The following is a 137,131-nucleotide window of genomic DNA, read 5'->3' on the forward strand; positions in this document are numbered from 1 at the left end:
CAAAGAAGAATGGGCAAAAATTTCAGCCTCTAGAAATGCAAAGCTGGTAGAGACATACCCCAAAAGACCTGCAGCTGTAATTGCTGTGACAGGAGGTCCTACAAAGTATTGACTCGAGGGGGCTGAATACAAATCCACACCACACTTTACAGATTTTTATTTATTTAAAATTTTGAAAACCATGTATCAATTTATTTTCACTTTACATATATTTGGTACTATGTGTTGGCCTATCACATAAAATCCCAATAAAATACATTTAAGTTTGTGGATGTAACGTGAAAAAATGTGGAAAAGTTCAATACTTTTTCAAGGCACTGTATGTCATTAGTATTTGATCGGTGGGGGTACAACACCCAGGACCTCCGCCGATCAGCTGTTGGAGAAGACACCAGTGCCCCTGTGAGGTATCATGCTCAGCCCCAGTCACTTCAATGGGGTTTAGCTGTACCTAGGTGAAGTGACCAATGAACATGTCATCACTGGCCTAGGGAAAACTGAGAGAAGGTCACGGTGCTACTGCGAGCGCTGCTGCCTTTTCAAACAGCTTATTGGCGGGGGTCCTGGTTGTCGGACCCCCACTGATCAGACACTGATGACCTATCTAGAGGATAGGTCATCAGTTCTAGAGTCCCGGAAAACCCCATTAACACGACACTGTCATTGTCCCAGAGAACCCCTTTAAATGTTTTTTGTTTGATCATCATCATATGGCCTCAGAGCATTTACTCCGCACACTATTGAAATATGTATGCAATTTGAGTCACGTGATTTTAGTTTATTATTAGTTCATACTTTGACTACCCATGTGTTTACTTCATGATTAAACTCTTTACTGTCATTTTTCCAGAAGCATGTAGAGCAAACATTTATTGAACAAATGATCCTCTTGTTATGTAAGCTTGCCTGTAGACATTGTGAATAAACACTTTGGCTCCAACATGTTCATGTTGTTTTAACAAACCCCCTTCTCCACTTTACCATGGTCACGTTGGAACATGTGGCAAAATTTTCATGGGAAAATATAAACATTACAGATTAAACTTATATAAATGTGCTACCAATCCAGATGGTCCTGGCCCGGCCGCATTACTTGGTTAATGTACCGTGTGTACAGTACGTGTAATGAGTTTAGTTTGGTATTTCAAATTCATTTAAAAATTACAGCTGTGCTAACTGCAGGATTATGGGCTGATATACCATTGAAACACTAAGAATGAGGGCCCTGCTCGGAAAAGAGCTTGCACTCTATGTATCAATCAATCTATCTTCTCACACTTCTCAACAAAGACTACGCAAGTGTGCAGCTACTTTAAAGTTTGGACTCTGTGTCTCAGTCTAGCATGCACTAGTGCAACCTTGGTATGAAGGATCTACTATAACAGAGTTTAGCAACCTTCGGCACCATAGGTGTTGCGACACTACAACTCCAAGCATGCACATTTACTTGCCTTTTGTGGGAACTTCCATAAAAGTAAATGGAGAATGCTGGGTGTTGTAGTTTCATAACAGGTGGTTGCTGACCCCTGTACTTTAAGGTTTGCAACAAGATGTGTGCAGCCATCCACCTCCACCCTGTGTCCCTGTATGAAGGTAACCACCACCTGACCCTGGGATTTCTGCGGGTGATTTGTACTTTGAATGTCACGGATCCAACCATGGATTAGTAGTAGTCAATTTAGGTAACAGAATAAAGTGCTGGTTAATGTTTTCCCTTGTAGCAAAGAGGCCACTTTTCAAACAGTATTTCCTTTAGCAAAAGTCCACCTCGGTCAACCCTGTTTGTGATATTCTGCAAATAAATATAATGAACTTGTGATTTAAGGTTATTTCAGGTGAATTCCTTACAAAACTAACCTCTGTTGCGCTGACACTCTCATTTCTGTAGCCTTATTATTTCAGCCATTGATATAAAATGTAGATTTTGTCTTATATTTTAATAGTGAACAGATCTTGTAGCGTGCTCTTTAGACTCCAGATGCTCCAGAGACATCTCCAACAATAAAATTTATGGACCTTTTCTTATAGGTTTATCCTTAAATGAGAAGCAGAAGAGATTATTAGATGTTCCATTCACAGCAGATGGGTTGAGTAATTTGTTATAAAGCTAGTAGCACTGTTCCTGTTTGCTTACCACTGCTGCAGGACCATGGGTTCAAAAATGACTAGGACAACATCTAAATTAGCTTTGTACTATATCTGAAGATATGGCAACCATAGATATTCTCCTTTTATTCCCCTTACTAAATCATATACTGTATATTCATGTATTCATTTCTAACTCAGTTGCCACATTAGTTTGGTCTTTATTATCCTAAAGTGGAACTTTTTGCAATAATTTCTGGAATATGCTTTCTGTAATACTTTGGATCCTGACTAGGCTTTAAAGAGCATCTGCCATCACTTACCTTTATGTGACGTGGTCGGCCGCTGTAGATTGGTGATTGTCTGCAGAGTCTGATGATATATCTGGTATCTCCATATGTGTCGTCAATCTGTAGAAAAAAAAGGTATTTTAAAATATGCAAATTACCCCCTAGGTGCAACGAGGGCAGTTCTGTTGCACTCAGAGGCTCCACTCCCTGTCCAGTGCCGAACCCCACCACTGTGACATACAGGGCAGTGAAAACATATTCATGCCTGGCTCTGAAGTCCCTGAAGGGATGAAGAAGTTTACCCAGCTGCTCAAGGTGTGGTATAGGAGAGAGGAGCCTCTGGGTGCAACGGCACCACCTTTGGTGCACTTAGGAGGTAATTTGCATATTATAAAAAGCCTTTTTTTTCCTACAGATTGCCAGCACATATGTAAATGCCAGAGATATTATCAGACTCTGCAGACAAGCACCAATCTACAGTGGCTGATCATTTCATGGACATGACAACTGAGGCAGAGAATGGCAGCAGGGGTCACGTAGAGTATACCGGCACATCACTGCAGCCAAACAAAGCCCAATAGAGTATCAGTGCGGGAAGCGTCAGGGTGTTGAAATAGGTGAATGTTATTTTATTATTTTATGCCATTTCCTGCCTGGGTGGACTTTTTTCATAACTCAGACAACCACTTGTATTGTTCTTTTATGCTCATAAACTGTACAAAACAAAAGCCATGTATATACTAATAATTTTTTATGGTTTAATGATTATTATTTTAGCAATATGATACCAATACTTTAACAAAATATGATTATTCTATTCTTCCTAGTTGTAATACTTTCACTATAGTTTTCATCCAATAAATACATTTAAAACTTAGCGACATTTGTATGTTGCTCATGCCTCCTACCCACCAAACTAAGCATGCCTACTATGTGTGCCTGATGAAACCAGATTGAGCCTTCTTTTAAAACACTTTTAGTATATATACATTTGGACAGTGCCGCAATCATAGTAACAATGTGCTGATCTGGAGGCAGATTGGTAATCCTTATTATCCATGGTTGCCCTGATAAATAATGTGTATTCTAGTGTAATCATGTTTTCACAAACCAAGTTGCAATGTGGAGCAATGAACGCCCACAAAGGATTAAGGTAAGAGTACTCACACATTTATATAGCCACCCGTGGTCAATGTTAATTTAGAAATTAAAAAGGCTGTATTTGGATTGTTAATAAGCTCCACAGCCGAATGTATGTGCTTCACTCACAAAGGAAAGAACAGATGGACACCGTGGAAACATGCAAAGTTAGAATAGACAAAAACAGGGAAATGAATGGTTTGTTGCTAAATTAGACTGTAATATATATTACAGGCTGCTCAGTGAAGGGTCATGAATGAATGAAAGTCACACACATACTTTATAGGCATATATTAATCCAAAGATACTAAGTAAATGTCTGAGCCTAAAAAGCAAGGGGCAATAGGAATGCATCCCTTTATCTGAGACACCAGAATTAGTTCACCTTTGCTTTGAGAGCCTACTCATTGGTGCTGTACCCAAAAGCAATTAATAGCGGTACGTATTGCATATACAGCAACTAGGAGAATGACGTGGGTAGTGACTTGGGATTCGCGTTTCGGAGAGTTATATCCGTAGTTAAAAGTATAAGCTATGACTAAGGATATAACTATCCGAAACGCATAAGCATTAGCAGCATTACTGTCTCATGGGCATGTTGATGAACATGTTGTAAATGTTCTAACAAATTTAGATTTTAACTGGAGCTTCGCAAAAATACTGGAGCAATATTTTTTTATTTATTTTTTTAAACTCTCCCTTTGGGTGAATCCCTGTCTCTAAGAAGATCTTTTCCTGAGAGGTGAGCAGGATATTCTGTTTTGTACAACTCATGGATATACCAATATTGGCCAATATTGGGAAGGATCAGAAGTTTGTCACCCCAATACCATGCCAAGCACTAAACCTATAAAATAATTTCCGCTCAGAAGTAATGCTTTTACCCTCATGGACATGATCATTGGGAGCTTCTAGTATCTTGAGTTTCTATAAATGCACGCATTGCCGTGTAGGCTGGCTGCAGACTTCTGTGGGTGGGTGTGAACTGTTCCCTGTGGCGTGTATGCTCCCTGTGTTTGTTCATGTAAGAGTTAATGTGTCTGAACATCAGGTGTCTTAAAGAACCTGTGGGCGGTCTGCCTGAGATCAGTCTGTCTGCTGTCTCCAGGAAAGCTGTGCTTGCTATCCTGTCCAGAATGTTTGTGACTTCGGCCCTAGCGCATGTAGTCAGCTTGATTGTTCATCGATGTCTGATATGTGTTTGGTTATTTTCTGTCCGTGAACGCCATGCTTCCTCAGTGTATTCTGATCTGCATGGGTTCCGGTTTATGCCTTGATCCTGATTCTGTGTCTTTGATCTGGTTTACTCGTGACCTTGATTCGTGTCTGTTTGGTATGCTTTGGTTCTGGCTGTGTGAACAGGTCTCTGCAGTCCTTACTGCTGGTGCATGGACTAGGTCTCTGCAATTAGCCAGCATAGGGACTGTCGACCACTTGGGGACTATCTTTTAGGACAGATTGTCCAAGCAAGGTAGGGACAGTGGTTGCGTGAGATTAGGTCTGTACTGTTTCCTATCTTTATGTCCAGTTTGATTCTGTTTTCTTTTGTTCCCTTTGTTGAATAAAGCGTTCACCTTTGCATGTTCTGTGTCCTTATGTCTTGTCTGCGAACGCTTGTCATGTGTTCAGTGATTCTGCTTAACCCCTGAACGTGACACTTTATTGATGCTATTTGTTTCACTAGTCATAAATGAATACTATTTGTTATTACAAGTCTGGGCATAAATATTTTGTAGTATTTGCCATAAAAGACCACGTTAATGAAAATGAATTAACTTTCTTAGGTCACAACACATTTGGGTGGACTGGTTTGACACTGAATGATCAGAAGATAAATTTGCACCAGCTGGCTGGACAACAAGTGTGGTTCCGGTGCACGGACCTCCTTTCAGGAAACGTATCTAAATCCATAAATGATCGTTCAGCAGTCAGAACTTTATTTCATATGTTAAAAATTCCAATGGTAACAGTTCTGCGTTTTGATCTTTTTACTTGAAGAGTAATGGAAATGCATTTCTCCCACTCTGCCTATACATTGCACCATCAATCCTTGTACATTGTATGAAAGTTTTTAAAAATTTACCTGAGGCAGACATATTGTTTGCCATAGGGAACCCCAGCTGATGCTAGAGACTGGCGAAAGTGTACCCCAACATGAGTTGTGCCAATCCTGGCTCCATCAGACATTAGATTGCCATTATGTAACTGGCTGTATATTGCATGCTAACAATGATGGAGGGTACTAATACGATGTAGTCCCTCATGTATTTATTCTGTGTTATATACTGATTTATGAGGCAGGTGGTCATAGTATATATCTACAAGATTATAGATTATTATTGGCTATTAAAATATATCATAAATATATATCTAATAAAATGACAGTTTTTTACTTTATATGTATTTTTGTTTGCGTATACCTTTAATTGTTTTTAGGCTTTACAGGGCACATTTATTAAGACTGGCGTTAAGCCCTAAGCTGGCGGTGGTTCCTCTGAAGTTATGAAGAGGCGCCGGACTTTTCATAACGGTGGCAGATCCTGCGCCAGTTTTAAATGTAAGACAGCTTCCTAGTTGTCTTACATTTAGACCTTTTTCTACGACTAAAACATGCGTAGAAAATGGTAAATGAGACGGGCCTGGCGACCTGTCCCCTTCCTCGTCCACTTATTTAAACCTGGCATGAGCGGGGCACAGTCACAGATTGAGCCTCAACTAGGGATATTTCAGCTTAGTAAATGACCCCCAATGTGTTTATTTGGGAGATTTAAATTTAATTTTGGGATATTAAAATTAAAAAAATTGGTTGTTCGCTTTTTGGTATGGTAAATACTCTAGTTTTGTCTCGCTCATCCTGCTGTCTAGATGATATGAGCACTCCTAACAGTAATCAGTGCAATCAGTTGAAATGCTACAAAGCAGTTTATTGTGATTGTACAGTATATATGGCAAACCTGACATGGTAATTCACTGTCTTGCACAGCGAACCTAGAGTTTTTGGACTTTAGCAGATGATCAAACGTGTATGAAACTACAGTGACTGCTGATCATACAGCTTAGCTATTTCTCACCATCTTAAACTGGCTGTGCAGGATACTAAAAAAAAATTGTGTAAACCTTGTCTAATCTCCTACACAGCATAATAGTGCACCTTTCAACTTCAATCTCCATGCTACCGCTGCAATCCATTGTTTAAAACCCGAACTTCCAGGTTGTGGGTGTAGATGAGCAGCAGCCACAACACTTCCCATAGTACGGTGTGCTTCAAGATCAGCCAGAAATGTAAACGCCTACCATACCCTTCCCTGGGCTCCATCATCAGCTTGCTGTCTCCTCCTCACATGGGTCTGACATCCCTGCCATTTGGGAGGGGATTCTGACAGGGGGTACCATGGGACGCCTGGTGGTGATGTCAGAGAAAATCTAGTCTCTGCAGAGGGTGCAGTCACATGATCACTCTCTCGATCTACAAAGTGAGACAGAAAAAGTAGTGCAAGTACATTAGTAAGTTGCAGGGCCTGTCAGGGGCGTTTGGGTCGGCGGCCCTGGGCCCAGGGTGAGTGAAGGGCTCATCGCCATCCCAAATGCCCCATGTGCCACAACAATCCCACAATACACAGTCATCCATAATATGTAAGCAGAACGCAGCAGTAGTGCTGCAATAATAACATTCGGGGCAACGTCAGTGGAAGGAGCGAGCGAGAGTGAGGAACAGGCATATTACTGCACACCTCTTCCAATCACTTTGAAGCTGATAATTCCCGCCGGCCACTGCACCATCACGAATGCCCGCCCCTCTCTCCCCAGTGCCAGCTTCATCAGCTCGTGGCACACTGGGTCTGTGTGAAAAGTCTCAGGCAGAGCAGCAGCATAGAACAATGGCATCCTCCATATTGCCGGAGTGAGCCAAAGCTCCAGAGAGTGGCTAGTCTAAATACAGCAATTTTGTGTGTTCAGTGTCTTGTGCTGGGCAGTGGGCACCTCTGTGACGATAGAGGCACTCAGGCAGAGCAGCAGCAGTGGCAGAGAGACCAAGGACAGCAGCCATTCAGTCAGAACAGAGCCAAAGCTCCAGAGTGGTTCCTCAAATACAGAGATTAATAATCCACCATCTTTATTCCCACATTTGCCTGTTCCTTTATGGGACAGAACACAGAAGGGGGGGGGGGGGGGGGCATTGATAAATAGAGGAAAGGGGCCCAAGTTCAGGAAACAGCCCCGGGCCTATGACGCACTTAATCCGCCCCTAGTCAGGGGAAGCACAGGGAAAGAGAAAAATGTATACACGGATACTCCCTTTACATCATGATCATATAGCATTAGATAGCTTTATTCAGTTTATTCTGAGGATGTCATGGTCGCACCTACCATTGTGTGCACTATCCTTGTACTGTGACATCAATGTATACCTTATTCCTATACCGGGACATCATTTTGCACATTATCTCTGTACTATGACATCCCTATGCACATTATCCTGCCATTATTACATTATTGTGTCCGCTATCATTGTACTGTGACATTACTGTGCACCTTAATCTAGTACTATGACATCACTGTGCACAATATTCTGCCATTATTACATCATTGTGTGCATCATCCTTGTACTGTGACATCACTGTGCACATTATCCGGCCATTATTACATCATTGTGTGCATCATCCTTGTACTGTGACATCACTGTGCACATTATCCGGCCATTATTACATCATTGTGTGCATCATCCTTGTACTGTGACATCACTGTGCACATTATCCGGCCATTATTACATCATTGTGTGCACTATACTTGTAATGTGACATCACTGTATACCTTATTCCAATACCGGGACATCATTTTGCACATTATCTCTGTACTGTGACATCCCTATGCACATTACCCTGCCATTATTACATTATTGTGTCCACTATCATTGTACTGTAACATTACTGTGTACCTTACTCCAGTACTATGACATCACTGTGCACATTATCCGGCCATTGTTACATCATTGTGTGCATCATCCTTGTACTGTGACATCACCATGCACATTATCCTGCCATTATTACACCATTGTGTGCACTATACTTGTAATGTGACATCACTGTATACCTTATTCATGTATTGTGACATCATTTTGTACATCATCCCTGTACTATGACATCCCTATACACATTATCCTGCCATAATTACATTATTTTGTACGCTATCCTTGTGCTGTGACATTACTGTGTACCTTATTCCAGTACTATGACATCACTGTGCATATTATCCTGCCATTATTACATCATTGTGTGTACTATCCTTGTACTGTGACATCAGTATGCATTATCATTTTACTGTGACATCACTGTGTGCATTACCTATGTGCTACACGCAGACCAATCATAAGCTTTTCTGAACTAAGTGATGGAAATAGTTATTGTAAAGTGGGAGCCCATGCCAAGTTTTGCTATGGGGTCCTATGGTCTCTTGTTACGCCCCTGGATGATGTCATTCTTTATCATATAACTTTTGACCATAACTTCTATAAGATATAATAATAAGTAACATCTCTCCAGGAAATATCTATCACAGTAAATGTAAAAACCTGAACGGAGTTGTTCTAATCAGGGACTGAGGGCATTATCTGTAGCACAGCAAACCGTTGCGAGCTTGGGGACAGAATCTTTCCTACGTCTTAGATCCCCAAAGAACCCTTGGCCATCTGTCGTTCAAGAAACAGAGCATTCACGTAGCTTGTTAGGATTCCCTGCACAGTAAAATACAGCAACATATTCTCATTCTCTGCATGTCATTTTAGTGAAGCAGATTGTCCTTCCTTTACATAATAAAATTGATATATAGGTTCCCGGTGACCCCTAAAAGGGCCTGCATAACTCATAACAATGGATTTAATTAAAAATTACTGGACCCCGGAGCAATGATGGTATTAAACCTACAGAAGTGTGGAAAAATATTTAGTATGGTAAGAAAGGGAACAGATATCATGGATAGTTTTATCATTAAAATAGAGGGAAAAAAATACAGAATAAAAAATCATATACTGGATATCATGTTATAAAGTATGTGTATGCATGTAGTGTAAGAAACATATCTATTTACGCCTCTATAGCCCAATGATGATGTGACTTTCATCACCAGTTCCTGTATAACATGTTATGGTTACTCCTCGTTATAGACATATGATGTAGTCATGCATGGGTTGTGCCAAAGCTATTAACAATCTTATAATTTATCAATCAGCAACCTGTTTCTCCCTGTCTGGTTTCCATGTACCATTATTAGATCTTCAGGCTTATATATGTAGGCAAATAAATTACAGGCCATGTTTTGAGGATTTAAAGGTAGAAATTCTGAAGCAAAAGCAGATGTTACAGGGGTTTTCTAGTTTATAGTCTTAAATGTATTTATTTATAGTATATGAAATTATACAGTATTTTTATATACATATACTTATCAGGTTTAAGCCATGATTGATGTAAAAAAAAATGAAGATCAGACACCATATAGTACATGACAATCTCTTTCTAACAAAGTCAGAAACAGCCCTGGTACCTCACATGGATCTAGAGCTCTCCACATTCATTGTTCCAATCAGAGGTGTAGCTAAAGCAGGCATCCTCAAACTGCGGCCCTCCAGCTGTTGTAAAACTACAACTCCCACAATGCCCTGCTGTAGGCTGATACCTGTAGGCTGTGCGGGCATGCTGGGAGTTGTAGTTTTGCAACAGCTGGAGGGCCGCAGTTTGAGGATGCCTCAGCTAAAGGTTCATGGCCCCCCATGCAAGAGTTCAGCTTGGGCCCCCCCTTCCCTCAGTGCTTTGTGGCTAGCGGTGGGGAAACACACAGGGCCAGATTTATCATTACACTTACTGTACATCTTACTCCACTTTTACATATGTCCTAAGTCAGATTTATTAATGGTCCTTTAATACTATGATAAATGTGGTTTGATGGTAGCAGTTTATCCTTCAGTAAGCGGCTTTACAAAAGTCGCACGTCTTTATGAAAAAGTCGCATTCTCTATTAAAAAGTCACATAAGATAAGCATGGTCCTCACTGGAGTGAAATTGTGCAATTTTGTGCGACTTTTTTAAATTGTTGCAATAGTAAATCTGTCTAGAGATTAATTTACATAGGAAAACACGCCCACTTTCAGAAAACTGGCGAGCATAGCTCAGAGCCAATGAAAGTAGCAAATTTTTGCGCAGTTTTAGCGATTGTGCAAAAATTTGTGACTTTTTCACACACTATTTTTACTTATACTAATGATAAATCCGGCCCATAGACTTTCGTGCTGCCTGAGGCAAAAATTGAAAAAGGCACCTAACCCCCATGCCAATTTCTTGACCTAACCCCTTCCCTCCTGCCAGAGGTGCAACTTGACCAGCCTTCACTTTCTATAATAATTTCTGCACCCCCTATAGTTATGCCTCTGGTTCCAATTGTTCTGCTAGATCGTCAGGCTAGCAACTCAGGGAGCCTATCCTTTCTCAGGGAGCCTGTCGTTTCTGCTGCAGCTCTCTCTTTATCACAGCTTAGGGAGCATGTCCGTTCTGTTGCAGATCTCTCCCTGTAACTCTTACAGCATCTAACAGTAGATATGACTTATGGCATTTGAAGGATGGAACTGAGCACGTGCGACAACCTCAGTAGGTGCACATGCTCTATTAGATGCACAGTACTACACAGATTAAAGAGGACCTTTCACCGATTATGACACTGTGAATTAAGAATACAGACATGGAGAGCGGTGCCCGGGGATCTCACTGCACTTACTATTATCCCTAGGCGCCGCTCTGTTCTCCTGCTATGCCCTCCGGTATCTTCGGTCACTAAGTTATAGTAGGCAGAGATTTCAGTCACTAAGTTATGGTAGGCGGAGATTTCAGTCACTAAGTTATGGTAGGCGGAGTCTGCCCTTGTTCTGCTCTAGCGCTGGCCAATTGCAGCGCAAAGCTCACAGCCTGGGAGGTTATTTTCTCCCAGGCTGTGAGCTCTGCAATGCAATTGGCCAGCGCTACAGCAGAACAAGGGCAGACTCCGCCTACTATAACTTAGTGACCGGAGATACCGGAGGGCATACCGGGAGAACGGAGCGGCACTCGGGGATAATAGTAAGTGCAGTGAGATCCCCGGGCGCCGCTCTCCATGTCTGTATTCTTAGTACACAATGTCAGGATCAGTGAAAGGTCCTCTTTAAACACCCAGAGTGCAGTTATAATGAAGTAAAGATAATATCTCACAGCTGGCACATTTTTTGTAACATACAGTGAATTACAAAAACAAACCAGTTTTTCATGCCGATTTACAACCACAATTCCAAAAAAGTTGTGTAAAATGTAAAGAAAAAAAAAAGACTGCAATGATTCGCAAATTACATAGATCCATATTTTATTCACAGGAGATCATAGAACACTTATCAGAAAAGTGAAACATTTTAGCATTTCATGACAAAAAAAATAACTCATTTAGAAATTCACGGCAGCAACATATCTCAAGTTGGGACATGGCCATGTCTACCATTGTGCAGAATCCCCTCTTCTTTTAACAGCCATCTCTAAACGTCTGGGAAGTGAGGAGACCAATTGCTGGAGTTTTTAGAGAGAAATGTTGTCCCATTTTTGATGTAGGATTCTAGCTGCTCAACACTCCTCGGTCTTTTCTGGATTTTTCATTTCATGATGTGCCAAATGTCTTCTACTGGTGAAAGGTCTAAACTGCAGGCAGATCAGTTCAGCACCCGGACTATTCTTCTGTGAAGCCATGCTGTTGTGATGGATGAAGTATGTGGTTTATCATTGTCTTGCTGAAATATGCACATTAAATTCATTTGGTAGGTATTCTGTGCCTAATTCACGAACGTGTGACTAAGGCATAAATCTCCTTCCTGTTTGTTCCTATTTGCCTATATTACACTTCAAATTGCTAAATATAATAATAATTATCTTTATTTATGTAGCACCAACATATTCGGCAGCACTTTATAAATATATAAAGAAATCTTTCTGTGTCCAAAGAGATCAGTCAAGCCCCTCTTCTCTTCACTTTCATATAACTGGCCGTAAAACAACTGGCTGCAGCAGGAGACTCCCTCCATCATCCTCACTGCAGTGAGATCATAAGAACCCACCCCCTTATTTAAAGGGTTTTTGTCATGAGAAATAACGTTATGTAGCTGACTGACATTAGTGATGTGCTAATGTCTGCAGTACATAACAGTATGCTTTAGAACTACATGCCTGCCGCTGTTCTCTTAAAATAAACTTAAAATATGCTAATGAGCCTCTAGGTCCTACTGGGGCGTTGCTTCAGCACCTAGAGGCTCTGTCTTCCCACCCTTTGGCACGCCCAGGGGTCCAGTTGATTGACTTTCGAGTTCTCCTCAGTGTCCCGTAAATCCTGCGCCGTCCCTTTTAGTATTTGGCGCAGGCTCAGGTGCAGTGAGTGAAGGACGCTCTCCAGCTGCCGACTTCTTTCCTTCGGCGCAGGCGCAAAGAGGAAGCCGGTAGCAGGAGTGTGTCCTTCACTCACTGCGCCTGCGCCGAATACTAAACGGGGTGGCGCAGGCGCGGGATTTATGGGACGATGAGGAGAACTCGAAAGTCAATCAACTGGACCTGGGCGTGTCAAAGGGTGAGAAGACGGAGCCTCTAGGTGCTGCAGCGACGCCCCACTAGCACCTAGAGGCTCATTAGCATATTATAAGTCTTTATTTTGAGGGAACGGCGGCAGGCAGGTAGTTATAAAGCACACTGTTATGTACTGCAGACATTAGCACATCACTAATGTCAGTCAGCTATATAACGTTATTTCTGATGATAGAAACCCCTAAAGCTCTGCTACCTCAGCCATCAAAAGGAAATTACCGTAACTCTGTTTTCTGTAGGATTTCTACAAGAAAAAAATATCTTGCAGACTGAAAAATGATTTTTACTGTTTACTTTTATCATTCATTACTAGGTTTAGAAAAAAGTAAGGGTGTCTGTCCGGTGTATTTGAAATATTGCTCCGCTTTGCACTTATTGTTTGTTGAGACTTAGACCCAGCAGACAGCGGTCTTGATGGTGTGCGTTGACAGAGAAGCCATGTAATTTATAATGAAGCGCAGGCCTCGTCATAAATCACATGACTCCTCTGGCAGTCTATGCGCCTGAATGAAATCCACCGCAGCTCAAAGCTGCCGTCGCCCACATTCCGCTATTACCACATCCCTTTTTGTAAAATTGGCAAGGCTGATGTAAAATGCCAATTGCGACTAGAAAAGTCAAAATGGCAGTGAAAATAAAAAACAAACAAACATGGATTTGCGACTTTTCACCGCCAAAAACAGGAGAATAATGAATTTCCCCCTAATTGTCTCCATCTGATCGATATACATACATGCTTGATGTGCAGGGCATGTACACATTTCGCTTGACTGAGCACGTAGAGGCACTAGGCCCATGGGGACATATAGTTTAGCTTGCAGCACAGTCAATCATGTTGCCTAAACAACCACCCAACCGATGACCGTACACATACACAACGCCAGGTTTCAATCAGTCGAATAAAGCACTAGCCCCTAACTGCAGCACACTGGGGGCTCTGACTGCTCTCCTTATATACCATTTGTACCTAGACTGGAGCCTTCTAGTGAGAGGGGTGCAGAAACTCCGCACAGTTAATTACAAAGTTACCACTCCCATCTGATATAGACTTACATTAGAGCTTCAATGATATTCAATGGCAAGGACACAGCAGTTTTTCCAGACAAAAACAAGTTTCCAGACATAACAACATAGCTAAAACCAGACATTTAAAAGGTCAGGCTGTCTGATTTTGGTGGTAAACAAGTCTGGCTTTTTCCCTCCAAAACAGGCTCTTTTTCAAACTCTATAGCAGCTGTGGAAAATTACCAGCTTCTTATTTAAACTCCTAACAGTCTCGCAGTATTCATTAACCCTTTCCACAGAGCCTCCCAAATACAATGATAATGAACAGGATATATATCGCAACATATAAAATGCAGTTACACAGTATTTAAACAGTGCAAGTTAACCCTTTCAAATGAAATAAGAAATGTATAACTTTGCATAGTAGAAATAGGCAAATGTCCAGACTTCAAAGTACCCCTTGCTCCAGGGCACTACACATGCACTACTTTTTTTTGCGGCCAAGTCTCGCACAGGTGAAATTTCTGTTGAATAGAGATGACCTTCTACTGCTTTAAAATGTAAAAATAAAAATAAAAATTTGTAGTCAATTTGCCAATTCTGGAGAAATTCAGCACCATATGGACACTGCCCTTCAAGGCAAGGAAAACCTACATCACTGTGTTCCATAGAAGGAACACAAAATCAGCCAGGTATGCTTTATTTGTGATAAACATCTTCCCCTACAGAAACTGACATGTGCTATCTGGGCATACGAGATTTTAGCTAGGCATAGACATGCTAAATGACGACGCACGCCATTAGTAGACAAATGTACGACCACAAAGTAACTTGGCTTAAACTCTTTGAATGCATCATCACCTCAATCCTTCCTTATAGCATTAAAGAGGTTTTCCAATATTTATTTATTTTTAATCCAGACAGCAGAGGGCACTTTTTAAATGTCCTGTTAGTCGTGCACCACCACTCTGGTGCCCACCACTCCAATCCCCACTGGGCCTGAAGTAGTACATTGAATTCATCATTTATATCAGTGGCCAATTGTGCATAACTGGCATGTGCCTAGTGACTGTCTGCAGCAGTCACATGAATGACAAGTGGCACATGGCTTCTACAGGCCCAGCAGGGACATTTAAAAAGGGAGTTAAGATTTTTTTTTTCTTTATTTCCTACAGCCTCCTGCTCTCTAACAATTGTTGAAAATATATTGGAAGGCCTTCACATATACCCAGTATGGCCAAGGAGAGATTCCAGCCCAAAAGAAATATTTCACTTGGAATTCTGCAAACATTTTCTCCAAGTACATCAGAGTACCTCAAACAGTGCCTGCGAAGCCGAGCTGGGCAGAGTTCCACTAAACCTTAAAATCAGAAGAGGGTGCTTTAAATTTAGGCCCACCTACATACCAACAGTTTAGCACACACCCTTCCCAGCCTATTAAAGGCCATGTTAGGGTAATCAACAGGGGCGGATTGGCCATAGACCTCACAGTGAAATTTCCCGGTGGAGTCTTTGGGGATAAATTTTGTGCTGCTGGCAGTATTTTGTGATGGGCTGTGGTATTTGGCTCTGTTGGGGTGGTATAATGTGCTGCAATATGGTATTGCTGGCCCTGCCTTGCATCAATTTAGACCCAACTACAGAACCGGGTCACTTTTCATATTTTTTTCAGGGCTACTTTAAGTTTCCAGGCACCTTTTCCTGTGGGAAGGGTCTGGGCAATAAAGTTTGCCATTTTCCTGTGAAGGTGCTGTGCCATATTGTTTGCCTATTCAGTGTAGAGACTACTGCCTGACCGGATCCTCACTTGATCTCCGCTCTGACCTGCCCACCCTGATCTCTGGAGTGTTTATCAGATTGCACATACTCTTCCTGCCCTGATTAGTTTTTCTTTTTCATCTCTTGGTGCTGCTGTCAGGTGTCTTTTGACTGTCGTGGGTCAGAAGTCACTTAAAGGGGTTGTCTGGGTTCAGAGCTGAAGCCTTACACAGCCCCATTTTCACACCTCCAGCCCCTGTGCTGGATTGCGTAGGGAAATGGCTTTTTTTTTTGTTTATATTTTTACACTGCTTCCGCCTAGCAGTGTTGCCCTGATGGCAGACTTTAGCATCATTTTAAAGGCTAGGGCAGCGCTAACGCCTGCCCATTAGTGCCAGTGACTTTTACTGGATTTCTTTTTCTTTTAAAAGCCTTTGCCCTGCGCAATTCAGAGCAGGGCAAAGGAGAACATCAGAGCATGAAATGCTCCAGGGGTATGTCCAGGTTCAGCTCTGAACCTAGACAACCCCATTGAGCCTCATTCACCCGTCAGTGTTTTGCATCAGTAACTGTGAGCAAAAACCAGGGCTGGAGCCTCCACAGACAAAGTATAAGATCTGCACCTGTTCTGTGTTTAGAGCCACAACTGGTTTTGGCTCAAAATCACCGATTGAAAACACGGACGTGTGAATGAGGCATTAAACAGAAACTACTCAAAATGATGGTGGTGTTTCCCCTGCAGAGGAGTCCAGATCCTTTTTCAGGGTTTAAAGGGTGAAGGTCTGGGGAGACAATTAGACAATGCCCTTAGGAGTATAGGAGTAGCCACAAATTTAATTTGTTCGAGTGACATAGTGGATCCACATCAGCTCCGTTATATGCATTAATGGTTACCACTAAAGAGAAGTCAGCATTGAACAGGCCAGTGTAAAGAAATAGCTTAATAGAAAAAATAAGAATTTACATAAAGTGACGACACATTGCTTCTGTTGTAACGTGTTTATTTTATTTAGTAATTTTAGTGGAAGCCCATTAATTTATCATTTTTCCTTGGTTTTCCCATCTCCTACTAGACATTTGCGGTAACTCCATACTCCCTTTTAGATTAGTACTCATGGTTTCCACAGAACGGTTATTGTTCAGAATATTCGCTAAGCTTTCTCAGTCATTTTGCTGCCATTCTTTGAGTAGAACAAAATCTCAGACAGAGAAGCATTTCAACCATATTGTCAGTTCCTCTGATGCTTTGTTATTATGTAGAACATTCTCCAGGGCTTTGCAATAAATTTAGCAGCATTCACATTAAACAGAAATGTATGCAACCTCATTATTGTCACACTGTTCGCCATCAATACTTTTTGCAAGACATTTTTGTCATCACTGAAGCAGTCATTACTTGGCGATAACAAGCTTCTGTACAATATGCCTCATTTGTCTTGAATCAACCTTTCCAAACAATGGGACTTTATGTTGTTACCCAGTCAGTGTCACAGTGATACCAATTACCAAAGGAAACCTACCGCTGATGTGTTCTTCTATCTCTATTAATGGGCCTCACTGTGTGCAGTGACAAGGACATGTTTGAGCTCAGAATATAAGGGTCAGGATGCCATGAAAATGTCATATTTTACCCCCTTTGTCTTCACTGTTCTTAAACTCAGGATTGACATTGACCTTCTTGATTGTTTTCTTTTCCTTTCCATCAAGTCAAGAAATGAAACCCACGCAACAGAAAAAAATTGAAGGGGTGTCCATTACATGATATAGGATCTTTTTATTTTGTACAATCACTAGCACAGCAGCAAGTACAAAGTCATAAAATACAGTCCAAAGATATATTGGTCTGTTACATGCATGCTTTCCCCTTCCATGTCAATGTAAAGGGTTAGATGCAATATTGTAGAATTACTCTGGCATTGATAATGAATAGATTTGATATATTTTGAACTGTATTTTAGGTGTATTATCATGTTGAGAAGGTACAGTGGTGCATTATGGTTGTGGCAAGCATCAGGGCATGGTAATGCATTACTAAAAATACAAATAATTGTAAAGGTGAGAGACACTTAACATACCTGAAAGGTAATGCTTTCCTGCACTAATAAAACAACCTATATCGTGTCCGATTGTACAAAGCATTGTAATATATGTAACAGTGAAGAGGAATATTAGAAAACCAACAGCGGCATGTTTTCTGGCAGTAATTGGGCCTAGATGACCTAGAGGGTCTTTCAAGGACCAAATGTGTATGGAGCCCATTTTAAAATCAATGTTGATGAATATTTACCATCTGGGGTGAAAGCTTCGCTCTTCTAACTAGCAGTCAGTAGTACAGGGACCATGACTTCTATTCCCAGCTACAGCAACACCTGCATTGCATTTCATCTCACCGTGCTCAAAGGGTTCTCGGGGGACTTTGGCTTCCTCAGAAAAGAGAAGTGATCACTTGTAGAATGTCCACAACACATTTATTTGGAGTACGTATACTTTCAAACACATGAAAATTTTACCTTAGTCAGTAAACCAATGCGTCATTACAAAATTATGGCCATGTAGTTTAATCTTCCGGATTTTGTTGTGCAAAAGGCTAATAATACATTCTCGTACAAAATAGGTCTTGAATGTTTTTTGCACATCTATATTTATACAAATCAATTAGTAGAAATTAGGATGGGGCTACCCGGTGACCTTGGGTGCCAAACATGCCGCATGGCCAAACATCCCAGAGCTGAGTATATCACCAACTAATGCCAGTGAATTAAACGCTACACTACACTGAGAGCTTGTGCACCTGCTCTGACCAACTTGTCATGTAGCACCCCAAGTTCTGCATAGGTGTTGTTCTATCTTTACACCCAGCATGTATGCCACAAACATCTCCTGATATGTGTTGAACTTGGGGCTCTCACATACAACTGTACAAAAAACACACAATGTGCAATTTTTATTTTGTAGGACCAATTGAATTGAAAAGCATAGCTAACTAGGTTTTTAAACAGGACGCACTTTTGAAAATTCAGTGTCAAAGCCCCTGAGATCCCCACCAATTGCTAGAATGAAGGAGCCAATATTTTCTGCGGAGCAACATAACATTTTTTCCAGCACTGATTGAATTTGCTTGCACTGAGCCAATCCATATTGTTTGTGTGAAAGAGGCCTTAGAATGTCAAAAGATTACTCCAGTCACTTTGTCTATGCGATTAATGCATATCCCTTACACAGCAAATACAACCTTAGGTCATTTTCACACAGCAATATTTGGGTCAAATTTTTTCACCAGTATTTTTAAGCCAAAACCAGGAGTGGGTCAAAAACATGGTTTGGTTACAAATACTGCTGAAAAATACTGACCGTGTAAAAGTAGGATAAGGGTAGGTTCACCTATGCTGTAATTCCCCCCCCCCCCCCCAAATTCTTTATTTTACATTTTGTCCATTGCAGAAACATATTGACAAGTCATGATATAAGTGAGTGGGGTGGGAAAGAAGAGGGTGTGGGTGTGGGTGTGTGTGGTTCTTCTAACATCTCAACCAGCTCCACCACTTATCCTATACCCATAAAGACATATAATCTATCCCACATTGTTCTCCCTGGAATTCCATGCTTGCCATACTTTCCACTTATGCTGTAATCCAGGGGTGCCCAACCTTTTCTGGTTGGGGGCCACATTGTCATGTCATGTCATGTTACACTTCTAGTACTCCCATCTAATGGGAAAATACATGAAAGATACATGTGAGCAGACACAAGACATAGACATACATATCTGTTACCAGATGGTTGGGGGCCGCAAAGAATGGTATTGAGGGCCGTATGTGACCCACGGGCTGTAGGCTGTGCACACCTGCTGTAATCTAATCCAGTTGTCCATTACAGCAAAGAACACATTACCGGAGTATACCATACCCGGCATAGCTGGATAATGATGCACACCATCGGATCCCCACTGATTATAATGGAATACGATGGCCTACCATGGAATTTGTCCGAAAGACTTAATTTATGCCAGACAACTGCCGGATCCCATTATAGTCGATGAGGACCCGGTGGTAAAAGGCATTATTTGGTAATACTGAATATGGCAAATTACGGTATGGTTCACGTAATATGTGAACCTAATCTTACACTTATTTCTTATATTGCCCTAGGAAACAGATCTCTATTCTTCCGAGTTTCCACTAGTAAAGCTGGTCGTCACTACAGCCAGCATGGCAAAGACTGATTTATAGTTTCCCTTTAATTCACATAAAAGCACAATAATGAACATTGGATTGATAAGTAACTTTCACCAATTGTTTAAATCATATCAATCCATCTATTCTATATAACGTTAACAGATGGCTTCAGGATAGGCCACCAAAGACTGATTGGCACAGGCTGGTCCCGGAACCATACAGTTCCATTGTGTAGTGGAGAAAGCTGGTAACTGCAGCACTACTCCCATTAAAATGAATAGGGGTCAGTGCTGCAGTTACCAGCTATGTCCAATACACAATGGATGGCGCTGTGATTACTTTAAGGCAGCTGATTGGTGGGGGTGCGGCATTGTGATTAGGTATTGATAGCCTATTCTCGGAATAGGAGGATATTGCTCCTTCACCTTAGTCACCTGATTTAGCTGGCCTATTCTGAGGATATGCTATGAATATTCTGAACCCAGAAAACCTTTTTAAAATATAATAGTAATGTAATTACTCAGGTACAGAAAGTACATCTGACGTGTTTTTGAATAACAATGTGAAATGTCATCTCTCTAAGTGTAGTAGACAATTTGAAGCATTCAATGATGAAGGACACATCGTTCAGCTGGCACAATTGTGCAGTTTTTATGAATGCGCAAGTTCAGACTTCATATAAACATTTTATTAAAAGAAAGCCAAACTTCAGTTACATCTCATGTCATATGCTGCGTTTCAACATGCAGACAATGCTACGTGGTACAACTTACCGGTACATAACATCTAAATATATCACACTATGCAAGATCTACCTATATGTCTATTATACCCAGGAGTCCGGTGCTCTCATCAGTCGGTGGAAGAAAAATAAAATGGTTACCTGCCCTGAAAACCAAGACTTAGATCTTATCCACAAGCTATAACTAAGCTCTGCAGAATTTACGAAAAAAATAAAATATTTATTTTAGGACTGTGCAATACTCTTACTGGGGAGCCAAAATGGAGCGACAACGCTTGCCTTTGGTGTTAAGCTCTATCATATTTGTCAAAGTATGATTTTGGAATGTCGTTCTCAAGTTTCGTCTGATTTGACAGGAGGAAGAGCATTGCATAAAGTATTCTGTCATATTCTCGACTGTGCCCTACTAACAGCTATTTTTGCTATGGCTGGCTAAAGTCTATGAACCAATAGACTATTGGAGGGGGGGAAAGTGGGACTTAGAATAGGGATCTCATTACTTGCACACAAATTATTTTTTGTACAATAGAATAAAAATAAAAAATAAACTGATGTTCCCACATACATTCTATATCAAGTATTATAAAAAAAAACACGACAAAAGGGAGCAAAGACACTTAAAATATAAAAGAATAAAAAAGGAAGAAAAATTATGAAGAGAGCAAGATCATCAATAACATCATTCCATTAACATACAGGCATCTGTTGGCGATATCTGGCATGGATTGAAAGGCTCATAAATATGCTGGATCTCATGGGTGTCAAAGGTCCCTCAGGTCTACTCTGTGAGAGGCGTTTTAAAGGGCTTGCATGCGTTGCAGTGCATCATACAACTATAAAAAGGGCGGACATTAAATCTGTGATAATGCTCACGTTTACCTCTAGGGATGAGCGAATATACCTTAGAACCAAACCAGAGTTCGAGAAAAGTTGTTTTTTTTTTTTACAGTATAACTCAATTTCTGAAGTCATTATGCGAAGTCTCGCGAGACTTCGCGAAGTAATAACTTCGGCTCATCAAAGCCAATACATTCTAATACTGTACGGATCGCTCGCTCCGTAGAGTATTGAAACAAAGTTTTATGCGAATTGACTTCGGATGTTTCGCTCATTCCTATTTACCTCCCATATGTTAGATCAGGGATGCTTAACCTGCGGACTCTCCAGCTGTTGTAAAACTACAACTCCCACCATGTCCTGCTGTAGGATGTCCAGGCATTCTGGGAGTTGTAGTTTTGCAGCAGCTTGAGGGCCACAGGTTGGGCATCCGTATGTTAGATGATTGAGGCTTCTTAAAAAAGGTTATCCACATGCTGCAAGAATTTTATCACCCTCAGTGACAGATGAGATCTTCAGTGTCACTGCATTAGACGTTGAGTGCTCGGCGTGAAATGTAAAGCTACTTAGAGTAAAATCAACAAGGTCAATAAATGGTGAAATAATCCCATTTTAAATGTAGTACTGGAGGACTGCAAAGCGGCACACCCCCATACCCAACATGGAAGGTGCAATTTACCACCGCTTTCCTCTGAACATCTTATATACTTGGCAGCCATCCCTAACCTAACACATCACAATCAATATCTTGTCAGGCTGTCTGACCAAGCAAACAAAAGAGAGCTCGTCATGTACCAAGCATGTTTATTAATGCTGCATTAATGAAGTCAGCATGCCGCACACGTCTAGGAACTGTGGCACTATTTAGGGAAACTCATTAACACTTCTGTTGGAAATCTGACAGATTAAAATAGAGAAAATACCATGTTTGATGGGAATACTTCCCTCCCCCCAAGTAGTCAGAGACCAGAAATCTAACATGCTGTGCACAGTAATGATGCGGACATAGCTTGCATTCTCCATCAGTGATACACAGGATAGCCAATGTATGCAAACCCCGGAATCGCCAGGCCTCTGAGCTAACACACAGCATCATTGTAGAGCCAGAATCTCAAAAGCTTCTGTTATCTCAGCCTAATGTAAAAATTGAAGCACAGATGAAAACGGGTGAATGAATGCAATTAGTATATACTATCTCTAGGAACACTATAAAAACGTAGCAACGCAGTTTATAAGCTGATCTCGCAGAAGAAAACATAGCCATTTATATAATAAGCTCACTTAAGAAAGGCATGCAGCATGTCTGCCACAAAATAATACATCAGTAGTGAATTTGGCACCAATATACATTTACAGTAAACTCACTTTCCTACTAGTGTTCCCTTTATCAACCACTGACATGGAATAGAATGACATATGCAAGCCTTACCTAGCAGACTGAACTAGTCATATGATGCACAACCCCCACGTATTACATATGACAATACCGGCTTGGAGACACGGCGGGTCATTTCCAACAGACTACAAAATTATAAAGCCCAGGACTGAATCACTGATGAAATACTCAGATTTCTCAGTTTCCGACACCCAATGTTATATATACCCCATTTAGTAGGCTAGAAGCAGAAATGGATCAACCTCGCTGAAGGACACATTATTGCTGGCATGTCGCCATATTTGTTGGCGTTCAATCTCATCTGAGAGACCATTCAGCTTCATTCCAAAGGAAGGTGAAATGCCATTACATTCAGGTCCTGAACAAAATGAAGAAGTATCCAATACTTCTATAAGCAACAAGACATATAAGAAAGAAAGCAAATGGAAAAAATGTATTCACATCCTGCTTATACTGTGTGAAAATGTTCACGGTTTATGTCCATATGATAAATACATGGCATTATAGTAACAGGGAGACAGAAATTCCTTGGTGTACAGTAGTGCCCGGCCATATGTCAGGCTGGGTGCCAGTACAGTGATGGTCTATGTGCAATAGAAAGAGGCCCAGGCACTGCAGTGGCAGCAGCAACGTACAGAACTGTAGCGTCCATCATACACATTCTTCTGCTGACATTAAAAGCGGGTTGATGTATTCAAAACCCTCAAATTCTGACTGGTCAATCTTTCTCACCACATCCCTGGAAAAAAAAAGAAAGGAGCATCTTAATAATCAGCTGTAAATGCAGAGTGTAAAATACAGTGCAATCACACCAAGCAGGGGGTAAAATGGATAAAACAGATGCAAGCTTTTATCAGCGGTGGCAATTACGGGTGTAAAGGGTGGTCCCAGAGCCCAGTGTAATCATTATACTATTAGAAAGAGAGTCAGTTACAGCTCTGACTAGTTGACCATCAAAAGGTCAGATAGATGCAATTAGTGGAGTGAAGGAAACAAGTATCACAGAAAACACCACTAAAACATAACTTTTAATATTACTCGCTAAAATACCCATTATTAATTACCTACTTTTGTTTAATATTAGCGCAGGGTTCATTATGAAAAAGATGTGTCCCTACTCTTCCCCTATTACTATTTAGACCCTACCTAAAAACGGAATGGCCGTCCCGATAGGGGCGATCCCGTGTCAGGAACCTCCTAGTCACCCTACGGAGTCCCTAACACAGAAAAGAATCCCATCACCATAGTATAAAGGAGAGTGTTCATGTCCAGTAGTCATGTCAAAAATGTAGGTACTTCCCACCTAACCTTGGTTATAGAAAAACAAGAAAAAAAAATTAAACCATAGATAGTATACAACGCTTGTTCCCAACACGTTTCACAGTGCCAACAGGCACAAGCTCATCAGGGGACAGTATCACAAAGGAAATATATTCATATAAATACTAGGGTTAAAGAAAGAAAAAAAATCAAAAACCCAAACTAAAGAAAGACCTACAAAAAATATCAGATCAAGGCTATGACATATTACATATACATATACATATACACACACACACACACACACACACACACACACACATCCTGAAATATATCAGGTATACCCATGACCTGTGATACCCTGCAAATAGCTTATGATGTTGTGCGGTACCCTGAACCAACAAATCAGATATCATTAGGGACCATGTCCCATACATGGGTATATGTCAGATATTAAGTCCTGTGACATCAAAGGTACATCTCTCAATTGACCTCCAGGGTCCAATACTTGCACTTATATAGTAAACCCATAGCATGCGTGTGTATTCCAGAGGTTGGATGGAATGGCAGGGATAATTGCAATGTAAAAGAATTGCAGTTTCCGGTCCACACCGCGGAAAATGTCCAATGCCCCACCTCTGGGACCCTCTTCGGTCAAGAAAAGAGCATACACCGCACATGCGTGGTTACTGGAGTCAAGTGTGCTTACTCAGCTATTCTCGGAAGGCTTATAGCAGGGAAAAGAGAAAATCAAGCATTTGCAGCATCCTCTCCATTTCTGACAGGGTCCTGTTCTAGAGAAAGGAGTGGGCCTAGAGGTGGGATCTGCACCATCGGACATTTCTGGTATATCCTGTGAATGTGCTATAAATGTCCAGATGCGAATACCCCTTTAAACCACTTTACGTCCGCCCATAGGATATAAACGTCCTATGGGTGGACCTCTATTTCTGAAAGCACGTTTTAAAACGTCCTTTCAGAAATAGCAGCTGCACGCTAATCGTGCAGCTGCTGATCGGGTTGCCCGCTGTCAGTGACAGCAGGGCAACCCAGAGAGAAGGCAGGGACAGTGCCCAGGTGTCCCTGCCTTCTAGATCGCTGCAGACACAGCGCTCACCGAGCGCTGTGTATGCAGAGCAGGAAGCGCTATGCGCTTCCTGTTCCGGCCCGGCGGTCATGTGACCGCCGGGACCGGAGAGTGCAGGAGCTCTGTGAGGTCTCTCACAGACCTCGATCAGCCCTGCTCTGAGGCTGTACAGCGCAGAATCACGCTGTACAGCCTCTCTGGGGGGTGCATTTCTTCTGTAACTGGGGCGACTATGTCAGCCCCAGTTACAGGAGAAATCAACAGTGAAAAAAAAAAAGAAAAAGTGAAGCAAATGTCCCCCAGAGGTCTTGTATGACCTTATGGGGGACGAAAAGTGTAAAATAAAATAAAAAAATAAAGGGTTGAAAAAATAAAATAAAAAAAAGTTTCACATGTAAAAAAAAAAAGGTCCCCAAGTAAGGAATAAAAAATATAAATTTAAAAATAGAAAAAATAAAATAAAATAGACATATTTGGTATTGCCGCGTCCGTAAAAACCAGCTCTATAAAAATATCACATGAGCTAACCCCTCAGATGAACACCGTAAAAAAAATTAAATAAAAACTGTGTCAAAACAAGCAATTTTTGTCACCTTGCATCACAAAAGGTGCAACACCAAGTGATCAAAAACGCGTATGTCCCACAAAATGGTACCAATAAAACCGTCACCTCATCCCGCAAAAAATGAGCCCCTACATAAGAAAATCTCTCAAAAAATAAAAAAAAACTATAGCTCTTAGAACATGGAGACACTAAAACATCATTTTTTGGTTTCAAAAATGCTATTATTGTGTTAAAGTGAAACAAATAAAAAAAGTATACATATTAGGTATTGCCGCGTCCGTAAAAACCAGCTCTATAAAAATATCACATGAGCTAACCCCTCAAATTAACACCGTAAAAAAAACCAAAAAAAAACTGTGTCAAAACAAGCAATTTTTGTCACCTTGCATCACAAAAGGTGCAACACCAAGTGATCAAAAACGCGTATGTCCCACAAAATGGTACCAATAAAACCGTCACCTCATCCCGCAAAAAATGAGCCCCTACATAAGAAAATCTCTCAAAAAAAAAAAATACTATAGCTCTCAGAACATGGACACATTAAAACATAATTTTTTTGTTTCAAAAATGCTATTATTGTGTAAAACTTTAATAAATGAGAAAAAGTATACATATTAGGTATCGCCACGTCCGTAACAATCTGCTCTATAAAAATGTCACTTGACTGAACCCCTGAGGTGAACGCTGTAAAAATAAATAAATAGAAACTGTGCTAAAACAACCAATTTTTTGGTCACCTTGCCCCATAAAGTGTTATAATGAATGATCAAAAAATCATATGTACCCAAAAATAGTACTAATAAAACTGGCACCTTATCCCTAGTTTCCAAAATGGGGTCACTTCTTGGGAGTTTCTACTGTAAGGGTGCATCAGGGGGCTTCAAATGGAACATGGCATCTAAAAACCATGTGGAGTTCCTTTTCTTCTGCGCCCTGCCGTGTGCCCATACAGCAGTTTATGACCACATGTGGGGTGTTTCTGTAAACCGCAGAATCTGGGTAATAAATATTGAGTTTTGTTTGGCTGTTAACCATCGATGTGTTAAAGAAAAAATTGGATTAAAATAGAAAATCTGCCAAAAAAGTGAAATTTAAAAATTTGATCTCCATTTTCCTTTAATTCTTGTGGAACGCCTAAAGGGTTAACAAAGTTTGTAAAATCTGTTTTGAATACCTTGAGGGGTGTAGTTTCTACAATGGGGTCATTTATGGGGGTATCCACTATGTAGGCCCCACAAAGTGACTTCAGACCTGAACTGGTCCTTATAAAGTGGGTTTTGGCAATTTTCTTAAACATTTTAAGAATTTCTTCTAAACTTCTAAGTCTTCTAACGTCCTAAAAAAATAAAATGACATTTCCAAAATGATGCCAACATAAAGTAGACATATGGGGAATGTTAAGTAATAAATATTTTATGAGGTATCACTTTCTGTTTTAAAAGCAGAGAAATAGAAATTTAGAAAATTGCGAATTTTTCTAATTTTGGGGTAAATTTGGGATTTTTTCATAAATAAAGGTGAAATATTTTGACTCAAATTTATGACTATCATGAAGTACAATGTGTCACGAGAAAACAATCTCTGAATGACTTGGATAAATAAAGGCGTTCCAAAGTTATTACCACATAAAGTGAGACATGTCAGTTTTGCAAAATTAGGCCTGGTCAGGAAGGGGGCAAATGGCCCAGATGGGAAGTGGTTAATGCTGTGAAGTTATCAAGTTCAGTCCATAATTCTAATCCAAATTTGTGCCAGACCTGAAAATACTTGTCTGCTCAGGTTCCCTAAGCCCCAGGAAATTTGAAAAAACATGAACAGTTTTACAAAGAGCAGGGTAAAAATAAAGGCTAATAGTTTATCCCCAAACTTATACCTCTTCTAGATCGGAACAAACAGGTAGATAAGTACAGTCATGTATTGTGTGTTTAATGTCTAATTCGGTTGAATTCATCTTTAAGACTATTATATTGAACGTATATAAGAGAATATATATATTACGCACACAAACATACGCATCTATTTTTATTGGTACTTCTAGGTATACGCTGCTTTCTGCAGTAGGCTTTTATATTGGCCGTTTCCCATTCCTCCTTTTTTCATTAGTGTTTTCTTTCTACCTCCCACCTTCCCTGAAGGAGAATATTATATTGCTGAACAGCTCACAGATAAAATATTGTTTTCCTCAACTACCTGGTGTATACTGGGAGAAAAGGATTTCAGAGGTTGAATGTGCTGCAGAGGTTCAGCCAGTAGGATTCCTTATAAAAGAAAATCCTTGGAGAATGTAAACCCCCCTGTGAATCAAGGCTTTCAGATGGTATTCCCTATAATCTCACTGAATCTGAAATCCCTGCAGCCTAAAGATGAGTATTACAATACAATTCTGTAATGTTTTCCCAATATTAATTAAAATGTTATTCGAAAACTCTACAAGGCAAACTACTACCTGGTAATGCCTATCAAGAAATGCAGAATTTAATTTAATCTGAATAACTGCCATGCAACGCACTACCTACCCTGCATGAAATGTCTGGCCAGCAACAGCTGGTCACCTGGGATTAGGGAAGCGACAATACCTTGTTTCTACTGGTAAAGGGGTTCTCTGAGATCTAGGACATCCCCAAACAGTCTAAAATAAAAAGAGGGTATACTTGCCTCTTTCTCCAGGGCTGTTCTCTGTGCTGCTGGTCTGGTCTGATGCTGCTAGTTTACAAACTGCACTGGTGATGTACTGGTATACAGGGTGTGACTGCGGCATCAAATCATGTGCTGTGCACTGGCACGTGACAGATGCCGTTTATAATGAAGACATGGTAAGATGACAGACCGGCAAGAAAGAGATAAGTATACCCTCATTTTGTTATTTTAGACCAGGGATGCCCAACCTGTGACCATTCAGCTGTTGCAAAACTACAACTCCTAGCATGTTTGGACAGCCTGCAACTTTCAGGGAGTTGTAGTTTTGCAACAGCTGGAGGGCCACAGGTTGGGCATCCCTGTTTTAGAGCATTCGGGGATGTGTCCAAGATTTTTTTTTATTATATCAGACAATCCCTTCTAAGGAATTTAAAGGGATTTTCCCATCACAGACTGTTAAAGCAATTACAGTATATCCTATAATAATCTGGTCTACAACTGCATTCATTATATCGTACCCAGAAAGTACAAATGGTGGCCTATAAAGCCCTGTCTTTGGACCTTTACAAACAGAAAGAGTCCTGCTTCCAAGGAGCCAGGGAACTGCTCCACGTGACTTTCTAGGCTCTGGGTGAATAGGGTTGGGTGCTATTAGCACAGCCATCACACTTGTGTTTTTTTTACTATAGGCAGTGGGCTATTAATGAGACACTTAGGGGTCATTTATTGCAATACAGCCCTGCTTTCTTGCTGTAAGCCCTGTCCTATTCCAAGAAGAATGACTTGGGTAAACATACTCATCGTCAGGCGTGAGTTGAACAGGCTCATTGGTGAACTGCGCATCAAAATTATCCAAACCAAATTCTCCACATATGTTAGGTTTGAAGGGTGGAACCACTTGTTTCTGCTCCATCTAAAATAAAACCAAAAGACATGAACTTAACCACTAGAGTATCAAGCCAAACATCCTATAAGATACATACTGCCCGACAGTGATCGGCAGGGCCAATAAATCAGATTTTTCAACAGTGATTTTGTCAAACATGGGGGCTCATTTAAAGGGGTTGTTTGATTTACGGTACAATACACCGTGAGGGGATTCTGAGCCAAGTACAGCGAGGGTCTCTCGTTCAGGATGTTATCGATCAGTCAGAATGGAGGGTAGCTGATGAGAGCACCTGATGCTCTGGAGGACTCAGCATATCCAATTTTCCATTTTTCCAGGGGCGGTGCAGAAGACAAATGAAATACTTGCTTTTGGATCATTGGAGATTTAAGTCGTGGTACTACCCTTCTAATAAAAAAAGGATTGTCCAAGGTGAAGAACCCCTTTAAAGTGGTGCACCTTTGGTAGGCTTATGCAGGTCATCTATCTGTAGAATTTAGGTTTATTTGTATTATTAATTGTGACTCTTAAAACAGCTCATTGACACATGAATGCCCAAGTTATAGGGGGGGGGTTCTCTAGGACTTCAACAATGATAGGCCATCAATGTTTAAACAGGGGGGATAACTCTGGGACCCCATGATCAGCATAAAGAAGGACAGGCTATTCATTTTTAAGTCCAAGAGAACCCGTTTAAGACGTAATACTTGCCCAGGGTATCCGAGTGTTCATAAGAAGGGCTGCAGAACTACTAAATCTTGTTAGTAAGGCTGTGTTCACATCTCCGTTTAGCTTTCAGTTCTTCTGATTTGTCAGAAGAGCAGGAAAAAAAAAAAAAACAGGATCCTATATCCTATGTTGCATCAGTTGTCGTTTGAGCAATTTCCATCTATGATCGTAACGTTTCTTTTTTAGACAGAAAAAAGTCCTGCGTGCAGCACTTTTTTCCCATCTAAAAAAATTATGAATTGAAGCCACAGGATCAGTTTATATTTTTTTTTATAAACACGGATCCTATACAATCCTATGCATAAGGGCTTGTTCACACAAACGTGTGATGCCCATTGCCGTATTGCGGATCCGCAATACACGGGCACCGTTCCGTGGCCATTCCGCATAACGGATGTGGACCCATTAATTTCAGTGGGTCTGTAAATCCGGAGATGCGGAACGGAAGAATGGAACACTACGGAGTGCTTTCTGGGGTTCCGTTCCGTGCTTCCGCACCGCAAAAAGATAGAACATGCTCTATGTTCTTGCGGAACGGAAGGATCGCGGACCCATTCAAGTGAATAGGTCTGCGATCCCCATGCGCCTGCCGCACAGATGGTGCCTGTGCATTGAGGACCGCAATTTGCATCCCTAACTGATACAACAGGATCCGTTATTTTACAGGATCCTGTTCCCCCCCCTTTCTTCTAACTGATCAGAAGAACGGAAAGCTAAACGGTGATATGAACTCAGCCTAAGCAGTTGGAAAAGATTCTCATTTTGAACATCAATAATTAATAGATATAAAGAATACGCTTACTACAGTAGAGAAACATGGATAAAGAGGACTGCAAAAAATAAATGCATTTACCAGATCCCAGTCAACATTGCGAAAGAACTGGTGTCCCTGGATATCAGCGAATCCCGTCTGCGGGTGGCAGCCAAGGCGATCCTTTGGTTCCTAAAGTACATAAAGATATATTCACATTTACAGAGCAATTATAATACAGAAAAACAATGGAATTAATAAGTGCTTTTTCTTAATTGGACACATGGCTCAAATGTTCACAGCGTGTGCACAAAATATGTACGCAATCTTAAACGGAATCTATGATGAAAACTGGGGCTTCCCATCATAAATATTCATTCATCAAACTTCCTAAAGAACACTACAAAGCCCAAACACTGCATTGTGTAGAACAGTGGTCTCCAACATCTTGAAATTCTCACTGACAAAAAATGTTGTAATGGAATGAAACTTTCTATATGTGAATGTATTGGGGAAAACTGTACAACTGAACGGAGGCTCTAATATCCTGCTGGGCCTCCTCTAGCCTGGATACAAGATGAGATATGGTTGGACATGGAGGCATACAGGTTCTGTATGGTGTCCTGCAGCACATTTGCCCACAGATGTCACAGCTTCTGATAAATCTCTTGCAGAAGAACTAATGCATGGTTTGCCAGAAAGCAACACAAGGTAACTACACAGAGATATTCTCAGGTAGGTAGGCTCACCTTATTCAGAAAGCTTTTGAGAACACTTGCTGCTTTCACGGACAAAGATCTGGGTATACGAATCTGTTTTTCAAGAATAACTGAGAAAAAAAAAGTAAATGATGTCAAGAAACAGTGACAATTTTTCCCAAATAAGAAACATTTCACTATTGAAATACATAAAGCTCCCCTGCATACGTTAATGATAGCACTTATCAATGTGACAGAAATTAAAGAGGTCCTAAAGTGCAACTTTTTACTAAATCTTTATATATACACAATGGGGGAGAGTTTTCAAAATTGAAAACTGCTTACTTGCCCATAGCAACCAATCAGATTCTACCTTTCATTTTTCAGAACTCCTTTTGAAAAAGAAAGCATCACTCTGGTTGCTATGAGGAACTAAGCCAGTGTCCTTTTGCACCGGTTTTGATAAATCTCCCCTTTTGTTCCAATTCCAGCCTCTTTAGCTCCATTTGCTAAAAAGTTATCGTCTTATATAGTGATGGCATATTGATAGGATGTCCCATCTTTTTATCATCAGTAGAGGCAGCGCCGGCGTTAAGGGGGGAAAACTGGGCAATTTCCCAGGGCCCACATCCTCTAAGGGGTCCCCTGCTTCAATGCTGCTGTTAAGCTGAACAACCCTGGGAGCGTACGGGTGGACGGCTGAAAAGCTGCACTTTACCAAAGTGCTGCTCTGCAAACTGACAGCTCCGGACACCAGCAGCACTCTTCTACTGGAGCTGTAGGACCTGCCATGATGTCACCAGCAGAAGGCGGGACTCAGCAGAGAAGAGAGGGATGAAGGACCTGTGATTATCTCAGGGAGGCGTTTTTTTTTTATACTAAATGTCTGCACTGCTGGGGGCAACAGGGAAGGGGGGGGGGGGGGGGGAATCATTATATACACCTGGCACTAGGGTTGGACGATATCAAAAATATTCAGACGATAACGATATTAAAAAATATCGATAACGGTATATATCACGATAAATCCCTGTTTAAAAGAAGAAAAAAAAACACAAGGAGACGTTATACTGTATGGGGGGGGGGGGGGTCACAAGGAGGCGTTACACTGTATGGGGGGGGGCAGCCACAAGGAGGCGTTACACTGTATGGGGGGGGGCAGCCACAAGGAGGCGTTACACTGTATGGGGGCAGCCACAAGGAGGCGTTACACTGTATGGGGGCAGCCACAAGGAGGCGTTACACTGTATGGGGGCAGCCACAAGGAGGCGTTACACTGTATGGGGGCAGCCACAAGGAGGCGTTACACTGTATGGGGGCAGCCACAAGGAGGCGTTACACTGTATGGGGGCAGCCACAAGGAGGCGTTACACTGTATGGGGGCAGCCACAAGGAGGCGTTACACTGTATGGGGGCAGCCACAAGGAGGCGTTACACTGTATGGGGGCAGCCACAAGGAGGCGTTACACTGTATGGGGGCAGCCACAAGGAGGCGTTACACTGTATGGGGGCAGCCACAAGGAGGCGTTACACTGTATGGGGGCAGCCACAAGGAGGCGTTACACTGTATGGGGGCAGCCACAAGGAGGCGTTACACTGTATGGGGGCAGCCACAAGGAGGCGTTACACTGTATGGGGGCAGCCACAAGGAGGCGTTACACTGTATGGGGGCAGCCACAAGGAGGCGTTACACTGTATGGGGGCAGCCACAAGGAGGCGTTACACTGTATGGGGGCAGCCACAAGGAGGCGTTACACTGTATGGGGGCAGCCACAAGGAGGCGTTATAATATAGTCTTGTGGCCACAGGCCACCATACATGCAGACGCAGTAATACTTTGCGATATACTTTTCCCACGGCTGTCTCGCTTGTGTGCTCCAATTCTGACATCATATGCTGGTGGGCCAAGATTTGAATATGGGAGCAAGGAGGAGGGAGAGCCGGGGGCGACCCGCTGCGGGAAGTAATACGTTTCTAATTTTGTCACCAGAGCACACGAGCGAGGCAGCCACAGGAAAAGTCTCTCCAGAGACACCCAGTACTCACACAGAGTTCGCCACATAGAATCGGCACTGGTGGGTGACGGACGGTGATGATGTCAGATGGTGGGTGGAGACTTGACTGAGGGAGGCGGAGCAAGAAGGAGCCAGGAGCAAGAGGAAGTAATGTTTGTAGTTTTGTACTCAGCGCTATGCAAGGTGCAGGGGCGGGCGCACGTTTAGAAGCGGTCAGCCCACATGACCGCTTTGATGACATCACAAAATACCGCAGTATTTAGGAAAGAGCGATATCGCAGTTTTTTTTTATACCGCGGTATATCGCCCAACCCTACCTGGCATTACTGGGGAGGAATGGAGGAGCATTATTTACTGGGACTACGGGGTACAAATATATATATATATATATATACACACACACACACACATACACATAGGCAATATGGGGGGGGGAAGGGGAGCATTATATATTGGAACTAGCGGGGAGCACGACATTAGAGCCACTGGGAGCTTTATGGTTCTATTATAGCTACTGGGGTACTGTAAGGGCACCAGGCAGCCTTGCCGATCAGCTGTTTGAGGAGACTGTGTGCACACGTGCCGTCTCCTTTCCCTCTTCCTGCTCACTGCTGTATGTCTATGGGACAGCAGCAGTGAACTGCACGCACCGTCTGCTCCAACTGCTGATCGGCAGGGGTGTCACGAGTTGGACGTCAGACTGTGTTTTTAGCACATTACTACAAGATTTGGGGCCCCACTTGATTTTGCCCAGGGCCACATTTTGTCTAAAACCGGCCCCGAGTAGAGGTCCAACCATTGGAACTGATGTAGCACTGCACCCTTCTAACTGTTCCCTACATAGTGGTGCTCTCAGCTTCACTTGGACCAGACTGGCTGCAGTGTTGGGAATACAGGACTACATCAGTACAGCATTCCTTGATTTTCAGGGTTGGTGGGGGGTCTCAGAGGTGAGACTCCTAATAATTATGAAGTCATGGCGTACTCTAGTGACGTGCCACATAAGATGGGAATAACCCTATAATAGCACAGAAATCTATTTAGAGTTATAGTACACATTCTTACTTTATTTATTAGCCAACATAATAAAACAGTACATGGCTTATACCTTGAAAAAGGAAATCCTCAGTGTTTTGGTCTGGATTGTCTGAACTCCCCACAATGTCAAACGGAGACCGACCGGCCATCATCTCAAACATCAAGACACCTAGTGCCCACCAGTCCACACTGAAACCTTTGGCAGACATGAATAAGAAGGAAAAAACCATAAAAGTCAGTTGCATTATCTTCCATTCAAAACTAGTAATAATTCACATAATTTAAAATACTTTAAAGTATTACTGTCATTCTTTTTTATTTTTATTTGTGTAATGTGTAGGGGTAGTGATACTGACCATTTTTGTAATATACTTTAATTACTGAAATCGTACATTTTTCTTAGAAAAATAGCCCTAAAGTGGCCCATTTTGAGCCTTAGCAACGCTCCTCTGTCTTCTGTTTACATAACAGTGGAGACTTGCTAACATTGACTGTCATGTAAACAGAAGGCAGAGGAGCATTGCTAAGGCTCAAAATGGCCCACTTTAGGGCTATTTTTATAATAGAAATGTAAAATTTCGGTAATTAAAGTATATTACAAAAATGGTCATTATCGCTCCCCCTACACATTACACAAATAAAAAAAAAGGAATGACAGTTACACTTTAAGTAGCAACTTTTATATTGTTGGTGTCAAAAGCCTCTCTACGGTATAGATCACTACTCTAAGTTGGTGTCATTTACGGGATTTGGCCATTTGACTAATGTACGTGCCCATTCACTAGATATGTATTAAAGAGGTTAGGTGTACAGCCATCTCTCTCCATCTTCCCATACATATCTATGTTTGGTTCGTCCAAGCATGCATATCTAGTGAATGGGAGAGGGCTGTCCCCTTGCAAAATCACCGCCTAAATCATACAACCCAAATTAAAAAAAATTTAGGACGCCTTGTACAATGTAAATAAAAACAGAAAGCAATGATTTGAAAATTTCACTGTCTCATATTTTATTCACAATAGAACATAGGAAACATATCAGAAAGTGAGACATTGTACCATTTCATGATAAATCACATTCATTTACTTAATAGCAGCATCTCAAAAAGTTGGGACATGGTCATGTCTAACATTGTATAGCACCCCCTCTTCTTTTAACAAGAGTCTGTAAATGTCTGGGAAGTGAGGAGACCAATTGCTGGAATTTTGGGAAATGAATGTTGTCCCCTTCTTGTCCAATGAAGGATTTTATCTGCTCAACAGTCCTGGGCATTCTGTGCTGACTTTTCATTTTATGATGCACAAAATCGTTCCTATTGATAAAAGGTCTGGACTGCAGGCAGGCCAGTTCAGCACCTGGACTCTTCTGTGAAGCCGTGCTGCTGTGATGGATGGAGTATGTGGTATAGCATTGTCTTACTGAGCTATACAAGGCCTTCCCTGATGGCCATGTCTGGATGGGAGCATATGTTTTTCTAAAACCTCTGTATACTGTTCAGTGCCTTTCCAGATGTGCTAGCTACCCATGCCATAGGCCCTAATGCAACCCCATACCATCAGAGATGTAGTCTTATGAACTGTGCACTGATAAGCTGGATGGTCCCTCTCGTTTTAAATCCACAGCATACTGTGTCCGTGGTTTCCAAACAGAATTTCAAATTTTGATGGCCAGTTTTCCATTTAGCCTCCGTCCATTTTAAATGTGCTTCGGCCTAGAGAAGACGGTAATGTTTCTGGATCATCTTTGCATGAAACAGCTTTAACTTGCATTCATGGATTGTACGACATTAGCACAATTATGCCTGGAAGTGTCCCTGACCCCATGCAGGATATTCAGTGCAGAATCTTGCCTGCTTTTAATGTTGTAGCAGCACTTGAGGTCCCATAGATCACGAGCATCCAATACTGACCGTCAACCTTGACACTTCAGAACATGAATCTTGATATTATGTACTGGAGATACTGAGATATTCAAAGTCTTTGCAAATTGAATTTGAGGGAAATTTGTTTGAAGTTGTTCCACAATTTTTAGAGTTTTTCACAGATCATTTAGTTCTGAGAGAGACCCAATCATGTGACTCAGTAGGAAACTGCTCCTCCAGCTGTTATTTTTATTTATTAGTACCACTTACTTTTCCAGCCTTTCCCCGTCTTAATCTTTATTGAGATGTGTTGTTGACACCAAGGTCTAAATGAGTTCATTTTTCATGAAATGGTAAAATGTTTCACTTTACACATATGATATGTGTTCAACGTTCTATTGTGAAAATAATATGGGTCTATCAGATCTGCAGATCATTGCATTCTGTTTTTATTTACATAGCGTCCCAAATTTTGTGGAATTGGGGATGTATACTGTGCACCAGCACTAGCGCCCCCAATATAGTTGAAATGGGGGTGTGACAGCATCATATGTAGGTTGGTAGGTGTTTTTTTTTTACTGGCGACAAGTCCTTTATTTATTTTATGCACTTATATAGCGCTGACATAATCGGCTTTACAGACATAAGCATCAAGCTGTCATGGGGGTCACAATCCAAGTTCCCCATCAGTATGTCTTTGGAGTGTGGGAGGAAACCCACACAAACATGGGGAGAACATACAAACTCAATGCAGATGTTGTCCTTAGGGTACTTTCACACTTGCGGCAGGACGGATCCGACAGGCTGTTCACCATGTCGGATCCGTCCTGCGGCTATTTCGCTGTGCCGCCGCTCTGTACCCATTGACTATAATGGGGACGGGGGCGGAGCTCCGGCGCAGCACGGAGGTGCACGGCGAAAGCCGCCGGACTAAAAAGTTGGACATGCAGTACTTTTTAGTCCGGCGGTTTTCGCCGTGCACCGCCGTGCTGCATTGGAGCTCCGCCCCCGTCCCCATTATAGTCAATGGGGACGGAGCGGCGATCCAGTGGCACGGCGAAATAGCCGCAGGACGGATCAGACATGGTGAACAGCCTGTCGGATCCGTCCTGCCGCAAGTATGAAAGTACCCTCAGTCGGATTCTAACCACTGAGCCACTGTGCTGCCACACTTAAAGGGGTTGTCTCATCACAGACCAACCCTTTATTATGGGAGATGCTGAAACAAATGGGTGATCTTATACAGTCATGTGCCTTAAAATGATCTTTATATTAAAAGATTACATAAAATCGGAACTCGAAAAATTTGGTGAAAATAAATCTTAGGTTGAAAGCTCAAATGTGAACATATGAGTGAATAACTGACGTCTTAAATAAGTGACACACATGGTCCATGTAAGCCACAGCCAGCAGAAATGAACAGCATAATTTTTTTACCATAATCTTCTCCACGCAGGATTTCAGGGGCAATGTAGTTTGGTGTACCACAGAACGTACTAGTCGTGTCTCCTGGCCGTAGACCTTCCTTTAAACCATAACATAAAACAGAAATCAGCAAACACATTCATAATCCATCAAGGCACTAAAGTCTAAAGAAATATTCCAACTGACCCGTAAAGGAGGAGAAGTTTTATACCCACACATCAGGCTCTAGGTTTGCCAATAAGAAAGAACCCTCGTTTCCCGAATCTTTCTTCCGGATACTGACCATGTAAAGTGTGGGGTCACATTGACCATAATATAAAATCAGAGTAAAATGTTTCTGTAATATAGTGTCTGCTTCTTAATGTAGACAGAACATTTTGACGTCTTTGTGCAGTAGTTCATCGCTGTCATTAGGACAGATGCACTGTGAGCACTCCTCTTGCGCCACTTGGGTGTGGTGTGGGCGGGGGCGTAGTAGACCCCACAACTTGGCAAATTTACTACAATTTATGCTAGAAAATGGGGTAAACTGTAACTCAAATCTATGTCAACTCTGGCACACAGAGGGTCAGTGATGTGCATAACTCATTAAAGTGAACTGTGCTCTTTAATAACTAAGCACATTTCCCTCCAGAGCACAGAGGATCAAGACGGCTACGCTAATCTTGATAGTTTACCCCCATGACCGCATAGTTCTAATAGTGGAGTGCTGGGCAGGTCGGTCTACCTAAACCACACAGGAAAGGAGCAGTCATCAGTCCACATAAGAAGGACTAAAGGAGTAGAAATGTGCTCTACATCAAGAACGTGGTATGGCAGCTCAACTCATCAAATGGGATGGGTTTAGTGCACTGTGAGACAATACAACCACTAGAAATATACATAAAGACATACACAAATTAATTTCATATCCTTACTGGACTAAAGGCAAACAGCATCAATGTGGTAAAGTACTTTCAGTAGGAATAGAAGCAGGGAGAGTGTAAGAGTCAAAATGGTAGATAAAGCAGAGATAACAGGAGAACAGCAAGGGAGCACAGGAGAAAATGGCTGGTGGTGGGGGGGTAAATAAACAGTGCTAACCAAATACAGGCCAATAACAATGCAAAGAGATAAGAAACAGGCAACATTTTAAGTGCAATACATCACCTCTATTTTTGACCAATTAAAAACCAGATAGTGATGCATTTTCTTTAAAAAATGTATTTATTTTTTATTCTGTTTTTGTTCATGAGGTCGGCCATGTTGCCCTAGCTGTTTGTTAAACACAATTCAATGACATGCTTTACAGCAGCCACATTGAAATAGGAACCTGAAGACTGAAGATGGAATTTGGGGGTCGTAGGAAAATGATCTAGGCATGCTTTGTAACCTGTGCACAGTTGACTGTGCAATAAGCAAGAGTGAGCTGTGTCCATCAGCTATTCTCGATGGTTAAAGGGAACATGGCACCACAAAATGCACTGCAATCTGCAGGCAGCACATTATAGAGCAGGAGGAGCTGAGCAGATTAATACATAGTTTTATGGATTCAATAAAACTTGTAATTTATACATTTATATCTCTGCTCTTTCCGAGTTCAGTTGCACATGGGGGATGTCTTATTAGTGACTGATGGCATTTCCTGTGTATACAGAGATAAAAGTCAATCACGGTTTACAACTGAGCTCAGAAAGAGCAGAGATTTCAATATAAAAATTAAAAGGTTTAATGAATCTTTTCCCACAAAGCTATATATCAATCTGATCAGTTACTTCTGCTCTACAAGGCAGTGTTCACATTAGCTTTTTGTCCCAGGTTTAACATATACATATGACGTATAAGTATGTATGTTAAATGTGAATCAAAAACATGATATGAACACAGCCGAACATGCTGCCTGCAGATTTTACAGCGTTGCATGGAAACAAGTTCTCATCCATTCTGTGTTATGTGCCTCCAGCTTTTGTGCTAGAGGTGTTACTTGTCATTGTATTTGTCCCTGTGTTGATAATGAGATGACTGCCGAGAAGTGATATCTACAAGAAGTGTCAGCCTATTATGAGACTTAGTGACCAAAGTAATTTCTGCAATAACCTTTTTTTTTTCTTTCAGATAAAGACAGTGAAATAAAAAATGTACGAAAATTCTTAAAAGATTAGTTTAACAGATTTAAATCTAAGACTCAAATACGACTACGTTTCACTCTATGTTTTGCAACCTCCTACAATTTTTTTTTCTTTTCCTGCTTTTGCGTCCCTTGACTCCTTGTTTTGTTCTCGGGTCCCGCTATCTAAGACGAGAACTGACTGTTTGGGACTATCACTGTTTCTGTTAGGCTGCGTTCACTGTTGCGTTCTCATTCTGGCAGGCTATTCCATTCTGGCATAAATGATGGGTGTTGGCCAGACAAAAGCCGCATGCAGCTGTGTTTGTCCAGCTGAAAACCCAGCATTTATACCGGAAAAGTGGCCGGATCGCATCTTAGTCAAAGGGGATCCAGCAGTAGATGGTCGTATCCTGCAATGCTTGATACAATGAGCTCCTGTGGCCTGATCTTTAGCCGCATCAGGCTACCGGAATTCAAAACATAACTGTGAAGACTTATATTTTATGACTATTATATGGCCACTGTCTATCCTTAACAGGGCTGTCTTTACCAGTTGCTCCTGGGGGGCCCAAGGCAGCTGCCTCTTGAGCCCTGCTAGCTACTGCCCCGGGTGTCAGGCTGTCGGCTGCACAGGCATCATGATCGTACTGTGTTAATGATCTTAATTCTAGGACCTTAATGAGTTTTGCTCTAGGACCTTAATGACATCATTACCATATGACCAGTAACCTAGCAATTACTGGTCACATGGCTATGAGGTCATCACAGGTCCTACTGAGTGTTGCAGAAGTTAACTGTGGAGCTTTTTTGTGTGAAGATTACATCAGAAAAAGGTGACACTCAGGGGCTGTTATGTTAATATACTGTAAACTACTGTATAGTGGGGTGCTGTATACTGTGTGGTGGGCTGTATACTGTGTGGTGGGCTGTATACTGTGTGGTGGGCTGTATACTGTGTAATGGGTTGTATATTGTGTGGTGGGCTGTATACTGTGGGGGAGTGGGTGGCCTGTATACTGTGTGGGGGCCTGTGTACTGTGTGGTGGTCTGTATACTGTGGGGGGCCTGTATAGTGTGGGGGGGGGGGCCTATATAGTGGGGGGGAGTGCTATACTGCTGTACTGTATAGTGTGGGGGGCTGTATCGTGTATAGTTTGGGGTGCTGTATACAGTGAGGTGTTGTATACCGTGAGGTGCTGTATACTGTGGGCTGCTATACTGCTCTACTATATACTGTGGGGTACTGTATAGTGTGGGGTGCTAAACTGCATACTGTGTGGTGCTGTATACTATAGGGTGCTATACTGCATACTGTGTGGTGCTGTATACTATAGGGTGCTATACTGCATACTGTGGGGTGCACTGTAACACTAGGGTGAGCCAAGCCCTGGTCTCCTTCCTGCAGAGCGATACCCACTTCCAGTCCAGAGCACTGATCTTGAGCCGCTGGAGTCTTCAGAACTGGAAGTATTTACAGTCATTCACTGGACTCTACCAGATGTGTGGATTTTTTGTGTGTGTGTTGTGGTGAAGGGCGTGATTGCATGCTAAGGTGTGGGAAGGCGGGATCCAGGGGGCCCAAGTAAATTTTTGCCCAGGGTCCAATCAATATTAAAGACGGCCCTGATCCTTAATAGTGATTTTCTGATGTATACTATGGGGGCTTTGTACCATAAAAGAAAGAAGATGAAAGTGAAGGCAACATGGTAATATAAGTCTTTAGATAGATATAGAAATGTATATATCCAACATTCTGATTTGTATTGATCCAGAAAGTTGAGGGTAAGAAGACCAACAGTGTAACGCATTGTTACATTAACCAATTATGTTACACTAGGGAAAAATATTCTTGGCTGATGAAATGCAATCAGTTCTACTTCTGGATCAATAATCTTTTAACGTACTCAAGTGTGCAAATATAAAATGGAACAATCAAACTTATCATGTAGTGATTTCATTCTGCTTCTAACACAAGACTACAGTAAAAACTAAAAGGGAATTTTCCACCAGTTTTATGCTGCCCTGAGGGCAGAATAAAGTAGTGCTAAAGATGCTGCTTCAAATGCAGGGGTCACTTACTTTTTTGTTGTATCATTTTTATTTACATTTTTTCTTAAAATCCCTGTAGAGCACCTTCACCGGGATCCAGGTGCTGGTGTACTCTTATTTATGAGCTGCTGCTCCCCCATCATCCCGCAAATGATCGACAGCTTTCTTCTTATAGTATCACTCCTATGCTGATGACACACAAATCTACCTTTCTGGTCAAGACATCACCACCTTACTATCAAGAATCCCACAATGTCTATCTTCTATATCATCCTTCTTCGCCTCTCGCTTTCTTAAACTTAACATGGATAAGACAGAATTCATAATCTTTCCCCCATCTTGTTCAACTCCCCCAACAGACCTATCTATCACGATCAATGGCTGCACATTATCCCCAGTCAAAAAAGCCCGCTGCCTTGGAGTGACCTTAGATTCTGCCCTTTCCTTCCGACCGCACATCCAAGCCCTTTCCACCACCTGCCGCCTCCAACTCAAAAACATCTCCCGCATCCGTGCTTTCCTTAACTTTGAATCTGCGAAAATGCTCGTACATGCCCTCATTATCTCCCGCCTAGACTACTGCAACATTCTCCTCTGTGGCCTTCCATCTAGCACCCTCGCACCCCTCCAATCTATCCTCAACTCCGCTGCCCGACTAATCCACCTCTCACCTTATTACTCCTCTGCCTCTCCCCTCTGCCAATCCCTTCACTGGCTCCCCATTGCCCAACGAATCCACTTCAAAGTACTGACAAACACATACAAGGCCGTCCATAACCTGTCCCCTCCCTACATCTCTGAGCTACTTTCCCGATACATCCCCACACGCACTCTCCGATCCTCACAAGACCTCCTTCTCTCCTCTTATCGCCTCTTCCCACAATCGTACTCCAAGATTTCTCCCGTGCATCCCCCATACTCTGGAACTCGCTACCCCAACATATCAGACTCTCACCTACAGTGGAATCCTACAAAAGAAACCTGAAAACCCACCTCTTCAGACAAGCCTACAACCAATGACCCTGCTGCCTCTATACCGCCATGACCAACTCAACCCGCACCTACTGTGTCCTTCTCCCATACCATGTAGATTGTAAGCCCTCACGTGCAGGGCCCTCTCTCCTTCTGTACCAGTTTGTAACTCATCTTGTTTATGATTAGTACAATTGTCTGTTATGTATGTGCACCGCTTATCATATGTACAGCGCTATGGAATGAATGGCGCTTAAATAATAAATAATAATAATAATAATAATAATAATAATAATAATAATACTATGCTTCGGGGGAAAGCTGCCAAATCAATGCCAGGGGAGCTGGGAGCTCTTGAAACCAGGACTGCCCAGGTCCTGATGAAGGTGAGAGTGATCCTGCATTCGAATCAGGGTCTCTGTTACCGGTTATGCTGCCCTCAGATAGGAAGAGTACTGACAGAGGCCAAAATAAGGAATTACCTTTAATAGCATTGATAATTTCTGTTCATATGCCCTATTAGAGCACATGAATGTAAAAGGGGGAGATCCCCACATGGGACCTCCATCTATCAACACCATGTGAATGCCTACTTGCTGCTATATCAGGCATGCCGTGAATATATGCCTCAAAAACCAGAAACACATTTTGCATTTCTGTACACAAATTGTAGTCACATCATCGTCCAATGGCCACACTGGCCTTACACCGCCATAGAAATAAACCTGCCTGCCTAATACTGTGCAACTCCCCCTCATGCCATCAAAACAGCTGACCCATTGAGGTGTGGATTTCATAAGACCTCTAAAGGTACCCTGTGGTATCGGGCACCAAGATGTTAGCAGCAGGCCCTTTGAAGGGGTATTCCTGCTCAAGATAAAGAAAAAGCTTCACATTCTTCATTTGCTTTATGTTGATGCTAAATTGCCCACTGCAGGCACCTTTGGTGCTGTACTTGGCCCAGCATGGGCACTCTGACCAGTTGGTGACTATGTAGCAACAAGATACTGCATGTCCTGACATCTTTCATAGCCATGAATATATATTTTTTTTTTAGCAGTTTGTGCTACAGTAGCTCTTAGGTGGGATTAGACCAGATGGGTAGCCTTTTCTCCCCACATGCTCATGACCCCTGCCCCATGGGTGAGTCTGTAGAGAATAAGCGGTGTGGGGCTCATGCTTGACAGGCTGTATAGTTATGTGGGAAAACATTCAGTAAAACTTGTAAATTATCATTTTAAATCTCTGCTCTTTCTGAGCTCAGTTGTACACGGGGGCCATCTTTATCAGTGATTAATAATACAGTATTTTGCATGTCAGTGTGTATACAGAGATAGCTGTCAGTCACTGATAGTTGTGCACAGCAGCAGTCTTAAATTCAGAACGAACAAAGGTTTAAATGAATAAATTAAGTTTTACTGAATCACTTCCAATAAAACGATACATCAATCTTCTTAGCTCATCCTGCTCTATAACATGCTGCCTGCAGATTGCACTGCATTTCATGGCGATAGGTTTTCTTTAAATATTCAGAAAAGTTCTTTTGAAATAGATTTCTAGTGCTATTCTAAAGGAAAAATAGCAGGAAACCGCAGTACAGGAAACATAAACCATTCTGACTAAGAGGTAAAGTTTATGTCTGTAGTCTGAGACAGCGTTCATGAAAATAGAGTCTAGGAATTCACGAAGACCTAAAGAAACTACAAAGTCTGCAGATCCTACACACAGCATATACCAGGGATGGGAAACCTCAGGTCACAGTACAGCGCGGCAGGAAGAAGACCAGGGGGGGGGTAAGTGAATATGCCAAGTGGCAGTGCCGTCTGGAGCTGGAGAGATACGTTTATTTTCTTTATTTATTTTAAATGTCTGATCTGAGGTGTGATTTGGGGCTGATCTGAGGGTGGGGGTCTGATGGGGGCTGATCTGAGGCAGGGGGCCTATTAGGGGTCTGATCTGAGGCTAGGAAGGGTCTAATGGGGGTCTGATTTGAGGTTGGTAGGTCTACGGGGGGCTGATCTAAGGCTGGGGAGGGTCTGATGGAGGTGGGGGCAGATATGAGGCAGAGAAAGGGACAAAGGCAGGGACAAAAGCGAAGAGAGAGACAAGGACAGTGGCAGAGAGCGTGAAAGCTGGGTGAACCCCTCTCTGGAGCCCTATGGGTTTAGCTTGGCTGCCATTAATGCCAAATAAAAAACTAAATATATAACATTCTCAACTTACAAAATTAGGACTGCTATATGTGGTCAAAATGGCACCTGTACTATTTGTAATATATAGTGCAAGCGCCATTTTGTGCTACAAAAATACAGCGCTCTAGTTTTTTTAATTGAAGCGCAATTTCTGTAACTTACCCCTAAGTCACTTATATGTTTGACCAAATATAGTTGTCAAATTTTTTACGTTGAGAATTTTTTATGGCCCCCGAACGTTACAAATATCTAAATGGGCCTCGGCAGCAAAAAGGTTCCCCAACCCTGGCATATACCAACATTTAATCAGCTTGAGCAAAAGTAATGTTATTTATCCCTTAAAGGATATATACACCTTAGCAATCTTTTTTTTCTTCTTTGCAGCAGTGCAATAAAAAATGTAGCAACTTTAGGAAATTCTACCTAAAACTTTTTTCAATGATTTTATGGCAGTGTAGTAAAGTCACAAATTTCTGCACAAGCCCCGTTTTGTACAAACATTTGTGACTTTTCCCCATTTTATGCTGTGTACATTACCTTTCTAAAGAGGGTGGTGCATGCACGGGGCCTATGTAGCCCAATAGATTTAAGAAAATTGACACCAGAAAATTGGCGCAAGTTACACCTGGAAATGCTGTAGATTTCAGCTTCTGGTGTTCAGTCCTCCTGTGATGTACCAAAACTGACGGGCACATTCTATAGCAGCAGACTTTAAACTAAGAATGAGGCATGAAATGTTAGTATTAGTAGTTTGACCAACATAAAGGGGTATTCCATCTTGGGCATTGCCACCTCTGGGACCCCCACCTGTACACAAAGTGCCCGAGAGCGCACCGCGAATGCGTGGCCGTCCTATATTCATTTCTATGGGACTGACGAATGCAACGACTCAGATATTTCCGTAAGCCCAACAGAAGTGAACGGCGAAGTGGCTGCGCTTACACGGTGCTCTTCCCATTCATCTCAACAGGGCTTCCGAATACAGCAGAGTGCGCTGCTCAGCTATTTTTGGCAGTCCCATAGAAAAGAATGGAGGATAGCCGTGCAAGTGCTGTGCACCCTCTGGCACTTTGTGGGCTTCGTTATAGGTACGGGTTCCTGTAATGAGACCCACACCTATCACACATTGGGGGCATATTGTAGCGATGTGCCCCCCAAGGTCCAAGATGGGCCAACCCCTTTAAGACTTGAGCTGGCCATACACATTAGATGTATGTCAGCCACAAGATCTGCCAACCATGCAATGTGTATGGAGGTTTCCTGACACATAGGAGCCTGAAAGAAGGATCAGGTTGCTGGATTTCAACATGCCCAATCTTTTTGCTCTACAGATATAAGCTGCTGCCAGATGAGCCTGGCAGCATCTTAAACCTGTATTAGGGCTCGTTGACACGAACGTGTGAAGGCCGTGCCCGTGCTGTGGACCGCATGTCCGTGGGGCAGGCGCATGGGGATCGCAGTCCCATTCACTTAAATCTGTCCGCGATCCTTCCATTCCGCAAAAAGATAGAGCACGTGCGGAAGCACGGAACCCCAGAAAGCACTCCGTAGTGCTTCCGTAGTATTCCGTTCCGCATCTCCGGATTTGCGGACCCAATGCAGTGGAGGAGATCACGGCATGCAATAGCAGCAGTCTCCTCCACTAGCGAGCAGGAAGGAACGCTTCCCTCCCGACAATTTCCTGGTGTAATACAGCCTTTACGCCACACTCCGTATTGAGTAAAGAGATGGCTGTCTGACAGCTATCTAACGTACTGCCCGCCTTATGCTAAATGCTGCTTCATGGTTCCAGACTACAAACAAACCCTGTGTGTATTCTGACCCTGCAGTCATGTGTTACTCCCCTGCCCCCTGGCACTGTTCATTCATCTGTGGTTACAATGAGCCTATAATATGCACATACAGCACGTTATAGGGTGTGATAAGACTTCAGAACTGCATTTTCTCATATCAGTGTGATTAAATAAAAAAAGGCACACAGGCTACAGAATTGAAAGAAGTGGGGCAGGGGACCATAGTTCCCAGGGAACGTCCACCGAGCCCTGAACCTGCAGCTCCACAGGTGCAAATCTAAAACCCACCATGACAACCGTGAGATATAGTAGAGCTATAATAGCATTCTGCTAATGTGAGCTGAAGTGATACTATATACTGTGTAACATCAGTATACATTATATATTATACCAGGACACTGCACTACAAACACAGGTGCCCCAAAACATGTAAAGATACAAAAACTAGCCATGTACAACATTTAACAGCCAATGCTATCACAAAGTAAGAATCTCTGGGAAGAATAGGCTGACATTGTTTTTCTCAGTATTGGACATATTCTAACCTAGGTGGTGTTCGGTCTTCTATATGGGGTTCAATTTATGTTTTCATAAAAAAACAGCTCATTTCCCCAACAGAGACCACCCCCACGTTACCATGCATTGCTCATCATATTTGATGGCTGATCTAGTGCCATGTTTGCTTGGAAGAGATTGTGGACAGAGGAGGAGATCGCTTCAGTGGACAACTACCATAAACCATTTTCCTCACCTTGCACATGCCATAGTCCGTAAGCTTTATGTGCCCTTCAGAATCCAATAAGACGTTGTCCAGCTTTAAATCTCTATAAATAATGCCTCGCTCGTGGAGGTAGTTTAATGCCAGACTGATTTCTGCAGAGTAAAACCTGGAGGGAAGAAAGCACCAGTCTATTACAGCAGGAAAAACGTGAACAAAACCACTATTGGGGGGATTGCGTTCGCATTTTTACATACAAGTGCTGAACTTTGGTTGCAAAATATGCTCAGCCACACACTATCCCCCCCAAAAAACTGAAAAGACGGGTCCCATTTGCATAACACAAGCACGTTGCTTAGAAATCTTTTTGTATGTGTGCAGGACAAACTAATGGCATAACGATAACTATATGCAAAGAGCAGTCACTGAGCAGCCGCCATATACAGCCTTAAGGGTTTATAAAGCCTCTTAGACGGTTTGTGTACCTACTCTCACAAATGATAGACAATTTGGATCAATTTCCTAGTATACCTGATAAAGCTTAATTTTCAAGTACCCCCCCTCCCCCTAATCTACAAGAACCTCAGTGGTTCCAACTACAGGGCTGAAGGGCAAGGAGCTTCTATTGGAGGTGTGTGCAGATCGGCCCCCTGGTGGCAGAAATTGGCAGTACGGGTTTTTATGTGTTCAGAGGAATCGGATCTCTATAACAAAGAAAAAAAGATCCAAGCTTTATCACAACCAGTTTAGGCCCGAATATTACACTATTTTGGCTTATCTTAGTTCAAAGTATTCCTATTTATATGCATTCACAAAAAAATAAAAATATATCATTGAACAGAAGATGACAATTATTTTCCTACCAGTTTGCATTTCTGTTTGTAACAAATGTATTGCTTTTGAGGTTTAACCACTTTTGGTGCTCACATTTTCTATACACCCAATGCTATAGGTTGGTCAGTGAATGTGGCTCTTAGTGACTACAGAGAAAATGTCATATTATTTCAGTCAGGCTGCTATTATTAACCCTTCTGACTTGTAGACTGGGATAGGGTCAGCGGAGAACAAGGGGACTAATGACCGCTCTATTGGGCTTAGATAAGCAGAAAAATCACGCCATTCAACAAAGACAACGCTCTGTATGCAACTCCAAGGTCACTACCTGGTCTCCAGCGGATGCAGCCGTACTTCATCACTTCTTTGGAGACTGTCATAGCCTATGAAATTTCTTTGTAGATTAAGGCCTCTTTCCCACCAGCGATACGGAATGAGTCGGGATCTGTTCAGGGCAAAACTGCTGGTTTTGCACGCAAGTTCAATCAGTTTTGTCTGCGATTGCGTTCAGTGTGTATGTTTTTTTCAGCACTGATTAGTTTTTTATGCATTTTTCATGCATGGGAAGAAAAACTGAAGGATGGCCCCTCAATATCTCCTAGCACCCATCAGTGAAAATTGCATCTGGATGTCTTCAGTTTTTGACCCAAGCGCCATTCATTTCTAAGGAGCCAGGGCTGCATGAAAAATGCATAATACAGAACGTGCTGCAATTTATCCAGAACGCAAAGATGATGCGTGAAAAACGAGGCTCATGTGCACAGACTCACTGAAATGAATGAGTCAGGATTCAGTGCTTGTGCGAAAATAGCCTATTCATTGCAGCTGCCATAGTGCACCACCCCGATGCAGTGTCTATATAGACCTCACATAAGGCGAGTGTGTGTCTGCTTCATCTGACGTCGCTTAAGTCAAAACTTTGGAATACTACTGTATGAAGATCAGTCTCCGTACAGTATTAGAATGTATGGGCTCTCATGAGCCAAAGTAAGTTATTCGCCAAGTCGCGCGTGACTTTGTTGAATAACTTCGGTAGTTGATTTTTAAAGTGGAAAACCACATTAAAACTTCAAACTGAATTCTGCTTCGGTTCTGACTGGTACCTCGGAACTGGAGCAGAGTTCGGTTTCAAGTTTTAAACTGGTTTTCCCACTTCAAAAATCAACTAATTAAGTTATTCAACAAAGTCACGCGCAGGTTCGCAAATAACTTACTTGAGCTCATCGGAGCCCATACATTCCAACACTGTACAGAGCTGAATCTCCGTACAGTATTATTCCAAAGTTTTGAAAGATGTGACTTCGAATGAGAGTCTGTAATATGGCCTGCAAACTGGTCCTCATCAGTTCAGAACTGACCCAGTTAACACAGTTCACTCTGCTCTGTACTGACTAGGGGCAATCACCTCTACAGGTGACATACTGTATCCTAAATCATGTCTCAAGGCCTGTTCAACACCTTAAGGATACAGTCAATTTTTTTTTCTCCTCTCCACCTTCCAAGAGCCATAACCTTTAGAATTTCCCATTCACATAGCCAAATGAGTGCTTACTTTTTGCCAGACAAGTTGTATTTTTTTTTTAAAATGGCACCATTTAATTTACTATTGCTTGTAATGCAAAACTGGAAAACATTCTTTGTTGGGTAAAATTGAAAAAATAAAAGAAATAATTCTGATACTTTTGGGGTTTTTGTTTTTAGAACGTTCAGTATGCGCTAAAAATGACATGACAACCTTATTCTGCAGGTCAGTACAATTGCAGAGAGACCAAACATAGTTTCTATTATATTACTTCAAAAATACAGTAAATATTTTTTTGCATTGCCACATTCTGACACCCATAACGTTTTTGATTCTCCGTCTACAGAGCTGTGTGAGGGCTATTTTTTTTCCAGGTTGAGCTGTATATATATTTTTTTATTTCTACTATTTTGGGGTGACTTTCTTTTTGGGGGGGGGGGGGGGCATGACAAAAAAACAAAAACCTCACAACAAAAGAAACAACAGATCGAAAAGAATTGCCATTACCGCTTTCTGCACAGCCTATAAGACTCCTCAAGCATGCATTCTAGGCACTCTCTACATATATAGTACCTTGATGAAGCGTGATGGGAACATAGCCTTGGATATAGCTACAATGCTTTATGACTAATATATATTCTGTGCAAATATATGCATTCGCCGTTTAATCCATTTAGATTCCTAACCAAGTGTGAACCATGACTTGTAATACTAATTGTTAGCATTAGGCGTTTTCCTTCATCTTATAGCCTCGTGCACATGGCCGTTGCCTGGCCTGCATACAGCGGGTCTGCAATACACGGGCATCGGCCGTGTGCACCCAGCATTATGGATGTGGACCCATTTACTTGAGATGCAATGCGGAACGGAAGCACGGATCGTAAGCCCATGGAAGCACTACAGAGTTCTTGCGTGGTGTTTGTGTCTGTGCCTCCGTACCGCAAAAACATAGAACATGTTCTATTTTTTTTTTACTGTGCAGACAGATAACGGACCCATTCCCATCCCAGCAGCCGCACGGATGTTGCCCGTGCATTGCACAGATCGGCCGCACAGTGGCCGTGTGCATGAGGCCTATGTCTGAGTTGGCACGCTATATAATGAAAACAAACCTGGCATGTTCTTCTGGAAGTTTCCTTTGACGCTGCATGTGAAACATCAAATCTCCTCCGTTTACATATTCAATAACGAAGAAGAGTCTGAAACAAATTAAAACAAGCACACCCATAAAAATTGGATTTTTTGTACTCACCGTAAAATCCTTTTCTCGTAGTAGGCATTGGGGGACACAGCACCATGGGTATATGTCCAACTACCACTAGGAGGCACTAGACACAAAAAGTGTTGGCTCCTCCCAGGTGGGCTATACCCTCTCCACAGGCACGAGGCTATTCAGTTTGTACCAAAAGCAGTAGGAGAGAGAAGAAAAGCAAGGAACCAACAACTCCCGTACCGGGAAAGATCAAGAGACCAGCCCGGAGAAGCGGAAGAAAAAACATAGGGAGGGATCTGTGTCCCCCAATGCCTACTACGAGAAAAGGATTTTACGGTGAGTACAAAAAATCCAATTTTCTCGTGCATGGCATTGGGGGACACAGCACCATGGGACGTCCCAAAGCAGTCCCTGAGGGAGGGAAAAGAAGAGACGCGCCACCGGTTGGGCATACAGGTGCAGGAGAACCATGTGACCCAACGGGAAAAAACACGAGATGGGCAAGAGGTTCGATAACAAGGAAGAAACCTCAGAAGAAGCAGGGAAGACTGCCAGCACCCCAGGACAAATGACTGGAAGAAAATCCCAAATGCAAGAAGGTGGCAAAAGGAAACAGAGCGCAGCCAAGGGCTGGAGAAAAAATTAGGACAGCACCGCGTGGTGAAACTACCCAACGCTCTACATTGTTCCAGACCCAAAAAACCTGTGGCCATCCCCTGAAAGGCCAGGGGAGAAAAGAAACAGGGAAGCACTGAAAACCAAACGAGTGGGGGAGCCATAGCAAGGCTCACATGTGAAGGGAGGGGACTCCCCTCACCGCAAGGCCAGGAAAGAAGCTAAGCGCCCCATGTAAAGGTGAAAACCCAAGGCTGCTAGAGGAAACCGCCAACCCTGGAGAAGGAGGGGGTTGTAGGTAAAAAACCAGGAAAAGAACGATAGCTCCTGCGTCCCCAAAAACAGGAGACGAGGCGCAGGCCTCCGAAAACAAGATATCACCGTGAAGCGTAAGACCAGAGGAAACTCTGGGCATGTGAAGTATCATGGAAAAAAGAAAGCCAGATACAGGCCAGGCAACCTCGGCAGGACACACTGGACTGAGAGACATGGGAGTAGAAGGAGAGCACTCCAAAAAACCTAAAGAGGAAAGGTCCTACAACAGGAGGAGGTCCCTCCCGAAGGAGACCATACGGTGGAACTGCAAACCGCAGCACTAAACCACTCAATACCAGGTACTTGACGTGGGAGGATGGAAAAAGAGACACAAATCCCAAGAGGACCTCAAATGAACAGGGACAGGGACTCCAGAAAGGAGTACCCAGTATGGGCTCACAAGGAACCAGGAGCTGAACCACCAGAAGACAACGCAAGCCAGAATATCCAGGAAAGGCGAAAAGAAACCACCATAGGGGAAGGGGCATTGGCCATGGACAACTAGCCGTACCAAGAATATTGACCAGCAAACCTTAAACATTGTCCCAGAGAGGGCAAGTACAGCAGCTCGGGATGTACCACAAAACGACAGACATCCATATGCATAAGGAATGCAGAAGTCGCCATGAAAAAACCGGGGTAGCCTACATAGAAATGTAGAAACCAGCTGCGACCGGCATACAGAAAACTTCCAGGGGGGAGAAAGCACCAGACAGGTGCAGACGACGGCAAGGTCCAAGAGGACTGCCCCTCCGCCACAACTAAGCAGAAAATACAAGGGAATACCGAAAACACCTGGACCCAGAAGGAACTACGGGGCCCTGTCCGATACCAGAGCAATCAGCTGAAAATTCAGACAGGTGTGTGTGGCGCTCAGAGGTCCTGTCCTTGACCCATCAGGGAGGACGTCCAGCAATGATAAAAGCCGTGGACCCAGAAGGATTCCGTGTGGCGGACATCCAGCGATGACAGAAAACCGCAGCCGCGGCCGATGCCACCAGCTACGTGTCCAAACAAGGTAGAAGATCCAGTGGAGATCCTTGTACTTCACCAGGAATGGGCCGCTCAGCAATTAGGAAACAACGCGAGTACTCCCCTATAACATGGGGTAACGCGGAGCACAGCATACCGTAGTACCGTAAAGAGAAGGCAAGAGCAACTACAGCACGAAGGCCAACAACCACCTGGCCACGGAGTAGGGAGCGTGGTTGAATGAGGACCACCCGCCGGATCAGACAGATCAGTCATATACTGGAGCTACCAGAAGTAGCAGTAGACCGACAAGGTGGGGGTTGGGCTGGCCCACACCTGCCAGACATGGTAACCATGCACACGCTGAACGAAGGGGGCCTGGTGCAGACAGTGCCTTGAGAGGTACAAGGAGACCAATGAGCGCGACAGTAAAGGAGTGGCAGATGTATGGAAGAACCGAATGGATGGAATCAACATCCGCAGCACAGATTAGAACCCGTGGGCAGAAAACACCCAGTGATACAGAAACTGTCTGAGCTACAGACCGCACCACAGGGCCCAGCGCTTGGGGTACTACAAACACACGCCTAAAATATGGGTAAAGTGGCTGCATGTTGCCAACTAAGGAGAGTGGAAACATAGCCACAGCATCTGGGAATGAGACAGCATACGGAGGGTACAGGTACACAACCTGTAAAGTAGAAATATGGCTGTGTTAGAGGAACTACATTTAAGATCGAAGCAATGTGGCCGCATGGTGCACCCTAGACCCAGAGAGGTGCAACAGCAACCGCGTTAATAATGGAACCCAGTAGGGCCGCACGGTACCACAAAGAACAAGACAGGTGCACACCACAATCAGGTAGGTGCAATGGCAACAGAAACAGGGCCGCATAGCACACCCTAGAAGCCAGACAGGTTGAACGGCTGCAGCATCGGAGACGGTTCAGGGACTCTACCCATGAAGGGAGTAAGATGGCCGTTTGGTGCACACTATGATGAGGTAGGTGCAATGGCCACGGCAATAGGAGGAGGCCTCAATATCTCGTCCTGTAAGGAGAGAAAATGCCACATGGAACACCATAAAGCCGGACAGGAGGAACGGCTACCGCATCCGGAGATGGCTCAGGTACTCCACCTGTTAAGGGATCAAGGCGGCAGGGAACAGACAGGTAACTGAACCGGACAGGGGCAATTCTACGGCAATTGAAAGTGGCCTCTATATTCCGCCCGTAGGGAGAAATGTTGCCGCATGGAACACAACAGAGCCCGCCAGAGGTATCGGCTACAGCACCGGCGATGGCGTAGGTACTCTACCTGTGAAGGAAGCAAATTGGCTGGGAACAGACAGGCGCAATTGCAGCGGCAATTAAAGGCAGCCTGTATATCTCGCCAGGAAGGGAGAAATAGTGTCGCATGGAACACCATAGCGCCAAGCCAGGGGAATCGGCTACAGCATCAGGAGATGGTGTAGGTACTCCACCTATGACAGGAGCAAAGTGGCTGGGAACAGACAGGTGCAATTGCAACGGCAATTGAAGCGGCCTGTATATCTCACCCGGAAGGGAGAAATAGTGCTGTATGGAACACCATAGAGCCAGCCAGGAGTAATGGCTTCTGTAGGTACACTACCTAAGAAAAGGGGCAAGGCGGCTGTACAATTGCTCTGAACTCACCAACCTACAGGAGGCGATAGCCGAGCTAACCGCTTGCCCAGAACAGGAACTCCCTGTAATGAGGTAGAGTGGTGAACACCAACAACAGGATGGGGACCCCACGGAAACACTCTCAAATGTGTAGAGGATAGCCCCTGGTGTAGGGGAATCAGGAAGGCTTGTCAGGGACAGCCTATGGCAGTGGTGCAGGAACCCCCCTGTTAAGGAGAAGGCGTACGTATCAGACACCGGGTAGGTGACTCAGTATGCTAAACACGGGGACGGCTGCCTTACCTGTGCGGTTGAATACCTGTGCGGTCAGGGGAGCACCATCCGAAAATCCACTAGAGGGGATACCAACCCTGTTTAGGTAGGAGAGGTTCCTCCGTGCACGTAGTCTTGACCTCCCAGAGGGCTTCTATATGGAGGAAGACCGCCTGATGCTCTGTTCCGAGGGAATCGGTGCAGAGGTGTCCCCAGAGGCAACGGATGGGGTGACAGGAAGGATTCGTCACCAGCCTCAGGCCTGTCCTGGGGGGGATCCGAGGATGCCGAGGAGGGGTGGGACCCCGTTGAGACCACCCGAGGGTGTACTGTGAGCTACCCCTCGCCGAACCCGGGTGCAGGTACCCCTAACTAAGCATGCCCCATCTGCAGGGAGGACCCTGGGAGGGCAGAGGTGGCCGCAATTTGGGTTGGTAGCGTTCCAGCGACACTGCCAGGGAGAGTCGGCCAAGGTTCCCATGGCATTGACACGGAGGGACCCATTCATGGGGAACCTACACAAAAAGATTGTTCAGGGAAAACAATGGGATCTGGGAAGAGGTACTGCACACCAGCAGGGACAGGATGACCACATGGCAGCCATTGTAGACAGCGGACGCACGTGAAAACACGTGGCGACCGAGGAGCTGTTGGGAGAAGAGATGCTCAAAAAGCAGCCAGCAGAGGCTGTCTATCCTGACCCGGACGCAGTGTTCCCCCAAAGAGGTGCAGCAGCAGCTGTTCCCCAAAAAAGAGGTGGTTAGTAGGGCTGCAGGGGACATGAAGCAATCGAGGGGTTAACCACCCCCTCCAACAGAAAAAACATGTTAGCCCAGGAAAGGGTGAGGAGATAGCTCCTCCCGAGGGCCGGGCGGGGCTCAGAAAAGCCCGGGAAGCAAGGGGGAGGGGCCGGGAAGGTTGCGGCCTAGCAGGCCCAAAAGCCGGGGCCTCGATTTATGAGGCGGCCGGGAATGGAGCAAGGGGGGCGGGGCGAACCGCGGCCGACAGAGGGCCCACCGGACCATAAAAATAGGTGAGTAGGGTAGGGGGGGAGAAGCGACACCTGGGGATAGGCAGATCAGGGCAAACAGAGCACCTGGGAGCCGGGGACAGGCCATAGAAGATGAGGCCTAGTCCCGGCAGAAGCCGGGGACTAAAGTAGCAGGGAAGCCAGGGAGAGACTGTGGCCAGGGAGGAGAGAAAAGACCAACCGAGGGGGAAAAGAAGGGAGGAAAAACATGAATATAACCCCCCCAGGAGGGGGGTGGGGGGGTTGGCTAGGAGGAAAGAAGAGGCTCCCCAGGACCCCCAGCTAAGGTGGATCCCATCCCCCTGGCCACAGAAGGGAACCTAACCCTGGGGCAGGGACACAGGGACAGGGGAGTATACTCACCATCCGATGTCTTCGGGCGCAGCACGGTCACCCCTTCGGCAGACTCAACACGGGAACCGTGGGAATGCCGGCAAGCCACTGCGGATGCAGTCCGTGGGGACTGGGTGACCGGCGATGGTACCGAAGTACGCGCCCGCAGGGGGGGCAACTAAAGTGGAACACGATGGAGCCCCAGCCTGCAGCAGGCATAACGGTGGAAAAAAACCGACCTGCGGAAGAGAGAAAAAAAAAAACAATAAAAATAAACAGCAGAACCTGCAAAAAAGCAGGACAGGTCTGCCTCCTACGGACACTAGACTAAAACTGAATAGCCTCGTGCCTGTGGAGAGGGTATAGCCCACCTGGGAGGAGCCAACACTTTTTGTGTCTAGTGCCTCCTAGTGGTAGTTGGACATATACCCATGGTGCTGTGTCCCCCAATGCCATGCACGAGAAAACACTATATCGTCACCGTCCGCACATTATATCAGCCCTTCACCATCTATTACACAACCCAGAACAAATATAATTTTCATCAGAGTATTCAATTTCCCAAAAGTAGCCATGAAGCTTCTCCATGATATCCATGAGACAACCCCTTTAACGTCACACACAAAAAATGGTCTGCAAGAATTAAAAAGGCAATGCATTTGAATTGTGTTAATATGAGACTGAACAGCTTAGTGCTAACATATTAGATAAAATCTGTAAACATTCATTCCTATATGTATATGGATTGATCGTATCCACTGATTTAACAATGAACTTCTTTCTAATTACAAAATGTGAAAACGTGAAATCCGGTTTTTAAAGGGGTTCTGCAGTCTGTTTAAACTGATGCTTTATCCTCTGGATAGATCATCAGCATCTGATCGGCGGGGCGGGGTCTGACACCAGGGACCACCGCCGATTACTGTTTACCGCTGGCCCAGTGACGTCACGACTAGTATCAACTGGCCTGGGCACGGCTAAGCTCTGTTCACTTGAATGGAGCTTAGCCCCGCCCAGGCCATTGATACTAGTCGTGACGTCACTGGAGCGCTGCTGCCTTCTCAAACAGCTGATCTGCGGGGGTCCCGGGTGTTGGACCCCGCCAATCAGATGCGGATCATCTAAACAAACTGCACAATCCCTTTAAAGTTATCAACTCCTTACTGGCAAAAGTGAAATTACTGTCAAAACGCTAAATAAGTTCTATTCCTACTACACCGATGAGCTATGTACTGCTGTAATATGTCCTCGACAGTACAGGTTTATCTGGTCATTTTTTAGTAGATTAAAATCCTTTCTTGTTACGCTACCTAAAAGACAACCCTTCTGTGCAATCAATTATGTCTTTACCTGAGTGAATGAGGGGACCTGATCCAGACACAATGCCTGTCCAGGACGTGGCACTTTCCGATACTGAGTTTTAGCTTTATTGCACTTGAAATCTGTTGATGGCCACAATATAAAGGACTATGTTGGACCTTACACTAAAGGCCTCATAAGGCTACTTTCACACTTGCGCTTGATCGGATCCGTTCTGAACGGATCCGATCATATTAATGCAGACGGAGGCTCCGTTCAGTACGGATCCGTCTGCATTAATAACTTTAAAAAATTTCGCAAGTGCGCAAGTAGCCTGCGCGGATCCGTTCAGACTTTCAATGTAAAGTCAATGGGGGACGGATCCGCTTGAAGATTGAGCCATATGGTGACATCTTCAAGCGGATCCGTTCCCATTGACTTACATTGTAAGTCTGAACGGATCCGCACGGCCAGGCGGACTCCCGAACGCTGCAAGCAGCGTTCAGCTGTCCGCCTGTCCGTGCGGAGGCGAGCGGAGGCTGAACGCCGCCAAACTGATGCAGTCTGAGCGGATCCGCTCCATTCAGACTGCATCAGGGCTGGACGGAGGCGTTCGGGTCCGCTCGTGAGCTCCTTCAAACGGAGCTCACGAGCGGACCGACGAACGCTAGTGTGAAAGTAGCCTTAGACTGACCAATTTGCAAGCCAATTATCAGGAACAATCATTCATAGGAATGTGCGTTCCTGATAACTGACCCATATACAGGTCCTTCTAAAAAAATTAGCATATTGTGATAAAGTTCATTATTTTCTGTAATGTACTGATAAACATTAGACTTTCATATATTTTAGATTCATTACACACCAACTGAAGTAGTTCAAGCCTTTTATTGTTTTATTATTGATGATTTTGGCATACAGCTCATGAAAACCCAAATTTCCTATCTAAAAAAATTAGCATATTTCATCCGACCAATAAAAGAAAAGTGTTTTTAATACAAACAAAGTCAACCTTCAAATAATTATGTTCAGTTATGCACTCAATACTTGGTTGGGAATCCTTTTGCAGAAATGACTGCTTCAATGCGGCGTGGCATGGAGGCAATCAGCCTGTGGCACTGCTGAGGTGTTATGGAGGCCCAGGATGCTTCGATAGCGGCCTTAAGCTCATCCAGAGTGTTGGGTCTTGCGTCTCTCAACTTTCTCTTCCCAATATCCCACAGATTCTCTATGGGGTTCAGGTCAGGAGAGTTGGCAGGCCAATTGAGCACAGTAATACCATGGTCAGTAAACCATTTACCAGTGGTTTTGGCACTGTGAACAGGTGCCAGGTCGTGCTGAAAAATGACATCTTCATCTCCATAAAGCTTTTCAGCAGATGGACGCATGAAGTGCTCCAAAATCTCCTGATAGCTAGCTGCATTGACCCTGCCCTTTATAAAACACAGTGGACCAACACTAGCAGCTGACATGGCACCCCAGACCATCACTGACTGTGGGTACTTGACACTGGACATCAGGCATTTTGGCATTTCCCTCTCCCCAGTCTTCCTACAGACTCTGGCACCTTGATTTCCGAATGACATGCAAAATTTGCTTTCATCTGAAAAAAGTACTTTGGACCACTGAGCAACAGTCCAGTGCTGCTTCTCTGTAGCCCAGGTCAGGCGCTTCTGCCGCTGTTTCTGGGGAATGCGGCACCTGTAGCCCATTTCCTGCACACGCCTGTACACGGTGCCTCTGGATGTTTCTACTCCAGACTCAGTCCACTGCTTCCGCAGGTCCCCCAAGGTCTGGAATCGGTCCTTCTCCACAATCTTCCTCAGGGTCCGGTCACCTCTTCTCGTTGTGCAGCGTTTTCTGCCACACTTTTTCCTTCCCACAGACTTCCCACTGAGGTGCCTTGATTCAGCACTCTGGGAACAGCCTATTCGTTCAGAAATTTCTTTCTGTGTCTTACCCTCTTGCTTGAGGGTGTCAATGATGGCCTTCTGGACAGCAGTCAGGTCGGCAGTCTTACCCATGATTGCGGTTTTGAGTAATGAACCAGGCTGGGAGTTTTTAAAAGACTCAGGAATCTTTTGCAGGTGTTTAGAGTTAATTAGTTGATTCAGATGATTAGGTTAATAGCTCGTTTAGAGAACCTTTTCATGATATGCTAATTTTTTTAGATAGGAATTTTGGGTTTTCATGAGCTGTATGCCAAAATCATCAATATTAAAACAATAAAAGGCTTGAACTACTTCAGTTGGTGTGTAATGAATCTAAAATATATGAAAGTCTAATGTTTATCAGCACATTACAGAAAATAATGAACTTTATCACAATGTGCTAATTTTTTGAGAAGGACCTGTAATAGTGCTGCCGATCAACAGGTAAATGGGCAAACGCTTGTTTATCGGCTGACTTGACATGGTTCCGCAGCACGGCTGTTGGCAGCACATCCTCTTGTGTGATCAGGGATGTGCTGCCGATAATCAATAGAACTGAATGAGGGAGGGACGCCGGAGGTAAGCTCCTACATTCACTTGCATTGGTCTGTGTAATAGGCCGGGGAGATCGAGCGCCGAAGGATGCGTTTGTCCATTGGCGCTCGACCTGCCTGAATATGGGGTAGTCTAAGAGGCCTGTAAGATTGCTATTTTACCTTTTCACTCTTCATGATTCGGCTCTTAACTTCCATTTTCCTTTCTACAAAGTTGTATGACGCATTGTCTTTGTGGGAAAGAAGGGGCAATATTGTAGCAGATAGAAATGTAAGCGATACTGCAATTATACTTTGGGAGAATGTTAAAGAGTCCTTAAAAAACACAATTCCAACATTGGGGCAGATTTACTAATCCTATAGATGGTGTAAACTTTAAGGCTGTGTACACCTGCACCAGATGTATCACAGGGGCTCAGGCTGGATGATAAATGTGGAGCAGGGATAGACTCTATACCGACCATTGCTAGGCTTAGTTTGAGACAGAATTGTGGTACAAAGTATTACATATTAGACTACGCCCCATTTCCCCACAAAGACAACCCCTTTTCCAAGTCAGCCACACCCCCACGGTGAGCTACAGGCAAGAACTAGATGTGCCAAATTACCTAAAAAAGCGCCATGTTGTGCCACGTTTTGGTGCAGTTTACGACGGTGTCTAGGTGCACTGACATTAGTAAATGTGGCCAAATATGCAAATGCCCTGTTACTTTAGGGCAGTACTAATTTTCCATCTTTAGCCAGTAGACAACATTGTACAAATCACAATTCACATCAATGTTTGACTGTGGTCTATGATAAGATAAAATAAAAATAAAGAAAATAAAGAACATAAAAAGACTAGCATGTATGTTCTATGGAGACGAGAGGAATATCCGTCCAATCTGACCGTCGGCCTTTGTTCTGCTCATATTAAACCAGTATGTCTCAGCTTATACAGCTGGAGGACGGTAAATAACACTACAGAAAAAACGTGCGCTCCTGCACTCCCCCATCAGAAAATGTGATCACAGTGCAAATCAGCTCTAAGCCATATATCAATACAGCAACAAAAAGAGGCAGTGATCTGTATTAATTCAGTACATCATCTGCGGTAGGAGCGTGCCTGGGGTCAATACAAAGCATTAAGTATTACCTGCTTTCTGTTTGGAAACATGAGTGCAGCCCGACAAGGAAAGGGTGGTTTGAGGCTTGTTCAAACACGTGCTTCTCTGTTTGAACCCAGTCGATATCCTAGATGCATAAAAAACAACAATGAAATATCATGAAAAAAACAACACACAAAGCAAACAGTGTGGAGGATCCACATCCGGCTCTGGAATCAAACTTTAGTCTGACTTAGTTTGTGGGATTAAGGTTTACTGCTCCTGGTGGCTGTCAGGTACCAGGCGAAAAATGCTGAACAAGCAAAATACCGAAGAGGTTTCATGGCCTCGACTGCAGAAACAGGTTAGCTGTGGTGTGCACTAAAAGTAATTTAAAGGTGTCATCACACTCGGAGGAAAGTGAAACATCTGGTTCTACATCACCTTCCATACTTGCAGTGTGCACCACAAATGACGCCATGTATCACACATCTTTAACAGAGGTTACAGAGCTTAACCTTGACAAGAGAGCTGACAAGACTTTCAGACATTTCCATCCATTCTTACATATATAGGCCCTGATTTATCATGCCATTACTCCACAATTCTGTCTCCAAAAAGTCCCATAATAGGGTGTTGAGACTTTCACTATAGTCTTTCACTCTAGTTTGGAAATGTGGGTGGAAAAGTCGGTGTGGTTAGCTATGTTAATGAGTTTCACTTCAAATTTATCATGGATACGTTTTTAAAACGTCACAAAGAAGTCGCCATCTCACTCCAGTAGGAGGATGGAGGAGGAAAACCGGAGTAGCTTTTGATACTCTCAGCGAGTTGCCGGCTCACACAGGAGCTACACAAACGAGTGCTGGGTAATCTGAGGCTCTGGTTATATGTATAGGTATGGGCTCTGGTTGGGGCACAGCTTGCAGACTTAATGCAGTTTAAAAAAAAAAATCAGTTACTTAACTGGAATACCCCTTTAAGGATAGGACAAATAAATCAAACATGAGATATTTGATAAATGTGGCATAAAGTACATCAACACAGACTCGAGCAAAACTGACAGAATATTCCCCTCTTGATAAATTTCCCCCATAGTCTGTGGATGAGATCTCTCATTACAAATGCACATGTTAAAGATGTTATCCCCACTAAATATGGTAGACTACTATACAGGTTACTCTTGTACTATGCAAGAAAAACTATCCTTCTGAATTGGAAGACCCCCCAAAACTCCATTGGATACAATTAGTTAACTCCGATCTAGAATTATACAAGTTTGTCTATGAACATAGGGGGATCCCTGACCAGTTCCTTAAAATATGGGATCCTTGGATCAACGCTCAAACAGTAATACCTTGAATATGTAGGGTTCTCTTGCCTGGGCCTGTGGGGAGTGTATGAGAGACTGTATTTTGTGCACTTCACTTTTAATACTGGGGCTCTTTGTAAATTTCACCCTGTACTGCGACATTGACTCAGTGGAGACCACTGGACTAAGCGTGCTGGCATGATTGTCCGTTTAGGCTCCATTCAGAAATCCGTAACATATTTTGCGGATCCGCAAAACACGGACAGCGGCAATGTGCATTCCGGCACTAATAGAATATACCAATCGCGAACAAGAATAGGACATGTTCTATTTTTTTCGGGAACGGAATTGCGGACCCGGAAGTGCGGGTCCGCAATTCCGTATCCAGGCAGCACATCGTACTGCCCCATAGAAATTAATAGGTCCGCAATTCCGTTCCGCAAAACGCGTAACGAAAGTGCGGACGTGGGAATGGGGCCTTACTGTTTTTTTATTTTGGAGTTGTATTCTTTGCAACTTAATAAAAAGATACTATAAAAAAATAATAATAATCTAGATAGGTAAAGCAGTAACCTCTAGAGCACTAGCAATCAAGGATAAGCAATAATGGGTTTACATGCGAGGCAACACATACACTACAGACAAAATATGCTGTTGGAAACCTGAAGCTCCAATTTTGCTAATGCTGTCTGTACACTTAGAGGTTCTCCAGGATGTAACAATTGATTACCGATCCTTGGGAACACCTTTAACCCCTTAGTGACTAATGACGTACGTTATGACGTGGTGTTAGTTACCGCATCATGACATGCACAGTACATCATGAAATCAAAGTGTCAATGCAAGTATACTTGCTGAGCTGTCCGGCACCCGGCAGGGGACCAATCACATCGCTCCCTGCCTTTGGATTGCTGCGATTGGTCAGTCAGATTTGACTGACCAATCGCAGGGTTCAGCAGCACAGCTCCTCAGTGAGTGTTGAGGAGATTGGGGCTGCACTGCTGTGTTAAGGCTACTTTCACACTAGTGTTCAAGCGGATCCGTCTGCATTATAACTTAGAAAAAATTTCTAAGTGTGAAAGTAGCCTGAGCGGATCCGTTCAGACTTTACATTGAAAGTCAATGGGGGACGGATCCGCTTGAAGATTGAGCCATGTGGTGTCATCTTCAAGCGGATCCGTCCCCATTGACTTCCATTATAAGTCGGAACGGATCCGCTCGCCTCCGCACGGCCAGGCGGACACCCGAACGCTGCTTGCAGCGTTCAGGTGTCCGCTCACTGAGCGGAGCGGAGGCTGAGCGCTGGCAGGCGGATGCATTCTCAGTGGATCCGCCTCCACTGAGAATGCATTAGGGCCAGACGGCTGCGTTCAGGGCCGCTTGTGAGCCCCTTCAAACGGAGCTCACGAGCGGACACCTGAACGCAGGTGTGAAAGTAGCCTTACTGTGCCCCAATCAGGATGGCTGAGCAGGACCAGGTTATAGTGAGGTGGCCGACCTCTCACCCCTCCCCCACAATTATTCAGGATGGCCCAGCTTAGGAAATTGTCAGCTGTTAGAGATGAGCGATTTTCATATTTTGAAATTCATTCACACTTCATTTGGTAGTAAAAGCAGAATTGCGTTATGGATTCCATTACCACGGACCATAACGCAATTCTATGATGGACTGCATAATGGAATGCCTTTAGAGGCATTCCATCATGATAGAAGTCTATGGGCTGTAAAACGGATCAGTTCAGTTTCCGTTATGCAGGGGAGTCCTCCACCCGCTGGGTCACAATAAAATAATTAGATGCAATGGGAATATGAACCCCAATAGAATGATGCATTCTATTACATAAGTCTCAGTACTTATCTTTGCCCCCATTTATCGGTCCACACGGATGCAGCTGTATTATGGCTTGTGGCAGCAACATTGCCACATGTGAAGTGGCGCTTTTTAAAAAACGCCGGGAATACCGGCACACCTTCCTCAGCGGTCAGCTGTCTGCAACGTGACCGGGTCATGTGTCTAACCCGGTGACACACAGGATCATCAGCAACCTGCCCCAGAGGATCAGATGACCACCGCACCTCCCGATCATGTGTGAGGTTCGATGATGCGCGCGCCATGTGACCCAAAGACGTCAGGGAGGGAGTGTCCCTCCCCTCTTGTATCCCTCCGACGGAGGCAGATATTAGAGCAGAGGAGGAGGGGACAATAACTGCGGGATAACAGTGCCTCTCCCCTCCACTATTTATCCTATAGCATTTACTCAATAGTGATAGATTAACTGCGCTTTATTATCGATGCAGATGGCGTGCTATAGGGCATTTTAGACGGCATAAGGAAAAATTTGCAACTCTCCTGTAATACTACAACCATAGCTAACCAACAGAAGGAGTAAACAGAAAGGGGGGTAACAAGAAACAAAAACACACAACTACCAGGCCAGCTCAGATCCATAAACCCACTGCATAGCCCTCCAGCCATAGGGGTAGTACAATTGGAGGGGCAATCAATTAAGGCTCAGTCGAAATAGACTCGCCATCAGACTGGGAACTAGGAGTCAAAGGAATCAGATCGGCTCTGGCTAAATGAAGCAGCCATATAATAGCTCATTGAGCCCCCCAGGTTGTACAGTTCTCAGTTTAAAAATCCACCATGCCTCACGCTGTAGGACTCTTCTACCCCAGTCCCGTCCCCCCCCCCCTCCTCTTTTCGGGTACGGCACTGATTCGATGCCCATGAATTTAACGCCCGAGAGGGCGCCCCCGTGGTGACTCGCGACATGCTTTGCCAAGGGGGTATCCCTACCATGTCGCATGTCTCCCACACGCCTTCCGAGTTCACGGGTAGTCTTACCCAAGTACTCAAGGTTGCATATACACGTGGCTTTATATAGGACACCTTTTGTTCGACAGTTGATAAATTGTCTGATGGAATACTGTTTCTCGGTGACATTACTCGTGAATTCACAGCCCTGGGCGAAATAGTCGCATGCCACGCATCCACTGCAACGATAGCAACCCCACAATGGTCTCAGCCAGTTCAGCCCTTTATTTCTAGCTGAATCAAGGAAGTGGCTGTGAACCAGCCGATCCCGCAAGCTACGTCCTTTACGGTATATTCTTTGTGGGGTGCTTGTAATCACATCCTTAATATCAGGGTCTAGTTGCACTATTTCCCAGTGTTTCGAGATCCCCTTTTTGAGCTTATTGGTCGCTCCGTCATATGTGGCAATAAGGCATATTGGGTTGGTGACTGCCTAACAGGGTGGGGGATGTAGAAGTTCTGTTCTGTTACTTTTCAGTGCCCTTTAGTAGGCCTTTCTTAAAACTGCACTGGGATATCCTCTATCTAGGAATCTTTGCTCCAAATCCTTTGCTTGCAGTTTGAAAATCGGCAAAGGAGGAGCAGTTCCGCCTTATCCTTAGATATTGGCCCACTAGTATCCCCCTCTTTAGTGGCTCAGGGTGGTGGCTGTCCCACCTCAAGAGGGAATTAGTTGTTGGGGACTCATGATTATGCACCGGAGCTGTTCAATTCCAGGTTTTGGCAAAATGGCTGGGTGAAAAGAAGAAAGTGAGCCAGCATTTTGCTAAGGGGATCTGTCATTATTTTATGTTGCCCTTCGTTGGGACACCATAAAACTGGTGATAGATTCCCTTTAAGACAGCCATGGTTCGAACCATCGTACGGCGACAGATATTCCTTCTGACTTCTCAAAAAATATGCATGTTTTTTAATGGGAAGAGGGGAACAAGCCACTGACAGCAACTTATCGCTTATGACGATTGCTCATTTGAAATCCTACATGCCGAATCCCTGTCAAGATTCCCATATAAATTTGAAGTCAATGGGGCCAGAGCGGTAGTCCGGGGGCACGCGTGCACTAGTGGCAGCACGGATCTGACAGGCTGTTCACCCGCCGCAACAGCCTGCCAGAGCTCCTTGCCGCTAGTTTAAAACTAACCTAAGAGGTCCTTCACACACAGTTTTGGTACTGCCACTTTTTGGGGCCAAAAAAGCCCCAATAAACTCTACAACTACTTGGAGGTATTTTTGCACCTGGCATTTTTTTTCATGGCACCTGCCTTTTTTTTCCAATATGAAAGTGCATGTCCATCTGTGATGTCCCTTGATATACAGAAAATCGCTTGCTGAGGCGGGTCATCGAGGCAGCCAGTTTTTCGCAGTATTCGCAGTATTCAGAAAGAGCACCATATTTATAATGCATCTCTGACCCATTGATGTGCCGCTTGTGGGACATGTCACCACTGCAGCAGCACATGTGACCCCTATCCATGCTGGAAGTTTATAAGAGGGGGGTCAGTGCATGGCTCACAGAAGTGGACTGAAGAGGTGAAGGGGCCAGACAAAATTTGTTAAAAAGCTGGAAAATCTCTTTAAGTAATGATTATTTAAACAAACTGCAAACCCCTTTAAGGCCTCCAGTTTAATTGGAGCAATCCTGGTAGAACAACAAGGAAAAACACTATTAATGAAATGGACAGAAACAAAGTATATGTGTGTACAGAAAGAGCATATAATACACAAGATATTTTCTATAATCCCAGTGTATGTAATAATGCCTACCTCATCATCATTAACGAGTTCTTTTTTCACCACCTTCATTGCATAGATACGCTCTGTCTTTTTTAACTTCACCAATAGGACCTTGGCATAGCTTCCTCTTCCAATAACTCGGAGCAGGTCAAAATCTTGCAATCCAAGGCTGGAGGGGGGCTTCTCGCTGTCCCTGCTGTTCCTGGCCTGTTTTAGAAAAATAAAAGTTCAAAAAGTAGCTGATGAAAGCTGTTATTTCATGTTAGAGCACCCTTTGTAGCTATTCAGTCTCAACTGGTAGGGAAGAAGCAGATAACTCAGGAAGAGCAGCTTTCATGAAAGACTCCTGAGGACAAATGCAGCTAAGAATACAGGATCCATTATTGCAGAGAGAAAGAAAAGGAATCCAGAAAGAAGAAATAACCCAATGTGCGCTTGTTCAATCAGCCGCAGCCAACTTATTACCATCAAACCAAGCTTTCTTCATATAGCGAGTGCATCCTAGAAAAGTGGGTTACAGCATCATTTCTTATTCCTAAAATGTATCTACAACATAATAGGAGTCTTATGAAAGTGCCCGTATAGAAAACTATCAATAAGGCATACAGCATACCCCTGCACCCACTAGAAACACAACCCCAACAAGGACGACAACTCCAGCGACACGTGAAACTTCAGGCTTGATTTCAGTAGGAAGATGAGAACCGACTTTCTTCTCAGAGGGGGCCACACATTGTAGAGCTCCCCTAGCTGTCCCTACATGCTTCCAAAATATGGAGGGAGAAGGATAGTCACATGTGAATCTACACAGCAATACTTTCAGGTACTGTTCACATATCGTTTTGGCTACGTCTGAGCTATACTAAGCTAGTATTCCTCAAAGTATACTTGGAATACATACATGTATACAGATGGACGCCACCAATGTCCCAATATACATCAGCTTACAGTATACTGTGTGCTATGACTTTTTTTTTTATACTTTCCTTTGCATACAAAGTAGACTATGCTTTCCTATACATTATTAAAAAAAAAAAAAAAAGTACGCTGACCCATATCAGCCCAAAAGGACAAACTCTTCGCATATATTTGGTGCATGGGACGTTTGGTCCCATTTGGTGCATATGGACACATTTACCATGTCCACTGGGACCATCCCACCAAACGTGTGCAAAAAAAAATTGATGTGAACTGATCCCTAGGGCTGTATATTTGCCAAAACTGGATCAGATTCCACCAGAGAGAAGCAGGAGAGATACATACAAGTTAAAGGGAACCTGTCACCTAAAAAACGCCTCCCAAACCACCAGCATTACCGTAAAGTAGCCAGCAGTATGTTCCTAAAGATCCTTTTCTTCCTCTGGCCAGATGCACCAAAATCTTGAAAAAAAAACTTTAATCCCCTGCGCTATGTAATAACAGAGTTTGAAGTCAAGGGGGCAGCGGCCTCCTCGCTTCAAGTCAAGATAACCACACCCCCTTTCCCTGCCCCTTCACCTCTGATTGACAGCCGTGCACGTGAAGGTCAGACGCATACTCGCACTCGGCCGGCTTTGCTGAACAGCCGAAAGCCATCGGCTGTCAATCAAAAGCAAAAGGGCAGGGAAAGGGGGCGTGGTTATCTTGACTTGACTTCAAATTCTGCTGTTACATAGCGCGTGCAGGGAATAAAGTTTGTTTTTCAAGATTTTGGTGCATCTGGCCGGAGGAAGAATAGGATCTTTAGGAACATATCTGAGAGTAACGATCATTTTCTTCCTGCAGGCAGATGCAGAAAAAGCTGTAAAAACGTTCTTTAATCCCCTGTCGACACGCTTCTCTAGTCAGGCTTGAAGTCACGGAGGCAGCGGCCTCCTTGCTGACAACCAGCAGTTCGGCAAAGCCAGCCGAACTCTCATGCATAAGCGCTGTCAGTCACAGCGAAGGGGCAGGGAAGGGGAGCGGTTAGAGTGACTTGAAGCAAGGAGGCCGCTGCCCCTGTGACTTCAAGCCTGACTAGAGAAGCCGGCAGGGCATTTATTATAGTTTTTACAGCTTTTGCTTCAACTTCCTGCAGGAAGAAAAGGATCGTTACAAACACACTGCTGGCTACTCTGAGGTACTGCTGCCGGCTTGGGATGTTTTTTAGGGGTGACAGGTTCCCTTAAGGCCTCATGCACACGACCGTTGTGTGCATCCGTGGCCGTTGTGCCGTTTTTTTTCGCGGACCCATTGACTTTCAATGGGTCCGTGGAAAAAAATCGGAAAATGCACCGTTTGGCAGCCGCATCCGTGTTTCCTGGCTGTGAAAAAAATATGACCTGTCCTATTTTTTTCACGGCCAACGGTTCACGGACCCATTCAAGTCAATGGGTCCGTGAAAAATCACGGATGCACACAAGATTGTCATCCGCGGCCGTGATCCGTGTCCGTTTTTTTCCTATCATTTCAATGGCAAACTTGACTTAGATTTTTTTTTTTTTTTTTCATTTTTCATGTCCGTGGATCCTCCAAAAAACAAGGAAGACCCACGGACGAAAAAACTGTCACGGATCACAAACCTACGGACCCCGTTTTTGCGGACCTTAAAAAAAAAACGGTCGTGTGCATGAGGCCTTAAGGTAATGCTGGTGGTTCCCTTTCATGTACAGTAGCTGTGTGAATGCACAGTCCACCTTATTTCTGCTGGTACAAGAACAAGCCAGAGCAGAGCCCCCCTCAGTGTGAGCCCCCTGTATGCAGTAGGCCAGATCTCAGCTCCCTGGTACTCTGAAAAATGAGTGAAGTAGAGGATTATAGTGCTCATCTCCAGTCAATAGGTGTCATGTCAAACTACTGTTCTTACACACTGTGCAGGAAGCCAGCACTTACAGGTTTATATATCTACACTGCAAGTAGTGATCAAAGAGTTTGTCGCTTCAGCAGGACAGTTACCCAGCATTCACTCTGTCTGCATTATGCTAGCAGTGACAGGTTCCTATGCTGTTATTATGAAAGCTAGCCGAAGGACCCATCTGACAAGACCATATGATCCTGATGTACGAGTACCTGATGTATGAGTTGCCAATACCTCATTCATATAGTGAATACTGTATTAGTTTATATATTCTATGTTTGCAGAGTACTGTTGCATTGTGTTTTCTTGTACTTGATCGCTTGTTAGTGATGATCTGCCTGTGTAATAGTGCTGCAAATGATCGTTCATTGGGCAATCGCAATTTTTAAGCAGGCTAATTGTTTGCCGGTGGCAGATTGTGCAGTCTAATCAGGGGCTGCTGCCGGAAAGTAATGATTTTGTATGGGGACGAGCAATGGCATTAGCGATTGCTCCTCTCCATTATGTGGAGGAGATCTCTGCATGTAAAAGCAGCAGTCTCCTCCAATGACGAGCATGCGATTGTCAGGAAGAAATGCTTCCTTCGCGACAATCGTCAGCCTCATCTGCTGGTTTAATACCCAAGCGTCACACTGCTGGGGTGCAGAGGATGTTGAGCGAGTGGGAAACAGTTTACTTTATTTTATTTTTTATCTTTCATGTTTTTTCAAATTAACATACAATAATTTACATTCACATTTAACTTAGATTAAAAACTGTTTCCAGGTGGAAATAAATATTCAAGGATCAGACTGCAACAGATTTTTTTTATACTTGGGCACACACTAGTTGCAAATTAAAATCTCCATCACAGGAGGAATTACTTCTGAAACCAAAAATTATCGTGAGAACAAACCAAGCAAATAGTTCTAAAATAAGTTCACACAATGAATACCCCAAAGACTACCCCTGAGTCTTAAAGAAGCACTCCTACAAAACTCTTTATTCTCTGACCTGTTAGAAAGGTACATGATGTAAACTGTAATCTTCTTACCATTAACTGTATTTGTGAGTTATAACCTCCCTTCTGAGCCTCAGCTGTGTCATGTGACCAACTGACACAGGGCAGGAAGTCAGTTACTTCTCTATTCATTCCTATGAGATAGACATTGAGGCTCCCATATTAATATTAATACACAGGGAAACTGGTCTACACAAGATGCTGTGTCAACTGGAGGTCAGAGTGTTGGTCACATGACACAGCTGAAGATCAGAAGGGAGGTTATGAGTCACAAATACAGTCAATGGTAAGAAAATTACCTTTACTACAGTTTACATCATGTACTTTAATAATCCCTGCCGCTTTAAATCAATGTAAAGAGCTGAGGAGCAATTTAGAAAACAGAGTGCAAAGATACAGTAGAGAAGACGTCAACAACCAACTTTATTGTCAACCTGCTTTAGATACTTTATAATATCTATGATATGACTAGATGTTATAAGAAACACCTCATTTATTTCAATAAAATAGAAATCTGTGTGGATTCAGAGCATTATAAAATCTTAAAGGGGTTGGCTCAACTCATACATTGGTGGCATATTGCTAAGATATACCGCCAATGTCTGACAGATGTGGATTTCACCTTGGGTTCTGCACCCATCTCTAAAATGGAGCCTGCAAAGTGGAGGAGAGTGGATCATGCATGTGCAGCCGCTCTCCATTCATTTCTAAGGGAGTGCTGGAAATAGCCAAATGAAGTGCTTGGCTATTTTCAGAAGTCCTATAGAAATTATGGGAAACGCACCACGCAAGCGTAGCCTCCGCTCCATTTACTTCTAGGGGGCTGATGGAAATAGCAGTGCCAACATTTAGATACTTAAGGCAATAAATGGCAAGCGTGGTCTGCTCTCCTTCACATGTCCTAGCGATATGCCACCAATGTATGACATAGGCCGACCCCTTTAAGCCAATGTAGAAAATCAATGTAAAAAAATAAAATAAAACACTGGTCACAGAGCATCTAAGTGTGGGCCTGGGCAACATACACAGAGCTTTCAGACCCACTATAAATGGTAGAAATAGCAGGAAGTCTGGTTAGCGTATCAAAAAATAAAAAAATCCCAGAAACTGGAAAGGCTTCCAATAAAGAAGATATTAGACAAGCAATGCTTGTAGGTTATTCCGAAGGAATGGTCTCACTGGTTTCCAAGAAACAGATCCAATTTAAAAGTACACTGGGTAATAAAAATAGCAGATATATGACACTAGGTATTACAGGTCACCGCTGTCCGGCACCAGCTATTAATTTTCTTCCTCAAGTGCAGCAGTGACCAGACAATTACTAGCACACTACCTGCTATTGAGGCTTATTTCTCTTGTTCTCATCTTGAGGGATGTCAAACTCCCACACAAATGGCTAAACAATGTCAGGCTGCAAACAGTATAGAATATAAAAAGGAGAAAACTAACTCAAGTCAGCAACGCCATACAATAACAAGTCTTTAAAATTGGTTTACCTCTTTCTCTTCACCATCCTGGTCTATACTATTCTGGCTCCTATGCCTATAGGTGGATTCTAGAGGGGGAAAAAAATAAGAAAGCATTTCTGGTTTAGTAGCTTATTTTCCTAAGGGTCTATGCTGGGCTATATGAACACACTTCGGGGAATGTGTGACATCGCAGCTGGCACAGCAGTTTCCAGCTATCCCACATCTGTCACACAGTCATTTATGCATATTGGTCACTTGTGCCCAGCTCTCTAGTGACGCGTGTAGGCCATCATTGAGGAGTTTCGTTACAATCTGAACTGAAGCACCCTAGAGTCCAATATTCTTTTTCGTTCTCTAGTTTTATGACAAAACAGAGAAACACGCCCGCACAATACATCCCAGTGCTAAACCGGCAGATGCGAGCGCATTATATTTATCGCCACCATACCACTCGTCTGTAACATAGGCCGCACACATTACAATAATGTCAGCTGGCTCTTTAAAGGGTAACCAAGCTTTTAAATAATTTCATTAAAAACTATTCTAAATGGCCTATAATTCATTTTAATAAAATACTTTATTTTCTGTAGACAGTGCAGGGACTGGATGATGCTGATAGCAGAGGATCGATATATGAATCTTCTTTTTCAAGAGGCAGGCTGCGGGCATTACATAAATTATAAATATCACCCCTTTAAGGTGTATAGGGGGGTGTCCTGACCTCCTGATGACAGAGGACAGGGAAAAGAAGGATCATGTTATTGAATTTCAACACATCTTTTTGTCGTCAGGTGTCTGGCAGCGCAATTTATTCCCCATCCCCACTTAGAACACATGTGTTACATGAAGGGGTCAGAAGTGCATGGCCAGCTTAACCTCTTGTACCCCAGAGGTTTTTTTGTTTTCGCGCTTTCGTTTCGCACTCCCTGCCTTCCCAGAACCATACCATTTTTATTTTTCCGTTGACATAGCCGTATGAGGGCTTGTTTTTTGCGGGACATGTTGTACTTTCCAACGTCCCTATTTAATATTGCATATGATGTAGTGGGAAGCAGGAAAAAAAACAGGGTGCATTTTTTATTTACGACGTTCAACGTGTGATAAAACTGACCAGTTACTTTCATTCTACAGGTCAGTACGAATCCAGCAATACCTTATATGTCTAGTTTTTCTTGCGTTTCCATAGTGATAAAATAAATAAAAAAATCTGATTTATTTTGATTTGGACTGACCACGGCACCTAAAATGTCCAGTCGCAGACATTAGCCCCTCTTGTCTGCTGTATAAAACAGCAGGCACTCCGAAGCTATGGCACCAGCTCCGCTGAGGAGTGGGGGCGATCTTTCAAGACCCGGCCGGCGCCATACTAGTACGGCGCTGGTCGGAAAGGGATTAAAGAGGACCTGTCTTCTCTCCTGACATGTCCATTTTAGTGACTACTTGCATTCCCCATGTAATACCAATTCTGGAGCTTCTACTCTCATGACTCTGTCATGTGCCATTCCTGTATTATTCCTGTTAGAAGTTTACAAATGAATTGCCAGCAGTCTGCAATAAAGGTACTGCTGGGTGTTACCAGTAGCGGGTATGTCTGACTCTGTCCAATCAGTGCTGCTAGTGTCAGACTGTGCAGGGATGCACCCCCAAATGGTAACACCCATCTGTACATTTACGGCAAGTTGCAGGCAATTAATTGACTTCTAGTAGAAATAACAGCGGAAAGGCAGAACATAGCATCATAAGAATAGATGTTATGACATAGGGAAAGCAAGTAGTTATTAAACCAGACATCTCGGGAGAGGTGACAGGTCTTCTTTAAATTACTAGATATCATTGATCTACCAACATATCTGGCTCCTGATAATTACAATAAATTTTTTAATAATGCAGTGCTGTTATATACCTTGATCAACTTGTGGATTCATGCTTGGTGTATCCATAGGTATAATTGGTTCCTACAATAATAACAATATAAACAAAAACCTATTAGATATGCACGTCTACACATTAGTTTTAGCTATGCTGTAAATCACAAATTTACAAAAGGTAAAAAAATAAAATAAAAATAATAATAAAAAAATGGATTGCATCTGAAAAGCACGGTAACTGTTACTTACTGCTATCGTGTGTCGCCCACATTCAATGCTAACAAGTTTGTGGCATTTCTTATGAACCAGCAGCTTGCAGTTGATACACTTGTAACCTTGCCGTCCTAGCCCCCATATTCGGTCAGTGCAGATGGCACAGTGTGCTCGCTGTAAAGAGAAGGCCACAAGTATAAAACGCCCATTTCATGACCCTAAGCATTTAAAGCAGCTTGTAGAATATTCACCTCTAGATAGTCTATAAAAACCTGACACATGCATCCCCAGCCATTAGCAGCCAAAGGCAACGCAAACCCTAGAGACGCGCTCTTTCTTGCACACTGAAGTATAACCTGACAATATGATTTTCAAAATTATGTCAAAGAAGTCACATATATAATAGGGGCCCATAAACCGGAGAAGCTAACCAATCAGATTCAAGCTTTTAGCTTCCAACCTGCACTGGAAAACAGAAATCTGATTGGTTGCTATGGACAACCTCGATCGTTGTCTGCTTTGTGATAAATAATGATCCCCATGTTCAAGAAGGGAAAGATTTACAAGAATAGGAGGCTACTGTCGGATTCTGAGATGTACAGCGGTGATACAAGACAGGTCCAGCAATTCTAAATAGGATTTTATATATTGGGTTAAGGGGTAAAGAGTACTAAAGTCCAGCTAAATCATAACCCTTATAAAGAGATTAACTTTTAATAGTAATTACACAACAAATAGAGGTCCACTGATGTCCTGATGTATATGGATTCCCCGGGAATATAGCATGCTCATTAACTCGATGGGGGAACTTTCCCTAGATGCATGCCCTGAGGCTAAGCCCTCTGCCCAGGGACGACCCCTTGTGGTGGGGACCCCCTGCCCCTCGATCCTAGGCTAGCAACTCCTGGATTGCCCTATTTTATATGGGCTAGTAGTTATCAATCTAACGGTGGACTCATATACATCCAGACAGAATAACTACTAGCCCATATAAAATAGGGCAATCCAAGAGTTGCTAGCCTAGGACCGAGGGCAGGGGGTCCCCACCACAAGGGGTCGTCCCTGGGCAGAGGGCTTAGCCTCAGGGCATGCATCTAGGGAAAGTTCCCCCATCGACTTAATGAGCATGCTATATTCCCGGTGGGTCCATATACATCAGGACATTGGGTGATACAAGACAACCATAACACAGACAAACCTAGGACAAATGCTACTAACTCTGTTAAATCTCTTGGCTTGGAAGGTATGTCCATTTGCACAGTATAGTTTTCGCCACCTTCTTGCTCCGCGTCGATAGATGGACTCTGATAAAAGTGTCCAACAAGAAAACGTGTTAGAATTCTATAACATTTCTTCAGGAATCATGCAGGATGCAGTCTGACCCCAAATCATGTAATACTATCTATGTAGACTGACATGCAAAGGACAGGTTCAGATTTCCATGTATTTGCCTGTTCAACTTTGATATTTGTCTTTGGTGGTTAACGTAGGAAGCCTCTGCCTTTTCCAATAAAAAGAAATCATCATGTGGCTGGGATCATGAGTAACCAGTGTCGATCGCAGGATGACATCATACAAGAGGTCACATGAATGTGATGACTCACTTCACCACACGTGACGTCATCATGCCACAGGGCCCGGCTATTAGTAGGCCTGATACCTGTACAAAGTTATTAGCCTGGGGATCACCAACAGCCTTACCCAGATTCTTCTCATTTTTTGAAATATGTTCAGACAGGAAAAAAAAAGTATCTGGCACCTGTAGAACTGATCACAGATATGGCTTAAAGAGGACCTTTCATTACAATAAAAAAATCTAAACAAAGCATACAGACATGGAGAGCAGTGCCCAGAGATCTCCCTGCACTTACTATCATCCCTGAGCGCCGCTCCGTTCTCCCAGTATTTTCAGATTTTCAGCTTAACTGGGTGGAGCCTGCCGGCGTCTCCTTCTCCCAGTCTGGAGTGCTGGCCAATCGCAGCGCTGGGATAATAGTAAGTGCAGGGAGATCCCTGGGCGCCGCTCTCCAATACTTAGTTTAGATTTTTTATTGTAATGAAAGGTCCTCTTTAAGGGGGTTGTCCAGGATACATGGCTGCTTTCAACCAAAAACAGCACCTTTCCTGTCCATGGGTTGTGGCTTCAATGGCGTCAATGGGTAAGAGCTGCAATACTACACACAACCTGCGGACAGGGGTGGTGCTGTTTTTGGAACAAAGCAGCCAAATTTCTCTTATCTTGGATAACCCCTTTAAAGGGGTTAAACCAAGTTTTACAGTTATTCCCTATAAACAGGATAGGGAACAACTACCAGACCGGTGGGGGGCTGACCACTGTGACGTCCACTGATCCCCAAAATGGGGGGGGGGTCCTATTCTCTCATTCGAAAGAAGAGGCAGGTCAATTATGCACAGAGGTTCCATTCATTCTAGCAAGAAACTGACGGACAAATGAATACTACAATTATAAGATATTTTACAGTGCACCCACACTTAAAGGGAATGCATGAGCTACACTTTATTTTACTAATGAAAATGAGATATGGATAAAGTTTGTGTGTGTATATATTTATATATATATACACACACACACATACAAAGTGACTTCTATGAGACTAGGCATGCTCTATAAGCTTGTGCAGGGAGGTGGAGCCAAATTGTGTCCATCACCCATTGTTAAAGGTGTAATCCTGTGTTTTCTACATATACAGCTAATATCTGATGTGAAGGTGTCAGTCTATTATCAGGCTTAGTGGACCGAGTGAAAACTGCAATATATCAGGATTAGGTTTTAATATTTTAATACAGTATCATAAAAACGTAGATAAAAAAAAAAAAAAAAGAAGATTAAAAAAATGTTGAATATGAAGTATGATGAACCAAGAGGCTCCAAATTGATTACGAGGGGCAGGCCTCTTAAAAATCTTCTAGCAATCAGTGCGCCAGAAAATCCAATCAACATCAACCAGGTTCTGCAGTAAATTATAGTCAAATTATAAATCTGACAACCCAGGAGAGGCTACCCCACTTCTGCAAAGTACCACCTACTTTTTTTTATTTTATTTTTTTAAACGTGACAAGAGCTTTGTAAAATTGAAAAAAAAAAAAAAGACTGTAAATATATATATTTTTTAAAGTCACTTGCACAAAAGTGTGAGACGTTACCTGGCATACTCACAACTGCCCTCTATGGCTTTTGTGTTCGTGGTGATGTTGCCATGCTTTTTATTTTGTATTTCAAACATGCAAACAATCAAACAAAATCTACTTACTGTCCTCTCCTAGGCAGGGCATGCCAGGCCTCTCAGGTGTACAGGGAAAGACTAAAGAGAAACACAAGAGATTAACAATGCCAAACCAAAGTGCAAGGCGCCCAACGTACACGGAGAAATGTGTCGATATATATACACACAAAAGAGACACCAAAAACATAACGGAACGGCACAGTAAACCACAGTATTGTATACAATGACATTCAGAAGAAAAAAAAAGAAAAAAACACTTGTGCGACCAGTAAATGACTTCTCTAAAACAAAGCGCATGCATTACGAGCATCTATCAATAATCCAAGCTCAGCGCAGCGTCGATTAATGCGGCTCCACAGATTGTACTTTTCTCACCGTGAATTAGCAGCTCGGAATCTTTATTCAGTTCATACAACCGGAAAGCTTCTTCTAGCTCAAGCTGTGAGGACACAGTGCATGGGTCTCCTGATATCAAAGAAGGCAACAGCACATTAACACAAAAATATATATGTATATATATATATATATATATAAAAAATATTTTTTCATTAAATAGATGGAAATTTAGTGCTACAGTATTAACACATATGAGATGGGGGATACAGGATTTTTATCGAATCACTTTATATGTAATAATATGAAGTTGGCATATCATTAAATAATTACTTGTAAAACAAGGCATTGTACCATTATCTCTGTTATTCCTCTTAGAAATATACTGACCACTGGGTGTACCATTCCCCTTGAGGATAGGATGTGTCCCTACACAGTTAGATACTGTCAGAATGTGTAGGGACATGCCCCATTGACAGGGGAAACGGTAACGCACAGTTTTTTATTCATACATTTCCAAGAGGAATAACAGGAATGAAACAATCCAATAACTAAGGCAATACATATTGAGCAGTAAGCAGCTTGCGCTGGAGTCCCCTCAATACAGAGCACAAACTCAAGAGTCCTGATATTCATGAGTCCCGGGTCCTTGCTATAAGAAGAGCAGGAGCTCATGAATATCAGGACTCCTGAGCTGACATTTGTTACAATGGAACCCTATAGGTGCCGTCTGCCTATACAGTGGCATACTTTGAAGGGATAGGTTGGTAAATCTTCATGATGTATACCATTTACTAAAACAGACATGTCAGGAGAAATTCATTCTATGGTGCAAATTTATCTTGAGCATAATATTTGAAGTCATATTTGCTGTCTGTGTTGGTGTACGTAGAGCCAAATTTATCAAACACTGCCCACTGTTAGGGTCCATTCACACGTCTGCAATTTTGACCCATTCATTTTTATAGGGCAGCACAATGTCCGGGTCCGCAATTCCGTTCCCAAAAAAAATAGAACATGTCCTATTCTTGTCCGCAATTGCTGACAAGAATAGGCATATTCTATTAGTGCCCGCAAAATGCGGAACACACATTGACGCTGTCCGTGTTTTGCCGACCCTCAAAGGGGTTGTGTCACTTCAGCATTCAGTATTGTCATTTATCACTAAAGGGAAGTTAACACAAGGCACTTACTAATGTATTGTGGCTGGATTCATTTTTCCATCACATTATACACAGCTCGTTTCCATGGTTACGACCACCCTGCAATCCATCAGTGGTGGCCGTTCCTGCACCTTAGGAAAAGGCCAGGACCAAGTGAGTGTGCATAAGAAATCTTTCTTTCCTATAATGCGCAAGCACGGCCGCCACTGCTGGATTAAAGGGTGGTCATAAACCCTGGATATAAGGCCCCTTTTCCCACAGGCGTCCCAGAAGAGGTCCAGATGCGTTGCGGGAAACCCGCGCGGGTGTGCACGCAATTTCAGTCAGTTTTGTCTGCGATTGCGTTGTTCAGTTTTTTTCTGCGCGAGTGCAAAGCGTTTTAATGCGTTTTGCACAAGCGTAATAAAAAAAACTGTATGTGGTACCCAGACTTCTTCACTGAAGTTCAGGTTTGGGTTTGGTGTTATATAGATTTTATTATTTCCCATTATAACATAGTTATAATGGGAAATAATAGCATTCTCTATTAAATAATGGCAAGTATAATGTCCCTTGAGGGTAAAAAAAAAATAAAAAAAAAATAATAATAATAATAATTTACTCACCTCATCCACTTGATTGCACAGCCGTTATCGTCTTCTTTCTTAATCTTGCAGGACCTGCACTGACGGCATCGCGCTCACCACAAGGTGAGCGCGGTGACGTCAGTGCAGGTCCTGCTGAATGAAGATAGAAGGATGGGTGAAAAACATCGCTCATGTGCACAGCCCCATTGAAATGAATAGGTCAGGATTCAGTGCGGGTGCAATGCGTTCACGGATTGCACCAGCGCTGAAAACTCGCCCGTGTGAAAGGGGCCTAAGCAGTTGCTTAAGTTAAACAACCCCTTTAAACTTTATGCTCTTGTCTAGAAATGCTATTCCAGTTTTTTTACACTACCCCCTACTGCAGCGAGTTTACAACTTTATTTGCGACTGTTTTTTTTTTTAAAAGGTCACAGTGATAGAACTCATTACCACAGCTAACCATACTCTCAGATTTTAATAGCAGATGCCAGTGACCAAAAAAAAAAAACAACTCACAAAAGCCCCATTTGGTGATGCTTTGAAGCCAGAATTCTGGAGCACAGGGAGCAATGAATTCCCCTAATGCATTCTACCAGGAGTCAGCAACCTCCAGCTGTTGTGAAACTACAACTCCTAGCATGCTCTATTCACTTATAGGAATTCTGAGAGCAGCCAAGCAAATGTGCATGATGGGAGTTGTAGTTGAACAACAGCGGAAGTGCCGAAGATTGTTGACCCCAGCGCTATACAAAAAATCCAGTAATCTGCCAGGTCCTCAATGGCAGTTTTATAATGGCTCCAAACATGATTTAAATATGTATTTTATCACCCAAAATAACAAAGTAATAAAAACTGTTATACATGATTTCTATTGCAATCAGGAATATGTATGAAAAACAAGTACAGATCCACAAAAAAGAGCAAATCTGTGCTTTAGGGTATTGAGTGCTTGGTAGCTGATTTCTGTGCCGTTTTCCACACCACAAGTCATATTAGCAAAGTTGGCATGAAATGTTAACCCGCTGCATCTACCATCTTGCCCGGAATCAAACCTGCCTAAAACACAACCCTCATTGCTCCATCCTCTGCCATGTATAGCTAAGGTCATAAGTAGAGATTTAGGTGGAGGGGAAATCTTACACATCTGCTTTTCAACCCTTGATAGCGGGTACAGAGGCCGGGGGCAGCATGTGCGATGCAGGTGAATACATCCTATATTCTATTTCTTCCTACCTCCCAAATACAATTAGGAAAGAATGGAAATAAACAGCAAAGTCACTATTCCAGTTTCCAGAAAGAAGGAGCAGGACTACAACTGAAGTCTAAATATTCATCCATAGGGTTCCATTGTACAAATATTAAAATGAATAAAATAAATCTATACTGTGCAACATAAAAAAATAAAAATTGATGTAACTGTACAGCAATGTATGAAATAAAGCAGTCTACTAACGTTACTTTTACACTCGCGCTTTGGCTTTCCGTTTGTGAGATCTGTTCAGGGCTCTCACAAGCGGTCCAAAACGGATCAGTTTTGCCCTAATGCATTCTGATGGAAAAGGATCCGCTCAGAATGCATCAGTTTGCCTCCGTTCAGTCTCTATTCTGCTCTGGAGGCGGACACCAAAACGCTGCTTGCGGCGTTTTAGTGTCCGTCTGAGGAAACTGAGCCAAACGGATCCGTTCTGACACACAATGTAAGTCAATGGGGACAGATACGTTTTCTATGACACAATCTGGCACAATAGAATTGACTTTCAATGGTGTTCATGACAGATCTGTCTTGGCTACGTTACAGATAATACAAACGGATCCGTTCTGAACGGATGCAGACGGTTGTATTATCTGAACGGATCATTCTGTGCAGATGCACGACGGATCCGCACCAAACGCGAGTGAGAAAGTAGCCTAAACTAATCCATACCATTTTTATGCAGTATACAAACATCCCCTGTTGGGGGAATGGCGTCCCGCGGATGTGCTTATCCAAGCCTATATGACACCAGGGGTCCTTTTACACCGGCAGATTATCTGCCTATAAACGAGCACAGATATACTTCATAGCGTATCAATCAGTGCTAGCAAATGAAAACGTAGCCATGATTGAAAATCACAGGGACGAACAATCGTTAGCAGGTCCCCTACAGTTTGCAAATTGTCGCCAACACGTCCCCTGTTTACACAGGGACATGTGCTGCCGACAAAAGATCATTTGTGCTTCGGTATAAAAGATGGAATTGCTTTCTGGCGGATATATTTACACTTTCCTATCAATGTTCGTAACAAAGGAGAGAACAGAAAAAGGAATGCGGTACTCACCAAAAAAATGCAGCTTTAGAGTATTTTTTTGGTGAGTGCCGCATTCTTTTTTCTTTTCTCTCCTTTGTTGCAAATACTACTTGTTTTTTATGCTGAGCACCACAGCTACTCACATTTATCAGTGCAGCACCAGATTAAATCCCACACCTACAGCAGTGCCGACCGTATCCTCTACATATTACTTTCCTATCAATGTTCATTTGGGCATTCATCGTCCTGTAAGGAGAGGCTATCACAGTGGGATTGGGGCCTAATTTTAGGCTACTTTCACGCTGCAAGCAGCGTTTTGGTGCCCATCCCCAAAGCGGAATGGAGGCAAACTGATGCATTCTGAGCGGATCCTTTTCCATTCAGAATACATTCGGGCAAAATCCGTTTTGGACCACTTGTGAGAGCCCTGAACGGATCTCACAAACGGGAAGCCAAAACGCAAGTGTGAAAGTAGCCTTAATTCTACCTACTAATAGATGTTGGTACCTGTGAAAACTGCACTTTATTTTTCTGCAGATGTGGCAAAAAACAAGAATGCTGCAAAAACAATTACCACAATATTTTTTTTCAGAAACATATGGCAACAACTTCATAATAATAATTAGTGTCCTTTTAAATATGGCAGCATTTAGTGTCCATTTTAATAGTTGTGTTTTTCTGCAAATATTTTTCACTTTCAAATGATTTCCTTGTGCTTATAACTGATTATTTTATTAAAAGGAAATGTATATCTTTGATAAATTACTGTTAATCCTGGGCAGCTATTGCATTCATGGCCTCTCTTCTAATACAGCTATATCACATTATGAAATGTAATCCGCGCAATGGTGAAATATCATAAGCACGATGAAACAGCTCACAGCTATTAATATATAATCAGTAGAAACTGAGACAGATGAGAAGATGGAAAAAGCCGATCCGTGGCTCATGTCATGCGGCTAAGACAAACTGCTGTGCAATGCATGTGAATCTATCAGCGGGCGCTGCATTGTAAAGATTCTGCACATGTACTCCTCTCATGTATATGCACACCATAAATTGTGCACCGCTGACAGGGCACGGCACACGGCTGCGGGGAGTTACAGTGCTTCAAATTATGGTTTGTATAAATCAAAATCAGAGCCATAGGCAAATACCTGGCTAGAACAGGCCCGCTGCTGCTAGATAAAGCAACATCCATTACCAGCATAGAGGAAATGGATGATATATAAAATACTGAAAGATTCCCACATTCTCAATATGATAGATTATCTCCCTGCTCTGGGTTATATCCTAAGCATTCCCCAACCCACTGCCACCAACTGTGAAAATATTGAAATAATCTATGAATGTCATACATAAGAATAAATAATAAGTACTCTCCAGTACATTGTACGTTTGCCTCTTCTTTGCACCGCATGGTACTAACATATGCCTATACAAGGACGTAGCCTGGAGGGGCTGCCTCCCCTCTCACTCTCATGCCTTTCTTCCTTCAAGTTACAGCAGCTAGAGTTTCTTACCAGATGCTGTAACTGGTTCCAGACAGCTGTCTGTCCTTGACGGAGGGGGAGAAGCTCTGCTCTCTACGGCCTCATGCACACGACTGTTCCGTTTTTTGCGGTGCGCAAACTGCAAATCTGCAAAAAACGGAAGCAGCCGTGTTGCCTTCCGCAATTTGCGGAACGGAACAAGCGCCGGCAATATAAATGCCTATTCCTGTCCGCAAAGCGTGGACAAGAATAGGACATTATATTCTTTTAGCGGGGCCGCGGAACGGAGCCACGGATGCGGAGGACAGCACACGGAGTGCCGTCTGCATCTTTTGCAGCCCCAATGAAGTGAATGGGTCCGTATCCGAGCCGCCAAAACGGCGGCTCGGATGCGGACCCAAACAACGGTCGTGTGCATGAGGCCTACTGCTGTGATGGCTCTGCAGGAGAGGCAAGTACATGCAATGTGTGTACACATACATGTGTTTACAGCATACATATGTACATATGTGTCTGCATTGTCTATTTGTGTGTGTGTAAGGAACATAAAGCTTTACTCAGACGGCCATTATTTGGTCAGTATTTTGCATCAGAATTTTTAAGCCAAAAACCAGAAGGGGGTCAAAAACAAGAAATAGGTGCAAAATCTTTCCTTTATATGTTTTCTCAAATCCTGATGCCAAATACTGCCGTGTGACAGTGGTCTATGTCTGTGTGTATCAAAAAGAAAATGCTATTGATGCGTGTGGTATACGTGTTATGTTTTGGGGTGAGGGCGTACATTTAGTAAGCTCTCTGTAGGCAAATGTGTGCATGTTTTGCAAGGGGTTGCCATACCGAATCTTTGCCCATGCCGCAGGAGTTAAGTTAGGATTGTTTGCAGTTCTTACCTTCTTCATCAATCCACTTCATTGTGAAGAGCTGCTCATTGTCAAAGGCGCACATCTCCTTCACCTCGGTACAAAGCCCATCAAAGGTGATGGTGGGGTCAAAATGGGTAATCATGATGTCTCTGTGAAAAGAAAAAAAAAAAGAAGCTAATTTTGATATATGGTCAGAAAGAAGATCAGTGAATAAAACCATTAGGTGAGAAAAGAAATGCACTCCACAGAAAACCATACTTCTCTGCAGCCACTCCAGTGCTCCCAGTGGTGTTTGTTTTTGCCGCTGCAAAGATGACCTTACTTAAAGGGGTTGTCTGGGTTCAGCATCTCCGGCCCCCCTGATAGGAGCATGATTTGTTTATGTTTTTAACAATACTAGGCAGACGTTCCACCTAGCAGTGTTCCTGGTGACATCACCGGCACTGATGGGCAGGCTTCAGCGTTGCCTCAGCCACCCATTAGTGCTGGTGACGTCACCGGGCTCACGGTTAGGTGAAAGCAACCACCTAGCTTTACCTGTGGAGAGTACGTCACCAGATCTCCAGAAAAAGCCTTTGTCCTGCGCAAAGGAGAGCATTGGAGCCAATTACCAGCATTAGCGGTCTGGTGCATTATCATACACTATGTATCTATTCACCATTAGTCATTTTCATAAACAAGGGTACCATGGGACAGCATTAAAATTAAGGCACATATGAAAAGGCAAGAAGCGGTGGATGAGCTGAAGCTGGCAATATAAATTAGATTTTTAGTAGGAAACAGATGGACGACCAATTGGTTGGACCCCCCCCCCCCCCCCACACACACACAAAAAAAAATGGTTTTATGGCCTAACATTGAAGGAACCAGTGCAAAAAAGAAAAATTTTACATAGTGTTAATAGCCAGAACTATTAGTAATTGCTTTCCAGGAATCTGAAGCCACTGACCTGTAAGGGCGGTCACACATATTTAGTAGTTGTTGGTCGAACCATAGTCAACAGACGACTCTCTCTCTCGACCCCCCCTTCCCCATACACATTTGGCTCAGCAACGGGCAGCACACTAAATAAAAATATAAATCCATGTGGAAAGTAAGGCTACTTTCACACCAGCGTTTTTTCACACAAAAACACTTTTGTTACTGATAATACAACCATCTGCATCCATTATGAACGGATCCGGTTGCATTATTTTTAACATACCCAAGACGGATCAGTCATGAACTCCTTTGAAAGTCAATTGGGAACGGATCCATTTTCTATTGTGTCAGAGCTAAACCGATCCGTCCCCATTGACTTGCATTGTGGGTCATGATGGATCCGTCTTGCTCCGAATCTCATGACGGAAAGAAAACTGCAGCTTGCTGTGGTTCGTTCCCGGGATGGGAAGGCAACCAAACGGAACGCGTTTTGTAGCACTCCGTTTTGTTCAGTTACATTTTGTCCCCATTGACGATGAATGGGGACAAAATGGAAGCGTTTTTCTCCGGTATTGAGACCCTATGACGGATCTCAATACCAGAAAATAGAGAAGCTAGTGTAAAAGTAGCCTAACCAGAAAACTCTAGATTCTTACCACTTAAGAAACCAGGGTATTTTTCCTTGGAGAATGTCTAGCAGACTTCCTCTCAATAAATACTGCATATCTGCATGAGGAGGATATCATAAGCCTGCAAGAACTGGGAGCGCTTGCCAAGATACTCCACACAATAGAAATGTAATAGATATTCATAGGAAGACCTGTATATATTATAAGCCTATCTGCTTCGGTTTGCTAATCCCCCGATACACAGCAGTAACAGAAGAGCCGAGTGTGGGTGGGGTGGGAATCACAGATTACACTCATCTTATTTACCATGAAGCAGGTGACAAAGTACCATCACAAGCATGTAATACAGCCAGCTATAATACAGTATATTTACAGGATAAATACATTTGTGGATGGATCTTCTGCCCACGGAGGTATGTGTTTGCAAACAGCTGGCCATCCGTTATCTTTCCCCTCTGCCGTACTAGAAAAACACCAAAAGGAATCTTAACTAGAACTGATCCCATTGGTTTTCTAAGGGATCATTTTTAGCAAACGGCCCTTCGGCTGGAATGTGAACAACAAAGTACAAAGCAGAGGAGTCAGCTCACCACCACGTAGCCGATCGTGCCCCCAGCCCCCAGGAACAACAGCGAAGATACCGCGCACAGAAAGAATGCCAGGCCGGGTCCTGGGTAGCAGAGCAAAAATGCAAGGACCAGATCCAGCACTGAAAAAAAAAAAATAAAAAAAAAAAAAAACGAATTTTATTCAAGTACATATTAAAAGCATCGAGGTGCACATTCACTGGTAGACTGCATTCCCAATGGAGCGTTTCAAGTCCTTTACAGGCTTGAAATGGGTAAGCAGTAATATCTACCCATGGATGTGCCCCTAGATGCTTTCATTCTATTGCATATTTGAATAAAATTGGATTTTAAACTTTTTCTGATGCTGGACCTGGACCTTTTTCCTAAAAAGAGAAACAAATTCCAGCTTCCCAATAAAAACTGTGGTCTTTATTAAACAAGCGATAAAAACTCCCATAGAAAAAAACACTACGCATTTTGGATCAAAACAATAGACTCCTTACTCATAAGTAAGGATTCTAATGATTTAATCCAAAGCGCGTAGATATTTTTTTTATCTATGGAGTTTTTAGCGCTGGTTTAATAAAGACCATCGTTTTTATTGGGAAGCTGGAATTTGTTCCTCTTTTTTGCATTTAACTTTAGGGCTGCGTTCCAAACGATGAGCAGGTGAGTGCTGTGCCTATATTATCAGTTGTAATGTCGGATGTCTCCCTGCACCATCATGCAGCATTCTTCTGTCCTTGTATTTCTGGCTTTGGACATGGGACCGGCACACAAAAATGTCAAAAGGTTCTGCCCAGCTCAGACCTAAAAACTGGTCGAGCACAACTCATGAGGATGAACCCAGCATTCTTCCCTATGCTAATGAGTTTTACATGTTAATGATCCATCATTACAGCATACATTGGGGTCAGTTTCATAAGTGTAGGGGTACACAGAATATCTGGAGGGCACTCGAACATACGATTATACAACATTTGCCCAAGATTCCAGCACTGCGTGACCACCAGGCCACCATGCTGCATTTCCATATAATAGGAGTCATCGTTGCAAAACGAAAATCTAAATAAATTATTCTTGGAATAAACCTTTTGAAGCTTGTGACAATATGGAGATTAGAGGCAGTAATTACCGACCAGCAAGAGACCCACAGGAACTGGGAATGCATACTTATCAACAGTCTCTCGTCCTCCCCCCAGCAGGTAATTACATCCCATAAACGACGGCATTCATTAGAGGTCTCCTCCGACCAGTATATCACCACACGCAAGAAATAATAGCACGAGAACAGAACTACACTAACATCTCATGTTGTGGGCAGTCTGCAGTTCACAATATGAAGGTTCCTTTAAAAATGCAAGATCCAAAAAAAATAACGTTTTCCATGGGGTGCTGACCAACTTGTGTTTTTTGACCCGCTAGTTCCTGATCCTTGGTAAATAATAGTGTGCAGTCATGTCACCGCAGAACGTCTGTTGTGATAACTGGTCCCTGGGAACACGTGACGTCACATACTGGTTATCAGCAGCATGGAACCAAACGGTAGATATTCTAATTTACACATTTAACAAGACAAAAAGCTATCAAGTCCCGGAGAACTGCTTTAGGGTACATCCACATGGGAACTAAAGCCTTCCAGAAAATCCAACATGGACTTTGCCGTGGATCTGCAGCAAAATCTGCATGACTTACATGCGGATTTTACCCTACTGCATTGCAAAGGATGAAATCCGCGGCATAAACTGGCGTGCCGCCACTGTTCTAAAATTCACACCACAGCTCAATTTACCCTGCAGATTTTTTCCATAGTATGTGGATAAGATTTCTTCAAATCTCATACACTCGATTGGTACTACAAAATGGTAAAGACTCTCCGCACACAAATCCACACTTCTTCCGTCGTGTGTGAACGTACCCCAAGAGCTCATTCAGAATTTGCAGGCTAAAACCAGAAGTGGAACACACACTGAGAAAAGGCATTATGGAACGATATGCACCACTTCCATATGTCGGATCCACTTCTGGTTGTGGTTAAAAAAAAAACAAAAAAAAAAAAACACCATTATTTTTCTTTTTTTTCCTCTACTTTTTTTTTTTATTGTAGAATTTTACACAACCTTTTTTGGGCCATTTTTCAGTCTAAGGGAAAAAAGCCTGAAAACTCCAAGAGCATTCTGTATTTTGTCAAAACATAAATGTTATTTCCCATGTTTTTGTTTGTATTCCTACTCTCCCGAGCCTCCTCTGTTTCAGCACTGCTTCTTTGCCCTCCCAACGGGGTCTGCTGTTCTTATTGCAGCAGTGACGTGCACGAGACCACTGCAGCCAATCACTGCCGACGCGGCCAGTAATTGGCTGCAGCAGTCACGCGCTGAATACAGCATGGTACTGCTGCAGCAACAAGGAGAGAAGGGGCCAAAACACAACTTGTTATAGGTGTGTCATTTTGTTCTGCTGGTATTCCCTTAGGAAATGATACAATAGAAAAATTACATTAAAAAAGTTGCATAAAAAAAAAATACATACACATAGTATTTTCTAATAAATAAAAAAACATAAAAAGGTGTAGGTAATATGGTCTGCACTTGTCAGAAAGGACTAGTGGTTTCTTTATGTAAATCATCCTATAGCTCAAACCTCTAGCAATTTGCTGCTGGAGCCCAAAAACTACCCCGGCCCCCAAATCTCCTACTGAGCAGGCCGGCTCCTGGAACAAGTGGCTGCCACACAAACCCACTGCTGATCTTATGGGAGGAAAGATTTGGGTCTGTTAGGCTGTTTTCACACTAGCGTTAATATTTTCTGGTATTGAGATCCGTCATAGGGTCTCAATACCGGAACAAAACTTTTCAGTTTTGCTCACATTCATTGTCAATGGGGACAAAACGTAACTGAACAGAACGGAATGCTCCAAAATGCATTCTGTTCCGTTCTCATGCTGCGGTTTGCTTTCCGTCCTGGGATGCGGATCCATTTTCTCTGACACAATATAAAACAGATCCGTCCCCCATTGACTTTCAATTGCGCCTGAGGAGGAAGTCTACCACCATCAAAACATATTCCTGCAAGCCTGCAGTAATATTCCCATATAGTTTTAGGAACCAAGTTAGAGATTTTATGGCCAGTTCATGAGGGATGTTGGTATACAGAGACACTACGTCCGCTGTGATCCATACATAATTCGAGGACCATTCAATGTTTTCAATAGTTTGCAGAACGGATGCAGTGTCTTTAAGAAAACCAGGTATTAGTGGTATAAGCAGCTGGATTGGCCTAAGGGGAGGTGGAAAAAACATTTTTGTGCGTTTTCGGAAGTGCGTGAAACACTGGAATAACAGGAGATGGAATATAAATATATTCCGATTCCTTATTACTTAGGAAACCTAATCAGGTCTCTAGATCCAGGATATCCCGTAATTCCTTCTGAAAAGAGGGGAGGGGGTTGTCACTAAGGGTGACATATACTGTAGTGCATGGGTGTCAAACATGCGGCCCGCGGGCCGCATGCGGCCCGCAATGAATATTTTTGCGGCCCGGCAAGTATTTCTGAACATGAGCGCGCTGCTATCGGCACGCTCATGTTCTCTCAGCAGCACGGGGAGAAGGAAGCTGTCCTCCCTCCCCCTGTGCTGCTGCCGCTGCCACCAATGAGAAGAGAGGGGGGGGGGAGGAGGGGCGGGCGCACTGCGCCACCAATGAGAATAGAGGGGGAAGGAGGGGCGGGCGCACTGCGCCACCAATGAGAATAGAGGGGGGGGGGAGGAGGGGGGGCGCACTGCGCCACCAATGATTGGACTATTTTCACACAGAGCGGCGCCCAGCACTCACCATTAGTCCTGGGTGCCGCTCCGTTCGCCCGCAGTGCCCCATTACTGTCTCCTCTCCTGCTCCACATGCTGCTTACTATCGGAGCGATGGGAGGAGACATCAGCTTCACTAGTGGGCGTTCCTTCTCCCTGCGCTGCGATTGGACAGTGCTACAGCCAGGAAGAAGGAACGCCCACTAGTGAAGCTGATGTCTCCTCCCATCGCTCCGATAGTAATCAGCAGCATGTGGAGCAGGAGAGGAGACAGTAATGGAGCACTGCAGTCGAACGAGCAGCGCCCAGGACTAATGGTGAGTGCTGAGACATCGCTGGGCGCCGCTCTGTGTGGCCTGATAGTGAAAGTAGTTTAACACAATACAGGAGGCGGGTGCCGGCAGCAGAATCGCATTGCCGGCACCCTGCCCCTGACAGGGAGCTGCGATCAGAGGCAGTTAACCCCTTAGGTGCCGCACCTGAGGGGTTAACTGCTGATCTGCCAGTACCCGCCTCCTGTATAAAGGGGTAATTTATCATTGGTGGTGCAGTGTGCCCCCCCCCCTCAACCCCCCCATCCCATTAAAATCATTGGTGGCACAGTGCGCCAGCCCCTCTCAACCCCCCCAGTATTGAAATCATTGGTGGCAGTGGCCACAGGGACCTCTCCCCTCCCCCTCATTGGTGGTGCAGTGGCAGTTTCTGATCGGAGCCCCAGCTGTGTAAGCCTGGGGCTCCGATCAGTTACCATGGCAGCCAGGATGCTACAGAAGCCCTGGTTGCCATGGTAACATCCCTGATGCTGTGTGCACAAGGCACAGAGCAGCAGGGACAGTGTGAAGTCCTATTCACCCTGATAGAGCTGAATAGGACAAGGGATGAAAGATCCCAGGTTCTCGCCCCTAAGGCTACTTTCACACTTGCGTTCAGAGCGGATCCGTCTGCATTATATTGTAAAAAAAAATCTAACTGTGAAAGTAGCCTCAGACGGATCCGTCCAGACTTTTACATTGAAAGTCAATGGGGGACGGATCCGTTTGAAGATTGAGCCATATTGTGTCATCTTCAAACGGATCCGTCCCCATTGACTTCCATTGTAAGTCTGGACGGATCCGCACGCCTCCGCACGGCCAGGCGTTTTTTTTTTATGCGGCCCACATAAACTTAAATTTAGTTTTTTTGGCCCATGTTAGCCTTTGAGTTTGACATGCTTGCTGTAGTGTCACTGAGCATGGATTCAATCTGGGTCCTATAGAGACCGCTGTCTAGCACGACAACCCCACCCCCTTTGTCAGATTGTTTTATTACAATGTCCACCCTCGATTTCAAATCTTGGAGTGCCTTTTTTTTTCATTTTTAGTGACATTGTTGCGAAGCCCAGGATTCTGATTGATCTGATCATGCAGCAAAACCAAATTGCGTTCCACCAAATCTTGGTATCGATCCAGTGCTGGGGATCTGGATTGAATCGGATAAGTGCAATTACCTATTTAATTCCAGATCACCCAGGACTGTATTTGACTCCTGAAGTTCACATACGTGCATCATTTCATGAAAACTCATATTACTTATATTTTGCGGGCTTACAACATCATGGGTAGAGGGATCACTTGTGGACGCAACAGGGTGATCAGCGTCCCCAGCACGAACATCATCACCACCCACCCAGCACTTCAACAAAATAATTTGTGTATATCCAGCATACACTTTAGGCTACTTTCACACTAGCGTTCGGGCGGATCCGTTCTGAACGGATCCGCTCATAATAATGCAGACGGAGGCTCCGTTCAGAACGGATCCGTCTGCATTAAAATGGCAAAAAAAAAGCTAAGTGTGAAAATAGCCTGGGACGGATCCGTCCAGACTTTCAATGTAAAGTCAATGGGGGACGGATCCGCTTGAAGATTGAGCCACATTGTGGCATCTTCAAACGGATCCGTCCCCATTGACTTACATTGTAAGTCTGGACGGATCCGCACGCCTCCGCACGGCCAGGCGGACACCCGAACGCTGCAAGCAGCGTTCAGCTGTCCGCCTGTCCGTGCGGAGGCGAGCGGAGCGGAGGCTGAACGCCGCCAGACTGATGCAGTCTGAGCGGATCCTCTCCATTCAGACTGCATCAGGGCTGGACGGCTGCGTTCGGGTCCGCTCGTGAGCCCCTTCAAACGGAGCTCACGAGCGGACCGACGAACGCTAGTGTGAAAGTAGCCTTATGCGTATCCTTCCTTCTTTTGCATAGTTATTTTTACTATGTATATGTATGGTTCAATGTTCTTTTGTTTTTTCTTTTATTTTTCACGAGAAGAGCTGTTTGAAGGTGTGGCACCTTTTCTTGGGGGCGGTTGCAGGCCTGTAAAGACAATTAGTGAATACAGGTGCACCCTCCCCTTTAAAAGGTCTCACTTTTAATGTCTTACTGTGTCATGAGGAAGGGCTGGAATGGTCTCTGGTAGCCCAAAACGCGTAGACAAGACTGCTATTTTTGTAACTGATGGATGAGATTTTACCGCAAGCAAAATAAATTTATATTCCTTTATCAAAGTGGAGCTGGATTTCCTTCAACCCTTTTTTTTGCACGGATGCAGACGGTTGTATTATCAGTAACGGAAGTGTTTTTGCTGAACCCTGCCGGATCCAGTAAAAAATGCTGGTGTGAAAGTAGCCTTAAAATATACTATTGCCCAATCCTTAATGTCCCTGACCGCAGACACTGGAGGGGAGCAGGGCTGCCTCCCATACACATCAGATTGTAGGCAGAGTTGCATCACCACACCTTTACTCGGCTTCTTTGCGCATCAATAGATATTGCACGCCTTTATTCTTGATTCTGAGTGCCTTTTATGATAAATGACTGAACCCGCTAATAGAATATATATTTAGTTATAAACACATATGCCAGACACAGAACCTCACTGTTCTTTTCACCTCACTGAAGGGGTTAATGTGTGTCCTACACATTATAACACCGCCATATGGCAATGTACATCCAATTACAGCAACTCCCCAGGAAATCAGCGGTGGTGCCGCGCCAGCTCAGCGTGCTCCGACAAGTCGACGTATTCTCTCCCATCAGTTTCATTTGTGCTGCTCTTTTTCCCCCCTTTCTTTACTAACATCCGCCTCTCCCAGCAAAAATAATTAGACATCATTTGGCAGTATAAAATTAATGAGATCAGCCGTCAATGATCTCTCTCTGCAGCAGCACTTCATCTGTCCACATAACCACCAAGGCTTGCAGGTAATGTACATCTGTATGCGGCATACAAGACAGAGAATATGACAATACAACCTGCGCAGCACAGATCCACAAGCGTGACTAATAGCTTTAGGGCCCCCATGCTAAATCTGTAACAAGACCCCCTTAGGCTCTAGGGCCCAGGTATAACTGCTAGCTCTACACCCCCTACAGCTGGTAAATTACCAATCAGTTCAAGAGTCATTTTAGGCCTAATGCACAGGACCATATTTGTCCATGTCCAATCCACATTTTTTGCGGATCGCAAACAGACTCATTTACAGGTGAAACTCGAAAAATTAGAATATTGTGCAAAAGTTAATTTATTTCAGTAATGCTAATTAAAATTAGAATATTGTGAAAAGGTTCAATATTCTAGACTCAGTGTCACACTCTAGTCAGCTGATTAATCCATACCCCCTGAGCAAAGGGGACCAGAGATTGTGACTTTGGGGGTTTAAATAAGGCTACTTTCACACTCGCGTTTTGGCTTTCCATTTGTCAGGGCTCTCACAAGCGGTCCAAAATGGATCAGTTTTGCCCTTAATGCATTCTGAATGGAAAAGGATCCACTCAGAATGCATAAGTTTGCCTCCGTTCTGCTCTGGAATGGAGCGTTTTGGTGCCCGTCTGACGGAACTGAGCCAAACGGATCCGTCCTGGCACACAATGTAAGTCAACAGGGACGGAACTGTTTTCCCTGACACAATCTGGCACATTAGAACACGGATCCGTCTTGGCTATGTTACAGATAATACAAATGGATCCGCACAAAAAGCAAGTGTAAAAGTAGCCTAAGGCTGATATAAATCAACTTCGCACAATATTCTAATTATTCGAGTTTCACCTGTATTTCATTCATAGATGAATTTCTATGGGTCCGCAAAAAACAAACAAACAAAACTAAAATGGACAGCACACAAATATCATTGTGACCGGGCCGCAAATTATAAAACCTGTACTTTTCTTGTCCGTTTTATTTTATTACAATAGGCCCAGCAAAAATTGCATGATCCACGTGGACTGCATCTGTATTTTGCGGATCCGGGATTTTGCAGATTGCAAAATGGATATGGTTATGGGCAGGAGGTCTTGTGGTTTCTATGAGTATTATGTAACCTCGCTCTGTAACGGCTGATTAGATGGGAAAACAGGAAGAGCAGAGATTTGTTTTCTATGATGGAGATAACTTTTTCCCTTTGGGGTGCATGCACACAGCAGAACTGCTGCTTTTATATCAATGCTCACACAGATATTAGAGGTAGGGGACGTGTGGATGCGGGGGAACAGCCGGCAAACCGCCGATTGTCGGCCGGACAAAAACCGCAGTGTGCTGTCGTTTTATTCCGGCCGCCTCTTGGCATCAGAGATCCAAAGTCAATTCATTCACTTCGCAAATAACTTACTTCGGCTCATCGGTGCCCATGCATTCTAATATTGTACGGAGACGAATCGCCATACAGTATTATTCCGAAGTTTTGAACAAGCATCTGAAGCTCACTTTGTTCAACACTAGTCACAGTCAACAGCAACCACATCTAAATTGTTTGCCAGAGTGACCGATATACCCTCATGCCCCCCGACGCAATTGTGAGTGGACAATTGTTGTTATGGCAGTTGGAAGCCTAACAACCTTCAGGCCTGCCACCTGTGGAAGCCTATTAGGCTCTACCATAAGCAGTGTCTAATAGGCCTGTTAGTATAAGGCCTTATTCACACGTAAGCGCTTGGTCAGCGATTGTGAGCCAAAACCAAGTGTAGGTCAAAGATACAGAACTGGTGCAAATTTTTTCCATTACACCTTATCTCTCTGTAGCCTCCTCTCCTGGTTTAGGCCTCATGCACACGACCGCGCCGTTCTTTTGCGGTCCGCAAGCTGCGGATCCGCAAAAAAACTGAAGCCGCAATTTACGGAACGGGCGGCCCATTGTACAAATGCCTATTCTTGTCTGCAAAACGGACAAGAATAGGACATGCTATATTTTTTTTTGCGGGGCCACGGAACGGTGCAACGGATGCGGACAGCACACGGAGTGCTGTCCGCATCTTTTGCTGCCCCATTGAAGTGAATGGGTCTGCACCCGAGCCGCAAAAAATGCGGCTCAGATGCGGACAACAAAAAAGGTTGTGTGCATGAGGCCTTAGGCTCACACTCACTGATGGAAATCACGGACATATGAAGTAGGGCTACTACAGACAGGTATAATACACTGCAGTACGGAAGTATTAGGGCTGTTTCACACGAGCGGATGCCGTGTGTGACATCCGCTCCGTGAAAGAGTGCCAAGACCCGATGCTGACAGCAGAGGCACGGAGCATTAACATGACAGATAATGCTCCGTGCCTCTCTGTGATCTCTTTACTACGAAATCACGGTGACAACTTTATCTCACTGTGATTTCGTAGTAAAGAGATCACAGAGAGGCACGGAGCATTATCTGCTCCGTGTCTCTGCAGTCTGCATCGGGTCTTGGCACTCTTTCACGGAGTGGATGTCACGCACGGCATCCGCTCGTGTGAAACAGCCCTTAGGGCAGGCATCCTCAAACTGCAGCCCTCCAGCTGTTGTAAAACTACAACTCCCACAATGCCCTGCTGTAGGCCGATACCTGTAGACTGTTCAGGCATGCTGGGAGTTGTAGTTTTGCAACAGCTGGAGGGCCGCAGTTTGAGGATGCCTGCCTTAGGGTGACCGACTATGCAGTGTGCTCTTCATTCGTTAAATGAAAGGAAGCTGTGGGCCGAATGGCTGTGTGGTTCTTGATTGCAGCATGGCTGCTCCTTGTTGCTATATCCCTATAGCAGGGATGGCCAACCTGAGGCTCTCCAGCTGTTGCAAAACTACAATTCCCATCATGCCCGGACAGTCTACAGCTATCAGCCTACAGCAGGGCATGGTGGGAGTTGTAGTTTTACAACAGCTGGAGAGCCGCAGGTTGGCCATGCCTGCCCTATAGTATTAAGCTAGCGCCCCCTACCTCTGATTGACAGGTTTGTTCCATATGAATCAGCAGCAGGCGTTGGGGAAAGCCAGGAGCTCATGAAAATCGGGACTCGCTGGCAGGAGCTAGAGCTTTTCAATATAAGATTTTGGCAAAACGGCTAGGTGAATTAAAGATAGTGACCGAGCATTTTGCTAATGGGATCTGTCACTAGTTTATGTTGCCTTTGGTTAGGACACCATAAAACTGGTGACAGATTCCCTTTAAATGTCCGTGTTACAGCCCAAGAGTGGCTTTAACTAGTCATACTGCTCTGTGTGTCGATACCTCTTATGCTCAGTCTACAACTATGCTGGAGGTTCCTTCAGAAGCCTCCGCGCTTTGACGAAAGAATACCTCTGTATGCAGCACTATTTTGCCACCAAAATGTTGGACACTGTGCTGGAACCAGACAGACCCTATGATAAATTAATAGATTTTTCAATCACCGTAGGTGCCTGTTGTGCTACAGATCTGGCACTGTGAAGCTGGAATGTAGGAAGTAATGGAACAGGAACTAAAATACTCCAGCATGTACTACTAATCAGAAAGACAAACAACATTCTTAATTACACAATACCCCGAGATCACCGGCCATCTCATTATATGAGTCACTGAGGTCTGATCTCAACAGGATCACACTTTCAGGTGTAGAACACAATAAGACCAGTTTGGGAAGGGCTCCAGCATGTACTACAAGCTAACAACACAATTATCCATTTAGATCATTGGCTGAGGCAACCCTGAGATGACACCTTCAAGATAACTTGTGGAGCGCTGAAGTCAGCATAACAAGAGCAGTACCACCCCATTCAGAAGGGAGAATTGGGAACCTTTGTACGATATTTATTAGCTATCCTCCAGATATATACATTTTGTGGGGTAACCGCGCAATAGTAAATGGGGCTGGACGGTATTCCAGTTGCATCCGACAATGCCGGATCTGGCAGGCTGCTCCCAGACGGAAAAGTCTACCGTATCGGCTAATGCAGAGACTTCAGCTAGGTAGTCATGCATAGAGACACGTGTTAAGGTCAAGTTTGTGCTTGGCATTTTCCCAATTTTTGTTTACAATAGAAACTAAAAAGGTAATTTAAAAAGCTTGGAAATCTACAATTCTCTTCTATCCAAAACTTATTCTCAATTTTTGGGAATATGTCTCTAGGGTTGTCCAAGTTGTTTTTATTTTTTAGCAATTCCCCCTATCTAGAGGGACCTGTGAAGGGAAGTATACTGTAATTACCTTATAATAACAGCGTTTAATAATGTCCTCTGTCCCTTTCCACCGACTGTTGCTATGGCTTGTCTGTCTTCCTTTTAGTATAAGCAGAAGACCGAGGGGCGATCCTTCACACTGTATGCCTGCAATAGGCTTCAGAGTGAGGAGGCGTGTCTCTCAGTAATGCAATCCGATTGGCTGGCAGGGAGCTGCTGGCTACAGCAAGTATGTATGGTAAGTGAGGGAAAGCAGTTTTGGCCTCAGAGAACTGGCAGATGAGCCATCATATTGTAAATGTTTAACTTTAAACAGCCGTAACTAAGGGAAAAACTCAAGGAAAACAGTGGTATGTGAAGAAACTAAAGATTGCTTTATGCATAATGTTGTTGCAGCAGTGACATATGCTAAAATTGTTTTTATTTTATGAAAACATGACAGTTACCCTTTAAGGAATTTCAGCTAGCTACAATAAAAAACTGCATCCTAACTGCACTGTGTGCCAGCACCCTAAGATGGTCACAAACCTTAACGGGATACTCCAGTTGTTAGACGTTATTTCCTATCCACAGGATAGGGGATAACTATTTGATTGGAGGGGTTCCTACTGGTAGGACACCCACCGATCATAAGAATGGGGGCCCCATATCTTCTGCAGCCCCCATGAATTGAACTAAGTGGCTAGTCAGGGCATATTACATGGAACAGTTTTTAATCATATTTTTTGTATGGCCCATTTATATATTTGTATAGGTCAATCATGTCTCCCCTTAGACGTCTCTTCTCAAGACGAAATAAATGTAATTCTTTCACTCTTTCCTGATAACTAAAACCCTCCATGCCCCTTATCAGTTTAGTTGCTCTCCTTTATACTTTTACCAGCTCCAGGGCATCCTTTCTATGGACTGGTACAAAGAACTGAACTGGAATACTAATAGAACATTTTTTTGTAGGTAATCCATTACCAGTTTACTGCTGCTGTGAGGGGAAGAGGTTACCTGTTAGCATAATAGATGTAGGATTGGGGATAACAGTATGACAGCTCTATTGTTCTCTTGATAGGCATTGATAAAAATGTCAACAGAGGAGCAGTGCATTGATTAGTGTAATGTGTGATGCTTTAATGGAGTAAAAATAGGGGGCTCTCTCTGGCAGCAGTGATGGTCGACTGCCTGACAAAAAAAGAAGAGGCAGGACAGGAAGTGTAATACAGCGACTTCAAAAAATGATATCCAGAAACCTGTTACATGTAATGTATGTAAATATTCAGATATAAGTTGTTAATATGGGATTAAAAAAATGATGGAAGTGTCCTTGTAAAAAAAAAAAAAAAAGGGCTCCAATTTGTCAGGACTTTTTGGGGTGGGTGAAAGGCAATCCCCAAATTTTAATTAAATCTAATCTTGTGGATCAAGCTTTGGGCAGTCAAATGAAATAAATGAACACAGTGATCGATCATATACGACACCAGGTCATACATGTTCATATTGTAAGTAACCGCAAGACAACCCAATTTTAGATCGTTTGGCCCGACCCTGGTATGCCAACCAAATGGCACTAACGCATGGCATCAAACACTCCATTTACATGCACTGCTGACAGAATGTCAACAGGATCCTCAACATGTGAGCATGGAAACACTCAAGTGACAGCAGCATTTTCTGTGATCACACAATCATGAGTGTACAGTACTTTAGACCCGCCATCAGACAGCAGCCGACTGCACCATGAAACAATGCACTCAGTTCAGGAACCTGCATCAGTGCCCGCATCGCTGAGAAAAATGATATAGTAATATATGCAAATGAGGATCAATGGGGGTGCTGCCGTTACACCTTGAGATTCAGCTCTCTCTGCAACTGCTGCGCATTCTGCACTTTGATTGACAGGACCAGGCAGTGTAAACATCAGGTCCATTTACACGTCTGTGTGTGTTTTGCGGATCCACATTGTGCGGCCCTATAGAAATGAATGGGTCCGCAATTCCGTTACACAAAATGCAGAACGGAATTGAGGACGTGTAAATGGAGCATTACACCTGTCTGGTCCTGTCAAAGTGCCACAGTTGCTCCTAGAGGCTCATTTGCATATATTAAAACATAATTTTTCGCAGCAATGTGCGCACATATGAACACGGGACTAGGGATGAGCGAACGCGTGTTTTCAAGTTCAGGGTATCTAAAAATTCCGTTATGGATTCCGCTATCACAAACCATAACTAAGGTTAAATGCACACGATCAGGATTGCATGTGGATTTTCTGCGCCGATTTGCGTGCGGAAAATCCGCACCGTAGGTCATGTACATTGTATTCTATGAGAATTTGAAATTCTCAATGCACACTATGTGGATTTTTTCAGCGCGGATTTTGACCTGCGGTGCGGATTTTAAAATCTGCAGCATGCCAAATTTATTTTATTTTTGCTGACCGGATTTTCTTCATTCACTTAGGAAAATCCGCACCGAATCCGCACTACAGCCGCATCAATTAATGCGGATTGACCGCGCAGATTTGCCTGCGAACACCTACGGATTTCAGTGCGGATTCTCCGCACATGAATCCTGAACGTGTGCATGTACCCTTATAGTTCGTGGTGGCGAAATCTATAACGGAATTCTTAGATAACCCGAACCTTGTAGGCCGAACTTGAAAAACAGAAGTTTGCTCAACACTACATGGGACCAACACAGATGCCTTAAGCTGCCAAGCGCACATGAAACAAGTCAGCCAGTGCTGTCCGCATCTTTTGCGGCCCCATTGAAATGAATGGGTCTGCATCCGAGCTGCCAAAACAGCGGCTCGGATGCGGACCCAAACAACAGCCGTGTGCATGAGGCCTAAAGGACATGAATTCAATGCACATTTCCAAAACCGGCAACTAAAGTAAAGTATAATGCATGTGACCTATTTTTATTACGGTACATATAAAACAACATCCACGCATAAAGGACTACATCTATATGACAACAAATTACTAGTCAGACAATCATCAGATTAGAAGATGGGGGAGGGGGATAGTCTAATAAATATTCCTAAAAAAAACATTCCACAGCATATATAGCATAAAGCACAAGATCACCCGTGGTCGTGCGATTGATCTGATCTCTATAAACCTGTTCAGATCAATAGCAGATATACACAGCTGTATATGGATTAGGCCTGCAGTTGCTGCCCCTTCAAATAACTGATTGGCAGGGCTGCTGAGAGATGAACTTCCACAAATCCAATACTGATTACCAGTTCACCCGCGAACACATGCGGGCTGCCATCTTAACTCACAAGTCCGGCGAGGCACAGGTAAGCTCTTAACTGTGCCGCGAGCCGGTCTGAAAACAAATGCGGTCACCGGGAGCAGGCAGTTCCGAGAACAGCCCGATGAAGGCCCCCGGCGGCTGTTCTCAGAACTGCCTGATCCCGCTGACCGCATTTGTTTCAGACCGGCTTGCAGCACAGGTAAGGGCTTACCTGTGACTCGCCAGACTTGTGAATTAAGATGGCAGCCCGCATGTGTTCGCGGGTGAACACCGCGAACTGGCCATCACTGATTACCTTTTCTAAGGAATGGCCACTAAATTTAAAGGGAGTCTTGTCACGTTACTTTCACTAATATAACTTCCGGAAATGGCCATCAGAATGTTGTAAAAGCAATAAACCATACCTTCATGTCACCTGGGTGTTTATTCTATGTCCAGGAAAAGCTCTTATTCCTATGAAAAACGGCTCCCAGGTGTCCAGCATGGTAGGCTTTCCTTTTCAAAATGTCTAATCCAGCCGCCCTTCCCTGCCGCCTGATCCTTTCTTTACCATCCAACGCTTCCCCCCTCTTTCCCCTAGCGTTACCACAATGTAGAACCAAAAAACTCGTACACGCCCTGTGCTTTGCTTCCAGCGCCAAGCTAGACACTTGGGAGCTGTTTTTCATAGAAATAAAAGCTTTTCCTGGAAATGGAATAAAAACCCAGATGACACACAGGTATGGTTATAATTAGTGTTGAGTGAAGCGATCCCCAGCACTCGCATCCCTTGGAGCGGGGGAGGGGGTCGGGCGAGAAAGCTAATATCGGATCGCGATGGGGGAAGATCTATGGAAGTGCTGGAGATGGCAGCGATCAGCCATCTTTGGAGCTCCCATTGAAAATGGGACATGCTAGCGGAAAACCCTGATAAATGGGTTATTCAGAGTGTACCCATCATAGGTGCACACTGGCATCATAAACATGCCTTTCAGCCAAAGTAAACATTGGGAGTCATTAGCGCAGTGACTTATCTCAGCCCTGGCCTCTCAGCAGGGTTTAGAGCCACTGGATGCCATTTCTTGGCGAGCTAAAGCTATGCAGCCGTGACTAGAGTTGTCACAATACCAAAATTTCGATTCGATTTCGATCACATAAAAAAATATTGTGATACTCGATACTACGTGAAAGAAAATTAAAAACACAAAAAAATCTGCATTGTGCATTTTATGGAACGTCTGGCCCATAATAGAACAGTCCTATCCTATTTTTTTGTGGGGACAAGGTGACCCAAAAAATGGCAAATCGACTTTTTTTTTTAAATAATTTTCTTTTAGGGCGTTCACCCCATAGGAGATATTTAATATTTTAATAGTTCAGACTTATTTGGACGTGGTGATACCTAATTTTTTATTGTTTATATATTTTTATATGTCAAATTGGTAAAGGGAGTGATTTACCGTATATACTCGAGTATAAGACGAGTTTTTGGGCACATATTTTTGTGCTCAAAAAGGCCCCTCGTCTTATACTCGAGTCTATCTTACTTTATCTTTGCTCCGGTAATAGCAGGCAGTGCGGGGGGCGGCGCTCACTCACTGACGTCACGCGCCTGCGCCGCCTAGTGGGAGCAGGCGCGTGACGTCAGTGAGTGAGCGCCGCTCCCCGCACTGCCTGCTATTACCGGAGCAACGATAAAGTAAGATATCCAAAGAATACTGATAAATAAAGAATACTGATAAATATACTGCTTATACTTTATAAATATACTGCTGTGAGCGTCGGGGAGGGGGATCTGTGGATGGCACTGTAGGGGGATCTGTGGATGGCAGTGCCATCCACAGATCCCCCTACAGTGCCATCCACAGATCCCCCCTCCCCTAAACAGTGCCATCCTGGCACTGTTTAGGGGAGGGGGGATCTGTGGATGGCACTGTTTAGGGGGGATCTGTGGATGGCACTGTTTAGGGGGGAGATCTGTGGATGGCTCCCTGTATTTAATGCAGAGTGTGTGTGTATATAATGTACACACTCTGCATTAAATACAGGGAGTCAGAGTCAGACTCCCATCAATCTGAGTCACCCTCTTGCAGATGTGTGTATATAATGTAGAGTGTGTGCATTATATACACATACACGCTGCATTTCCCACCCTAGTCTTATACTCGAGTCACTAATTTTTCCCATTTTTTTGGGTAAAATTAGGGGCCTCGGCTTATACTCGGGTCGGCTTATACTCGAGTATATACGGTAAACGTTTTTTTACTTTTTATTTAATAACTTTTAGCCCCTTTAGGGTGCTAGAACCCATGTCCTATTCACCCCAATAAAGATATCTTAGGGTGAATAGGACTTAACACTGTCCCTGCTGCCCTGTGCTTTGTGAACACAGCATGGAGCTTACCATGGCAGCAAGGGAGGGTTTCAGTGGCGTCCTGGCTGCCATGGTAACCGATTGGATCCCCGTGATTTCACTGCTGGGGCTCCGATCATAAGCTGCCACTGCCACCAATGAATGTACCGAGGAAGGGGATCCTGTGGCCACTACCGCCAATGAATGTAATACTGGGGGGGCGACGACACTGCTCTACCAATGAATATAATTAACCCGTTATTACATATGTAGACTGCGGGTGCCAGCCGTATTACCGCCACGCTCAGTCATTGAGGCCAGGTGCTGGCTGTGTGACACTGCCAACACCCACCACCTCCATTTGTATTAACGGGTTAATTATAATCATTGGTGGTGCAGTGGCCACAGCTCCTCCCCTCCACTTCAATGCTATTCTCATCGGTGGAGCAGCGGCCGCGTGACAGTGGGGATGGAGGGACTCTCTCCTTCTCCACTGTGCCATCTGGCGAGTGTACTGCCCTGTAATGTGTTGCAGATGTTTTTGAGGTAGTCAGCACTCAAGTGCGACTGCCCCTATGACAAACACTAAAATACTGCTGTATTTAAAGGGAACCTGTCACCAGGATTTTGGCCATAGAGCTGGGGACATGGGCTGCTAGATGGCCACTAGCACATCTGCAATACCCAGTCCCCATAGCTCCCTGTGCTTTTAGTGTGTTAAAAAACTTTTTTTGATCCATATGCAAATGAACCTCATATGTGTCCTGTATCCGAGATGAGTCCAGCGGAAAGGAGCCCAGCACCGCCCCGCGTCCTCCGAATCTCCTCCTTGCTGGCTGACGTCACAGAGCTGGAGTGCCGAAATCTCGCGATGCGCGAGCTAGCGCATGCGCAGTGTCAGCATCATGTTCATTCCCTGTGCTGGCATCAGCACAGGGAACGAACTACGCATGCGCTAGCTCGCGCATCGCGAGATTTCGGCGCTCCAGCTCTGTGACGTCAGCCAGCAAGGAGGCGATTCGGAGGACGCGGGGCGGTGCTGGGCTCCTTTCCGCTGGACTCCTCTCCGGATACAGGACACATATGAGGTTCATTTGCATATGGATCAAAACGTTTTTTTAACACAATAAAAGCACAGGGAGCTATGGGGACTGGGTATTGCAGATGGGCTGCTAGATGGCCGCTAGCACATGTCCCCAGCTCTATGGCCAAAATCCCAGTGACAGGTTCCCTTTAAGAAACAACGATATTGCAGTATATCGTGAATACGAAGTTAGAGGCCACGGCACTCCTCTGAACGTTGCGGCCTCTTCAAACAGCTGATCGGCAGGTGTGTCGGGAGCCAGACCCCCACCAATCAGATAACTGATCACCAATCCTGAGGATAGGTCATCAATATTTATATCCCGGATAACCCCTTTAATCATGTGGGGGGAATGCACGACTGGTGAAGTCATACTGAGTATATGGAGAGGGTGCTGATTCCTGAAGGCCTTTGTTAAGGGTATGTTACCTTTAACTTTCACAAAGGCTTATGCGAACAAAATGTTAGGTTTAACAAGGGTTCAAGACCGAAGCTGAATTTTATTCAGTGCTAAAATAATTGTTAATGAGCCAAATAGAAGTCATCGAGTTGTCAGCCGAGGTTTACAGCTACTTCATTTGCAGAACACAGCACACAATAAAAGGGACCTTGAAACCTGACACCTATAGTACATGGCAGCACAGAAATGAGTGAAAGTAGCGAGTCACCTCCTCCCACGGGTATGACTATCCCGAAACTCAGCCTAGGGAACCTGTGGGAGACCACCATGTCACATTACAAAGTGTGGTGGAAAGCAGTCCCGACCATGTAGGCGTTCTACCGCCATGTCATTATACGCAACACTGAAAATTTTATCAAGGCTGATGTGTCAAGGTGCCACATAATACAAGTTATTTTACAGAAAACTATCAATTCCGCCACAATTAACACTTAAGAAGGAGATCTTTGAATGATCTTCACACTGCAAGTAACTGAGTCTGCACCACACATCCAAGCAAAGCCCCTATGCAAGCGTACCAGGCTAATATGTAGGGGCATAAAATACGGGTAAAGTTCAAACAAGTCAATGAAAATACAAGTAGGTACCCCTGGGACTGGGAAAAACAAAGGGCACCATCTTCGAATTCTGTAGCTTTACATATCAGGACATAAGGCCGCATGCACATGACCGTGGTGTGTTTAGCGGTCCGCAAATGGCGGATCCGCCAAACACGGATGGCATCCGTGCGCGTTCCGCAATTTGCGGAACAGCACGGATAGCCTTTACATATAACTGCCTATTCTTGTCCGCAAAGCGCGGACAAAAATAGGACATGTTATATTATTTTTTTTGCAGGGCCACGGAACGGAGCAACGGAGTGCTGTCCACATCTTTTGCGGCCCCATTGAAGTGAATGGGTCCGCATACGAGGCGCCAAAACTGCGGCTCGGATGCGGACCAAAACAACGGCTGTGTGCATGAGGCCTAATAGAGATAAAAAAAAAACATCTAGTCATTAGTAGGTCTTAAAATTAAAGCGGTATTCCAGATATAACAGGTTATCCCCTATCCACATCCCTGAGATGTGCAATGCATAAGATATTATTTTCTAATTTGAAAAGTTGCTGCAAAAACTCCATGTGTGAATACAGCCATAGTTTCACCTTAGTATTACGTCTATGAAGGTTCTTGATGCCTGGCCACCAAGTAAACTGACTCCTTTAATGAGCCAATTCAGCCACTGTGAGATCTGCTCTGAAATTTGCAGCATGTGAAGGCTGCAGATCTCCACCACAGATTTCATCCTTTGCAGCAGGGAGGAAGACATTTACAACCATTTCTACGCCAGTCACCTGAAGGACAGAGGTAAATCTACTTGCATTTATATTTTTAATAATACATTCATTTTCATGACAGATTGGTGGACCTTTAAATATAAGGTACAGATTATGGAGCTGCTGGCACCGCCAGTGCGCTCCACGGGTCACTGCAGATCAAGCAGTCATGCACAACATAGGCGGCTTTTATTTGACTTCATGCTTTTTGTTTGCCTTCTTTAAAGGTAATGGAACGTACAGACTGTAAAAGTAGTGCGTACACAAGCAACCAAGCTCTCCGCAGGGCTAGGGATAAAGAAAAGGACTCAAAATATCCAAATTAAATGGCAAAAACAGAGCGCCCCCCCATGTTACTCACAAGAAGTGGTGGATAGACACCCCCCTCTGTGACTAACATTAAGAGGTACACATACAAACCCCCCCCCCCACCCCCTCTGTGACTAACATGAAGTGGAGCACGGACCCCCCCCCCCCCCCACATGACTTACATGAAGAGGTACAGACAAACCCCCCCATGTGACTCACATAAGGAGGTACACAGAGACCTCCCACACGACTTACATGAAGAGGTACACAGACAAACCCCCACGTGACTCACATGAAGAGGTGCACAAATAAAATACACAGGATATTGAACTCCTCCTAACACATCAAAATAGCATTCTAACATTGGATACCCCTTTAAGATGTTCCATCAGATGTAGCTGACCAGACACTGATTCCCACTTCAAACCTGAGGTCTCAGAATTGTCTTCAGAGCTAAAATTCAGACACAGCATTTTACAAGTGTGACTACTTATGCCCCCACCCCCGCCCCGTTGACTTCCTGTTGTTAATACAGCCTTGATATAATCCACAGTGATGTAGAGAGGTTGTCGCCATTCACATGGTCATCACATTCCTGTACAGGTCCTCTACAGCTGACCACAGGCACAGATACCACTCTGGATACATGCTTGACTCCTGCAGTTCTTTTTTTTTTGGGACACTCAAAATCTGTGAGATTTTCTGACAGACGGCATTCCAAAAATTCACAAGACTTACTGAAGAGGAACAAAAATGCAAGAAAACAAATACTGAAAGCTGAAAGTCCGCATAATTGTCCTGTAGGCATTTCTATGAAAAGAGGCCGTGACGGTCAATGATTCGACCCGATTTTGTTCAAGTCAGTTCTGAAGACCCAAAATAGTTGATTGTCAAGGATGCAGAGTGTCAGACACCCGTACATCAGATACTGATGGCCTATCCTGAGCAGAAGGTATAATTCGGGACGACAACGTTTAATTAGCAAGAAACCATACAATAATGCTTTACAATAACCATTTTCACATTGACACGCACTGAAAAATAAGGCACCGTCCGCCAATTTCTCAGGGCAGGCTTTTAATATTAGATCAGTGGGGGTCCGACTCTTGGTACCCATGACGATCAGTTTTTTTTTTTGTTTTTTTAAGGGGCCTCTACAGTTTGTCCACCTGCACACAGTCTACTTGGCAGTGTGGGATATTAAAGCTTCATCCCATTCAAATGGAGAGGATGAAGCTGCAATATTAAAGGGGATGTCCAGTTTCAAGGGTAAGCCAGACAACTCAGGGTATCGACCTTTAATAAAGAATAGATGATTACCTGACAAATCCAGCGCCGCTGCTCCACTTCTCCTGGCTGCAGCAGTGACATCACGTGGACAACATGTGACCGCCGCAGCCAAACACTAGCCTCAGAGGTGCACTGAAGAGACCAGTGATTGGCTACAGTGGTCACATGTTGCATGTGTGATGTCACTGCTGCCATCAGGAAAACAGAGCTATGTCGGAAGAACTGGAGCGGCATCTCAGGATCTGTCCGGTATGTAATCATCTATCCTTTATTACAGGTCGATCACCTGAGCCGTCTGGATTCCTCTTGAAACTGGACAACCCCTTTGGGTGCAGGTTGCTGCTGGTGCTGAGAGCTGGACTCCCACCGATCTGATACTGATGGCTTATTCTGGGGACAGGGAATTAATATAACCCCAGAAATCCCCTTTAATGATTATATGCTGAAATCACACCACAACTGCAGGTGACATGAAAGTATGGCCTCACTGACAAAAGATTTTTCTGATGACATGTAGAGTGGGAGCGGGAGCCTGAAGAACCAGATCTACCAGTAGCAGGGATAGATTTGTAAAGCATTAGGCTACTTTCACACTTACGGCAGAGGATTCCGGCACACAGTCCGGACGCAAATGGATGCATTTGTGAGAGATCTGGATCAGTCTGACAAATGCATTGCAATTCCGGATCCGTCTTTCCGGTTGTCATCCGGAAAAACGGATCCGGTATTTATTTTAGTTTGACTAGTTGGCCACAAATTTTGTAGCAAGAAAAAGAAAATCATTTTTTTGGTATGGTTCTAAATCTCCCAAATAATTTGACATTTGCATGGTGGATAAAGTGGCGCCAACACTGGTTGCTGTAATGCTCCGGCTTGCCACCGCTATGACAGGTCTTCCATTTTGACAATGTGTGACCCAAGCACAGGCGTGTAATAAAGGGAACGTGTCATCAGTATGGATGAGGCACCGGTGTGTACAGGAGCAAACAGCGAGCGGCGGATTCAGTGGACAGCTGCAGTACAACTCTTTACTTATTAATGTCCTCCAGGCAACAGTGACAAATCTTCTACAACAGCGCCCGATTTCCTAACCATATGGTAATTTATAATTTATCGTTACAATATGGTTTCTACACCATATCAGCTCATGACCAAGAAACTTGTCAGCCATACTGGATGTTCAACACACACTTCCCATCCCGAAAGTGCACACAGTCATGTAAAAGATCAGCCCCAAAAGGGAGGAGTAAAGAATTCAAGGGGTAGGGTCCCACCTCTGGGACCTGCTCTTCTCTCCTAAACAGGGCCCCCAAAGTGAAGGAGAGCAGACTGCGTATGCTCACCAAGGTGGGCAAGCTCTGCCATAGCTGTTGGCACTTCCAAAAGAACAGAGCACGTCCGCTAGACTATGGCAGAGGTGGGGGTAGGGTTGGGCGATATATTGCGGTATTAAAAAAAACGGCAATATCGCCGTTTCCTAATTACCGCTGTATTTTGTGACATCATAGAAGCGGTCATGTGCGCTGACCACTTCAAAATCTGCGTCCCCGCCCGCCCCAGCATGATTCTATACCAATTGCTGCCAGCAGCGGCTACCCCGGCTCCTCCATGCAGGCTCCGCCCACTGACGTCTGAATCAGATGACAGGCGAGGCTGCACAGCGCAGGACAGGACAGGAGCGCCACCAACACTTCTGCTTACAGCCTGCAATACACCTAGTAGGAGATGACAGACAAGATTACTATAAACCACTTGTTCTGGTACAGAATTAACCCTGTAATGTTTTTGTTGTTACTAGAAGTCAATCGACTAGTTACAGATACCTGAAATGGTGAAAAATGACATAAAAGTATAACAATTAACGTCTCCTTGTGGCTGCCCCCATACAGTGAAACGTCTCCTTGTGGCTGCCCCCATACAGTGAAACGTCTCCTTGTGGCTGCCCCCATACAGTGAAACGTCTCCTTGTGGCTGCCCCCATACAGTGAAACGTCTCCTTGTGGCTGCCCCCATACAGTGAAACGTCTCCTTGTGGCTGCCCCCATACAGTGAAACGTCTCCTTGTGGCTGCCCCCATACAGTGAAACGTCTCCTTGTGGCTGCCCCCATACAGTGAAACGTCTCCTTGTTTTTTTCATCTAAATGGGCATTTATCGCGATATATATCGTTATCGAGATAAATTTCTTAATATTGTTATCGTGGCAATATTTTTGATATAGTCCAACCCTATGTGGGGGTGGCCACCTAGGGTTGCATGGCTGCTCTCTGTTCACTTTTGGGCATGGGTGCCAGAGGTGGGACGCACACTTATCTGGCATTGTCCCAGATGGGCTAACCCCTTTAAGAGGAAATCGGAGTTGGTCACATGATTAATCATTTCCAAACTGCATTAATCATAATGGATGGAAAGTGTACATATCTATTTTGCAGTCATCAGAACTGATCATCACAGATGTAGGACACGAAGTTACGACTTTTTATGGGTTTTTTTTTATATATAAAAGAACAAAAACAAAATAAAGACTTGTGAAAAGGACCACATTATGGATTCGTAATACACAACGCATAAAAATCTTGGAAGCACATTGAGATTCAAGATGGGCCCCGATTTCATACATAGTTTTTTTGTTGTTTTTTTTTTTGCAGATTCATACAGGATCCTTGAGAAAATTGTGGCCTGTTCCATAGAATTATGGAGGCTCATTTACCGAGATTCCATACGGCGCCATTCAGAGTAACTACAGAAGGGTTCGTCAACAAGAAGCCTGCCAGCAAGTATTCAATATCCCTACAACGCGAATGAATGACCTGTAAAAGTCGGACATGCTAGGTCCTCCAAAGTGAGGGGCGCTTCCTGTGTACACTTTCTGCTCTGGCTAGGAGCTGAAGCCCTACCCACTATAAACTTTTCAAAAGTCAGCCCTTTCACATATCCATGATGACATCTGTGATCAGATGGTCTGCGGTTCATCCATGAAGAATCTGTGTTTGGTCAGTGTGTCTGTTTTCTGTCCTCTGTCTATTATCTGTACTCCAAGGATACTGCTAGGCCAGGGGTCAGCAACCATCGGCACTGCATCTGTTCTGAAACTACAATTCCCAGCATCCTCATTTCATTTCTATGATAGTTCTTAGAAGAGCAGAACAAGTATGCATGCTGGGAGTTGTAGTTTCACAACAGCTGGTGTGCTGGAAGTTGCCTGCCCCTGTGCTAGGCTGAAAATTCATTTTCAGAGCATCTTCTACCAATGGTATGTGAAAACCACAGATGGCATCCACGTTTTGTCCACAGTTTTCATGGACCCATAGACTTAAAAGGGTTATCCAAGGCTTTAGTACTGATGACCTATTCTCTGGATAGGTCATCAATATCTGATTGGTGGGGGTCCGATACCCACGACCTCCGCCGATCAGCTGTTTGAGATGGCACTGGCACTCTTGTGAGCCCCCGGGCGATCTCACGGCTTACCAAGCATACCACTGTATATTGTATAGCGGCCGTTCTTGGTATCGCGCTCAGCCCCAGTCACTTCTATGGGACCGAGATGCTCCTTGGCCATGTGACTGATGAACGTGTTATCACTGGCCTAGGAAAAGCCGTGAGAAGGCCGCGGCACTACTGTAAACACTGCTGCCTTCTCAAACAGCTGATTGGTTGGGGTCCCAGGTATCGGACCATCACCAATCAGATACTGATGACCTATCCTGAGGATCGGTCATCAGTTTTAAAGTCTTGGAAAACCTCTGTAAGGCTACATGCACACGAGCGTTGTTTGTTTCCGTGTGCGTTCAGTTTTTTTTGCAGATAGGATGCGGACCCATTCATTCCAATGGGTCTGCAAAAAAATGTGGACAGCACACCATGCACCATGCATTAGTATGTCAGTTTCGTAGCCCCGCAAAAAAATAAATAAAATAGAACATGTCCCATTGTCCGTTTTAGGCATTGTTACAATGGATCTGGAAAAAAAAACAAAAAAACGGATGGCATATGGATGTCATCCATTTTTTTTTGCGGACCGCAAAACACATACGGTCGTGTGCATGTAGCCCAAGACTAATGTGAGGGATCCCTAATCACAAACAAAAATAGGGCATGCTTCCGTTTTGTCACCATGGACCCATGGTCTCACTGATGTGTGAAAACACACATTAAGGTCAATGGGTACGTGTGCTGTACTTGGAGAACATCCGTGATGTGTGAAAGAGGCCTTAGGTTGGAATCACACGTGCCGTTTTTGAGGCAAAGCCAGAAATGGATCCAGTAGGAATAAGTATAGATACTTACAAATTTTGCTCTGGGGCCTCAGGTGATGCCTCTTTTCCATTCCCTATACCGGGCATAGGAATGCTTCCCATACCATCCAATTAGTAATTTTACTTCATACCCTTCAACAGGGAACATCTGTGCAGAAATCTAGCGACTCAACATTTCTGAATATCTAGACCATGGGCAATACACATGTGGCCTCCCTCATGCACAATTATTTGAAGGATGTTAGAACCAGATCTCTGTAAATCCAAGTTTAAAGAATGGGATGGGCTGAAAATGTCAGAACTTGTGCTAGTATATTGTCAAAAAGGCAACATTCCGCGTTTCCGGTTTCCTAACTGCTGATGAGTATACAGTCTGCAAATGTACAAATGCCACGGCTGAAAGAGAGCTTCATGTAAAAGTCACAGCCAACTAGTAAGGCTGGGTTCACACGGGTGTGTCCGGATTAGGTCCGGATGTGTCCCGGTGTATTGCGGGAAAACCCGTGTGAGTAGGAGCGCAATTGCAGTCAGTTTTGACTGCGATTGCCTTCCGATGTTCAGTTTTTATCGCGCAGGTGTAATGTGTTTTGCACGCACGTGATAAAAAACAGACTGTGGTAACCAGACCCGAACCTCTTCACAGAAGTTCGGGTTTGGGATCGGTGTTGTGTAGATATTATTTTCCCTTATAACACGGTTATAAGGGAAAATAATAGCATTCTGAATACAGAATGCTTAGTAGGTGATCAATTGAGAGTTAAAAAATTAACTCACCTTCTCCTCTTGATCGCGTAGTTCCCACTCTCGTCTTTACTTCTTTAATGATGAACTACCGGCTAGGACCTGTGGTGACGTCAGATCACATGCTCCAATCACATGGTCCATCACCACGGTGATGGACCATGTGATCTGACCTCACCACAGGTCCTTTAGCTGGTAGTTCATCATTAAAGAAGAGACCGGGAACTACGCGATCAAGAGGAGAAGGCGAGTTAATTTTTTTTTAAAAAATTTAACCCTCAATTGATCACCTACTAAGCATTCTGTATTCAGAATGCTATTATTTTCTCTTATAACCATCTTATAAGGGAAAATAATACAGTGAATAGACTGTCACTTAGCAACCATGCGTGAAAATCGCACCGCATCCGCATTTGCTTGCGGATGCTTGTGATTTTCACTCACCCCTATTCTCTTCTATGGGGCCTGCGTTGCGTGATAAACGCACAATATAGAGCATGCTGCGATTTTCACGCAACGCATAAGTGATGAGTGAAAATCACTGCTCATGTGCACAGCCCCATAGAAATGAATGGGTCCAGATTCAGTGCGGGTGCAATGCGTTCACCTCCCGCATTGCACCCGCGTGGAAATCTCGCCCGTGTGAACTCAGCCTAAGGCTGGGTTCACACCTGAGCGTTTTACAGCGCGTTCCTACGCGCTGTAAAACGCTCAACAAGGAGAAACCAATGGTTCCCTATGGGAATGGTTCTCACCTGGGTGTTTTACAGCGCGTACGATCGCGCTGTAAAACGCCCGACGCCCCAAGAAGTACATGAGCTTCTTTGGGGCGTCTTGTCGCGCGTTCCCGTACATAGACTTTCGGGAACGCGCGACAATGGGCGTTCGCTTGTCTCTGTATGCGCGATTGCAAACGCCGGTACAATCGCGCATAAAGAGCGCTGCATCGCGAACGCTCAGATGTGAACCCAGCCTTAGGGTTTAGACAGATCCTTCTTGTACAAAGTCATAACAACCTGCATCCATTTTACCCACAAGAAGCAAGCACCCTTGCTGTTGTCGTTGGTAGGGGCCCCAGCTTTTGGACCCACTATCAGTCATCCTGCACATTTGCAGTTTTTGACATAGTTTTTTGGGCCTAAGCCAGGAGTGAGAAATATATAAGGTTGACTTCACACACGGTAGATTTTGTTGCAGAAAATTTCTAAAGCTGAAAATGAGTTCCATTCACCATTTTAATATTCCATACAATGTATTGAGAGCTGGAAAAAAGTATTAGGGTTCATTCACACGTCCGTAAGTGTTCTGCGGATCCCCAAAACACGAACACTGGCCTTGTGCATTCCGCAATTTGCAGACCGCACATCGCCGGCACTATAACAGAAAATGCCTAATCTTGTCAGCAATTGCGGAAAACAGAAGCACAGATGCGGAAGTGCTGATCCGCAAATGCGGATGCGGACAGCACATTCCGGCCCCATTGAAAATGAATGGGTCTGCACCCATTCCGCAAAATTGCGGAACGGATGCAGACCCATATTGCGGACGTGTGAATGGACCCTAAATGGGATGAAGTTAGGAAAAATAAAAATAAACACAATCCTGTTATTGTTTTCTAGGTTTGGTATTTATGCTGTTCACCAGGAGGTAAAAATTACCGTACTTTCATCCTGGGGGTTGGTACAATTATTGACATTAAATGTATAGACTAGAAACAAATTATTTGCCTCGCCATATTCTGACACCCATAACTATGTTATATGTCCATCTACAGAGCAGTGAAAGGGCGGGGAGAACTATAGTTTTAACTGATACTATTTTAAAGTATGTATGACTTTTTTATCACTTTTAGGCCCCTTTCACACAGGCGAGTATTCCGCGCGGATGCGCTGCGCGAGTTGAACACATTGCACCCGCACTGAATCCCGACCCATTCATTTTTATGGGGCTGTTCACACGAGCAGTGATTTTCACGCATCACTTGTGCGTTGTGTGAAAAATCGCAGCATGCTCTATTTTGTGCGTTTTTCACGTAACGCAGGGCCCATAGAAATGGATGGGGTTGCGTGAAAATCGAAAGCATCCGCAAGCAAGTACGGATGCGGTGTGATTTTCACACACGGTTGCGAGGAGAAGATCAGGATGGAGACCCAATCATTATTATTTTCCCTTATAACATGGTTATAAAAGGGAAAATAATAGCATTCTGAATACAGAATGCATAGTAAAATAGCGCTGGAGGGGTTAAAAAAAATAAAAAAAAAATTAACTCACCTCATCCACTTGATCGCGCAGCCGACATCTCTTCTGTCTTCTTTCTTTGCTGTGTGCAGGAACAGGACCTTTGGTGACGTCACTCCGGTCATCACATGATCTTTTACCATGGTGATGGATCATGTGATGACTGGAGTGACGTCACCACAGGTCCTGTTCCTGCACACAGCAAAGAAAGAAGACAGAAGAGAAGCCGGCTGCGCAATCAAGTGGATGAGGCGAGTTAAAAAAAAAAAATTTAACCTCTCCAGCGCTATTTTACTATGCATTCTGTATTCAGAATGCTATTATTTTCCCTTATAACCATGTTATAAGGGGAAATAATACAATCTACAGAACACTGATCCCAAGCCCGAACTTCTATGTAGAGGTTCGGGTTTGGGTACCAAACATGCCGATTTTTCTCACGCAAGTTCCAAACGCATTACAATGTTTTGCTCTTGCACGGAAAAATCTCGCATGTTCCCACAACGCACCCGCACCTTTTCCCGCCACGCCCGTCTAAAAGAGGCCTTAAAAGGGAGTCTGTCACCAATCTGACCGGTTTTAAACCGATCACATAGTTCAGTGGGACACAAAGACATGACACAGATGGTACCTTTGTCTTGTTTTTCAGATCATCCAAATTGGCCAAAAAGTAGTTTTTATAATATGCTAATGAGCCGTCGCAAGTGCCCAGGGGCGGAGAGTTTGCTGAAAGTGCCCAAGTTCTCCTGCCTCACTCGCGCCTAACTCCGCCCCTGCTGCAGCAGTAACAAATGCTAAAATTGATTTTTTTTATGAAAACATGACAGTTACCCTTTAAGGCCTCTTTCACATGAGCGATGCAGAGCTTGCGCGAGTTCAGTCTATGAAATACTAACGTTTTGCTTCAGTGTTTACTGCAAATATGTCAGGTTCTAATGTTTTTCCACGCCGTTGCAATCAGTTTTTGATTTGTTTTTCTTTACGTGTGAAAAACGCTCTACATCTTCTAGCAACCATTAGGCCCCTTTCACACGAGCGAGTTCCACAGATTGGACACACAGCATGTGTCAGCGAGATCACCAGTTCTGACAGGTCACATAGCATTGTATTGATTTAGGATGCCATGTAACCCTAAGGGCCGCTTCACACGAGCGTATGCCGTGCGTGGCATCCGCTCCGTGAAAGAGTGCCAAGACCCGCTCCAGACTGCAGAGGCACGGAGCAGTAACATGACTGTTAATGCTCCGTGCCTCTCTGTGATCTCTTTACTACGAAATCACAGTGTGACAACTGTGATTTCGTAGTAAAGAGATCACAGAGAGGCACGGAGCATTAACAGTCATGTTACTGCTCCGTGCCTCTGCAGTCTGGAGCGGGTCTTGGCACTCTTTCACGGAGCGGATGCCACGCACGGCATCCGCTCGTGTGAAGCGGCCCTTAGGCCTCTTTCACACAAGCGTGACGGATTAGGTCCGGCTGTGTTCAGGGTGCAGTCCGCAAAAAAAAAAAAAAAAAAAAAGATGATGTTCCATATGGCATCTGTTTTTTTTGCAGATCCATTGTAATAATGTATATCCTTGTCCGCAAACTAGAGAATAGGACACGCACTAATTTTTTTTGTGGGGGAACAGACATACTGATGTTCGGTGTGCTGTCCACGTTTTTTGCGGACCCATTGAAATGAACGGGTCCGCATCCTATCCGGAAAAAAACAAAAAACGGAACGGCACGGAAACAAACAACGTTTGTGTGCATGTAGCCTTACACAATACATTCCAGACCTCTAAGGGTTACATAGCATCATAAATCAATATAACGCTATGCGATCCTTTCAGTGCCAAGTAGGTCATGATGGGAGGTCTTGCTGACACACGCTGCGAGTCGAACTCGCTCGTGTGAAAGGGGCCTTAAACAAAATCGCATTGCATCCAGATGCCTTCGGTTTTTAATATGCAGTCACATTCATTTCTATGGAGCCAGGACCGCAATAAACACACAATATAGAACATGCTGAGATTTTCCTGAACGCAGAGATGATCAGTAATAACGGTCGTGTGCATATACTCACTGATATGGATGGGTCAGGATTCAGGCCGGAGCGCACCTGGACGGTATACTCATTCATGTGAAAAAGGTCTTCGGCTTATTTCACACAAGCGAGTCTCCTATCTGGACGCAGTCCGTTTTACAATGGGCAGCATAGCACCCGAACTGAACTCTGCCCCATTTATGTCAATGGGTATATGCACATGAGCATTGTTTATCGCTACCATCTGTCCGTTCGAGAAAAGTTGCAGAATCTTCTCTCTTCATCTGTTTTTCAAGCAGGACTGGTTCATTCAAGTAAAAAACAAACTGACGGCACATGAATGGCATCCGGACGCAGTCTTTCACTGATGATTGCTGGGAGATGCTTTCACACTTGCGTTGTTGGATACCATTTGTAGACGGACCGGATGCGGATCCGTCTCACAAATGCATTGCAATACCGGATCCGTCTCTCCGGTTGTCATCCCGAAAAACAGATCCGGTATTTATCTTTTTCACATTTTTAAAGTTTTGCGCATGCGCAGACCACAAAACCACATCCGCTTTTCCTGAACACTTGGTGCCGGATCCAGCATTAATGCATTTCAATGGAAAGCAATGCCGGATCTGGCATTCCAGCAAGTGTTCCGGAATTTTGGACGCAGAAAATACCGCAGCATGATGTGGTATTTTCTCTGTCCTAAAACCGTACAGTGATTGAACTGAAGACATCCTGATGCATCCTGAACAGATTGCTCTCCATTCAGAATGCATTAGGATAAAACTTAATACCGCAAAAGTTTAACGCTAGTGTGGAAGTACCCTTATTCTTCATGAGCATGACAAACGGATGTGAACGTGATGGAAAAACGTGAAAGGCAACGCTTCCGTTACAATAATACAACCGCATGCATCCATCATGAACAGATCCGGTTGTATTATGTCTTCTATAGCCAAAACGGATCCGTCTTGAACACCATTGAAAGTCAATGGGAGACAGATCTGTTTTCTATTGTGCCAGACTGTGTCAGAGAAAACGGATTTGCCCCCGTCGACTTACATTGTAAGTCAGGACGGATCCGTTTGGCTCAGTTTCATCAAGCGGACAGCAAAACGCTGCAGGCAGCGTTTTGGTGTCCGCCTCCAGAGTGGAATGGAGACTGATCAGAGGCAAAGTGATGCGTTCTGAGCGGATCCTTTTCTATTCAGAATGCATTAGGGCAAAACTGATCCATTTTGGACCGCTTGTGAGAGCCCATGACGGATCTCCGTAACGGAAAGCCAGAACGCCAGTGTGAAAGTAGCCCGACATGCAAAATCATCAGTTTTTCACTAAACAGACCCTGACACTTTACATATTGCTCATGTAAAAGAGACCTATATTTTAATAGTTTGGGCATTTTCGGATGTGTCGATACCAATGATGTTTTTTTTCCTCCTTAGAATTATGAAAAGGGGAATACTTTGAATTTTTTAAACTTTTTTCTCCTTATTTTAATGTTATTTTTAGTCTCCCTGGGAGACTTGAACATGTGATCATTGGATCACTTATACCATACACTGCAATCAAATAGTATTGCAGTCTATGGCAACATCTCTGTGTTCCTATTGAGCCCTTAAAGGGAACCTGTCACCTGCCGCCTATGGAACAGAATGAGCTGAGCTGGTTGATATATAGTTTTTTTGACAAAAGAATCAGTAAAACTTGTACTGTATTCATTTAAAGCTCTACACATTCTGCTCTTTGAAGTCCAGGAGTTGGTCCTATCAGTGATTGACATCCTGGTCTCTATGACTGTGTATACAGAGAGAGCTGTCAATTAGGGATGAGCGAATCGACTTCGGATAAAATATCAGAAGTCGATTTGCATAAAACTTTGTTAGAATACTGTACGGAGCAAGAAGTTTAACAGTAGAAATTAATTTCTGAAGTTATTACGTTGTGAAATCTCGCGAGACTTCGTGTAATAACTTCAGCTCATCGGTCCATACAGAATTCTAACAAAGTTTTATGCGAATCGCCTTCGGATGTTTCATCCAAAGTCGATTCACTCATCCCTACTGTCAATCACTGATAGGACTGCCTCCTTACTTCAAAGCCCAGAAAAAGCAGAAATTTAAAAGAACCTACCACCACTTCTGACATGCCCGTTCTAATAGCTTGGCTTCATGCCTTCCCCATGTAATAACAGTTCTGGAGCATCTATTCTTATGTCTCTATGATGTGCCATTCCATTATTATTTTTACTAGAAGTTATGACTGATTTTCTAGCAGTCTGCAGTAAGGGTACAGGGGGGAGGTAACCAGTTGGGGGGGGGGGGGTGTACCTGTACAGACTGACTCTATCCTATCAGTGCTGCCATTGTCAGACTGTACAGGTACCCACCCCCCTAATTGGTTACCACCCCCTGTACCCTTACTGCAGACTGCTAGCAATTCATTCATAACTTCTAGTAGAAATAGAGGAACGTTACAACATACAGACAGAAGAATAGATGCTTCAGAATTCTTATTACATGGGGAATGCATGAAGCTATTAAAACAGGCATGTCAGGCGTGGTGACAGGTCCTCTTTATATGAATGAGATAAAAGGATTACTAAATCTGCTCAGCTCCTCCTGCTCTATAACATGGTGCCTGCGGCTGATACACCATGTTCGATAGGACAGGTTCTGTTTAGTGGGGTTCTCTGGACTTTAAAAAAAAAAGTCGGTCTGCCTTCTGCCCCAGTGGGAAGAGTATGGCTTACCCCCCCATCAGGCTGACTATTTTGCTGTCCTCGTTGCGCTCACAATGGCTGAGGGCTCTTCGGCTCAGGCTTTCAGTGTTCCTGTTCAGCCGTGTATCCAGTAAGGTGGGGCAGGTACTGACCAAACTCTTCCCACAACAGGGCAGCAGGCAAAGTGTTTTTAAAGCCCAGAGAAACCCTTTCATAGAAATTTTACTTTGGCCTTCAGAAAGCTCCAGACCACCACAGCAGCAAAGGCTCCCAAGATCTAGCTGCGGGTTACTGGAAGGAGTCCATGGTTGCAATCAATGTAAAATGTCTATGCTCGGAGTCATCCCTGATCACAGACACTGCCGGTGGATATCCTCTGTGTGAATCAGCAAGCACCCACCGGTTATAGCACCCACTCAGCTCCCAACGTCTACTGTGACTAAGTTGACCAGTAAAGACTTGGAGGTGAAAGTAAAAACCATACCAGCGCCTTACAAGTTCCTGTGTCTCATTTAAGTGTTCACACTGGAGTTACTCAAATCCAGCGACTACCCAGAATGCTCTTGGAAAAGAGTTAAGAGTTGTCAGCTTTTTATTGTACTACATGTACCAACATTACCCAGGGCAGCTCGCATAAACCCTGTGCTGCCAGCCAGCAGAAACAACCATGAGCCAGCGTCACCCCGGGAAACAGCCGGGAGACTGCGTCACCCCGGGAAACAGCCGGGAGACTGCGTCACCCCGGGAAACAGCCGGGAGCCAGCGTCACCCCGGGAAACAGCCGGGAGCCAGCGTCACCCCGGGAAACAGCCGGGAGCCAGCGTCACCCCGGGAAACAGCCGGGAGCCAGCGTCACCCCGGGAAACAGCCGGGAGCCAGCGTCACCCCGGGAAACAGCCGGGAGCCAGCGTCACCCCGGGAAACAGCCGGGAGCCAGAAGATAGCACTGGTAGCATGGAGCAAACTCTAACATACACTGTCACTTGGATGACCAACAAGTGGCAGCATGACCCAATACATCTCAGTACCACAAATCTGTCCAGGAAATCTCTACACTACAAGCACCAGCATAACCTACAACATAAGGTGGTAAATCAGAGGCACTCCAGACTGCTCACCCTTTGAAGTACGCCTTGACCCGGACTTGGTGGGAGTGATCAGCGGGCTGGGACATGGTGCTGTCCCTCTGTGTCGGCATGTCCTCCACAAGTGAAACTCACAGCGCCCGCCGGGTGCCCGCACAGCCCCGAATCCTAGCACAGCCTGGAAGAGCGTACCAACATGCACACATCCGGGGGAGGGGACTGCCCTGCCCTGCACACAGCCTCACTCTCGGGGTAGGTAGAGAGGCAGTCAGTCACACGGCAGCGCGATGCATCCTCCCCTCCCCACACAGCAATGTGCCCGCTGCCCACGGGAGAGCCGCATTCTGTTTACACGGCCTGGGCTGCAGCGTGCGGGGACTGGGAGCGGATGTTACGTACAATGCACCTGGCAGGACTTCATGGCTACAGGTCGCTAATGGGGGCTTCTGCCGGTTACGGTGTATTCCCCACTTTGCGGCATTCATGCGTCACGTGACGTTAGTAAATTGCTAGGCTTCAGTGTAAACTTAGCTTTTTGCTGCATTTTCCCACCAATGTTTAGTTCTATGGTTGTTTAGTGGCAGAGAGTGCAAGTACCTGACTGTATGAACTCCATGCAGTCTCCATAATGGAGCATTCACATGACCATATCCGTTTTTGCGGTCCACAAAATACAGATGCAGTTGGCGTGCATCACACGTTTTTCACGGGCCCCATTGTTTACAAAATAGGACAATTTGCGGGGTGAGGACAGAAGGGTGACATTTTTAGCGGCCCCATAGAAATGAATATGTCTGCATGCGATCTACAAAAAATATCCGATTATCGCTATGCAAAGAAAAAAAGGATCTGTGAAAAACAGCTGGGCTGATTCACATCTGCGCTTGACTGATCTAGCACAGCCCCCGTTGACTATAGTGGGATCTGCTTTGATCTGGCCGCCTTCTGGCATTGGTATCAGCTTCAGCCTGGCAAAATGATCTGCAGCCAGATCCCATTATAGTCAATGAGATCTGGTGGTGGACAATGGCTATGCCAAATCCGGTGAACTCCAGCAGCCTGTTCCTCTGCCGGATCCCTTAAACGCAGATGTGAATCTGTTTCTTTCTCACTTCCATCAATAGAAAGGTCTATTCTCATCCTCAAAAAAACTGAAAAGAACAGAAGCTGTGGTGAGACATGGATCTGTGAATAGCCCTACTGACTTGTATGGGTCAGTATGCTATGTACTTTAAAACCGGTTAGCACAGCTGTGTGCACGAGGCGTAAGGCTGGTTTCAGACAACCATGTTAAAAAACGGTCGGTGTGACGGCAGACGGGGAAGAGCCTAGTGGAATTTGTGGGGCATACTTATGGCATATTACAGCGCTTACTAGTTTCTCTATGCGCTGCTCTGTTTGCCAACTGTGCCCCCTGTTCACTTTTCCTGCCTGGTATATAAATAATGGCATCGGTACAGGGAGGAGGAGACGGCAGTTTTTTTTCTCCCTTCTCCGCTGCGATTGGACCTTGCTACAGCCAGGTCCTTCCTGTACCGATGGTATGAATTTACATACCAGGCGGGAAAAGTGAACAGGAGGCATAGCAGGCGAACGGAGCAGCACATACAGAAAATAGTAAGCGCTGTAATAGGCCATAAGCATGACCCATGATAGGTCCTCTTTAAAGAGGACCTTTCACCACGCCTGACATGCATTCCTGACAAAATAGCTTCATGCATTCCCCATGTAATAACAATTCTGGAGCATCTATTCTTATGCCTGTATGTTGTCCCATTGCTTTATTATTACTACTAGAAGTTATAAATGAATTGCTAGCAGTCTGCAGTAAGGGTACAGAGGGGAGGTAACCATTTGGGGGGGTGTCCCTGCATAGTCTGACTCTATCCAATCAGTGCTGCTATGTTCAGTCTGTGCAGGTACACCCCCCCAGCTGGTTACCTCCCCTCTGTACCCTTACTGCAGACTGTCCCCCGGAGTAACAGTGTGGACATACCATAAAAGGAGGGGGAGAGGTGAGTGTCCCACTGCGGCTGAATGGACACAACCACTCATATAAACAAGCCTCATCTGGTGTAGCAGCTAATAGTATTGTGACTGCCCCAATTGATGACTAACCCCTGCACCTAACTACCCATCCTGATACTAGTTAGAACTCCCGCACATCGTATCTTAGCGTGGCTCGACGCGTTTCATCAAAATCATCAGGAGCTATGCAGCCGACACGTGGAGAATTTTAGCAAGAACGCCACCACACTGATGTCTTCTTTGTTCACTTCTGTCTGTGGCCGTTCACCTAAAAAACTTACTTTTATCCATATGCTAATGAGCCTCTAGGTGCTATGTTGGCGTCAATTCAGCACCCAGAGGCTTCGTCTACTGACCATTTTCACCGCCCATGTCGTTCTTCTAGCCCGCCCCGCTCCTCTTGATTGACGTCCGATTTGCCTGCATCTGTCTAAATCCCGTGCCTGCGTGTGCTTCTGTATTCGGCGCAGTGAGTGAATGCCACGCTCCTGGTGCCGGCTTCCTCACTGCGCCTGCGGCAACTACGTTACAGTGAGGAAGCCGGCATTCACTCACTGCGCCTGCGCCGAATACAGAAGTGCACGTCACAGGCACGGGATTTAGACAGATGCAGGCAAATTGGACGTCAATCAAGAGGAGCAGGGCGGGCTAGAAGAACTACATGGGCGGCGAAAATGGTCAGTAGACGGAGCCTCTAGGTGCTGACTCGACGCCCACATAGCACCTAGAGGCTCATTAGCATATGGGTAAAAGTAAGTTTTTTAGATGAACGGCCGCAGACAGAAGTGAACAAAGAAGACTGTTATGTACTGCTGACACTAGCACATCGCTAGTGTCAGTCAGCTACATATGGCAAAATCTGATGGTAGACACCCTTTAATTAAGGGCCTTAACAAAGTTATTAAAATCATCCACAGTGTCCGTCCAAAGAATAAGGACATCATTGATGTACCTTAGCCACATCGTGATGTAAGAAGACCATGGAGCAAAATCTTCTCCAAATACCACCTCCTTCTCCCACCAGCCCAGGTATAGATTGGCATAAGATGGCGTGGACTTCCCATGGCCAAGCCCCTGAGCTGGTGGTAGAAGCCACGATTGAAGAGAAACATTATGGTGTAGGATGAACCTCAGCAGATTTATAACAAAGTCATTATGTGGTACGAACTCCCTGCCGCGCTCTTTTAGGAACTAACGCGCAGCCCCCATGCCCTCCTCGTGGGGTATGGAGCTGTAGAAGGCTTCCACATCAAGGCTAGCAAGTAACGTATTACCTTTAACATAGAGGCCATCTAACTTATTGACAATCTCCATTGAGTCCCTCACGTAGGAGGGCAGAGATAAGACAAATGGTCTGAGGATGAATGGCGTTCAAAGTCAATTATAAGACATGACATATATGCTCTCAGTCCGCTGTCTTATTTGTACCTGCCGCTTAGCCGTCAAGTGTCTGTTTCTAAATTGCAATTTTTGTGTTTGGTGAGGGTCACATACACATCCTCATATTTAGTTTTTTGCTTTTACCTTTAATCAAATAAAGTATATTGTTTTAGCGCCTCTCATTTTTCCGTGACAATATTGGTTACACTGGAGACTTATATCTCCTTTATCTATTTTGCAACAGTGAATTTTCTATTTTCAGGATAGGTAATGAATATCAGCTATGGCTACTTTCACACTCACGTTTGGTGCGGATCCGTTTTGTATCTGCACAGACGGATCCGCACCAATAATGCAAACGCTTGTATCCGTTCATAACGGATCAGTTTGCATTATTCATAAAAAAAAAAAAGTCTAAGTCAAAACGGATCCGTCTTGACTTACATTGTAAGTCAGGACGGATCCGTTTGGCTCCGCATAGTCAGACGGTCACCAAAACGCTGCAAGCTGTGTTTTAGTGACCGTGTAAAAAACGCAACGGAGACCAAATGCAGTCAAATTGATGCATTCTGAACGGATCCTTATCCATTCAGAATGCATTGGGGCTTAACTGATCCGTTTTGGTCCACTTGTGAGAGCCCTGAAACGGATCTCACAAGCAGACCCAGAAACGCCAGTGTGAAAGTAGCCTATTTTGGGCAGTCGTGGCAACAGAAACTATACAGTGTGCGGAGTGGAAGCAGAAGGCCCACTTGAATAGGAACTGAGCTGCAGTACCCGGAACGCCCACTAGAACATGTAAGCTGCTGTGCCCCGTACACTGTATAGTTTCCAGCATTGCATGGCTCCTCGAAAGACCTAATCTGTGGGGATACCGAGTGTCAGACCCCTACTGATCTGATATTGGTGACTTATCCTAAGGATAGGTCATCAGTATCTGTAGTGCAGATAACCCTTTTAATAAAATAAAACCTATTTGCACTGAGCCATGCATTGAAACTGCCTTACGAATGACATAAAAGGAGATTTTTTGTGAAACTCGCCTGTAAAATCTTTTTCTCGTCTTTTCCATTGGGGGACACAGACCATGGGTATAGCTTAGAGGTATTAGTAGGAGGGACACCATGCTAATACAAAAGAGAGCTCCTCCTCCTCAGGCTATACCCCCAGGCTCCACCAGGAGGAACTCAGGCGTTGCAAAAGCAGTAGGAGAAGGAGAAAAGAAAAAATAATGGAAGCCATCGGACCAAAGCCCATGAGGTCCAACCACAAAAATAACTGACTGAACCCCTCCTGCAACAGGCAGAATGTGTGGGAGCTGTGTCCCCAAATGGAAAAGACGAGAAAAAGATTTTACAGGTGAGTCACAAAAAATCTCCTTTTCTCGTACATTCAATTGGGGGACACAGACCATGGGACGTACCAAAACAGTCCATGGGGTGGGAAAAAACATCAGCACCACCCGGAGGAACGTCCAACGGTCAAACAGGAACCACATCCTGCAAAACCCTGCGGCCAAAGACAGCATCAGCCGAAGCCAGCGAATGCAACTAATAAAACTTAGTAAACGTATGTAAGCATGTGTGTAAGTGTGACGACCTTACACAGCTGAGACGCAGAGGCACGATTGCGCCTTGCCCAGGAAGCTCCCACCGCCCTAGTGGAGTGAGCGGTAATCCGAGCCGGGGGAACCCTACCACGAGCGCGATAAGCCGCGGAGATAGTCGAGCGGATCCATTGCGCCACCATGACCTTGGAGGCCGCTAGACCCTTACGAGGTCCCTCAGGAATCACAAAGGGAGTCTGAATGGCGGACGGAGGCGGTAGCCGTCAGATACACCCTCAGGGCCTGGACGACATCCAGGGAATGGAGAGCGCGTTCCTTGGGGTTTGCCAAAGGAGGGCAGGACAAGATCGTCATTAAGGTGGAAGGGAGAGACCGCCTTGGGCAAAAAGGAGGGAACCGGATGGAGTACCACCTTATCCTGGTGAAAAACCAGAAAAGGCTCCTGGCAGGAAAGTGCGGCCAGCTCCGATACCCGTCTGATGGACGTTATGGCCACAAGGAAGACCACTTTCCAGGTGAGAAAGGTCAGGGAAACCTCCCTCAGAGGCTCGACCGGGGCCGTCTGGAGGGCGCACAGGACCAAGTTGAGATCCCAAGGAGGTAAAGGGGGGACGTACGGAGGGACCGAATGCGCCACCCCCTGAAGAAAGGTCCTCACAGGACCCAGGAGAGCAAAGGACGTCCAGAGCCGAAACTTGACCCTTCAGGGAGCTCAGCGACAGTCCCAACTCGAGTCCGGATTGAAGAAACGAGAGCACCATAGGGATGGAAAAACAAAGGGGAGGAAAACCCGAGTTCTCACAAAAGGCAAGGAAGGCCTTCCAGGTACGATAGTAGATCCGGGAGGAAGCCGGCTACCTCGCTCTGATCATGGTTCTAACCACCGAATCCGAGAACCCCCTCATCTTCAGGATGGAGGTTTCAACAGCCACGCCGTTAAACGAAGTGACTGTAAATTCCGGTGGAAGAGTGGGCCCTGAGACAGTAGATCTTCTCTGTTGGGAAGAGGCCATGGGGCGTCCGCTAGCATACGAGCCACGTCCGAGAACCATGCGCGGCGAGGCCAATCCGGGGGCAATGAGAACGAGGCGAAAGGGATTCCGACCTTGCGTAGAACCTTCGGCAGCAGAGGAAGTGGAGGGAAGACATAGAGGAGGCTGAAGTCCCGCCACGGAGACACCAGCGCGTCCACCCCGCATGCCTTCGGATCCCGGGCGCGAGCCAGGAACACCGGGAGCTTGTTGTTAAGTCCACATCCGGCCGGCTGCAGAGGTCTTCGAATACATCCGGATGCAGAGACCACTCGCCTGGATCCACCTTGTTGCGGCTTAGAAAGTCCGCTGTCCAGTTGTCTACTCCTGGAATGTTTACCGCTGACAACGCCGAAACGTGAGACTCCGCCCACAGCAGAATTCTCCTCATCTCCTGTATCACCGCCGGGTTGCGGGTCCCGCCTTGATGGTTGATGTAAGCTACAGCCGTGGCATTGTCCGACTGAATCCTTACCGGGCGACCGGCAAGGAGAGGAGTCCAATGAGAGAGGGAGTAGAAATTCGCTCTCAGCTCTAGAATGTTGATCGGGAGACGAGATTCTGCCGCCGACCAAACCCCCTGAACCGTGCGGGACAAGAGAACGCCGCCCAAACCCAGGAGGCTGGCATCGGTGGTGACGATCGTCCAGGAGAACGTGAGGAAAGATCTTCCCGACGTCAGGTTCATAGGGGACAGCCACCAGGGAAGAGCTGCCCGAACCCGCTGAGACAGGTGGATGTGAACGTCCAGATCATGAGAGGTCTTGTCCCAGAGGAAAAGGATCTCCTGTTGCAGCGAACGAGTGTGAAACTGGGCATATGGTACGGCCTCGAAAGAGGCTACCATAAGACCCAGGACCCACATGCACTCCCGGATGGAGAGACCTCCCTGGATCTGGGAGGACTTGGAGACTGGAAGAAACACTTTGGCGGCTGAGGTATCCAAAACCATTCCCAGGAAGGAGAGCTTTTGGCACAGGAGGAGAGAGGATTTTGGGAAGTTGATCAGCCAGCCGAGTCTGAACAGTGATCCGGACGCTGTCCTCGGCCTGCGGAAGCGAGGGGGCCTTTATCAGGGCAGCAAAGAAATGCCCCTGGTGCGAAGAAGCGCCATGAGCGGCACTAGGATCTTGGTAAAGACCTGAGGGGCGGTCGCTAACCCAAAAGGAAGGGCGACAAACTGATAGTGCCGACTACCAATGGCAAAGTGCAGGAATTGTTGGTGAGATTCTGCGATAGGAACATGCAGATAGGCGTCCTGGATGTCTACAGATGCGAGAAACAATAACGGAGCGGAGGTATTCCATTCGAAACCTCTGCACTTGTTGAGCAGCTTCAGATCCAGGTTTGGATAGAAACCTGTGCCCTGTTCCTCTGGGGGAACTGGGGTAATAACACCCCGGTCCAGAAGGGAGGAAACTGCATCAAGAGGTCCAAGGCTCGGGCCGGATCCCCCGAAACGCGAGAAGGGGAAAAACGTTCCAGCGGTTTCTATCTTGTAACCTGATGTTACAATTTCTAGAGCCCATGCGTCCTGAACATGAGCCCTCCAAACCTGCTGATAAGAGAGCAGGCGGCCCCCCACCACGAGGGGTGGGGGCGACCCCTTCATGCGGAAGACTGCTTGGGAGCAGCAGGGCGGGCCGACTGTGCCCTCTGGCGCCAGGAAGGCTGGGGCTTGAAGGAGGGCTTTTTGCGGGAGTCCTGAGACCCCCCCCCAGCGGAGGAAGCAGGCGACGTCCTACTAGAAGAGAAGCGGCGAAAGGACTGGAACCGGGAGACTTGGTCCGAAAGGGGCGCTTGGACCTGGGTTGGGGAAGATGAGTGCTCTTGCCCCCGGTGGCGGCAGAGATGAACTCGTCCAGCTGAGCCCCAAAAAGTCTGGAACCCCCAAAGGGGAGATTAGCAAGGAAACATTTGCAAGAGGCGTCGGCGTCCCACACCTTTAACAAGACCTCTCTGCGCTGAATGACCGAAAGGCAATGTCCATGAAAGCTTCGCAAAGGAACTTGGAAGCCTGAGACATCTGGAGAACCAAATCCAGTGTGTCAGCAGACGCATCTTGTTCCGCCAGGTCTTGGTGGTGGCCCTGCAACCACACCAAGAGGGCTCTGGCCACCCATGACCGAGGCAAAAGCAGGCCGCAGGGACGTGCCCGCCAGTGAGAAAATGGATTTGGAAAGAGAGTCTAGGCGCCTGTCTACAGCGTCCTGCAGAGAGGAGCCGTCTAAGACAGGGAGGGGAGGAGAATCCCCTTGGAGATTAAAAGTGTCATGGACAGCCGCCACTAAGTCATCCACCATGGTGGAGAGCTTAGGGGAGGGGTCCCGCTCCATGACCTCGTCCGAACCGGACAATTCCCCTTCAGACTTGCGCTCCCTAGGGGGGGGGGAGTCATCCGAACGCGCCTCTAGACGAGGGGGGGAAATGGAGTCATCCGAGGAGGGTTGCTGCCGCTCACGCTGCCTCTTAGTAGTCAGGCGTCCTCTGCGGGAACCACTGAGAGGAGGTGGAGTGGTTGGCGCCACAGGATTGGAAACTGCCATACGTTCCATAAAGGACATGGCTGCCTTGGCGACTAAGGCCAAATCAGCAGCCGTGCTAGACATGGCAGATGCCCAAGCGGGAACTGCAGACCCCGCAGGGACAGAGGGGGAACTGGGCTGGGCAAGAGAAGGAGGAGAAGGATGATCCTGTCCAGGGGCAGTGCAGGAGGCACAGATACCAGTGACAGAAAGTGGCAGAAGACATTTCATACAGGACCCGATTGGGATCTGAGAAGAGGTCTTGGCAGACTTAAAGGGAACCTGTCACCTGGATTTTGGGTATAGAGCTGAGGACATGGGTTGCTAGATGGCCGCTAGCACATCCGCAATATCCAGTCCCCATAGCTCTGTGTGCTTTTATTGTGTAAAAAAAAACTATTTGATACATATGCAAATTAACCTGAGATGAGTCCTGTCCCTGAGATGAATCACATACAGGACTCATCTCAGGTTAATTTGCATATGTATCAAATCGTTTTTTTTTTACACAATAAAAGCACACAGAGCTATGGGGACTGGGTATTGCGGATATGCTAGCGGTGATCTAGCAACCCATGTCCTCAGCTCTATACACAAAATCCTGGTGACAGGTTCCCTTTAAGGGGGGCCCCAGGCTTAGGCATGATGGCAACCACAAAAAATCCTACCACCCGGCAACAGCACAGAATCCAATAGGGGAGCAGCCTCGCGAGCGAAGAGCTTCTCAGAAAGCGGAGGAAGATGCCAGAGCGCAGCGCCCAGGATGCGTCATAGAAGCGCAAAATGAGCGTGCACACGCGCTTTATGAAAAAATGTCCCCCGGCGCCGAACGTGGCGTGCCAGGGGTTAATGAAGGGCTGGTGTTGTCCCCCATGTTGGAGGCCCCAGAATAAGCGGGGGGGCCGACGCTGGCGGGTGCTGCCGGGAGAAGGTAGTAGCGGAGCCGGCGCCGTGCATAGAACAGCCGTACCCATAGAAACTATCCTGCTAGAAGCCTAGATGGTCCGCCCAAGTCCTGTCATGGTATAGTTAGTACCTCCAAATCCCAATACCTCCAGAACGAGCACCTGTTCTCCAGCTAACTCAGGCGCCCATAGGTATCAGCGGTCCACCAATAAGAGCAGGGGGGCAGACAGAGGGAAAGCCATACTTATCTGCTCCTGCAGTCTTCTCCCTCTGTTCAGTACCAGCAGGGCTCACCTCTTCAGACATCTGACTCACCGGAGTACAGTGCTCTGGATGGAGGGCAGCAGCAGGTGACCCAGGAGCTGGTGGGATGCCGGAGCTAACAGGTCTAGCCCGGATCCACTTGTCTTCTTGGGGGGAAAAAGGCAGCCAGACAACATCCAAAGATCGGCGGCGGGCACTCCACCAGGGACCAGGAAAGCGCTATGCTGACCTGTGTCCCCATCTAGAAAGAAAATAACAAAACGGAGTAGAATCAATAAAGTGTCATCCTCCTTCACCGGACACTAAGCAAAGACTGAGTTCCTCCTGGTGGAGCCTGGGGGTATAGCCTGAGGAGGAGGAGCTCTTTTGTATTTGCATAGTGTCCCTCCTACTAATACCGCTAAGCTATACCGATGGTCTGTGTCCCCCAATGGAATGTACGAGAAAAAAAAATTATGACAACAAATGGGTCAAGGAAGGAAAAAAATGCAGCAGTAGTGTAGATGGCTAAAAATACAACAGCTTAAATTTTACCTCCACAGCAGGAAGCATGTCAAATCTATGCCTAGATTGTAAGCCCCCCGGGCAGGGCCCTCTTTCCTTCTGTACCAGCCTCTGTAACTCGTTTTGTTTATGCTTAGTGCAATTGTCTGTACTATGTATGTATACCCCTTTTCATATGTACAGCGCTATGGAATGAATGGCACTTTAATAATAAATAATATTAATAATAGATGCCAAAAAGAATCATTGGACTAGTGTCTGGACAACCTGCATGAGGAGTGACTGAACACACAAAGAGCGAGATTTATCAAAACTGGTGTAAAGGAAAACTGGCTTAGTTGCCAATAGCAACCAATCAGATTCCAGCTTTCATTTTATAGAGCTGGGAATTGCTGCCGAAAATAATGTGAATGAACGGCCACACAAACAATTCAAGTCAGTGAACAACTAGCAGTGAGCCGGGTGATGTCTGGCTCACTGTTAGGCTGAAGCCCCCGCCTAACAGTATGACAATGTAAACAAAACAGTACTTGCCCTGCTGAATGAGTGAAGAAGGGGTTATGTCCGGGTTTAGCTCTGAATCCGGACAACCCCTTTAAGGACTTTTTACAAGGGCAGATAACTGCCTTAAAGAGGTTGTCCCACAAAAAATATTCTACAGTTTTCAAACCAGCGCCTGTCTCTGAATACTTTTGTAATTGCATGTCATTAAAGTCATTAAAGATTTAGCATAGCCACTGAGTTATTCAATAAAATGTATCTGTACAGCGCCCCCTGCTGTTTATCGTTTTCTTATTTCTTTGACTTGTTCACTGAGATGGCCGCACATGCCCAGTTTCATCCTTCAACTACCTCCTGAGCTGTGATAGGGAGAGCTGAGACACGCCTTCAGAGCTGTGATAGGGAGAGCTGAGACATGCCTCCAGAGCTGTGATAGGGAGAGCTGAGACATGCCTCCAGAGCTGTGATAGGGAGAGCTGAGACATGCCTCCTGAGCTGTGATAGGGAGAGCTGAGACATGCCTCCAGAGCTGTGATAGGGAGAGCTGACACACGCCTCCTGAGCTGTGATAGGGAGAGCTGAGACACGCCTCCATAGCTGCCCATAGCTCTGTGTGCTTTTATTGTGTAAAAAAAACAATTTGATACATATGCAAATTAACATAAAAGAGTCATATCTTACTTGTGTGACCAGAGAAGAGTCATATTTTTCAAGCTCTGACTCATCTCAGGTTAATTTGCATATGTATCAAATCGGTTTTTATACACAATAAAAGCACACAGAGCTATGGGGACTGGGTATTGCGGATGTGCTAGTGGCGATGTCTCCATGTCCTCAGCTCTATACCCAAAATCCCGGTGACAGGTTCCCTTTAATATTCACAATACCAATATGTGCTATGAAGATATCCTCACATGAGTGGACATGTTAATAATAGTGCTGGGAATCTGACTTAAATGCATGAATTAGGTTGCAATCATCTTACGGGATGTCTTCCAGACAGGACGATGTCTCCTCATAAACAGTTCAGCAAACCCCCACCACCTCCCCCCTCAGCAGATGCCTGTGCACATTCCTCTACATTCATTTCAGGAATAAGGAAAATTAAGATAAGAATTCATGGCATTTATTACTGTGGCTGCTAAAACGAACCGATTCTAAAGGACTTGAGACAGGAATCATAAGCAATGCCATTATGACATATTAATAAATCATCACACATATTCAGAAAATAATCCAAGTAGCAATCCTTTTAAGTCCTCCTGCACACGAACGTGTGCTCCTTGTGATGTGTTCTATCTTTTTGCGGAACGGAAGTACGGGACGAAACCCCACAAAAGCACTCCGTAGTGCTTCCGTAGAGTTCCGTTCCGCGCTTCCGTTCTGCATCTCCGGATTTGCGGACCCATTGAAGTAAATGGGTCCGCATCCGTGATGCGGAATGCCCACGGAACGGTGCCCATGTATTGCAGATCTGCAAATGCGGTCTGCAATACGGCAACGGGCGGCACGCGTTCGTGTGCAGGAGGCCTAACTTTTCAAAGATATCTGCTTCTGGTTTAGGCTACTTTCACACTAGCGGCAGGACGGATCCAACAGGCTATTCACCCTGTCGGATCCATCCTGCCGCTATTTCGGCATGCCGCCAGACTGCCGCTCCATCCCCATTGACTATGATGGGGACGGGGCGGAGCTCCGGCGCAGCACGGCGAGAGGTCGCCGGACTAAAAAGTCGGCACGGTGAAATAGCGGCAGGACGGATCCGACAGGGTGAACAGCCTGTCAGATACGTCCTGCCACTAGTGTCAAAGTACCCTTAAAGGCCCAATTACACAAGCAGATATTTGTATTAGTGATTGCTGAAGGCCCCTTTAGGCTACTTTCACAGTAGCGTTGATATTTTCCGGTATTGAGATCCGTCATAGGGGCTCATTACTGGAAAAAAACGCTTCTGTTTTGTCCCCATTTATTGTCAATGGGGACAAAACGGAGCTGAACAGAACGGAATGCTCCAAAATGCATTCTGTTCCAATTAGTTGCATTCCTATACCGGGGAGCAAACCGCAGCATGGCCAAGATCGCTGTGTAGCTCGAGCCTTATTGAGAAGGAGTGTCTCTAGGAACCCTTGTTCCCGGTAATTGCCCTCCTTCATTGGGTGAAATCATCATTGATGTGGACACCTAAATCACAGTTTCTGGGCAGCATATTGTCCTGCCCGGAAAAAAATATTCTCTATGGGGGATTGCAGTAGCGATTGCTCATCCCCATGCAGAAGAGATGATGGGTGGATGTAAATGTGGCTCTCACCTCCTCGGATTAAGGGCTCATTCACATAACCGTATGATTGGGACTGCGGACAAGAATAGGCATTTCTAAAATTGGGCCGCCCGTTCCGCAAATTGTGGAATGCACACGGGCAACATCTGTGTTTTGCCAACCGCAAAACACAACACGGTCGTGTGACTGCGTCCTAACAGGTAAATATCAGGAACAAACATTAACGCTAGGGCTACAGAGTGACATGTGTTGTGCGACTATTTGTCGCAGTAATGTCGCACAACATAATTTATAATGTCTACGGTGTCGCACTGCAACATGCTGCAACTTGGATGTTTTTTTTACGACTGCTGTGTCACAGTCGCAGACTACCGTAATAAAATCTGTTGCGCGATATTACTGCAACAAATAGTTGCGTGACAAACGTCATAGTGTAGCCCTAGCCTAAGTCCCAATAATTGTCTGCCAAGTCGGCCCGTGTAACGGTTATCGTCTAAGGGTGTGCCCCAACGGTACAGGTAACCAGGCCATGCTCAATTGTGGCAGCCAATGGCCACATGATTTTACTAAATTGTGTGACCACTAGCTGATGCAGTCCGGCGTGGCCAGCTGCACCATCGAGCTGTACCCTAAATAGGCATTCTAACTTGCTTGATTACCTGCTTAATAATGTCTTATGTCGACAATCTATCGAATGACTAATGCTTACGTACCACAATGATTATTTCTTCCGTTTGCACAATCAGTGAGGTTTAACTGATAATTGTTCAGACATTTGACCTATTAAATGAGTAAGGTGCACCCTGAAGTTCATTAGTGTTTAAATCTGACCGACTGTCTGCTTGTGTAAATGGGCCTGAGTCCGCCACGTCTGTTTGTGCTATGAAAAAAGTCAATGATAAAAGAAATGGTCTAAAACGTATGATCAGTACACTATGTAAGGAAAAGTAGAATCTGTCTGGTATCTTTCTCTCCCTTTATGATCCACACCTGGTTTTGACTTCAAAACAGCATAAATGGCCCAGGATAAGGCTATCATATTGCAGATTAGGTGCGGTCTTTCCATGTGGATTTTCGTGCACAAAAACTACAGTGTAATACGCTACCAGCAAAGTGAGTGAGATTTGCCACATTGCATATTATGTATGCACAGAAATTGACCTACTGTGAGGATCTTAACCCCTTCCGGACTGGCCTTTAAAAATGAGGCCTGCTCTATAGCGCTATAGCTGCCGGGTTTCTGCTGGTTCACACAGCAGACACCTGAGGTTAATGTCTGTGATTGGTGATAATGCAGATTGTGACCACCGCATCTAGGGTGGCTTTCTCTGGGAGTGCTGGTCTCCCAGGGTCTAAACAGCTCCCCATGCGGCGATCGCAGGAGCAGTTCATTCTTTGTGGTAGACCCAGTTCCTCTGAAGGATCCGAGGCTACCACAGCAGTAGGTAGCAGGGCTCCATAGGAACATAACGCAAATTCCATAGGCTACAATAGTAATTCATTGCAGTCTAATGATAAGAGGTTTTAATAAAAGTGTAAAAAAAAGTTTTAAAAAATTCTAATCATTAGTTAAAAATAATAATAAAAAAAGGACTATATGCATCGCCATGTCCCATAATGCCCAAACTATTAAAATATAAAGTTTTTCCCATACGGTAAAAGCGGTAACATCACTTCATCTCACCAAAAAGCTAAGTAATTAAAAGGGCTGAAAAAGTCATACACACTGTAAAATGGTATCAATAAAAACTAAAGATCACCCTGCAAATATGAGCCCCCACACTGCTCTGTAGATGTAACAAAAAAAAAATGATGGGGTCAAAATATGGCAATGCAAAGAAAATAAAAATTTCCAAAGTTTTCTTTTTTTCAGTATTAAAACTATATAAATTGGTCTTGCCGCAATCATAATGACCCGGAAAATGAATGTAACAAGTCGGTTTTACCACATAGGAAACACTGTAAAAAAGAAACCCGTATAACTCCCATTTTGATTTTTTTTTCTAGCTTCCTACTCCATCATGTGCAATATTAAGTGGTGCCAGTAGAAAGCGTATCTTGTCCCACAAAAAACAAGTCTTCATATGGCTGTGTGAATGGAAAATTAAAACGTTATGTCTCTGGGAAGGCAGTAAAAAACAAAAGCAGAAAAAAACAAGGTCCTAAAGGGGTTAAAATCTGCAGCATGTCAATTGTCTGTGCAATTCTGCACCTTATGTAGAGTGTTTTTTTTCCCCCATAGACTTAAATAGGGATGTTAAAATAAGTAGAAAATCCACACCAAAAACGGAACACAAAATGCATCAAACAAAAATGCACCAAAACCATGATAAATAGAGCAAATTTATGTGCCTTTTTTAATTCGGTTTTCATGTGGATTTTCTGCATACAAATTAGCTCCGTGTGCCACCTTCACATGTAGGGGAATGCACATGGTTTTACTGTGCAGAAAAACCACAGCATAAGGCCTCATGCACACGACCGTTGTGTGCATCCGTGGCCGTTGTGCCGTTTTCAGTTTTTTTTTCGCGGACCCATTGACTTTCGATGGGTCCGTGGAAAAATCGGAAAATGCACCGTTTTGCATCCGCATCCGTGATCCTGTCCGTCAAAAAAAATGACCTGTCCTATTTTTTTGATGGACAACGGTTCACGGACCCATTCAAGTCAATGGGTCCGTGAAAAAACACGGATGACAGGTCTGTGCGGCGCATTGCTTAATGATCTGTCACTTACCAGTAGGAGGAGCTCCCGGCCGGACACAGACATCGCAGCTCGCAGGTAAGTATGATACTTCTACAAATTGCTAAGTAACCATGGCAACCGGGACTGCAGTGGCATCCTGGTTGCCATGGTTACCGATCAGAGCCCCAGCGATTAAACTGGGACTCCGATCGGTACTCTCTGCTGCCACCAATGATAGGGTGGGAGATTTTAATTAGGAGGGGGTGGGAGGGGGGGGCCACTAGCCACCAATGAGTTAACTACAGGGGAGGGAGGGGGGGCCGGCCGCACTGGCCACCAATGAGTTAACTACAGGGGAGGGA

The 137,131-nt window shown here is 44.5% G+C and overlaps 1 protein-coding gene across 1 annotated transcript; it reads right to left on the minus strand.

The window, feature by feature from the left end:
* Positions 1-20,711: 20,711 nt before the first annotated feature.
* Positions 20,712-121,456, minus strand: PRKCI (protein kinase C iota). The gene is made up of 18 exons (XM_044292585.1): positions 121,134-121,456; positions 84,656-84,777; positions 78,297-78,386; positions 77,949-77,999; positions 75,895-75,980; positions 74,713-74,850; positions 74,499-74,550; positions 72,623-72,681; positions 67,342-67,518; positions 61,498-61,595; positions 51,294-51,380; positions 47,859-47,994; positions 38,025-38,112; positions 34,797-34,922; positions 31,725-31,804; positions 31,078-31,167; positions 29,407-29,522; positions 20,712-23,799 (listed from the first exon to the last, which is right to left on the minus strand). The coding sequence occupies exons 1-18, from the start codon at positions 121,211-121,213 to the stop codon at positions 23,712-23,714; spliced, it is 1,764 nt and encodes a 587-aa protein (XP_044148520.1). The 5' UTR covers positions 121,214-121,456; the 3' UTR covers positions 20,712-23,711.
* Between the last annotated feature and the right edge of the window lie 15,675 nt (positions 121,457-137,131).

The sequence above is a fragment of the Bufo gargarizans genome, chromosome 4 (assembly GCF_014858855.1).
Source record: "Bufo gargarizans isolate SCDJY-AF-19 chromosome 4, ASM1485885v1, whole genome shotgun sequence".
NCBI lineage: Eukaryota > Metazoa > Chordata > Amphibia > Anura > Bufonidae > Bufo > Bufo gargarizans.

Excerpts from the sequence above, each read along its gene's own strand:
- PRKCI (XM_044292585.1), bottom strand. The coding sequence starts at position 121,213 with ATGCCGACACAGAGGGACAGCACCATGTCCCAGCCCGCTGATCACTCC. Across the intron at positions 72,682-74,498 it reads GAATCCACAAGTTGATCAAG|AATCCACCTATAGGCATAGG; the intron begins GTATATAACAGC and ends TTCCCCCTCTAG. Across the intron at positions 29,523-31,077 it reads GCAATGTTGACTGGGATCTG|ATGGAGCAGAAACAAGTGGT; the intron begins GTAAATGCATTT and ends GTTTTATTTTAG.